Source organism: Dromaius novaehollandiae, chromosome 2 (genome assembly GCF_036370855.1).
Source record: "Dromaius novaehollandiae isolate bDroNov1 chromosome 2, bDroNov1.hap1, whole genome shotgun sequence".
NCBI lineage: Eukaryota > Metazoa > Chordata > Aves > Casuariiformes > Dromaiidae > Dromaius > Dromaius novaehollandiae.
Window position 1 is genome coordinate 10,339,541 of NC_088099.1, and position 128,114 is coordinate 10,467,654.

Genomic DNA, 128,114 nt, shown 5'->3' on the forward strand with positions numbered 1-128,114 from the left:
CAGTATTTGTCAAATAATTGGACAATTTTTTTCCATCAACCATTGAATAAATTATGAATAACAAGCACTGATTTAACCATGTGACTCCCATCAGTCAACTCTTAAGTTTCTTATGAAGGGTTTAACCAGGGGTTTTATTGGTGGCTTAAACATTAGAGAAAATCTCATCCAACAAGAACTGCTCGGCTACCTTTCCATCAGTATTGACAGTGTAAAGGCTAAACCTAAACTGTGATTTACTTTTTGAATTGATGTACTACTATAAATATATTTGCCTATTTTCTTTGACAGAAGGTCTGATTTTAAACTCATTCTTCCAAGACTGAAATATAACGTTTAGAAAAAACATGCAAAGTTCTACTTAAGAGAGATGATATATGTAGAGGCACATAATAACTTTTATTAGACTAACAGATATGCTGGAAATAAATATTTATTTCCTCTCAGGCGCATAAGCCCTTCCTCAGGTCTGACAAAAAAGTGCTTCTCCCTTCAAACTTTGGTCTCCTGTACAATAAATATTTTATTGGTTTGTCCATCTTAACAAGATAAACGCTAATTAGAAAATCAGGGTCATTAGGAAGTTCTAAAGGGAGGACAAAAATGTAGCTTTATTATTATCTTTTTAACTCTTTTTAACAAGAACTGTTAGAAATACTAGGACACCAGTGTGTACCACCAACCCAGTGACAAGTCTCTCAAACTTTAAGGGACTTCTGTTTCAAAAGAAGAAACAATGCCTTAAAACTATCTATTATTGTGCAATACAGTGCTAAGAGAAAATCAAAAATTCTTGGTTTTATCTGAACTTGTGAAACTGTGGTAGTTACTATGACTAGGAACAAACCATTTTGAATACTATTCCACCTGAAATTGTTCTGCAATAAGACCTACTGCGAAGAAATTGATTCTCCTCTATGAAGCTGGATATATGCACAAGCTGAGGGCATCCACTAACAATGTCCAGCAAGTCCACAGCCAGAGCCTTAGCTATCCCCCTCCTCCCCGAGATGAGCATGTCGACTCCCTGAACAACTTTCTACTCAGACCAAAACAAAAAAAAAGAAAGGAGGCAAGGGCAAATGCGGAGATGACCCCGAGAGGTTGCACTGACAGTTTATAAAATAAAGGGGGATTGGAAAAACAAATGGAAATTTTACAGGAAGAAATTGAATAATAAAAGGAATTACTACTGTATGCAGTAGCTTGCCCTATAAAAGCAACATGAACTCTCTCTCTCTCCCCCGTGTGGATATAACTATATGCACGTTTTCCTGTCTCTTATTAACTCTCATTAGCTTTGTGTTTTCCTCTCATTAACTCACCTTTTATTTCAGGTAGTATCAGGAAGTGCAATTAATTGCATCAAGCAGTCTTCCCCATGCAAATTATTTATCTGGTAACTATGTTTATAATTAAGTGGTTTAACATCAGTTTATTACATCTTCTCAGCTGCTTACAACTGTGCCAAACTCAATTGTTTTCCATGCCAGGTTTCTGTCTCAGGAAGAAAATTTTCTGGGAAGCTTCTGTAGAAACCTTCTATGAGAGTGGATTTTTTTTTTTTTTTTGGTCTACACTCAAAAAAACACGCCTTTTACTAATATTACTGCTGCCATAATTGGGGAAGGAACATAAAATTTGGGAACTGGTGATGTGCCCTGTGTTGCTTTTCTGAAAATGCACCCAGATTTCACCAGCCTTCCTGGGCATATCCTTCTACATATGCTCAAGGGGGTACCATTAGAGTTGGCAGATCTAGCAACCTGTCTACTGATAATATATTCCCTCCTCCCGAAGCTCTCAAATTCAAACCACACTGAGCATACTATGAGCCCCGCAGTTGACTGACTGTGCTCTATCCTTGGCCTGAAAGTCTACACTGGACTTTTTCTGCAATTGTTCCACCCATTGATTGCCAGGGGACATCAAGGCATGGAGCATGGGGACTGAGACAAGAAAAGCTATGGGTTATAGTCTTACACTGCAGCTGAAGGTCTGGGGACATATGTCTGGGTGATGCAACCCAGGTAGCTTAACAACGCAACCAAGACAGCCTTGAGCTCAGCATGGGCCGACCACCGAGGTGTTAACTCAGCTTTCCAGGAAGATTTTATAGCGCTCGCTAAGCTCTGTGTCGCAGGGTCTTACTGGCAATAACTGAGGTACCCACCTCAAAGTGAGTGTGGGCATGGCTGCAGTCCAGCAGGCACTCCTTGACAGCAGCACAGGTATTCTTTATGCCTCCAGCACTCTCCTTTTTCCCCCTTTTCTGCTCTGTGGGGCCTAAGCAGAACAGATAGAAAAACCTTTCTGACACCAAAGGAGTACAGAAGAGGAACTAGGAGAAGGCAGGAATGGGCTAGATTGGAGTGTATTGGGATAAAACAGGAGAAGCCTGAATTCCAGGGCAAAAACAGGAAGCAACTTTGCATTTATTGTAAAAACTGCTCTTAGCACACAAAAGACAAGACAGCTGTAAAGACTCAGGTAGTGTGAATTCTGGCATTTCCTAACCTTCAAGTCCTTGATTTTGTAATTACATTGCTCTTTTTGCTGTAGGGCTGTGCTATAATCGCCCAGTTTTTACATATTAAAAAGGCACGGGGATAGATTCTCCGCTGGTGTAAACTGGCATGGTGCCACTGATTTTAGTGGAACCGTGCCAATTTTCATCAGCTGCAAATCTGGACCATTCTTGTTAATTTACTTGTAAAGAAGCTCCCCACATGCCGCTAATCATTTCTATTTTCTCTCTTGACCTTTCCTATGTTTGGGGTTGGTTTTTTTATCTTAGAAACGTAGTGACAAAATGCTTTATTTTGTTTCATCAGCAAATTGGGACGTCGTTAGTCATCACTTCTAGCCAATCCTCCAAACACAGACTCACAATACGGCGCAGCGCACAAATTGCTGCAGCAGCGCGGACCCAGGCTGGTGCGTCCCCATGTCTAGCATGGGGCAGCAAAGGAAGAACACAGCACGGCTTGCGTGGCCTCTCAGGTAATAAGACCCACTCACCAGAAGTATTTTGCAAATGCAGTTGTGCTGCTTCAGCACCAGAGGTGGCATGTGTTTTGTCTCGCTCGCAGTTTAAACACGTCCATAACGATCCTAGGACACTCCACTGACTGATTTATTTTCCTGCTAAAGTCTTCTGCTTTCTGTCACTAACCTAGCTTTTCCCCTACATGTTGGCTTTATTTGTGTCACCTTAATTATCAAGTTCATTTTGATTATTAGATGTGTTACTAGCTACTGGCTAAAAACCCCAGCCTAGTATTTTTGTGGAACTTACATCTTTTTGATAAAATTATTGGAACTTGTATTGGCAACCTTCTCCATTAAATTGTTAACCTTTAAAGGATACTATAATGCTGGAGAATCATAATATACTGTTGCAAGTCACACTGATTTCTCCTTAGAATTACACTCCATCTGTGTTCTTTACAGTTTTTTATCTTTAACGATTTTAACAATTAAGTTCCCTGACACTAAAGTAAGATTCGCCAGTCTAATTTCTGGAATCTTTCTTAGAACCATTTCCCCCTAAACAGTTTGCTATGAAACCAGCTATCTTCAGGTTTCCTCTATTGTATCACATTTTGCTGATTAATTACCTAAGTTTTAATAAGATTTCAGCTAGTGATTCTTTAGCCCCTTCAGATGCCTTGGATGAATGCCATCTGTTTTGACTTTCACTGACATTTAATTCCTTGGGTTGTTCTGAACTCTGTATATACATTGCTACTTTTGGCAATCTTCACTGTTTGTAAAGAGCAACGCTGGGGTAGGTAGCTTCCTACGTTCTGCTCTGCTGAAGACCTAAGCAACTACGAGATTTTGCTTCTCCATAAGCTGTCTTTTTATATCGTTCCCTTTGTGCCTTAGGGATTCAGCAGCCAGTGACACCCCGTATGTTCCCCATCACACTTCTAGAGTATCAGTTCTCATTACATCTCTAAGCATTCTTCTGATTATTTGAAATTATTCTTATAAGGATGTGACTTTGAAATAATAAGTACCTATTATGAAAAACACATACCAAAAGCCCCATTCCATGTTTCAGCTGTTACAAAGCTTTAGCTTTATAAAGTGTTTAGTTTCTGTTGTGTTGTATACCACATTTTGACTAGACGTGGAAGGATATCACTCACCTCCACCCTCAATTTCCCACTGGAGAAGAAACTGATCTTCGCTCTGTGCTCTTTCACTGCTATGCTCACCCTGCTCAAAGTACTACTCAGCCCAGACACTCTCCTATGGCCCTATGTGCTCTTCACTTTTCTTACTGGAGAAAAATCTACGTAATTTTAAATTTATAGGATCAATCTCCCCCTTCCACATCCTGATCTGTCTTTTCTACACAGTACACAGATATGAATTATTGTACCTCATTGATTGTTTTCATGAGCACCATATTTCACAAGGGATAAGTTATGTCTACATTATCTTGATACCAGACATTGAGCTGTACCCAGAGTTTCCTTTAAGCTCCTTCTATCAGTCTATTAAGTATCTGAAAGTTTTATTACCTTAATGAAAAGTTCCTTTTTAAAAGTGTCTCTTAAGATTTGCTCCAGCACAACTATAATTGCTTGCCTTATCGCCTATTCCTGGATACATGTTTTGTAATAATGAGAGGTCTGAAGAGCAATTAAGAAACTGAGCATTTGCAGGTGAAAATAGCAAGAGGAGAGAAAATGAACAAAATAATTATGGAAAAATACTCTTGTGAAGAAAGTTTTGTGCTGACTGGGCTTCTGCTCTAAGATTTTTGCATCAGGAAATGTGTGTACTAAGAAAGAATAAAAAATATTTTTCCTTTGTACAAGACATCAACAAAACAAAGAACAGAACACTGCACAGTTCAGGTATCCTCATTTTTAAAAGAATGTTGAAAAACTGTAGAACGAACAGGAAAATAAAATACAAAAATATTTTAGGCCTAGGAAAATGTCTTAAGAGTGAATAGTTTGATGAGCCCAATCTATTCAGATTAGCAACAAAAATTGAGGGATGACTTGATGACAGTGTTAATGTATCTTTTCAAGGAGAAAATACCAGTTAATAAAGAGCTCTTCAGCCTAGCCGAGAAAAGCATAAAAAGAACAAATGGCTAGAAGCTAAAGCCAGACAAATTCAAATGAGATATCGTAAAGAAAGAATGACAGTCATGATGATTAACCACTTGAACAAACAACACCCCCCAAGTTTCAAAATTTTTAGATGAAGACTGGATGGCTTTCTGAAAGATACGCTTTAATCAAATAAACATATTAAGTTCTAAACTCAGCTAACTGCGTAAAATTCTTTGCACAATGTTAAAAGGCCAGACTAGATGATCAAACGTCATGTTAAAACTTTCAGATTTGGTATGCGAAGACGTAACTTTCAGAACCACATTAGGGATCCACAACAGTCTAAGGGCAGAGGCTACATGAATACATGTATCAAATCCTATTCATTCTAGCTGTGGACTTTGACTTTAAAATCAAAGCTAATTCTCAAAAACTGAGACATCTGAAATCCCAAACAAAACTGAATGTCATATGTGTGCCTCACACAGTATGAGCATTCAGAACAACTGCTTGTTTATTACAATGTTGTGTGTTTTGCATTCCCCTTTGCAGTGTTGGGACACATGCTTTTAATAAAGTCGTGACATTTAAAAAGATCATTTTGTGAAGCAGTTTTCTAACCATCTGTCTTGTCACACACAAGGCTAATTTCCCTAAAGACAGATCAGGTAAAAGGCAGGTGAAAGTTACACTAAAAACTGTTTCAAATAGCATTTAACAGAGAGAGAGAGAGAGAGAGAGAGAGAGAGAGAGAGAGGGAGGGAGGGAGGGAGAGGGAGAGAGGCATCCACACAAACATGAGCTCTGGAAGTATTAAAAGCACATTCTGAAAACCTCTGTGATGACAGTTTAAAGAAAGCAGCTTTTATGCGCTACTGAGCCCACCTTTACAATGTCTTTTAAATGCAACTGTTTACCTAGAAAATATAAGCAAGGGCCAGAATCTGGACTAGAAGAGTCACCTTTTGATTGCAGACACTGAACTGAATCCTTAACTAATAAATTGTTCCACACCTTTGTCTGCGTTTTCTCACAAGAATGCACAAGCCCCCTCAAAAGCAATATGGTTTTCTACATCTAAGTCTCAGTATTTGTTGACTTAAAGAGTTTGTATGAATGACAATGCACATCACTGGTTTGTTACTTCTGTCATCTGTGCTACTGAGTGTACCTTGACTCAGATCAAAGTTGAAAGCTTCTAAAAAGATACACAAACCACAATGTGACAAATAGCATGCTTTGTTTGACACAGCAAACAAGAAATTACTTTCATCAACCCAGGAAAAGAATCCTGTGTTTTCAGTGCTAATTCTGAAGTCTGCAGTGATGGAACCAGGGCTTTACTTCATTCTCAAGGAATGAGAACCTCTCAAAAGACAAACAGAGAGGAAGAAACAAAATCTGTGCCGTAAATGCTCCAATTGTATGAATCTGAGACCTGCACTCTGCAACCCACATTTGTAGAAAATTCTGCTTTTACTTAATTAAATGGATTTCCCACAAATTAGAAAATGTTTGCAATAGGAAAATTTTCATCTGCCAACTGGAAATTATAGATCAGAACCAAACCATTCATATATCTACAATATTACGCATCTTAGTAGCTTACAGAGTTTATACAGACAGGCATCAGAAATACTGCAAACCAGGCGGCTTTTCTTTTTTACAGTAACTTTTTCTAAGTAATTCTCAATGCATCCTTATATAATCTTCGAAAGGAGTTTTTAGAAATATAAAGCACTACTAACTATAAATCCTTACTAGTATGTGTATTATCAGGATACAAGAAAATTTTCAGAGACATATCCAATAAAAATCAAAGCTCACACATGAAATCACATTTGGCCCTGAATCTAATGTTATTCAAAAAAAGCACATACACAGATTTCCCTTAAATTGAGCCTTTCCTCCCAGCAAAAGGAATAATATTGAATTAATTGAACAGATTTTGAATTCAACTAAGACAATGACAGTATTTTCATTGATCTGAAAGAGCTTTAAATGGGACCTAATAACATCTCTACTACCCTTTAAAGCTACAAACTCTGCAGCTTTGCTAGTGAGTTGGAAGCACATGCCTGAAGAAGTAGAAAATGACAGAAAATGCAAAGAATAAACCAATAGCACAACAATGAAAAATATGTTTGTGTGCATACATATACATACAAATACACAAATGTATATGCTTTACATATATATGTATGAACAAACAGTAAATGAGAGAAAGCATTTCCAAACTTCTTAGAAGAAAGAGCAGCCAATATATTTTTATAATTAAGGATGTCTGATTTGGTTCTCTTAAAAAAATTTTAACTGGGCAACTACAAAGCTCTGCAACATCATGTTCCTTGCTGAGTCAAAGGCATGGCTTACATGTGTAGATTTGCCAAAACCTGCCTTCCTCAGCCAGCAGAGGTATTTCAAGCTGGAATTCCTCCTTAACTCATTCAAACGGAGCTCTTGCTGTTTATGACAGCAGTGCACTTGATTCTTAGTAGAATTATTGGTTTGTATACTTTCAGCAGCATAAATGTCCTTCTTTCCAATTAAAAAAAAAAATCCGCATCTTCACACATGCAGAGGTTGTTCCCTGTCCTGCTCAGTGTCCACTGGAGCTTGGTTTGGCATTAAAACCACAGCCCAACATCACTGTCACAATACTACAACTCTTCCAGGAGCAAGACTACAAAAGCTTTACCTGGGTACAGCATTCTTGCTGTCTATAACACAGGCTCTATTTAGCATGTCAATATATAATTTTACAGCATGCTCTCCTAAAACTACCATTTAAATGTTGATCAATTTGAAATAAACTCCACAAAAGTACCATTTTTTGTTCAAATATGTCATTTTTCACACTCCTCTGACATGGCAAACTGTCAAAATATGTGACAGGCAATACTGTGGTATAAAGACCAAGTTTCAGTGGGGCTCATTACAGTCACTATATTTTAGTTTAGTTCAAAACTATGTCTTAGCATTGCCTCTCCTGTGGTTTCTGCATTAAATTCATTCAGCCCACTCAATTCATCAGCCCACCCTAAAAAGTTACTCTCGTCTCATCAACGGCAACAGGCCACCTGCCTCTGTAAATTAGCAGCACCCATCTCAGTTGCAGCTCTACAAGAATATGGACAGGCTCTTCTGCTAATACATTCTGTACTATGAGACCAGAAACTGTTGAATCTGTGTCTTCATCCTTTACAAATATTTTAAAACTTACTACACCGCATGGTATCTGTGAAGAGTGCTGCTAACCTGTGACCAGAATCCTCACTTTTCATAAATCTACTTTAAAAGAATTCTGTAAAACTCATCCATTCTAGACAGATCCATGATTCCAACAACATTTAAACATACAATTAACATTTTAAAGTTGCATTATACACATGGATAAAAACAGGTATCATTAGTCACTTATTAGTCACCTTCGAAACAGGCAGCATGCTCATTATGTTAATGTCCTTAGAGTGTTTAAAGTAACCTTTCGCATTTGAAGTGGAGGCTCTTGGTAAAAGGTGTCACTTAATAAGAAATGGCAATTACAAAGGCATGTGACTCTCCAGAAGACTGCAGGATGAATGTTAATTTCTTCCTGACCATGTATCAGCTAGGACTAATACAGACATTTTAGTTTAGAAGCAGTAGCAAGTACAGTAACAGTGAAAACCAAAATGAGAGATGACACTAATCTTCTTTGAGTTTCAATTAAGGCCCAGCACTTTTGGATTAAAGGCTTATTTTAATGAAAAGCGTTAATTAAGCATACATGTGTATAGGATCACTTTAATGAAGTATGACAGAAATGGAAGAGAAGGCAAACATTTTTGTTAAAAGAAGCTTATTAGCAACTGTAAAAAATTCAGCTGAGGATTCTGGAGAAAAAAAGTAATAATACTGAATAGACACAAGAATACTGGATCAGGTTCAATCATAATAAATAGTGAGATGAAAATACACGAGTGATGTACTTATTCTCCAGTATCTTTGTACTAAAATTGATACATACTAAGGATTTCTCTATATATCAATGGGCTAATTTTTGCAAATATTGCAGCATTTAACTTTTCAATTAAATTTCAGACAGTAGCAGATCAAGTTTTCTATTTTATTTCCTAATAAAAATTTATTACGAAAAACCTTTAAAAGTTTATATTCTAAAATCTCCCTTTATGATATTACTGAGTCAGGTTTGGTGTCCAGCTAACTTGCTAGTTCATGTTAAAAGATGTTATTTTATGTTTTTTATCCCTGTCTTTAGAAACAATCAGTGATTTAATGTCATTTTAAAGATTGCCAGTTTAGTTGCTTTTTGTATCTTCCCCCACAGTACATAGAGGTATTCTCATTTGCAGATTTGAATTTAAAGTAATTACTTATAATTACAGAGAAGAAATGCATCTAGTGGATTAATCACTCCATTTATGTGCTGCTAGAAGGATGACTCTCAGGACAGCCTCACTGCTTTTTTTTTTCCTAAGAAACCACCACTTTTACAAGAAAACAAATTTTTCAAGACAGTAGCAGTTGAGGACCCTGAAAAGTGCTTAAACCCAAAAGACTAAAGAAATGGTGTACCTGGGCCTAAGTCAGCTTCTATACCTATTCTCCACTCGAGAGAAAAAGGGACTCCAGGTCTCCCCAAGGCCTCCACTTTTTGCCATGGCCAGGGACAGGACACTGAGCTACGAGGACTTTTGGACTGATCCATTCTTATGCCCTTATGGATATCCGTCATGGATGTTTCCCACATATACCAAGGATTTTCTAATAGTGATGACTTTACCGAATTGCTGAAACCATGGGCCATCCAAAATGACACTAACAGTGTTCACTGCTAACAGGGGGGCGACTCGGGCAACTGGCTAAGGACTTAAGGTTGGGCCAGGCCCAACCTCCATCCCTGGAAAGTTTTAAGAGAAGCTGGAGAGCACTGCTGAAAGCCCTAGCTGGGGGAAGTCCTGGAGTGTATGATCATCTCAGCACATCCCCCTACTCTAAGGGTGAAAAATAGCCTTCAAAACTAACGATCATGGAGGCCAGCCCACAAGCTACGAGCTGCAGCCACCAGAACTGAGGGGGACACAGGCAAACAGCCAGGGGCGCTATGGGAAAGCGTGCAACTTCGGTGTTGGGGCAAGGAGCCTTTCGCAGGAGAGCCCCTGCGGGCAGCCGTAGGTGCCAGGCCAGGAAAGGCGGAAGAAGGAAAGCGAGTGTGAGGAGAGAGCACGACCTTCTCCACACGGCCCTTTCCCGCCCACCGCCCCGCGTGCGCGCGCACCGCGCCTGCGCGGCAGCCGACTGCGCACGCCCCCTCCCCCCGCACGCGCCGGGGCGTCCCCGTCGCCGCCGTTGCCACGCCGGGGAGTTGCGTTGCTAGGCAACGCGGCCCCTGCCGCGGGAGGCGCAGGCTGGGCTTAAAGGGGCAGGAGCGGCTGGGCGCCCGCAGGCTGCGGGGCGAGCGCAGGTGCTGAGGGCGGCGGGGGAGGGGCGGCCGTTAGGAAGGGCCGGGGGGGGAGCGCCGGGCCGTGACTGGGGGGGTGGCGGTGGGGTCGGGTTGTGGGTCTGTGGTCAAGCACAGAGGAGAGGCCTGTGCCCTTCTTCCACGCCCTGAGTAACAGAGGTAAAAAAGAGCAACAAGCTCGTGTCATGGAGAGTCAGCGCCTAACCAAGCCGGGAGGAGCTGCCTACCCCCCCCCCCCGAGGAGGCCTCGAGAGGGCGCGTGCCCTGTCCCACTGTCCCACCCAAGGAGAGGGACAGGGAGCGCTGTCTGTGTGTGAGGAGCTGTGGCATCCTGGTGCCCCTGAGGTGGAAGGCAGCCTCAAGCTGCAGCTCGTGGGGCCCGCGGGAGGCTCTGGGAGCCCAGAAGTGCTGCCACAAGCCAAAATGGGAGAGCAGCATCTCAACTAGTGCCTCCCGGACCGCTTCCCGCAGCCAGCGGTAGAGGATCTCACCTCACCCTCTGCCAGCCTCCTCTCTGCTGCTGGGCCAGGTGGCTGCTTTTGCTGCTGTGCCGATTAGGATGTTGAGATCGTGGTGGAGCAGAGCAGTGTGATCCAGAGGAGTTGCTCATGCCGTCTTTGCTCTCTCTCTTCCTCAGGCTCACTTGTCTATAATAAACTGATCCGGGAGGGCAGTTCAACGGGGCTCATTGCTACAAGCCTTGTTTTTCCCTTGGTCCACTTGAAATTTAGGATCACCATTCATTTTGAAGGAAAAAGTGTCTTCTGATGTTGCCTTGCCTTGGAGGCACATAGGGGAAAAAATAGTCAAAGAATTAAGCAACCTGTTAGGAAAGATGTCCTAAGAAAAGGCAGTAGGTTTGTAAGGGCTTTCTAAGCTTAAAGGGCCATGGGAGTCTCGGGTAGGGTAAGGTCTTTCAAGTTGGGTCTGAGGTAAGAGAAAAGGAAACCAGGTCAAACATCTCAGCAGTGGTTGTACTGCGTAACAACCAAACATTTCAATTATATGTACAGAGAGTAAATGAAGTATCTGCAGGAAGTTACAGGTGGGGAGATTTTGGCCTTTGGGGAGGGCAATACATAGTGAAAATAAAATGTATGGAAGTGGCACAGGAGAATGAGAGCCCAGTGATAGAATTGGTAAGGTACAACTTAAATGGAGAGAGGAAGAATATTCAACAGTGGAAGTTTAACTAGCTTCCAAATCCTCAGGTGAAACAAGAGGTAGTAGGTCTTGCATGGTAAGCTGCTTGGCATGCATTCCTCTTTTTCTTTGGGAAAAGAAGATTTGTCTTTCCCTTCTCTTTGTATTTCTGTAGTGCATCATGTTCCTGATCCTTTGTAGGCGTGCTGGACATTAAAATAATGTATGCAGGAATACAGATGAGGAAAGGGAGGTTATCCAGAAGAGGGACACCAAAGTTCCTGTTTGAACGTATTCTGTATGTAGTATGTGCAGTCCACAGGGGATAAGATAAAATTGGTAGCAGAGGAGGCATAATCTGTTGTTTACACATCCAGAGTTTTGTGGATCAAACACATATTATGTTAAGCTCTTCCTGATGACAGGCCTAAGAAAAAATGAATTAAAGTCCAAGTTTTTATTCTGCTATCAATCAGGCTATCTCTGCTGATAAATATTATTCAAGTTCTTGTACATTTCTGTTTCTAGAGCCACATGACTTATAAAATCAACTAAAGATTATCAATGGAGCATCATGATTTTTGCAAGGTACAAGTTCACATCTTTTAAAATAAGGGCAGGGTGGGGAGAGATGGAGGATTAGATAGATAAGACCATTCCCTTTATAAAAATAATATGTTCTTGTTTATATTCAGTGTTTTGGAAGATGAGGTTAGCCTTTGGGATTGTTTTTAATTATATTGAAGTAAAATGTGTTTGGGCATGCCGCACTTTTATAGTGCATGATGAGTTTATTGCATATAATAATTATGGGCTCAGTAATTAAAACTTAAAAATTACTCCTATTTTATTTAATATAAACAATAAATCAAAGATTTCTTTTGACTTTTTATAAGTTGAAACTAGGATGTGTCAGGAACATCAATCTTAAATTTCACATTATGGTAATTGTACGTTAGATTTCAAGTACGGGAGTTGTATGTGCATAAAAGCCTTCGACAAGTCAAAAACATTGGCGAAGAGCAGAATTTTTTTTAATTTAGTATAATATAACTGTTTTAAAAGCATTTATAGTATTAACTGTGGAATACTTTCTTTTTTTTTTTTTTTTTTAGGGCTATTCCTCCAAACAAGAGACAATAGCAGTTACTGCAGTTGCTTTACAGGATCATATTATACACGATCTTCAGCTCCAGGATCTTTCATTAGTGGATCCTTTAAAGTCAAAGTCAAGGAATATAAAGAGTATTTACAAACCTGTGAACAAAGAGATGGTCAGAGCAGTAGTAGATACCGGACTAAGAAAAAAGATCACTCACCACAAAAAAAAGGAAGATTCAGAAAAGGAGTATGTTCTTGATCCCAATCCTCCACAGCTAACATTAGGTAAACCATTATATTCTGATTTGTGAATTGTTGTTTTTGTTTAAAATAATCTAAAACACAGAAGCTAAACTTTCTTTTCAAATTTATTGCTAAACAGCATAAGAGCTTACTTTAAAATTTGTCAAAATTAAGCAATTTAGGCCATGATGTAAACAGTCATTTAAACAACAGAATTTTCATCAGTGGTTTGAATTTGTCTTTTTGTATCTGAAATGTATTCAAACTTACTCTTCTTAAGACAATAAGGGTAAAAAAGGAAACTGGTATGTCTTGATGAAGAAGAATATTCCATTAAGAGGCAGGATTTGTTTTACAGTTTTTTAATATAAGTTTTATTTATGAACAGTCATAACTTTTACGATCTTATATTCTCAAAACATCAGCTATTTGAATTTTGTATTTATTTTGGAGTATGTTTTAGTATTAAGATAATTTGGTAAGTCTATTTAAAATTGTTTGGTTTTTTACTTAGTAAGAAGACACAACTAGTGCTGCATTAAATGTATTCTTTGTTAATGTATGCCCACCTTTGCTCAAAGTTAAAAAGGTTTGTTTTTACAATGGTCCTGGGGCTAAACCCAGGAAGAATTAACACCTGTAGTTAAATACCTTTCTCAAATCTAGAAGCAAACATGCAACAAGATAAAAGTCACAGATGTGAGGGCTTGGAATCATGCCTGGTGAGAAAACTCGCATTTAAAAAGCATTATAATAGTACAGCAGTGACAGATAATATTGCTATTAAAAAACAATGCCAGGGAGCATCTTAGCAGACCAGGAGTGCAAATATGCTCCCCAGCTATCAGTTTCAATCTTCCTTTTCCCTTTTCTAAAGGTTTCTACAGTGTTCTTGCAAGGAACGTTTGCTTGTCTCCATCCTTATGGTTGTCCTGATTAGGATTTTTTTAAAAGACCTTCCAGCTCCACAGTTGGCAATTCTAAGTGTAATAAACTTGCGTCATCATTAGTAATTGTTTTATTTATTCTTTTCCTTAAAAATGCCCTTAAGCCTCTCTGAAGATCACGTTGCCTTTGCAGTAGTAACTGTCACAGTAGTCCCAGCTCTGAAGAGAACCATGTAAATCAGTGAGGCTCCATACAAGCGCAGGCATCTGCCTTTTGGAATCAACTGGAGGTTAAGAGGGTAACTTAAGATAATACACAACAAATGAGTGTAACAAGGCATAGGACAAAAGGTAGCAAGACAAGGTGATTATTAGTATGTTTACATGACTGTAATTCTAAAGATGGCAGGGTTTTTTGTTTAGTTCGGGTTGAAGAGGAATTTTAAAGAGGAGAGGATAGTGGGGAAAAAAACAGCAAAGAGGGACTCAGGTTAACACAAATATAAATAACAAGTGGTTATGGAAGCTAAAGGTTGTGGTGAAAAAATGCAGTCCAAGTGTGAGCATGTTCCTCTGCAATTATAAGAAAGACAAAGTATTTTCTCTTTAAATCACAGTATTGACTGAAAGGTCCTATATGAATGTTTGTGCAAGTGATTCCAAAGAATGTGCTGAAAGATCATAAAAAGTTATTTCAATTGTTTCTGGGGTTTGCTTATTAGTATTTTCACCTATATTTTTTCTTATTTTTAATGCTTGTATCAACCTTTCTCTTTTCTCTTTTAATAAGAATTGTGCTTTTTAAACCTTGCAGTTGTGAAAAAATGCTGAAAAGGTAATTTAATATAATTTTCTCTTCTTGAGTCTGTGGATATCAAACAACATCTCAGAGGCCCCCATCACTAAATTTTCCTCAATAGGGACTTGCCTTCTAAAAGCTAGTAATTAGGGTTTAAAGGTTAGTGTATGTAATTGCTTTGCTAATGTTCATTTTAAGATAAATAATTCAGTTATAAATGGGTGTGTCAGCAAATGGGTTGGGCTTGTAAACATTTGGTGCATTAGGGTGAAAATTCTTGCACATCTTAAGATGTGATAAATGTAGTCTTTCACAGCTTTTATTGCTTGTATTTATTCAAAGTGCTGCTTTGAGAATATTCACATAGAGCCTTTTGCTTCAACCACATATTACTACTTGTGTGTCCTGCTGCCGGTTATGCTTCCTCAGCTATGTTGTACAAAAGCTTCTCTTCAAAAGACATGCATAGCCTGTCTCTCATAAGTATTCCATCTGGTGTATATTGTTTAAAAGTCAGGTTTCACCTCCAGTCTCTTCCTATTTGGCAGCTTTAATCATCCATTTGTGAAAATTTTAAATAAGCATTTTTTCTTACCCCGAGGGGATACAAAAGGCTTTCCACAAAGCCATCTCATTGTCTTCCTTTACGCACTCTCTGACCATAATGCTTGGAAGAAAGTCATTGGTAAGCATTTTATGTTGTGTTACTGCCTTTTGTGCTGTGACTGGTTTGCTATCTTGTTCCCTCCCTGTGTATCCGCATTTTGTCGTTATAAAGACAGGCAGTGTGTGTGTATATTGGACTATCAAAATGGTATTGTTTCTTTACTCATTCACCCTTAGGTATGACTGTAAAACAAAATTTGATACATGTTTTTGCTGAAACCTTTGTCATGCGTTACATGATTTGACTCATCTTCTTTTGTAGAGGAAACACTGATCTGTGCAATATATGCTCTTCAAGAGAAGCATGGTCAAAAGAGAAAGTATTCCTTGTTAGGAGAACTTCTTTGCCACTCAGATACCCATTTCAGCAATTCATACATGAGCTTTAAGCAAGATACATGTTCTGAAATAGTTTTCAGACTCTAGGTTGCAGGATCCTTCCTGTTTCTCTTGAAGCTCACATTATTTTGCAGTATCAATAATAGCACCAGCTGAGTGCATTTTACTGCACCAAAATGGATAAACAATGCTATTTTAAGTTAATGCAGTATGTATTTTTATATTTTGAAAATAACAATTCTGTGAATAAATATGTATGCACTTTACTGCTTGACTGGCTTGAACTCTAGCCTATAGCTTGTAGGCAGAGCTATGAGCTTCGGAACGTATGGGGAGGTGCTGCATTTAGTGTCTGGATACCAAGTTGTCTGGGAACTAACACAGTGTGCCTGTAAGACAATTCATATATGGCCACCATGTAATCTACAGCACAGGTTCAAATTTTCTTTTGATACTTAGGTTTATATGCACTGTGAAACCACTGGTTGACCTTGGGCTTGGTACCTTTTAAAGGGGAAACAAAAGTAACAAAGTGGTGTGCATGGTTTGAACCTATCTGTGAATGGTTAAAGAACCAGAATCGTTTTAAACCTATAATTCAGATTAGAACATTTAACACTCAAAAATTCAACTTTGGGACTTGGAATTTGTCAGCCTGCCATCAGGACTGCCGAAGATTTGCTAAGGTTGCCAAAGTAGAACCCTTTAGTGATCATTTAGGAAAACTTCTTGTGCAAGTCTGTTTTCTGAATATGAACAAGACCAGAAAAAAATCACTGAAGTCAAAAATCATACAGTTATATTGACTAAAGTAGGACAGGCTGGATGGTCTCAAATCTATGAGAAGCTAATTAAATCTTAGTAATACAAACTTGCCTTAAAGAAGGGAAACACTTTCCCTTAGTCAGATTGAGATGTAGTTCCAAAAGCATAAACTGACCCAGCTTGAAATCTCAGAGTCATCCATTTGTTCTAAGACATGGAATCAAATTAGTGTACATTTGAAGAAAACCATGAGCTCACAAAGGTAGTAGATCAGATAGAGATGTTTGAGCCAAAGGGAAGAAAATATTCCTTAAAATTCCTTTAGTACCTCGTAAAAGTTCTAGCAAAAAGATCAAAGACAGTTTTGTGCAAATTTTAAACGATTAACAATACACATCTGCAGATAGATGAGCTCAGGAGCAGAACTTTTGTCTCAAAAACTGACATCCTATTCTAGAATAATCAGGCACTTGGGTAAGCAGATCACCAAAACCCCATTCTTTCACTGTTTTGTCAGGATTCCTTTTCTCTTCATGACTAATCAGTATAATGGGTTTGGACACACTGTCTAATTGGGTTTTGAAAGCTTATTCAGAACAGCTACGTGCTGCTTATTAATGTCTGTTTCATGCAAAGATTTTGGTAAGCTCTGTTCTTTGGTATGAATGAGAGTTGACCTTTCCTTCCCTATGCTCAACTAAACCTCTCATCTAAGCTTCATCAGCTTGCAGTCTAACTACTGCAAGTCTCTCTTCCTTTCTGTTTTTAGCAAGTATCATCAGAGGCCCTATCATGGACTAATTTCCTTGACTTAGTGCACGTCTCGGGCATCCCTCCATTGACTTGGGTCGGTCCACGCAAGTTGCTTCCTCTAGTGTTCAAAAATGAAAAGGTCTATTCTTTGTTGTACCTACTCTCATCTTATTCACTGTTGAAATACCAACTCTAGCCTTTTTCTGCCAATTTGGGGGGTGGAAATTTTGCAAGCATCTTTGCTGTTTTCCTGCTTGAGAAGGTAGAGATGGACATCCAGTAAGGGACCTCATTGTTATGATTTGAGATTGACAGCTATTACAGTGACACTAACAGTGGTGTCCTGTGACCATCTCTTTGTTCCTTTATGCTCCTTCTCTTGTGTCCCCCACAGTCTCATATTATACTTCAGCTTTTTGCAACAGCTACTGTTTTTTTATTATGCTATCTTATCCATTTTCCTTTTAATTTTGAGAATACAAGAATGTAATGTTAAAAAACCCTCAGAAATAAATTCTAACAGATTTTGTTTATATATTCATGATTTGAAATTACATTATTTTGCATTGTTACAATTTAGTTAATAATCCCTATCTTAATAGTTGTGAACAGGTATCAAAGTAAATTCATATTACTTGGCAAATAAAAGCTTACATTTAAAAATTTCCTATGTAAATCCTGTATGAAAAGAGGATCTGGTTCTGATAATTACTGAATAACTAACTAATAGTAAGAATTATTTTGCCTTATGGTAGTTTGTCTGATGATAACTTTGTATACAGTATTTTCAAATAAGTGGATTATCAGTGAATTTCACATGAAAAAAAGAAATCCATTGTCTGCATCTGTCACTCGGTTTTATTCAGTGATTTGTTATTGTTATTGTCCACAGCTCAGAAATTAGGCTTAGTTGAGCCTCCTCCCTTGCCACTCACTGCTGAAGAATGGGCAAAAATAAAGCAGAGATCCATAAAGCATGGAGATTCTGTACAGCCTTGTGCAATATGCAGGGAAGAATTTGCGCTTCAGCCTCAGGTACGTGTATAACTGAAGTGGACTACACAAAGTCATATTTAAGTAAGATTTTCCACGGTTACTGCTAAAAATCATTAGCTGCAAGAAGAAAGGAAAAGAATGAATGATTCTATTTTAAGATGCCATTTGGTCTTTAATATTGTGGCCCAGCTGTTGTGGGTCAACTCTGAAAAATACTTGGACCAAAGACATGCTAGAGAAAGGCTGGTAGTATTTCTTCACTGCTGAAGTTATGACAGTAGGGAAGAGTGTAAATCAGCCTTTTTATCTGTTCTTGCAAAGCAAGTATAGGCTACTGTATCAGTTCATTTAAACTCCCGTTAGCTATGATTGTAGCTTTAGTTCCTCAGAATGGTGAATATTCACTAATTATACAATTTAAGATATATTTTATTCTTTCAGAAGTTTGTTACTTTTCAGTTCAACAGACATTTGTATTTGGAAAATGAAGTAGGTGTGCTCTTAATACCATTCACTCACTCACTCAGCTTATCTGGAGAAATGCTTGCATTTTACCTCAGTGGCTTTATGCAATGCATATGTGTAGCATAAGCGTACCTATATCATGTATTATTAGATTCTCTCATATGTCATCTTGAAAACGTTAAACAAAAGGGACAAGTGACTGATTGAAGAAAAGTGCTGCTTTAGAAGGGCGATGATGGTAGTTAGCATAATTGTCCAAACTGATTGCAAGTTTCTCTCCACATGAATTTTACGGTATTTTTTCTGTCTGTTCCCGTTTTCATTTTTCTTGAAGATTTTTGCCATCAAGTCTGTGATGTGAATCAGGGTCTTTAATAACTCCAGAAGCAGAGCTTTTGCTTCCTTTTACCTCAGCGTTAACAGAAGGTGTACAATTGTGCAAAGACAGGTGGGGATGGATCTGGCATAACAAGACCATTCTGCCAATCTCTGGCTACCCTAAAAATCTAAACCTTGACAAGAGAGAGCAAAAGACAGCACTCATTCAAAAGGTTACTTACTTTAGATTTGGCACAAAAAGGGAAATGCCTCTGGAATTCTTTTTGTCCTGAATGTTTCGTTAGCTTTCCTCCCTCAAGGGAAAAAAGCCACTGTATCTGAAAGCTTTCCCTTCAACTGGCTGCTAGCCATTAATCCTTTTGTGTTTGCCAGCTCAATAGTGCACACTACTTGTTCTGGTTTTCACTCCTTGCCCAGTTTTTCCGTCCTCTAAGAACCAACTGCCTTTTTTGTCCAACTCGGTATCTTTTGTCAGGATGGAGATCACCAGCATTTGGTGGGAATTTAGGTCAGATAAAGGTGAAGTTTTCTTGTAGCCTGTGAACATGCTTTCTCTTTTGTTTTTTTGTATGTGTGAAATGCAGCATTCGATGTATATCACTTCTTGAAATTTAATGTCTTTGTGGGGAAAGGGGAAAAAATTAATCAGCTTTCATTTTAAGTACTTGTTTCATAATCTTTTGCTCCAATCAGTAGCAGTTGGCATTTCTTGCTTTCTGCCACTCCATGTGTGTTAACACAAAATTCACACATTGGTTTGAGATGTAGTTTATAAAGTAATTTCTATAGAAGACTAATTTTATTTTCACTAGAAAGAATGCAATAACAGAAAGAAACTGATGACCTTTCAGGCAGTCAGAATTTTTTTTGTGAACATTCTTTTACTTTTCGGTTTTTAGAATGGTTTAAAGTCAAGTTATTTTTTTTCCTTTGAAAAACAGGTGTTGCTTTCATGTTCCCATGTATTTCATAAAGTGAGTACATTTTTGCTTAACTATTCAAGCACATAATACATGAGCATTTTAAACTATTTAAGTCAATATCTTAATGAATTAAATATAATTATCTTGAAAAATAATTTTTATTCCAGATTTTTATTGTAAAAAATGTAATTTAAGGATATTTTGTGATGAGATCCTTTTTTCCCTTTTATTACCTTTTTTGACAAATATGTGGGAAAACATAGTTTGTAACTGAGTTATACATTTGTATACCAGACAGGGATAGTTTAGTTCACAAGATGTCACGGGAATATATGGAGATTTACAAAATTCTCTAACATTTTTGTTACAGATATATGCATCTTGTAAAGTGTTTATGGATTGATGAATAAACAGCTCTTATATGATGTAATCTAATCTATTTCTTCTGTTCCAATGATATGTAAATATGTTGCAAGTAACTACAATTATTTTTTCAGGCATGCCTGAAAGCCTTTGAAAAGTTTACAGGTAAAAAGTCTTGTCCTATGTGCAGGAAAAAGCAGTATCAGACCAGAGTAATACACGATGGGGCACGCTTGTTTAAAATAAAGTGCGCTATCAGGTAAGCCTTATTTCTGCTAGACATGCTGTCACTGGACAATATTTAGTTTTAAATAATGTTCCGAATGTGTTAAAATTTTCATTTAACCAGAAACTATACAGAATGGATGCACTACCAAAGTCAAAGTTTTTAAAAAAATGTAGATGTATGAAACAAGTATTTCCCATAAAGAGTAAAATTAGATAAATTTGTATTTCTTCTTTTTGAGCAATAACATCTTGTTTCCCACAGAATTCAAGCTTTCTGGAGGGGATATGTTGTTAGAAAATGGTATAAAAACTTGAGAAAAACCGTGCCTCCTAAAGATAGCAAATTAAGAAAACAATTCTTTGAAGAAAAGGTATGTTGCATTTATTTATTTGGTGTTTTTATTAAGCTTCCTTATATCAAAACTCTTCAATATCAGCACTGTACTTTTGTCTTTATTCCTTACTTATATCAAACAAGCAGCACTGGAATCACTCATCTGTTCTGTTAGTCTACTCATTTCATCTTATTTTCAAGGTAAAAGTGAGGAAAATAATTTATATATTTAATTTTAAGGCTGTCTTGTGCTGAGGCCTACAACGGGGGGGCGGGGGGGAGGGCTTTTGTGAGGTCCTGTATTTCTCTTTCCTTTTTGATAAGTCAGAATAGTTTATTTTCCTATAGAAACATATGAGGGGGATATGGTAATTCAAGAAACAAATCTATAAACAATAAGTGCTTTTCACTGTCATTGTTCCCTCATTCGACACTGAACTGGGTAATTCCATTCCATAGCCTAGTCCTCCTCTAAGTTCTGCTGAGATGCAAGACTATAATAAGTTAGGGAGAAAAACAGTCCTGACCCTGGTACAAAGGAGGCCAGATCAGGTGCAAGGATTTTGCAATGACCCTGCCTCCCCTGAAGCAGCCAGCTGCAAAGACCCTGTGCAATCCTCAACTCCCTCTTTGCTAACTTCTTTTTTCTCCCCAGTTTAGTGACAGCCAACCCAGTTCAGCTCTCCAGTAACAAAAGCTACTCCGACACATCCTCAGCAATTACCAGACCATCCCTCATGGAGCCACAGAAGTCATCTTCTGCTCCAGAATACCAGACAGCCTGATTAACAGAGATTAACAAAGTCACACAAGAAAGCAATTTAATACAGCCAGTGCATGCAACTGGGAAAATATTCTCACCCAAGTTGCAAGCCATATCAGTGGAAGGTTTAAACCAATACTTTTATTTCTTTAAATCACGTCTTTAGTTAAATAGAGGAGTGCTTGCAGGAGAAGACTTGTTACTGCCTATCCTTTCATTATTTGTCATACGTGGTTGCATCCTGTTAGAGCAGAGCTTTGGAGGCAGGAGCCCTCTCTTCCTATGTTATGCAAATTGTGTGATAGCAAGACCAGTACCCTAGCGGTGATCTTGCACACCTTTGCAACAAAACTGGTGACAGCAGCTGGGAAGAGAGAAGAAATATCTCTCTCAGCCTTAATGCTCTCTTTTAATCAGCAAGCGCCAAGTTCTTTGTGTAACAGAGAAACTGAGTACAGAGGTAACAGAAGAAAGCTAGCATTACCTTTGAAAGTGCTTACATGCTTAAGCTTGGAAGAAGTGAACACCTTGGTGAACTGTGACTGTCCTCAAGTAGTTCAATAATAAGGAGCAACAGAAATGTTTAGATTTTTCTGCATGGAGCATTAGGGGAACAAAGTGTTATGTCTCTTTCCTAGTAAGGTTCTCAGCTGTCTTGGGGCTCAAAATACCATGTTTAGTTATAAACAAGATCGCAGTAAGGGGAAATGGCAAAAGCTTCTAAATATGCTGAAATTTGCAGCTGAGTGTTATATACTAAAACTTCTTTCACCTGACTTCAGATGTCTACAGTAACTGTCTCCTGAGCTACCTACCCTGGGCTCCCTTGAAGGGCACTTTAGATGTCTGTTTTAGGGAGAAACAAATTGATAAACACTGCCTACATTTTATCAGCTGATTGTAACCCACACTGAATGCTTCATTTAATGCAATTTCTGGGTGTAGTCCACAGCATTAGGAAATAATTCTTGTATGTAACACTTCAGGATTTTGCAGGGAACAAAATGGGCAGCACTATTTCTGTGTTCTGTTAAAAATAAATTTATAAAGTGTTCTCATGTGGATTAGCCAGGTCTGAATGCATTTAGTACCAATTATGATTAAAGGATATATACTCATTTTTCTTAGTGGCTTTCAAGTGAGAATTGTAGATGAGTTTTCCTGCTGTTAGCTCTTATAGTTTTAAGTGTTGGTTAATGAAAACACTAAAGTAATTTTTCACAAGGAGCTATCCATTCTCAGATCCTAAAAAGCTTTTCTAGAATGAATTCTACCTCTCAAACTTGTGCTGTGCTTTTAAAATGTCACTCCCTAAATGTTAGCATAATCAAATGGCATCACATTTGGGGGAAAAAAAAATCAGAGGTTAGCAGTTAGATTTTTAATAACCCTATCTCCTTTGGAAGGATTGCAAAGGCTGAATGTCAAGTTTCACACTCTTGAATAAATGTCACAAAGTAAGAAATAACATCTGAAATATTAGTGCTATGAAATATGCATATTACTTGTTTCATGGTGATACAGTAGCTCTTATTACACCAATCAAATTTTTAATAATTTAGATCAAAGGAGACAAAAAGGGTCACTGAAACCAACTGATGTTACTTTTTAACGCCACTATGCACAAAAAGCAAAGTGTTACTTAGAATGCAGCATGTTAGGTAGTGAATTTCTTTGATCCTACCTATAAATGTCACTTGCATATGTCATTTAATTGTAGTATAGTCTTTTATTGGTGCAGTTAAATCTTTTCAAATGCATTACATTATCTCCAGCTTTGCTAAAAATCTTGACCATTGTTTAGGAAGCCAGGTAAGTCATTTGTGAAATGGTGTAGTTGACTTCAGTTTCCTCCTCCCCCTCCACATGATTTCTCCAAACGATTTTAATTTAAATCTCACCAAACAGTATAATGGTCCTGGAATTTGTTTAGTCGTTTGACTTCCTTTATCACATGGAGATGGTAAACATTCTGTTGCTAACTTGAAGTGGCTCCAAGCAGCAAAACTAGGAGGATATTAAACCAGTAAAAGCTTATCAACTGATTCATTGATATGCTGTAAATTCCAGCCTTTTCATTTTACTATTGAGGGTTGCCATAAGTCAACACATTAGTAAGCAATTTGCTGACATTGGATCACTTAAAAAGGCCTCCCTGTGGACAAAGTTCACCACCGTGCTTTGTTTCATCATTTTATTTTATCATAGTCTTGTGCTGCTGTACAGATGACTGAAGTAGTTTTGCATATTGATACGGGATTTCAGATACTTAGTTTATGCCATGCTATTTAAGTTTTAAGAAGTCACAGACATAAAATGTAGAGGTATGGTGTTTTCAGAAATAGATTCAGTTAATCAGTTTCAGTTCTGGAAAAAAATAATTTAGTATTATGCATTGAAACACAGCAGGATTTAACATTTAAATTATACATTAGTTTACACATTTAAATTACATACTAGTACATAACATCCAAATCATAAAAAATGCTTATTCCTTTCTGTCCACTGTTCACACTGGTATTTAATACTGATATGCCATTTAGCATAAATTTGGGGTTAAATTTCAGTTACTTTTTTTCTCCCCAACCCTAGACTTTATTTGCTGATTGATGGGTATGGGTTGGGTCAGGTCATACTGCAGAAAACTCAGGAGTAGCTCAAAGCAGATAGTAGCTTAGCAGCAGAGGAACTTAATAGATCACTGTCTTAGGCAGTAGAAGCATTTTTCTCTCCTTCTACAGTTTCTGCTCAAGGAAGCTCATCAGGGGACTCTCAGGATCATTTAGTAAAATGGGGGAAGAAGAGCATAAGCGCAAGCTCAAGGAAAAAAAATGGAGGGCTTCTCACTGCTCAGGAAAAAAGGAACAAACAGTGCAGCCACAGGAAGAAAAGGGGCAGCGCTTAGTTTATGCAACCTCAGTCCCTGTCTGCCTCCTGCTTACAGCTCTTTGTTGGTTAATTTTCCTTAGCAGCCTATCTAGTCATACCACTGTTCAAAGACAGGCCAAGTCCTGAAGCTGACCACGTACCCTGTGTTTGTATTGTCTTTGCAGAAATAGCAACTGGCCAGGGCTGAGTTAAAATATTGTTGCTTTTCTCAAATTTTGGGTCCTGAGAAGCTATCAGTGAGAGTAAAAGCATCATCATGGCTGCTCTAACCTTTCTTTACATCCCTCTAGCTTGCTTATGAAAACAATTGAGGTATGTTCACATTTGATACCAATATAAATGAAGATGAAGCATAAATCAGTCTGGAAATGTTGATGTTGAACCAAAACCATGACAAAACCATTACAAAGTGGGCTAATTCAGCCCTAGAACCTGGGTAACAACAGCTTAGATCAAGCAGTGACATTCCTAGTAATTTTTATTAAAAATATGTAATCGCATTAAAACATTTGAGACATAACTTGATTAAAGTAAACGCTAGAGTGTTAGTATTTCATGTCTCATTCAGGAAGCCCACAGTGTGATGATTTGGGATTGTTTGGAGACCACAAAGTGTAAATATTGAAGGAGGCCTGTGGTGGGATTCTTGTTTGTTTGTTTTTTGTTTTACACATACCACTAAAGGTCAGTGTGCTGCCTTTTTTTTTTTTTTTTTTTTTTTTTTTGGTCAGTGAAGAGTCATGAGGGAGCACAAAATTATCCATCTACTCTTTGCTAGATACAGCACTTCACTCACAAACTACTGAAGGTGTTGCTTCTTTTCATATCACATTGCTGTTTAAGTACAGATGCTATACAAGGGGCCTGTGAAGATTTCTCCTTGAGTTAGACCAAGTTCATACACTAGTATTATCTAATAATGTAACTAAACCTGATTGGAACACAAACTGATGCATCCTTTCACTATACTGTTGTTCTGGAGATCATTTACAAATCTAGTAAGTCATAATAACAACAGTGAATCAGACAGTAAATTAAAAAGAATACAGAGTACCAAATCTAACTTCAAGAAGCAAACAACTTATGCTGCTTGATAGTTTCCCTTATCTGGGCACTTCTAAAGTTTGTCTTTGAAGCCTTTAAAGATAAAGATTATGGGTTTCTCTGGAAGACACTCCCATATTTGCACATCATATGAACCTAATATTTTTATTAGATTAGGTGATACTATGGGGCTTTTTATAATTTTAGAAGAAAAACTTTGAATTTCACTAGTTAAGTAATATCTCAAAATCTTGACTGACTTTTTCAGAGTAGCTGTTGTGGGATTTGGGTTCTTTATTCCTTTGAGTCTAGACGAGTTCACTTTGACTATTCTGATACGAATGCTAAAGTGACCCTTCCCAGCATGTATCAGAGCACACATCCTAGTGGGGAAGAGCTGCAAAAGGAGTGAAGTGAAACACAATAGGAAAGTGTTCAGCTCCCATCTCCTGGCTGACCTTGGCAACAACCCCTCCCCCCTCTTCCCATCCCATCCTCCAGGAAAAGATAGCTCAACTGTTTTCCTGTTAAGTCACCACTCCAAGGAATGTATGTAGAGGAAGGCTCAGATTTCACACCTCTCCATGTTTCTTAAAACTGCTGAAATCATTTAAGAAAAGAGTTTCAAAGGACAAGTCTAAGACTTGTGTGACTCCCTACAGAACTTTCAGACAGTGTAGTGGTAATGGGAGACAGTAGCCACTGTGAGCTTGGATTTCATTTAAGATCATTACCATTTAGGAAGTTCAGAGTGGGCTTGGATAAACTTAACTTCCATTGCTTTTAGGTATTTATTTTGCCAAGCACTGACTGGAACATCCTCAAATACAATACAATGCAAATAAGCCTGATCAGATTGTTTAGACCTATGTATGACAAGCAGAAATGTATTTAAAACACAAGGTCACGAAAGTCTATACCAAGGACAACCCTAATATGCTGCTTCTGTCATTGGGTATCTTCCACTGATCCATCCAGTGGATGGACTGGTTTACCACCATATGACAGATACTTCAGGAAGTGCTATACAGCCTTTCTCTGTAACGCAGCTGTAGTCTTTGTGCTGCACCCATATGGGTTAAGAATGTTAGATCTATCCTGGAAATTTCAGATATGAGAACCTTGTGTTTCCTCCGAAGCACAATGGTCCATCAGTAGAGCCTGAAGACCTGATGCTTCTAACCTTTATGTCAGCACCGGACACCAGCTGCAAATTGCAACAGATTCCCTTGCCATTAAGTAATTGCAACAGATTCCCTTACCATTTCTTTCTCTGTAACAGCCTGCAGTGCACATCAGTTGAGCCTAAGCCTCAGTGAGCTGTTTATCAGCACTCCCACATCCAAAGAACCCAATATTTTTAGAAGAGGAAACAAAATTTTGAGTAGATCATGCAACTAATCAGGCCCACTTGTCCAATCCCTCATGATTCATCCACATATGAAGTGTATATATTCCATAAATATACCTATAAATAACTCTGAATTCAGCTCCAATTGCAATTCATTTTCTTTTCAGGTTCAACATATCAGCAATCGTCTGTTGAGTTCTTACAATATAAACCTAGATGAGTTTTTTTCTGAAATAGATTCTTCTATAGCTGCAAGTCGAGATGTGTTTCAGCAATTGGAAGGAAAAGAAATGTTATTAAGCAAACTTGACTGGGAGAAGATACAGATGCAGGTTGATTGGTGCTTTTATTATATTATTATTATTATTATTTAGGCAGTTTTGCATTTAGAGGCTTAATCTATTTAGAGGCATGGGAGACTTTCAGCATAATTTTTGTCTGTTTTTATATTTTGGTCCAATTGTTCCAAATGAGAAACATTAAAAAGATTTTACAACACAGATTTGCTCCTACTTCAGTAGCATCTCTCTTCCAATCAATTAAATAGCCCAAAGAGGTGTTACTGGTTTAATCAAAATACACTACATGTTTAGAATTTATGACTATTTTTAACATTTTAATTAGCGCATTGTTTCTATATTTACCTTCCATTGTTTCACTAGTCTACAGTATGTTTTTGATTTGTTTTGCTTTTGCTTTTTTTTCTCCTCCTTACTTAGGCATTTCGACAAGAGATATTTGACTGTCCTATTTGTATTATGCCACTCAGTCCAACTGTTCATTCTCCCTGTATATTTTCTGGTAAGAGCAATCAGTTTTCACGACAGACTGTTCTGCTTTCCTGTTCGCATTTGTTTCATCATACCTGTCTTCAAGCATTTGAGGAGTTTTCCTTGGGAGAAAGACACATTTGTCCTTTATGTCGCTCATATTATGAGAAGAAAATTCTTCAATGTTGACATGTATAGCTTATAATCTACCTAATCTATCTAATAAAATTTTGCTGACAAAATTGTACTTGAACTCCAGAGCCAGACCTTCCAAAAACAAATGATTTTTTTAATGGATAATGATACCTTATATTTAGAGAAATAAAAGTTTTAGGGGCGATGTTGCTTCCTAATTCTGTTTTTTTCTTTTATGTTCGGTTTCACATTTGGTCCTCTAGCATCTTCAGCTACATCCTCCCTCTGTCACTCATACCTTCCCCCAATTCAGCTACAGCTGATTCAGTGATTGCGTTCATTCAGCAGTACCCTGCTGCACACGTCACCTATGGTTTTTACTTCTGATTCGTTGCAGCACAGGTTACAAGGGCTGCCAGTGCTGTTACTAATAGTTGTGGCAAGAAATACAGTTTTTCCTTCAGCCCATACTGCAAACCAGAGCTATTTACCCTGGCTGCCTCTTCCACTTGAATGACTGACCGATCCAAAGGTAGCTGTGTGTAGAGAGCAGTGACCAAAGAGGCATGATCATCCCAGAACTTCTGAGAACCATGGAACCAGTAAGTACTGGCCACTTCCAAAAGAAACAAAAGAGGGATTATGAAATTTCAGCAAAGCATACCTGGAAATAAGTCGATCAAAGATGGTTTAGTTAGAGTAGTGTGAGCACATAAGGACACATACACACACAAACAAAAGAGGAGCTAAAACAAAAATAAGGTAACATACAAGGTAAGAAGAAAATAATTTTAAATAAAAGGGCAAATGACTGATCAGCTATACAAGTGATGGAGAACTTCCAAATAATGCTTTCAAGATCAGATTATGCCATGCATCAATTAAAAATTGTATAGCTCTGTTCCCAAACAAGGCTGTAATGCCCTTGAATGTACAGGAATTTCCATCACATTCCATATGTCACAGAATTTAAAAAGCCTGACAGCTTGAGATCTCAGAAGTACTTTATATTGGAGGCAGGAAGCAAACAGGAATGGAAACAGATACACCTGCTACCAACAGAGTCATATAGAACCACATCAAGTTTTTTTTTTTCTTTGCTTTAAATAAAACATCCAAACCCCACTCTGAATCACACTTTAACTTTATTGAAAACACAGTAAAAAATCTTCCTACAAAACACTGAAAATGTAACATCTCAAATAAAAGGAAAAACACTACTACTGCTTTTCACAAAAATTCAAACTGGCTAAAAAGGCAATTATTTTCACATAGTTTTGTAACACAGTGAAGTATCCACAACTGAGAACTTTATACAGCACATTTTTTTGGATGACCTAACAAACTAGGAAGGGTTTGGAGGATAGAAGGTATGTAGAAAATTGTTCCAGTGACATTAACACTAAAACCATACGTTTTCAGTCATATTTCGCCTTCATCCAAGATACATTCATACAAAGAAAAAAAGAATGTATTCCCAAGTCTTAGAACTTAAAAACCCTTAAGCACAAATCTGACATCACTCAACCTCATACAAAGTTTAAGATTGTGCATAATTATTCTTAAAAACTAAAATCTTAACCAGTAGAACTGCAGTGAAAAACCTGTAAGTGCAAGACAGAAAATATGTGTTGCCATTGTTACAGTGCCATCAATAGCAGCATCAATACGAACACCAGTTCAACTCTGTATTTTTATAATGACATCACCAAAGTCCACTTGAAGCTGCTATCATGCAAGAAGATTGTTGACAGCTCTCTGAACACTGCAACCATCCTCTCTCTCTCCAACAGGGATTTTAGCTTAGTGAAGACAAGCCTTTCAGTGCAATGAGTGTTTTCTATATATGTAACACAGGGTTAGATTCCAACCCCCCAAAAAAGTAAAGGAAATCTAGACATCATTTTGTGTGTACGTGTATGTTTTCTGACATGTTAAGATTTCAAATCCATGACCCAAATGTCCTTTTCTATCCATTTTCTTAGAAGAATGAGTCAGGCCACACAACAAAAATTACTTTTTAAAGGTAGATTTCAAAGTTAAGAGTGAAGAGTGACTCAACTTTATATGATAAAGCCAGTGAAGAGTCAGGGAGGAGGCAGTTGCACAGATTTGGTGAAACTGTTTTTGCCTAAACTGGGAAAATGCTGGGGGGGGAGGAAGGGAAGAGTCACATATCAGTAAAAATCTTTTCCTTCAGCATTTAAACATATCCGTTATGTTCATAGTACAGATGCCACTGTCATGCTGTTTTTTGTATGATCATTTTACATGAAGAGAGGAAGAAAGAGAGAGAGAAGGTCCAAAATGTGCTCATACACAGGAAATTTAAGAGGTACAAGAATCTTACCTGGGTACATGCAAAATCTGACTTTGATCAAAACAGGAAAGAGTGGTGCTGGCACACCAGAATGATGCATCTCTTGATCTCAAATAAAGCGAGGCAGCAAGGCACATCGAGAGCTGTAGCCATACACAAATTACTGAAAAGATAACGGAAGAGGAGTCCTGCAGTACAGCAGCTACTCCACAGTAGCTGCCGTTTGCACATTCTCAGTCTGTTGTACCAAAAAAATTAAAGTTACCTCTTTCACTGGGAAGTGAATTGGTTACCTCACACTACTAGAAGTTAAGAGCAGGTATATGCTCAATGACTACAACATTTCCATCTCACTCCAAATTCAAACCTTACATGACCTCTTGTAACTTGTTAGCCAACCCACACCCTAATGACAGGATTGTTTTAATGGAATCCAGTGGTAACACCCAGATTATGTGCAAATGAATGATTAAATATTAATATCTTCATAATGGAAGAACATTTGTAACTAGGGGATTTCCCTGTACAGACTGTGTAGGAAAGGAAATATATTAAAATCAAAGCAAATGCCCTACCCTTCAGCAGCTGATATCTATGCAAGCACTGAATACATGAGGAATGTAAGATAAAGCACTGTTCATGAAAGCAGCCTCATCACTGCATTTCCAGTAATGTCAGCTTTAAATCCTATATAACAGGGGGCAGGGGGGAGCAACAGCAAATGCTTGAGATTAATATGCAATAAATATTTAGAAGCAGTTTTACAGTATCTCAAGATACTTATGTAGGTACAGATGAAGAGCGAGATACCTGAAGCCTTTAAGAACTGGGATTTCCTAACTTCAATGTTGATGTGAAATCTGAATGCAGATACAGCTCTTAAATAGTTTGGATTTGAATATTCCAGAATTAATCAACATTTACAGGATAAAATAATTACAATACTCTCACTTTGCCTGTTTGGAGTCAGCTTCTGCATTTGTTAAATATTTAAAGCTATGGATATATATAAAAAAATCTATTGGCAATAAAGGAAACTGAAAAAGTTACTCAGAAAAATATAGTAATTAATACACAACTAGCAAACATCCTCAGGTTTGCTGTTACCAAGACAGAGCTATGTTCACAATTTCACAGCTTGTTATGAATTTGAAATCGGGAGTACTGTTGCCCTGTGAATCACAAAATAGATATCCTAAGAATCTGAGGTTCTTTTCAGTTCAGGTGAAATATCGGGATATTTGGATAACAAACTATTAACTTTCATATGCTATCAATATATGTTTCTTCTTTGTTTCTGAAGGAAGAGTTTGAGATGCTTAAATTGTGAAATGTTTCCAAAAAAAAAAAAAAAAAGACAACTTCCTATTTAAATTTCCTGCTAGTCTGTATTGCTACAGATAATACATCAGATCTATTTAGGTTCTCTTGTTATTTCACATTTTGTATATACCAGAAGTTTTATTAGTAACAGCAATACTACTGAATAAGATGGTAAATGACTTGAAAACATGATAACAGAAAGCAAGCCAAGACATTAATGTTAAAGAATTAAGGCCAAATTTAGAAAAAATTTTCATCAACTCCCAAATTTCAAGAACTTTAAAAAATTTTTAAATAAAAATTTGATTTTAAAAATTAAAATTTAAATTTAAAAATTTAAAATTTAATAAATATTTAAAATAAAATTTTTACTAAAAGGGAGTTTTTAAAGCTCAACTAGAAAAAGAATAGAAAACAGACCCTCTGAACCAGGGGGTTTCACCATCTCCATGCTTGAGGGGGGCGGAGGGGGAATTGTTCTTTCTCCCTCCAAAGGATGATTGGGCACAGTGGGTATTCTGGAAATCAGATTCAATGTTACCTCCCCACCTCCCCACAAGATGTTTTCTCCTTCCTAAGTATCTGACAGATGTTGTCAAGTTTTAATCATTAAAATTAAATAGGTAAGAGATCATCTGTAGATGAGATCTGAGGGGACGCTGTTCTTCTCAGAATCATACTGCACTCCTGAGGCAGCAGGAAGCCATGCAAACATAAACTGCCTGCACAGAGAAGTGCAATCAGAAAATATGGCATGACATTTTAGTCTTCGCAAACTTGAGCTGAAAGTGAAAAGCTGTAGTTCAGGAACCTGCGCTGCTACACCTTGGAAACTCTTTGAGGGTCTCCAGTCTTTTGTAATCAAATTCGGCAATTGGAATTGTGCATGGCAGAGAGAAAACCACGGGCTGATCTCCTTGCACCTAAAAACAAACAAAAGCACCACAACTCCCTGTGATGGTGTTGGAGACTTGCTTATTTTAAGTGGGGGCACTGGGCAAGGCAGAAAAAGGCAGCAGAGGTTATGACTATCTGCAGATGGACTTCACTTCTACATTAGCTTGGTTTGGCATCCATGTCAAAACACACTGGTTGATGGCTATTGGCATAGGTCTTTCTTACTGGATGGGATGAATTTAAAGGCAGATTTTTTTTTTGAAAACTCAAATGCTGTTAACATGACTGAAATAATTTGCCAGTTTACCAAAATATATTCAATATTCAGGAGCCAAAAATATTAGCTCCTGAAGTATGCTGCAAAAAAGTTAGTATATTTGCATCTTTAGATAACATCGCATTAGCATCAAAAAGGTTATTTCAAGCCAGCATTAAATAACAACAAAAATATTAACAGTAGTGGGTAGGGGATCTTATTGCCTTACTTAAAGCATTTAAAGGCTCATAGTCCATATCAACACTTTTTTGATCAAACAGAACTAAGCATAGTTCTTCTTACACAGGTTATGCAGTTACCCTTAAGGTATTGTCCTACTCAAATGACTTTCCCTAGATGAAAAAAATCTTCCATTTTAAAAATCCAAATATATGTAAAACAACAGGATTTAGCTATCCTCTTGAATTTTGTATTTCATAATTATATGTGCTGCTTAGAATCCATTAAGCATATGGCACAGCTACTGTAGACTAGTTGAGCCCGTTCTCTCTTCCTCCTCTCACAGAAGTGTAAAGGAAAAACGTTAGACTGTTCTTAGAAAACTCAAAAGTCACATGCACAAAGGAGCCAATTCCTCTTTGCTTAAGCCTTCTTTCTTTCTCATTTAGATCAAATTTTTTAAGCAAAGGGCCAGCTTGTCTTTCCCACACAGCAATGGGACACACCTGAGCACTAAACCAGCATTTGATGATCAGCTGCTTCAGGGGCTTCAGTACCAGCAGCAGAGAACTGGTGGGACAAACCATACTGAGGGGCTGCAGCCCTCTCACAGTCGTGAGCACCACTCCTAGTGGCGCATTTGCCAGGTCACATACTGGAGGAAGTGTCACCTTGCAGCACCCGCTCGCATGTGTCCATCCCTCCAGCACGTGGCAGCACGAGGTCCTGCCAACCCAGGCTCAGGTGTAGCAAGAGGGTGTTACTCTATTGTACCCAGGTGGTACTTTGGAACCAAACAAGGAAAACATCTTGACAAATCCTTTAATTTCTATGACACTGTAAAACAGTCAACAGGGTAAAAGATACTGGAGAAACAGGGCCAAAGATAAGTATCACATTACAGACAGTAAACAAAGTTTTCTATGAATGCAAAAAACTTACTTGTACAGTAAACCATACTTTTTTAAGCTTAAAGTGTTAAATATTGAAGGTGTGCTTTACACTGAAAAAATCCCACAATATTACAATTCTGCCACTGTATTTAATACTGTGCTACCAACACAGAACAAAGCCAAGAAATGGCTAACTTGAAACAATTTACTTTTTTTTGGTCTGATGTGTGGTATCTAGTTTAAGATGGAACATTTATGTGCTTTTGCCTCATAAGAAATGAGGCAGATGTTGATGTTACTAAGATCAGCTGTATATACCTTGAAGGTATAGACCACCTGACTCTACATGAGTCAAAAATACTAGGAATGTATTGTTAATATCCATTAATGAATTACCAGTTGCTCGTATTTAAGTGAATATATGCTTCTGTGAAAAATATATAGTGACCTGTATCTTACACTCAGTATATCTGAAAGTAGCATTGTATTTGTAAGAAGCTTTGCATAAGCAATGTCATTTTTGAGGCCAAACAAGTATTTTAACATGGACAGTGTCTCAACAGTTGAATTTAAAACACTGTCAGTAACTGCACAGGGTAGTTCTGAATTTTTCTACAGACTAATCCACCGTAGAAACCACAGGATCTTAACCAACCTCCATATTTCAGTGTAGAATCTTCACTTAAGTAATCTTAACCCATACATATCTCCGACTACAGAATTCAGTAGCAGGGGTGGGAGCAGGCAAGGCCACAACTTCCCCCCCCCCCCCCAAAATAGATAAGCTTTGAAATCTCACTAAACTTCCATCCTTATCAGCAGGAAGAGCCTCTGCTCAATTTAAGATAATGCCATTCACTTTTTGAAATCACATATACATTATAATCTCTGTTCCTGGGTTTTTGGATTACTGATGCCAGGGCAAATATCAATCCAAAGAGTCACATCAGTTTGACTACTGGGAAAAGAGTGGAGACTGAGACCTATGCTGGCTCACACTCTTTAGATTTCTTCCTTAAACTCATTCATTCAGAGAGTGTATTGAAATAACTGTCTTAAGCTCCTAACAGAAATACTTTAATAACAATAACAAATCTCACTATATACCACAATTCACCAGCCCCGTTAAGACACTAGGATAATTTTGGTCATACTATCACTTGCATGGACAAGTGGATACATTTCAGTTATTTGTAACTGCAATGCTAGCACATAAGGCTACAAGCTCTGAATACCTGAATGATGCCCCTAATAAATCTCCTGATGTTTTAAATGTAAACTGATTTAAAAACAAAAAACAAACAACACCCCCCCCCCCAAAAAAAAAAAACCCTTTTAATTATAACTCCCCGTTCTTGGTTGGGGAACTTTGACTCGGGGAAAAAAAGATTTCTGTCCAAAATTTCAGCATTAAATGCAAACAACATAAGAGATGCTTGTAAATCTTAATGAAATCAAGCAATTTTACTTTAAGTCTTCCAAGACTCAGTACAACACATCAATAGTCAGTTTAATTAGCCTTGAATTTATACTAATGACACACAAAAAAGCAGCAACTCTCTAGCATATTTACTACAGCAGTATTTACATTGTCTCAGTTCAAGTCAGAAAAGGCAGCCCCAAAAAACTGAGAAATCCTCATGTATACTGGAGCTCACTTTTTGAAACACTCCAGAAAAAAAAAAAAGAATCAAAAAAGAAAAAGTCACAGTCACACAGCAATAAGGTCTACAGCCCAGTGTAGTCATCTCAGGAAAACAGCCAAAAAGTTTCTGACACAAGGTTTCTCTCTTTTCAGAGCCACGCTGAAGAACTAGTCGTCACAGTTTGGTTAAGTATAAGACCTCAAACTTCAGACAGACTATTTTGGTTTTACAGAAACAGGAGATAAACAGCAATATTGACTGACCCACTGCATAACAGGCAGTACTGAAGTCGTCCCCATTCAAACCTGTTTGAAGATTACTTGCAGCAAAACAGGACAAAAGTGAAAACAGATTTTGAATAATGCCTTGGGTTTTTGGTGGTGGTGTTTTGTTTTTATAAACTGCTTATAGGATTCCTAAAGCAGCAGTAATGCTAAGGAAAAGGACATTACCACCCACTGATGCCATTCTGAATCTAAGGCCTCTGAGCAGCTGAATTGTAACATTGCAGAAATTTGTACTAGCAAGATTGAACACGCAAGTTTTACTTACCAAGTGACCTACATCATTTCTATAAGCTTAGAATGTAATTTACGGTATCTACACATACAGGCCTATATACATGTTCATGTCTATACATTAAAAAACAGACTAATGAAAGATACTGGATTATGCAACAGAACAGAAATCCTGATAACTATAGTATAAATTCAGAGAAATAATTTACTTCAAATTAAAGAAGATTGTAAAAAACTGTGCAATTGCAGCCTCCTAGGCCTATGCGACTTGCATTGATTCCAAGTACTGCTGATACACAGAAGTTCATTGAGAATTTTCCAGGGGCGTACTTGGTAGGGTACCGACCTCCATGGCACAACAGCTTACAGAACCGTAAGAGCTGCGACTAGGGGTCTACATAGCTTTTTACAAAGCATACTAGGCTCAGATTTAACCCTGAAGTTAATCTTCATCTTGTGGTTCACTAGTCAATAAGACATTGTCTACCAGTAAAGCAACCTGACATTTAGAGCTAAGAACAGAAAGCTGAAAACGCTGGCCTCCCAAGAAAGCTTAGTATTCAACTATAAACAGCCTACTGAATCCTACAAGAAAGGAATTGTGATCTCTACTGGTTGTTCTCATTTTGCAACATGTTCTTAGTGGAACTGTTCATCTACTGTCAAGGATACCTCCTCTAGGTAGTTTACGTTTCCAGTAAGGGTCATAGACTTCAAGTGTATTTTTTTAAATCGAGTCCACAAAGTTATTCTTTATAGCTATTTCTGTATTACAACAGGAGGTACTGTGCACTTTAATGGTAGCAAGTTAATACCCACAGATATGAAATTGTCAAAAAATAAAAAGGAATGCATTATTCTCTTCAGCTTCCAGTCTTCAAGGCACCTCCTGCATTAACTTACTGGAAAATTTACAAGCAGACCAAAAGTTAACTGGAAAGAGGAGAATCTGATACAGCTAACTTCCTCAGAAGCTCACAGCATCAAAAGATGAGACGAGGTTGGACCCACACTATCAACAAGTAAAATCAACATAGAAATGCTGATGAGATGATGGGAATGGCATGAGATTGATGTTTTCAGCTCTGTTGATTGCAGATGATTGTTCATCACAGTGTTTTCTGATGCCCATTTGCAGAAGGCTTTGCCTCCGAGTCTCTTGGATTGTTCGACAGATGAAGTTTATCTAATCCTGCAAAATATTACACAATAAGGAAAAAATAAGATTCTGTGTTTCATGCATATGGCTGTTCAACAAAAGTATACTGCATACAAACCAAATTCCACTTTGTGGTAAAGGTCTCCACATTTGCTGAAGACCAGAATGGATATTGCAGCTCAGATACAAAACACTCCTGGGAAACTCCATCAATTGTGTTATAAGTAGGAAAAGTCCAAATGGACTTCTCCTTTAACAAAACATGGAAGAGACAGAAGCTTGACTTTACATTGCTTTCATCACAGATTTGGGAGTTGAAGACTGCAATTCTTCCTCAGTTCTTTAGTCTGTCAATCTACACCATAGGCCAAAAGAATAACCTTAAATAATTCTTTTAAACAATAGCACCTTTCTGAGAAGCATCCACTTCTGATTTTAAGATCATTTGTGATAATCACCACCTCTCTAAACTGTTTAAATGACTAATCATATTTTTAGACGTACATTGTAACCGATCTGTTTAGCTCCATTTCCAGTCTTTTGTTTGTCTTATTGCATAGTTCTCTACTATTTGAGTGTGTTAATTAGAGTCTCCGGTCCTTCCCGAGGCAAGTATCTAGACTTTTTTCATTTTGGGTGGTGGTGGGGAGGGAATGGAGAAGAGGAGAAGGGAGGGGACAGTAAAGTTACCCACAAGGGATTTCATGAACAAAATGTAAGAGGCATGGTTTCAGTTCCTCCTTGGTTGTCACAGTTTCGCTCTGAACTCTCCTGTCAAGGCTCTAAAATTAAGGATCAGAAATGGATACAGCTTCTAATCCATTTGATGTTGACTATATTAATTTTTGACTGTTTATGAAGTGCCATGATGTACCAAGTTAAGTTTTTTCATCACTGCAATTCCAACTTGACTACACTAATTACTAATTAAAACCAAAATCTACTTCTACTCCAGATCATCTTATTTCCAAGTCCCAATTCTTTTGGTCACAGGCCTACGGCAAGAATTTGCCTTGCACTAATTAGCCATATTTCAACTCTAGCCTTCAGAGCCACAGCTCTCAGTGCAGGGGAGAGAGCAGGACACAAACCATGGTTCACACTCTTTGAATGAGCATGTGGCTGTTTTAAAAAAATAAATAAAATAAAATAAATAGCATTTGTTATGCTTAGTATACTTAGCAAACCCAACCAGTCTGTGTGAGGGACCAACATTCTTCAGGATTTATAACTCTGTGTCAAATGCAAACCTTTTATCAATTATTCTGCTTCTCCATTTTGTTCATAATATTTACACAAAGTCACACAATATTTAACAGCGAGAGCCCAAAAGAGAATCCCTAAAGAATCCACTAGAATGGCACCATTCAATGGCCACTGTCCTTCTCCACCTATATTTTGAAGTCCGTCAATCTGCTTTTAATCTGTATAATGTTTGATTAAACAATATAAGTTTAATACAGTAAGATGTCATGAAGTATCAAGTTAAATGCTTTCCATCTTTTGCTTTAAGTCAGAAACTTAAAAGCTCTACCAGATCTGTTGCTATAAACCCATGCTGACTGATGTCAGTTTATTTCCTCTAGAGCTCTGCAACAGCCATTACATTACACAAAGGAATCTGAACAGTCAAAACAGTGACCAAAAAAATTGATGTGTGACGTGGTATGATCTATTTGACTCCACTCCCCAGCTTTTAGTTAAGGTCATTGTATGAGATGACCTTGATTCATCTGCTAATTGACTTGCATAATCCTATCTTGATCAACTATGCAACTTCTCTGAAAATTATTTTAGCATAAAATCTATGGACAGATTTACACACTCCTGGCCTAATTTCTTCCCCCAAAACTTAAAAATTAAACATTAAAAAAAATCACAATCTGACTTGTTTTAGCCCTACCATATCAGGCATTCTGTGTTTCATTTCCTATTTAGTAGGTCTGATTTTACAAAATGACTTTCTAGTAGAACTGTAAACACTTAAAAACATTTAATTGCCATCAGTAGAGGTGTATGATGGGAAGCGCTTGCATTTTGTTTACCATGATCACAACTCTGGAAAGCAGTAACCAGTGAAGTCTAACGCCTGCATCTTTTAGACACTACAAACTGAACCCAAGGTGATAAATACACACTACTTAAGCTTTGCTACTAACCCTTTCAATTTAAGCAAGGCTTGGTTCTAGGATTCTAAAGAGGTAGGAAGCTTCACTAATTAGTGGAGACAAAATTTAGTAACAGCACAGTAAGTACGTACATTTTCTCCTCCAAGTCTGACACATTTGATAAATACCTTTCTTGTATGGCCATATTGAAAATTAAGAAACACGGATGCACAATTTGACCATTTTAGACTAGCTAAAGTTCTGGTTATTCAACCAGACCTGTAGGTTTTACTCAGCCAGTTGCAAAGATTCTGATTTTCTGAACAAGCAGACCTTAAGAAAAACATCATGACAAGGCAGCTAAGACTTCCACTAAGATGTTTTTAGAGAATTAATAAATTGGTTTAAACAAAAAACCCTAAAACTTAGTATTAGTTTCAAATGCAGGCTATAAGAACAGCACAATATGACCTAGAGACAGGAGAGTTTAAGGCTCAGATGTCTCAGTGTAAAGACAAAGGACCAGAGATTAGAATTGGTTCCGTTCATCTTTCAGTTACCAACAAAACCCCAAGTTCCCCTTAAAGAAGTCACTGAAGACCACCACTCCTTTGAAGCATAGTCGAACTTGCTTTGCATGTACAGGAGTAACAGTGCGCATGTATCATGTCAACACTATCTCAGTGCTCTCACTTCAGGTAACACACAGCTATGCATCCTCACCTCAGCTTAGAGAAACTCACACAAAAACAAGAAGTTTTCTGCGAGTTGTACAGAACTTTAACAGTAGCACCTAAGGGCAACTTTATGCTGGAGAATGGAAAAGTTAAAACACAAACTAGATTTTCAGTGCTATTATTACCTAATGCCTTCAGGAGCTCTTCTCGCACAGCAGAGGTGAACTTTCTGACCAGACACAATGTTGTCAAGGTAGCAAAGAGCAAGTTGTAAGATAATACAATATAGAAGTTTCCCAGCCAGTTAAACCTTCCAAAGTCTCCAAGAAGATCGAATCTGGTAATTCCTGTTAAAATTACATTTACAGTTCACATTAAGAATCTTCATTACATTTTTATAAAAAACAGACAAGTTTCAATCTCTTACTTTTTACATATGAAAGCAAGATTCTTTCAGACAACATACAGTACGACCCCTGGTTGAGTACACAAGACAATGTCTTATAGTTTTATGGTAGACAATCAAGAAGCAAAAGCACTTGAACAAACTTATCAATCAAAATGTTTGAGTTTCCTAGCAAAATGACTGAATAACGTGAGTTAAAGGTATTTATTCTAGATAAGAGTTTTCCCTTCGTAATTTCAATAAATAACTAGAAAAATCAATATCAGTATGAAAGCTGTGTGAAATGTCAGTTTCTATGAGATCTTTACCTATTCTGGAAAATGATGGAAGCCATTGTGGGTTTTCATAATAAAAAACTACAGGTAACAAAGAGCCTTTCCATGAGAAAGACAAAAATCTTATAGTAAGCACTAAGCCTTCGTAAGTGCTTTTCAGAGCCACTGCTTTTGAAATCCAAGTTTAAAGACATCTTTCCCACTGCAGTTTCTCTCAGCAGCTACCACTATAACCTTAGAGTATTTGAATAGAAGGAGGTGTTTGACTGAAAGACCTTGCAACACCAACACTTGCGCTTTGTATCAAGCAGACATTTGGCAACCACTAAAGTTAGCTGAGCAAGACTTTCCAGACCTGCGGAAGCATTTTTAAGCTGGAAGGTAACTCCCAAGAGATAGAGGAGGAAGAGCCACAGGTTATTTCTTTGCCACATCTGCTTCAAGAAAGCCAGAACTGAATAAAGGGCAAAACATTTAAATAACACCCAAATAACAGTTGTCTAGGATTGATGAGCCATTATATTCCCAGAACTTGACTCTGAAGATGTCACAGTGACACGCACTCAGAATTAAGACTAGTGTGGGAAGGAAAGTGGTTTTAACTGGCCTCAGAATCAAGACAGCAGCAAACTCTAAGCAATCTCCTCAACAGAAAATAACTCTGACTCTGAAGTCCTTGGAAGTGAGTTCAGAGTCATCTCCAAGGCTTTTGAGAATGGTGCCTTTGGTGACAATAAATAAGGAGCCACACAACTAAGGTGAATTATGTTCCTTTCAAGGGCAAACCTGGTGCTTATGAATCTCACTGTCGAGAGATCCTGGCTCAGAACCCAAGACTCCTCAGCCAGCCATCATGACACTAAAAAATATGCACATTTCTTTGACTTCAGGATCCGTTACTTAAATTAAAAACTACAAGGCTCAACTTTGGTGTCTGAGAAAAACATGCTAAAGTGAAGAAAGTGAAGCAAATGAGAGGTTTAAAAGGATAAAAAACAAAAAACCTGAAGGACTTAAGTTGATCAAAAAAGCAAAGTAGAGAGAGGGAGAAATATCAAAAAAGCACAGACACTCATAACATAAGAAGAAACTGTCTGACTGAAGCACTGGTAAATACACAAAGAATAATAAACAATTATTTTCACACTTGAAACTAAACAGTGTCCTTAAGAACATTCAAAGGAGTGTTTTAGTTAGATTGCAGAGCTATGGGAAAATTGAGAAAGTCAAGTTTGAATGTACAGGCTTCCAGAGCTTTGAAGGAAAAGGAACAAAACAAGTTTCAAACAAAGTAGGACTTTGGCTAAAGACTTCTGGAAAAGACAAAATACTCCTTGACACAAAGGGCTTCAGAAAAATAGCTAGCAACAGAGGAGGTATTGTTAGAAGAACAAACAAAAATGAAATCTGATACATGTTAGAGCAGGTAGGAAAAATATCATCCATGAATTACAAGCATTTTTCTCTTCTGAATAAAAAAAAGTAATTGCTCATCTAAAAAAAAAAGAATCTGACAGTATCATTTTGTAGGTCTTGAGGAGAAAAGGGTTAACAAGTTTCTACCAACTTTCCTACAGAAGAAGGATCTACACACCTCTTAGAGAAAAAGTTTCCCAACACTGCATTTGACTAACTACATAGGACCAGAACAGAAAGCTACATCTCTACTGAACACAAGTACATATCCAAGAAAGTTGGTGACAATTTACCAAATATATTAAACAATTGTACAGGTTAAAAAACAAGAAAATTACTATGTTTTCAGATTTTACATACAAGTAAGTCTCAGATCATATTTCCTTAATCATAATAAATAATAAAGAGGAAGATTGTTGGAAAACTTTTCTATATCAGAAAATTCAATTTTGTTTGCAATTCTTTCGTTCTGTATTCCTGGCTATTAGGTACTCTATTCCCAATTTGTTCGACAGTGGTTAGCAATACAGTACTGACAGCAAAACATCTGTCAAAGTAGGACCACTCAAAGGCTGAAATGTTCCGGAAAAATTGAGTTAATCTATTTTAGTAAAAACTATCCTTGTGTTCTCAAAAGTGACAGATAAGAGACATCCACCACCTATGTATTTAATGAGTGCTACAAAACAAGTACAAATTCACATATTTCCATCTTTAAAACTTGAAAGAGGTCAGTCCATGTATTGGATAACTTTTGCTAATTTACCTTTCCCATAATGAGGAAGTCCAGCTTTTTTTTGTTTAGCCTAGAAAGTTGCTTTTTTAATAATGTGAAAAGACATGAATCTGCTTAACATATTTATTTCTTTTCATCTATTCAGTGCCACAGGGCAGTAGCATGTAATGCAACACACGATATTTCTGAAAGCACCACATGACTCACTGTACTCTAATACACTATTAATCCTGTTTGGACAGCTGTGTCTGTGCATTTGTTAGCTGTGTGTTAATTGTTCCATCTTTTTTCTTCTTTTATTTATCTCTATGGCAAACTATTCAGGAATTTCATTTGTTGGCTTTTTTTTTTTTTAAAGTGAGTTTTACCATTAATCTGTTTCCTATGTGACAACAATGCACCCAGCATGTATACTTTCCTCCATGGAATCTGTTTATTATCAACTGTTAATCTCATAGATCGTTAACAATTACTTCTTTTTTTAAACAAATGACATGCCATAAGTTAGTGGACACAATACTAACGTTAAAATTCTATTCTAAAACACTTATTTTTCAACATAACATGTTGTTCGAAGTGAAAGAACATTTCTTAGATCTTTACCATACTATATTTTAGAACTAGATTACATTAAATACTAGAATTATTCTTTTGAATTTTGGTGAAGTTTCACAAAAGATTTTTAGATTTTTAAAAAGTGAGCACACACATATGTATATGTATATATACCAGAATTCGAGCCTCCAAAATGCTTCATATTATGAAGTCACTGTTTTCCCTGTCAGGTTTTTTTTGTTTATCAATTAGATTTAGTAAATAAGACTCTTCATGTGTTGACATAGACAGCATGAAAATACAGTGCAGTTTATTGCAAAATGCTAAGTACTCTTGATTTCACAGTACCCTAGTTGAAAAGCTAGCCAGCGACAGAACTACTGGGTACACATTACCAGTCTGTGGGCCTGAGCTTAAATTCCTAAATTCAATGCAAGACTCATACAGCCCGAGATAGACACTTTTGTTTTGTTTGCAATATTCCCAAAGAAATTCACGTTAAGTAGTGCAGAGCACTTGCAGCTAAACATGTACCTTTATGTAATTCATAATAGCCTTACAGGCTAATTTCAAGAATTCAAGCTGAAGATTAATCAATTAAATAAAACTAAGGCACTGAACACCTTGTTTTTGCAACCAGCTAAAACAGTTTTTCACTCCAGGCACTTCTACCAGTTCCTATCGATAAAATCAAAAATTTCTCCAGTTCTATTATGTTGGATTCTAAATATTTGAAAACTGAAGGAACAAAGAATACAAGCAGATTATTTTAAGGAAAATGAAAATAGGTTCATTTTTTATACTTTTCACTGCTCTGAACTAGCAGTCCTCGCATCTGTTCTTCTCACCATCTCCCGTTTTAAGAAGTTGATAATCGGACCTGCTTTCTTAAGAGAATATATTCTTGAGAAAGCGCTTAGCATCTTTTATTAAATGTATGTTCTGTGGTGTTCATACACAGCCCATGCCGGCGTGGAAAAGGTGGCCACATGTGCATGTGATTTTTGCTGAAATTAATGGCAAAATAAATAGCATACAAGCCACAGCTGCAGGTTTGTTTGTTTTAATTCAACAGATAAGCACCCCTTACTTTAATATTCTATTCTTCTATTCAACTTACCCAGCGTTCTTGACATGACTGGCAAAGCAGAGCTCAGCACCAGGATTGACACACAGTTTCCAATGATCTGTTTAAAAATGGCAAACAAAATTTCAACTATAAATAGGACTGCTCCAAAAAAGCAGTGGTCCAGATGAGAACTGTTCCTAAAAGTTGCATACTTTAAACTGAACCTCAAGTAATTGACAACTACATACTGTTAATCTTGCTTACCCTGCCACACTTCTCCATATGCTGTTACACAGCTGAAGATTGCCAAAGAGGAGAGAGAGAAAGTAAACATGGAAGCACTTGTTTTTAAATTGAAGTTGTTATGTACGCTTCAATTTAAAATAATTAAAAACTAGCATATTGCAAAGCATCAACTGTTTACCTAATTCCAGCAAGCTTTTTATATAAGAATCATTCCATGAACTTGGAATAGATGACTTGCACAGTAGCTTCAGCTTTATACGTAACTGCTTGCAGGATTAGCATTACTTAAAAAATTACAAAGAGCTTCCTTGCAACTGAATGCCTGTTGACTACTTTAGATGGTATGAAAAAATTCACAGCTGTTTAGATTTTACTCTAGTTTTTGTGAAGCTCTCATTGGGAGTAATTGAAGCTTCTTTCTGTCACAGGGAATCACCATCTTCAGCTCTAATTCTATCGGAATTCAAAATTAAAAACAGAAGATTTCTTACAAGTCAGAAGATATTTGTGCATTTACTATTTATTTTTATGTTATTCGTGGTATCCTGTACACAAACAATGGAAAACTCTAAGAACATTTCAACTCCCTCCTACTAATCTACTAGGGTGATTCTACATGTAGACCTACTTTCTCACTTCCAATAATTCATAGTAAAAAATATGAAGCGGTTTTATCCATTAGTTTTTACAATGAAACACATTGAATAAATTATCAAATTTAACATCTGTTCCTTGCTTACTGATCACCTCCCCTTGTCAGCTGTGGGAATATTTTGCCAAAAACTTATGCATGTTCCTCAGCATTAGGTAACAACATTTGTTATTCTGAAGCCAGTGTTAAATTGTAGAAAGTCAAATTAGCCTCAGACTGCAAAATGCTGCTGAATAGGCCTCCTCAGTCTTACTTTAATTATTCAAATTTGAATTACTTTGTCTGTATTACTTGTAGCAACCAAGTTCTTCAGATTTCAAACAAGCTCCCTGAAGTACAGTTAGCACAATCAAAGTTACTCATTAGCAATACGTTTCCTTTGAAAAAAGTTCTTTCACTAGCTTTTCTATAGCTAGTTAACAAGCTCTGCTATTCCAGGCTTTTTACAAGTGAATGGATGCCATCCAAACTAAACAGAGCACATCCTTTTTCCCACTCATTCAGCATTTTGAAAATCTTCCAGTTTGTGTTTACGCAGCTTACAAACAAATACTGATCACTGCAAATGAGCCATTCAGGGCAATTACTAACTAAAAGAGTCAGTTTGTCTTGGGTGGCAAAAGAGAGGGGAGGGGGACATCGCCATCACAGACTTTACCTTACCTTTGTCATAGTTGTGTCATCCTTCCTGGGAGTGAAATTTTCAAAAAAACGAAGACTGTAGAAGCCGACGACAGAAGATACCATAAGATAGCTGTGAGAATCAAGGAAAAAGGAACCTCCGAGGAATGCAAGCTTCACTCAAGTTCTCAGCAGTCTCCTGAAAGTCTTAAGAACCACAGAAAAAACACAAACACTTCAAGTGCTTCAGAAGGACTAACCTATCTCTTTCTTCTTTCCAGGCAAGTGTCTTAGTAAATTACCAGTGTCCCAGAAAACTAGACAGAATACTTGTTAACAGACAGAATTCTTAAAGAAAGGATACAAAATCAAAATGATTTCAAGTGCTGCTCCCACAAAACCAAAAGTGGACAGGGAGGCATTTCCTATTCCAGGCCCCTGCAAGGAGAGAAAAAAAAATTACTTTGGATAGTTTAATTAGATACACATAGCTATTCATAAAGTTAACTTGTATCAGTACCAAAAAAAAAAAAAAAAAAAAAAAAACCAAAAAACCCCCAACATCTTGGATGAAACAAAGCATTTTCTCAATTAGGTATTTCATGTCCTAATCTGCAGGTCTCACATTCCATGCAAATGCATCAGCTAGCTTTCAGTCTTAAGTAAAATACATAATCAGGACAGATGGGTGATTTGTAGCTTTCCGGTATTACGACTCACATTTTATGCATGCTGCAGCTACCAGCTATGCTCATTTTATGCATGCACCATTACTTTGGGAACCAAATTAAGAGATCTCAAAACATACTCTTTTGGTGTTCACAATACCACAGGCAGAGCAGCCATCACCACTGACACCTTTTATGCCTCTGAAAGTACATACACAGCCACATGCAGGTAAAAGTATGACCAAGTTAATAAAAATGCTTCATGGTTACCATGTTCCTCTTTATTTTCTTGAAGTATTTTTATCATAAGAGGCAAAAAATTCATATTTTGAAAGAGGAACACAGTGACCAAGGCCTTTTATATTGGTTCTTAATATATTTTCATATGCAACCTAGAGATGTTCAATTTAACAGTAGAAGGCACTAGTAAAATGCAAACTCCAGATTGCTGTGACTGTCCTGATTTACTTTACTGAATCATCTTATCTTCATAAAGAGGTGGAGCTGGTTTTATTAAGAACTCACTATAACAAATCATGCAACAACTGCTTACACATGTGCAGGACAAACTCAGAACCAAGTCAAGGTTGAAGCTCATTAGTTTCAATATTAAAGCAGTTCTACCTTGCACTTTTGTAAGTGTTCCAAAGCTTTACTAAAATTATCAAAATCATAAAGGAAAAGTTTACTTTACCCCTGATCCCTTTGGCATTGCAGTCTCATCAACCAACAGGTAAAGAATGTTGAGAGCAACCAAGAGGACTGAGATGGACTGCAAAAAAGTAGAAATAGTCTCATTATTTAAATTTTCCAGCTTTAAACAATGTATATATTTTTCCTCACCAGATTCACAGCATTAAGCTTTTTTGAAGAAGGTCAAGAAAAGAATATCAAGTTTTTTGCTTAAATACACATTAAAGTTTTAAGACTATCCCCCAAATGACTGAAGAATTCTAAAGGAACAAAAATTCTTACCGTCTCAATCAGCAGCAGTATCATAACAGCTGGATAGACTAAATTCCTTTCCCAAGCAGAAGCTTTCTTCCGCCGCTCTGTTCAGAAGAGGAAAAAAAATACGAGCTTCATACCTTAGATTAAAAAAAGTTATTTATCTATCTATAAACTCTTATTATAACTGTAGGTAACAGTCATCTTAGCTTGAACTGACACCAACCAATTCACAACATCATCCACCCTGAAAAGGTATACAAAGCAATGCCAAAAATACAAAGCCTCTTTAGAGAAAGGCCATGGAGACATCTATAAGCAGAGATTGCTTTCTTGCTTACGAGCATGTTTTGCCATGACATTTTTTCCTGCATACTGCAGTTTTGCAAAATTTAAAATATACTGAATTTTAAAATATGCTGTTTACATGATTAATCAAGTCATTTAGGTAACTTTGTACTCCAGCCCAGGCTTCCATAAGATAATGTTATCATGAGTATTGAGATATAAAATAAGCAGCTTTTTACACATATTTCAGTGCAACCTATCCTCTTATAAGACAAAGACAAGACTAATTTATTGGACATCACTAGTATCTTTAAAAAGAAAAGTCCAACAACTATTTTTTACCACAGTATTACCCTCACACATAATACAGTGATCAATGCAAAAGTCTTAGAAGTTTTTGAGTAAATAGGGAGTTTCTTTTTTAGTCACTGCCTTTACAAGCAGCATTGCTTTTCAGCTTTAAAAGACACAAACCTGCTAAGAATTATTTTAATGTTTTTAAGCACAACCTGGCTCTTCCAGAAATAACTCAAAAACTGAGAAAAAAGTAGAGTCTTAGATTAGTTGAAATAATCATAAACATAATGGTTTATGAAACAGTGCAGTACTAAGCTGCATACCAAGAAGTCAAGAACACTAAAATTTCTCTAAAACTATGTTAGAGGTAATATTCAAATCAGACTTTCTATTTTTAAATTTGTTTGCTAGAGGAGTGCAGTGATTCCATGTGATGCATTTGTGGAAACTACAGAAGTTTGGAAGGACTGCAAATGCACAAATTTGGTTACACTCATAACTGTCACCTCACTGATACCAGTTCTAAGTTGTAGATATCTTGAAGTTGCTTATTAAATTGCAATCTACATGAAACAGTATAAAAAAGTTTTATTACCTAGATTTGTTTTCTTGCTTTTCACTTTTTCAAGCTCCCGTTCCAACTCTGCTGTCTGATATTCCACTGTGGAAGATATACCTTTCGAAAGGCAAGACAATTTTATTTGGATGGAGCTAACTATAAGACATACCATACCATAAGACAGACAGCGTGAAAACTCATATTTACAAGACATCAGATTAATACTTCTGCCTCAAAAATGCAACTGGTTCTCTGAGATACTTTAATATTTTTCACAAAACAGAGGCTTAATCAAGAACCCTCCAATTCTGTCTAACCAAAAGAGTTCTTTCACATCAAAGCCTCCACTATATGATCAGCTGGGATGCCTTCCTATTTTGTTAACCAGCTGCAGGACATTAGAGAAGAAGAGATACTGAACTGGGCTGCACAGGTCCATAAAACAGTTATGGTGTGGCAGCCTGACACAGAATGGCTTGAATGCCTTCTTCTGTTGTCTCCATATAATTTATATATCAAGATGCATAGCACAATGCCCTTGAAGGGCATCTAGAGATATATAGCAACTTAAAAAGGGTACATTTTCCTCCAAACTAGATAAGCTAGTGGCTGGACTTCCAGCATCAATTTCTGCCTCTCCCTTGTTTTCCTCAGTCTCTTATACTCAAGAAGCTTCGTTTCCATACTATTGACCTCCTCTGCTGACATGCCAGCTGCTCATATCTTCTTTTGACTCTCAGCCATTTTGGCAGATTTGGTCAGTCTGTGCTGTTCAGCTGCCTCTGATAACCACAGCCAGATCTTCCTTACTACCACCCACTGCACCACATTCTTTTATGCTCCTTTTTATAATTTACATTGCATGCATGTCACTAGTAACTAACTCCTCAAACTCTCCTCTATACCAGCTAAAAATGGACAACTGTAATACTAGCTCCTCCCTCCCTTGCTCATCTTCTGCCTTTTTTTCTTTACAAAAAAGCTCGTCAGCTGATCTCTTCCTCCAGTCCCTCCATGTACCCTAGAAATCCAGCCCATTTTTCCCTCTCCATCCTTTTCTCTTCAGCCTCCCTATTCTCTTCCAACACAAGTATATAGTGGCTTCTCTTCTTGACTCCAGTTTCTCTCCAAACACTGCTCAGGGTTCAAGCAAGTGTTACAGCTTAGAAAAGCTGACCAGAGATCCTCTCTTTCAGTTCTGATCTCAATACCTCTTAGCTTTTACTCCTCACAGTCGCAAACTGCAAGTACTCTAAGATCAGTCAGAGGGCTCCACTCCCATCTTTATCCCACTCAAATCTCTTATTTCTGAAATCTGCCACCTGAGAATAAGTTAAAAGGGCTCATATATTCCCTGTCTATTCCAGGCCAATCTCATTCTGCCAGAACACTTTGTGGTAGCATCAGCTCAAGGCCTTAATGATCCCTAAGTCCTCTTATTATCTTCTTTCTTGATTTACGTTGACATTCTTCTGCCTATCGGCCATTCCAATACCCTTGGCATAACCTTTGAAAAAATTGTTTGGGACACTGTACTGTTACAGTTTAGCCTGGAATCAAACGGTCTCTAATAAATTTCCATGAGGAGTGAGGCCTTACCTGAACATCAAGATAAACAAGAGTATTTCTTGGAAAATTTTTGAAGCTTTTACTCTGTGTTTCAGTGTTGATTTTTTTTAATGCAGTCAGGTTTTCAACCAGGCATCCAAATGCTTCAAAGTTTTTCCTGAAATGTTTAATTGCATGCCTCTCATATGTATTTTTGCATACAACACATCACCTTTGTTACGCATAAACTTGTATCTTTGACACCAGTGACACAGCACATAGACAAGAGTTTCCAAATTGGGAAGTATCTCAAATCAGGATGAATCAGTGAGACCCACAAAATCAGCTTTGCGACAACATTTATTTGCTTAAATTGAAGTATTTACAATATAAAAGTCAGTCTGATTTCAGTCAGTGAATTTTATTAAGTAAACAAAATGTTTTTTTTTAAGAAAAGTTTTAAAATCGGTCTCGTTATCATTATAAAAATAAGCTTTTGTACTGATGTATTCCCTGCACATCAATTTAAAAAGTCTAAAACATTTGTTTTGTAGGATGACTAATTACTATTAGTTAAGTAAGGAGGCTAGCTACAGAGAGCACAGTGGGAGAAGTGTCATGAGCTTTAACAGCAGCAGTTGAGAATATCATGTGAAAAAAAATCAAAGTTAGCATTTGATTTCCCCCCCCCCCCTCTTTTTTTCAAAATTAACATATGGCTCTCTGGGGAAAAGCCTTATTCACGTGAGATGTGCTTTTCTCCAACAGCATAAAAATTCAGAGCTCAAGACACCAATATCCATGGGACCCTTTCCAACAAAGTCAACATAATTGCATTAGGTCCCAAAGAAATAATTCAGTAGAAATTCTGAGTTATATACAAGTGCTGTTGTAGTTCCTCCTTAAAACTAGTAGCAAATAACAGGTTGTTATACAAAAGGATATTTTACAAGAGAGGAAGGCAAAGTTTTAGATCAGTCAAAAGAGTATTTGAAAAGGATGCAGCTCAATTCTTAAAGCTCTATAACATTAGCTGTATTTCAAACATGCACAAAGTTCAATGTCAGCGCTGTCTAGCCAATAAATCAAATTGGTAGACGAGACTTGTTTGGACTAGCAATGAAAAGTTAGAAGGGATTCTCCAAGAAAGCCACAAAGCAGCTCATTTAAGGTCAATTTAACGGTATTATTCTGTTTTTCTTCCAGCCCCGACATAAGATTTCAGTACCTCAAAGGAAATTGTAAAAGTATCTATTTGCATTCCCCCTAGGTGATTGGCAGTTCAACACCAATTAGTTCAAAATTACACTGTTACTAGCGTGCAATAAAAACAACACCTTTCATCTTTCTTACATAGGTAAGGATACCTTCAGAGCCAATAACTTTGATCAAGTAAGTATTTTTGATCCTACCCCACCCATCTCTTTGGATTCAGGAAAACTAATAGCTGAAGGCAACTTTTTTCTTTTAATATAAAAAAAGTCCCAGCTTTATTATTCTACTGTAGGAGTGATGTGGGTACTGAAATATAATACACTGGAAACAAATGTTTTTCCCAAAGCCCAGTATCTCTTCAATAGATAAAAATACTAGGGTAGATAACATGATCAAACTTCCTCCTCCCTCCTCACTTTTCAGTTATGCATCAGAGATATCTGAGAAGGAAAAAAAAATAGTTTCCACAAAGAAAACACGCTTTCCATAGTTAGATTTATTTTCAAAAATGAGGTTTACAGAATTTTCTGTCAACTGCACCACAGCCATGACAGTTACATCTATACTAATAAAAAAGAGCACAGCTCATACAGCTAAACTCTCCTCCTCCTCCAAAACCAAAGGCTTTACCCAGCCTAGTCAGGGGAAACAGTGATTCACGCTACCCCCTTGCTATGTCCAGGTGCTGTCTGGAAAAAAACATTAGGACAGGCCAAAGCAGTGCTAGGAGTGTGAAAGCAATTATTCCACCAAGAATTCATCAGTATTGGCAATCACCAGAATTGCTTAAGCCTGTGCTCATCCTCTTTAGTTTTAAGAAAAATTAAGCTCTTTGGTTATTCATATAAGTAGAGTATATATTTCAGAACATTTTATTGCTAAACTGTCCAGCAGGCTTACTTAAACTAAATCCCTTAAGTACATGTAATATTTCCACTGTTAAAACTGTGGAACAGTTGCAACAGCCATGGCCTGGGAAGTCTTTAGCCTAATGCATCAGCTCTGATATGGCAACAAAAATTACTGCACTTACACAGTCTTCATGTTAAATCACTGATTATGGTCTCTAACATTGGAGGACTTACATTTACTAATGTAATTAGCACCACACCTTAACCTCTACCACATTTTAACAAAATGCAATAAACACTGTAAGCATGAGGTGCTTATATGGTCTCCATACTTCCAGCAAAAATGATATTTGTTTTTCTTGTATAATTTGTATTAGAAAGTTCTGGCAGAGAAGATGAAGGTTTCCATCTTTGCCACATAAATGAGAACCAAAATTACTTAAACAATTACCCATAAAAGTCTTGCAGAATAGTATGTTCTTGCACATACAACATATTCGCCTCCACCTACATGTTATTTTCAAGTTTAGATTTTTATCTAATTTTCAGCTAAAGCCCATTAATTTTCTCTGTATACCAAACTATAGCTTTTCAAGCACTCCTTTAGATGGTGGTGCCCATGTCATTTGCTCAATATGTGAGGCATGAAAGAATTCAATTCCCTCTCCTGTTGAGGGGCCTTTAAGCCCTGTGTCTTCCACCTCTCAAGAGCAGGAGCTCTATGGAAGATGGACGGGCTGCAGTTCCACGTCATGCTGACTTCTAAACTATCCACTGGAAAATAATCAAGTCTTTTGACTAGTGGTTAAGGAAGCCACCTGCGCATTTCCTAACTCCAGCTCCGGCTAGCAGACTCCTACAAACAGACCAGGTCCACCTCGCTAACAATTTTCCCCAAATTGTAATAGAAACAACTGCTGCATAAGCTTCTGAACAGGAAAAACAGCAAACAATCAGAATAAATATATTCTCCACATGAATGGTTGATACCACTCTGCACTACTTCTAACAGATACTTGAATAACTACTGGGTCATTTTTCAGTAAAGCTCTTCTTGTATGTAAGCATCATCACCATGACAATATAAAATATTCACTAACAAATATTTTACAGTTGCTAGCTAACATCAAACACAGAACAATAATTACCCCATCACAGCTTCAAAGACATTCAATGCACACACACCTTTGTGCATATACATGTATGTGTCCATATAAAAACACAGCTTCCAAAACAAAGATGAACAATACTTGCAGGACGCAATCTGTCAGAAGTAGCCAAGAAATACAGTAGACTTCATAAAATAACCAGAAGATTAACAGCCTCAGACAATTTGGGATCAAAGTACAATGATGAATGCTATAAAGATGCTTATAACTTCAGAAGTTTTAGTAAAAATGTTTCAAAAACTAATTTTTGCCTTTTGTGAATGAATTAATAGCAGTTATTGAAATACTGGTGGTGATCATCGGCAATGTCTCCAGTTCCTCATCTGGAGTTGCACAACACCAATGTTCTACACAAAAAAAAAAAAAAATCTAGCAAAACCTAGCAATCAGGGGGAAGTGTGAAGGGAAGAGAAAAAATAAAAAAAAGAGGTCCGAGTATTGAACTTAAGCACTGAAACCCATGGTTGATTTTAGCAAAAATAAGTCATTACTTTCCCCCAAACTTTCAGCACTGGAGTAAAGATAATCACCACGCTCTATTGTTAAAGACACTGAACACAATTATTCCCCACAAAGAGTGTTATCCAGACATACCAAAAGTGCCAAAATTAACAAGGAAATCTGAAGCCAAAATTTGAGTCTAAAGATAAGATTCCCTGACCAAGCTATTTAGAAAGAAAAAACATACTGAGATTTATGAGAAGAAAAGATTGAGATAGATGACAGAAGAATAGAGATTACAAGAGGAATGGAGGAAGTGAAGAAAATTAAAGAAGTCATATGCCTTTCAGAGAAGCCATAACAATGGATAAAAGTCATGACATGAATATTCCTTGTTTATCCAATCTGAAGCAACTGTACAAATTGTGGATGCATCATCCATCCACACATTTAAAGGTGATTCAGAAGAGAACTCGAACATGATCATCAGATTTTGAGCATCAGAATCAACACATTTGCTGTAAATGGCATCTGCAATGCTGTATTCTTTATCTTACAGACTAAAACTTCATATTGCTCTTGAAATGCTTAAAAATAGAAGTGTCAAAAAGCGCAAAATTTGAAAACTAAACATATTAAACCTAAAATATTTGTGTAATCATTCATTGTAATGTTTACATAGAAGTGATTAAATTCACCGTGTAGCTCCTAGAACATGAAGAACCGTTGTGGTATTTAGAATTTAAGCTAATAATTAGTTAAACAAAACTAAACTAAAACAGAAAAAAATACTCCAAACAAACAAAAAATAAATTTCAATACAGTAAGTTGAGCCTCTTGCTGGTATTTTCTTTCTTCTTCAGACAAGGTTAAAATACAGTCATTTACCAACCCAGACTATTTTGCAGTAAGGGTGGTGGCTCTGCTAAGCTACTCAATTTACTTTTTCTCGTCTCAGAATATTCATGCATTAGAGCTGATGAACATGCTAATAACGAAAAAAAATCCAGTCTTCAACAACATAGTGAGGAACTCTATCCTCATGGTCCCACAGAAGCAACAATCAGTATGTAGCAACCATTATGGGCTTAAAATCTTGAACTTCTCTATTCTGAGAAAAGTGGCTTTTTGAGATCAATACTCATGACCAGAAGCTCTCTACTCTAAATACTATATTTGAAGCAATACGAGAACATGCATACCATTAAGCCTCCTCTGAATTGCTTCTTCTTCTAAAGTGATGATATACATCTGCTCATCTAGGTCTTCAAGGATCTGTGTTTGGAAATAGAAACATGAATTGACTGAATATCAGCAGAACCATTCACTTGATTAGTTTACTGCAGTCAGAGAAACAAGTTTGTTTTGTTTCAATAACACTTATTTTCAATATATATTCCACTGCTTTACAACATTGATACAAGAATGAACTCCAGAGGAGATTATTCAGTTCTATTGTAGAACTATTTCTTTACTGTAAACTTTGTTAAGTTTTTGTTTTAGGCTAAAATTGTACATTCAATCTCAATCTAAAGACATCTGGGGAACAGGGGAAGGGACAGGACATCTGACCTACGTTCAAATTATTCTGCATTAGAAAAAGATTAAGAACGTATCAACCTTATTCAGTTTGATTTAAACAAAAATAACTACAGATTTTGCAAAAGTAAATTCAAAAGCAATTTTTGATACAAGCCAATATTTCAAGCTACATACGTTGCTATTGGAAGCTAAGAGCAAAATACATAAAGTCGGTCTACCTTAGTATAATCAAGTGCTTTGACTTTAAAGCTTATATGTAAATCCTTTGCTACCTATGTTTTCCTTAGTCTGTTCAAGTTTGAAAATATAGGGAAGGGATGTAAGACCTAGACACATCCAGATTTCAATAAATACAAGCTAGGAAACATGACAGCAAGGCCAGAGCATTTGTGCACCGTACAAACCTTTCCTGCCCTCACATGGAGGTCCCTACAAGAACAGTATGGTATCTACACTGAAGTTCTTGGAGACATCAAGAACCTACAGCAAGGCTAATGTCATTAAGGACATAAGGAGTTCCCTTCTCATCCTCTAGCTTTAGTTTGGTCTTATCTTCAGCTGCTGAACTTAGAACAAAAACAAACCTCTTGGGCACCTGCAAGACTTAGACATAGTAGACAATACTGGAAATAAGTGTTAATACTAGTAACAGTTGTAAAACTTGGTAAACTAGAGAAAGTCTATACTAGTAAAACTTTTTTCTGTAAAGACAGTCTTCTGTTCTATAAAAAAATTTAAGCATGTGTGTAAGTACTGACTATAGAAACTCAGGTGACCTGAGGAGAGAATTATGTAGAAGTACACACATTCTGAAAGGGAAGGAAGGAGAAAAAAAGCAAGAGACACCCTTTAATGTGATTATGCTACTGTACCTCCTAATGGATAGCACATGAGGGCAGAATTATGCAACACTTACTGTTGGCTTCACCAGCAACTGGCCCATTACTGTAAACATCCGTGAAAGCCCCACTGGTGTGCATACTGCAAAGCAAAGACAACATGGAAAAGAACAATTTGTAAGTCCAAGATTTTTCTTTTTTTTTGCACATTGAATGTGCTAGTTCACATATAACTGAGCACAGTTTTCAAGAGACTTTTGAGGGATTCGAACTCCAATCCATACTTTAAAACTTACTGCTACTGTATGCATTCTGAACAAGACAAGCACTTCTCAGATAACACAACTGAATTTTTTTTGGTCATCACAGAACAGCAAATAATCAGATATCTGAACTTGCTTAGGTAATTATTTATTCAAAGCTTGTGGCACCAGAGGCGACGTCTACACTCGTGAATGCAGCAGTGCAAGGGAAACATTCCTGGGCAGTAAGATTTGGTTGTCTACACCAGTAAATTGCTAGAACTATCCCTGGCACGATTTTGCCCTGGGCCAGTAGGGACCTTCCCAAACAATTCCCAGGTGCAGCTCTGCAGCTCTCACAGCCCAGGAACCACTGACACTAGGGCAATACGCACACTGTCTCCTCCTTCTGGGAACAGCAGTACAGGGATGTGGATGAATCAGTGCCAGCGATGACCTCCCATGCATTTAATGTATCAATACAGATGTAGCGATAGTGTTACGAAAAGATCCTGAAGCTGTTTCAGTATAAAACTTACACAGCAACTTCAATTGATAAACTTGGCTATTGGTTTTTAAGCTACTTACTTTTTTTAAAATGAAATAAGAAGTGGCCTTTTTTGATAGTAGCATGCATTAAATGAGAGCATTTCCAGGCATAGCACATATTGGGAGAAAGGCTCACAAACCACGATTTTTACTAATAATTCTCCAGTATCAACAGTTTAGGAAGAACAGCCTTCAAGTACTGAAGCCTGTAGGATATGGGAGGAATTTGTAACAGCAGAGATGAGAACATTGACTTTTTTTCCCCTCCCTCCCTTAAAGAGGATGCTGGAACCTCCACATTCAGAGAACCTAACAAAACTTACTGAGGTCTCTGGGGGCAATACCTTCAAGATTTATCTGCCTAGTTTTATGTAAATATCTTATAAACTATGATTTCCCACCCATTCTCCATAGTGACAGCCTAGTAAGTTATACCATGATAACCTAGAAAGGGAGACCTTCTGTCCCCCTTTCAGCACTTCATAGAGATGATTCAAAAGCGGGAACTGAAACTGCAATTGGGATTTGGAGCCTTCCATTCGTCTATCCTATCCCTCCAAACAGGTATGAGTGAGCTCTGTGTCCAGGACCAGCTGGTATAAGATTATTCCTTTACCATGTTTGTTTTGCATAGTCACATAACTGACATCCAGACTAGCCAGCTACCAGTTTTGTCATTATGAAACCTCACTGTACTGTGTTCAAACTTCTGCCTATACAGGATCATTCTCAATTAAAAAAAAAAAAAAAAAAAAAAAAGTTGACTGAATATAGAAGGACAAACTAAATGCTCTAGAATAATTTCCCTTCCCGCTACTGACCTCCTACAATTCCAGACATTTCATTTAAAAACTTCTGCCTCTGCAGAATGGTATCCCTACTTTTCAAATACCTGCCTTAAAAAAACCCTACAAACTAAAGTGATTGAGTGATGTGTTTAAGTGCCTCAAAAACTCAGAGTGTAAGGTAAGGTAAGGTTGTTTCACCAACTTCAGAACCCAAATTTAATGCAACGTGTTTCTACTGAAATTTAAGCTTAAGAATGAAAAATAAAAATAGTGTTTTCCACCTTTAAAAAATTATCTTTCAGAATGAAAACCAGAGTTCTTTACTCTTAAAAACAACAACTGCCAACGTTCATCTTTCGGAAGAATTAGGAGAATACTTACACAGAAGTAACAAGCATCCCATCAGTGATATACAGGAATACAAATATGGGAGGTAGAATTCCCAGAGATCTGTAAAGACAGTATGGAGCACAGCCTTAGCTTATGCCACAAACACAAATGAAATAACTTCTTTCCTTAAGCTTTCTCCTCCAAGATTGAAGGTTGTATTCTGAAGTATAAGCTAAGATTTACTCAGTTTGTAAGTCTGCAGGCAACTAAATCCCCTAGTACTATTCCCATTTAAGTAACTTGTTTTTAACATAGATATACAACAGCTTGTCCACAAGAGCATAGAATTTCTCAGCAGGCTAAGAAAAAAAAAGATTAACACACAAAAACACTGAACGGAAAACAACTATATTAACCAAACTGATACATCTTCTCAACCTGTGCAGAACTGGCATTGGATTTACTAGAAACATATTTAACCAAAAACATCGACTTCCATAATTAAATGCGCATGTGTGCGCGCACATGCTTGTGTCCATGTTTGTGTTTAATTCCAAGTTCCATACCATACAAAGACTCCATACTGGCAGCATCATTGTCTATGAGAGCCGAAGCAACCCATACGATTCCAAGGATAAGCAGTGCAAGAAGAATAAGCATTACGAGAGTTTCCAAAATGCGTGCTCTGATTCCCTGCGGGCAGAAGACGGGAGAGGGAGGAAAGAAGGCAAAGAACTTTGAAATCAAATATTTTCATACATAAGAAAAACCACAAATAAATAGCTATTCCTTATACCAAAATATATACTCACGTATATTTTATATACAAAAGGCATAATATAATGCACATTTAAAATTCATCCCTCCATGTATATAAAAAAGAAAAAGTAGTATTTATGGCTTTATAGTACCCAGATTGCGTTTTTCCCCTTAAAACCACAGAAAACGGTTTTAAATTACATACACCTCACAGTCCTCATTAATCTCATTATTCCATAAAAAATTCTTTATACTGTATGATTTTGCTTGAGCATTTTTAAAAGATGGATTACTTTTCTAATACTTTCAGCAAAGAAAGTGGATTAGCAAATTTTTATCTATAATTCCAATCAAGGGAATGGAAAGCCAATTATAGCAAATAGCCCAGCAAGTATAAAACCCTGCATAGGTACAATGCACCAATTTACTTAAAATACATTCTTCAGCTGAAATTGCTTCTGCACCACTCCTCACAGTCTACAGAGCCCTCAAGCGTATGGTTAGAGTACTGCTCAGTAACAGTCCACCCACATACTGCTGCGGCGGTCGCATCCACTACAGCCCATCTTTCTGTGCTCCAGAACAAATGAAGCAGGTCTCACTTATGACACAAAAATCATAGGTCTATAAGGTTACATTCCAGCATCTGCTCACTAGTCTTAAAACATCACAACACAAATAGCACAGTGTCACAATCACAAATCTAAACATACACAAAAACATATTTGTTACTAATTATGTTACTAACATACTGTTGGGACATAATAGTACTAGTACGGTTAGGACACTTTCTTCAGACATCCTTACCATTAATGGAACATCTGATTGCTTTTCATATAATTATTTGACCTGTATTTTTCTTGGATTTTCAGTATACACCTCCACAAACCCAGTCTCTTGTTTGTCACACAGGTTCACCCCAACTTCTGCACATTCAACTGAAAAAAAATCTACTTTGTAGTTAAAAACAAAAAATTTGCTTCACTTTATTTCCTCTTGCCTACTTTACCACCTCTTCCCTCACTGCTTAAAACAAGAGGATAATCTTTACATGGCATTTACCCTGAAAATTAGGCTCTCTTCATAACCCCAGCATCCAAACATGAATGGAACCTTCAGACACCCCAGTCACATGCACTTATTTCCTATAACATGCCAACTGCTCTCTCAGTCAATCCTCTGCAGAACAGCTAAGACAGAAGGAAGGAAAAAGGAGACAAAGAACTTCACAAAATTCTCCCTAAAGGTTAACTGGGCAGATCAAGTCAAGCTCCATAAAGGCTCTCCAACACCAAATTTCAAATTAAAGGTTGTACAGACAAGATGCGTATTTATTGCTAGAATGTATTTCATATAATAAGCATGGCTTAGAAGTTGCTAAAAAGTTAAAAAAAAAAAATTATAGCACTCCAACTGGCTTTCGGTCTTCCATGAGTTATTTTGAAGGTGAGCTTCTAAGCCAAATATATATATTTGAAGATTAAAAACATTAAATAGCTGTATGTTAAGAGCTTTGAACCTGAGCAATAAGTTATCAGGAAACAGATTACAGTCCAAACCTTGTTGTTTAAAATTACAAATTTCTCACTGATTTCAAAAAGAGCTATATAAAACTTAGTGATATCACCGTAAGAGGTGCATAAAATAAAATTTGTTAAAGCTACATTTATCTGGCATCTGTCCTTCTCTTTGAAGGAGTACTGAGCATTGATATAGAGCCTTCATTTTATGAAGGAAGAAACCCACAAGATTAGAAGAATATAAAAATGTTCAAGGAGAGAGTCCTGCTTCAAACCTTCCAAAAACCCTGACATCTCCTTTCCTCTCCCAGGCAGAGGAGAGCACAAATCTGCCTCCTGGTTTTCTGAAAGCCTTGGCCACAGAAAGCTGATTCCTTACTTCCTTTCTATCAGACACATGAAGCCTGAGAGTGGCCGAGATTTGTTCAACTTTCACAGTAACACACAGCAACAGATCCTTCCTGGCAAACCTGGAAAATACTTCCTTTCACGTGGAGCCTAGAACATCAAATCCTCCTCCTTCAGGTGAGGAGGAATATAACTGTCCAAAAGAAGAAACAAGAACTACACTGCAATGGAGACTGCCAAATGCAAGTCTTTTCTCCTCCGCCCCCCCCCCCCCCGCTCATTTTTAAGGAAAATTGTTCTCTGAAAACAGAAGATTAGCAAAAATAAGTAATACCTTTCCAAAATAGTGAGACAGTCAGAGTGAGCCTTCTGAGGTGACCACTGTATTTGTCCAAAAGTATTATCGACACAAACTCTAGGAAAAGCAAGTTACCTGCCTAACGAGTCTTCCCCACTAGCAATTTTGTTTCCAAACTACTTTGAATAATCCAATTATCAGAAAATTAGATCAATCTTTTGTTCTCACTGGCTAAATCTATCATCACACACAATACATCAACAGTATTGAAGAGTCTGATGTTTGCAGTAAAAAGTAGGACTAACTGTGCGCTCCAAGGAAAGAATTTTTGTATTATGCAGAAACTCCAGACATTTTCTGCACACAGTATGATTTCTGCACACATTGATGATCATTTAAAGAATATTTTGAATGACCAGATAGAAACATTCTAGGATAAGCACTAATGATTACCTGGTAATTGTCCAGGTACCTTTTTTGAGATGCTTAAGAATATAAACAATTAATCTCAAATAGGCTCCCACAACACTGTGTCCTATTAAAACATCAGTGTTTCAGGCATATCTGTCCACACTTGCACGCATTAGTACATCTGTCAAATAACTGCTATCACTAACCTACAGAGTTCTTCCCCCTTACAGAAAAGGGCCTTATTGAGCAGTGAGCCTCAGCACACGCTTCCTCATTTTTATTTGTTGAAGGGTTTTTTTTTTTTTTGTATGGGTAGTTTTGCATAATTATACCTCATAAGTTTAAAGCATGAACGTTATAATCACTAACATCACTAATTTGAGAACAAGGAAAGAACTACATTCCTGACTTTGGGAACAGTGAAAAAAATCAATTCAAGCAAAAGCTGCATAACATTTCATTTTATTTCAGTGAAGGCAAAGCTATGCAAACAAACCTTGACATTCACTATTAAATTCTGTTTTCTGAGCAAAAACATCTTCACTGATTTTTCTTTTTTGCTTAACACTTCTTTCAGGCATTTCATTTTTCTTCTCTCCCACAGCCCTATTATATCACTCAGATTTCTAAGGCAAACAAAATATCACAGCCTATTTTCCACAAAGGATATAGTCACTTCTATTTCACCCAATACTTGTGGCACCTTCTGAACTCATTTACTCTTCACAAAATTTTTGGGTGAAGTGTATTAAATTTGAGTCTGCAGTCTTGCACCAATCCCATCTAAAACAAGAGATTTCACATCAGAGTGTATATTCATACCGAATTCTTCTATACTAGACCTTCTCACTGAAAGAATATGTAACTTACATAACAATCATTAAACTGTTCAAAAGACAGCAAGAGTCCTGTCTAAAACTGGGAACTGCAAACCAGCTTGTAAGAGCACATTTATTCTTGATGTACAGTCTACACCCTATCTGACTCAAGGACAGTTAATGAACGAGGAGGATACGGAAAAACACGCAGTGTAGGTATGCCAGACTAATTTAGCATTCCAACTACACAAGGAAAAACAGTCATACAGCACCAAATCTTAAAGTCAAAGAGTAACTACATTTGAATCACAGTGGAAAAAGCGCTTTGATTTGTTCTCCTTGGTGTGCAACTGGAAACAAAAAACCTTTACCACACAAGTGAGATGACCAACCCAGAAAACTCCTTCAAATGCTTGCCACAATATAATAAATGCATGTAGGGGTGGGAGAGAGAGAGAGGTGAGGGAGCAGAGGGAACAGTCACCTTTTACAGAGTTTAACTCTTTAGTCAGGAGAAACTGTCTCGTGAACTCCTAGTCATCACTGCTTCACATGCCTATGGAAACTTATTACAAGGAAGAAGAATGGTAAGATGAGGCATATTTTTAGCTTTCCATATTGCTTTCAAAAAAAGAAAATGAAGTTGTCCAGTTCTTCATTCATTTAATTTTCCTTTCCTAATGGTTCTGATAGGTAAAGAACGAGGAAAGCAAGCAGTACACAACCAGCCAACTCACATCACGTTTTTCAGGAAGTTGGTCTAGATTGCAACTTAGAAATGTGCAACTGATAACAAAAGTACTAATTCAGTCCTAAGGTGACTTTTGTTAAAAGCAGAATATATATAACTGATTCACTATTTTATGAATTATTTAATGCAGTTCAACTTGCAGTGTTTTAGGAGGAGGGATTTATCACCAAAGCAAATGTAGATTACACAGTAAAGAGCTAAGAAGATATTTACACAAATGAGAATACAGATTTTATTTTGCATTTATTCTGTATTCTAGTATTTTAAAAAATTCAAGAGACGCACATGGAAACAAGTTATGAATATCCACACACAGCTTATGGAGAGGCATACAGACAATCTTGACATCACTATCAATTCAAATAACAAACTCCAGTTTAGTACTGCATTAACCACACAGCCCTACATGCTACTCTCATGCTGTAAACCTCCAAGATGAACAACCATAGCCTTAAATGAAATACACTCCCTTCCATCCTCATCTTAGTTTGTATTAAAAATGTGGTGATAAGACGATTGCAAAAGAAAGAAGATGGGCTAGGATGGGCTAGGAAGGCAATGCACTTGCTTTACTTTCAGCAAGACAAGCTGTGTCACTGCAGTACTTCTATTAGCACATCAGGTCTAAGGAGGTCAAATCACTTGCCTTCTCTTGGCCAATTAGCTGCTGGCACATTGACTAAGTTGGAGAAGTAACAAAAAGGCACACCACCATTTTAAAATATTTTTTACCCTCTTACAAATATCAGATATCCAGAAGAAAACCACAAAATGTAGTTGAGCTTGAAGTTATGTTTCTCCATTCCCCATTTCCTTTTATGTTACAGTGGTACTTCTTCATATCTGCTTTGCTGTGTATAGAAATACTGCTGTGACTTCACCTTACATCTGTGTGTACAAGTGAAACGTGGAAGAGAAATGAAAGAGGAGGACCTTTTAAAAAGCTCAGCTGAAATAAAACCTGGGATCAGAAAGACCATTTGTCAGTCAGGAGATACAGTCCTCAAAGTAAATGATGAAGGAATATGGACCACAGTTACTTCTTCAGACACTCCAGGCAAATCTCAAAAAGCAAGCATGACATGTACAGAGAAGATATTCTGCTATAGAGAAGGAGTTCAGAAAGGTTCCTCACTGTTGTAGGTGCTGCTCCTGCTCCCCAGGGATCTGCAGAGAACAGGGAAGGCTATAAAACAGTAAAAAAGGAGGAAGATGAAGTGGAAGCAAAACAGAGTGAAAGGAAAAGGGACAGCAATAATGTGAATTAGAAGAGAGGATTAGAAGTGTTAGGAAGAACCACCTGATCTTTGGTATTTCAGTTGTATATATATTTCTTCTGTAGGCACAAAAAATGAGAGGAATTTTGTCCCCAGCATGGGTGTAGTTGAGGCCACCCTTTAAACAGTGAACCACAATTTTAAGGAAGGTGGCATTTCTCTCGCTGGACAGCGATTTTAGCTGTAGTAGGCTAACTTTAGAGTTCTTATCCATGAAGACACCTGACAAAACATGTCATCGTTTCCAACACTACAAGCATATAAGTTGCTCTTCAGTAAGTGCTAAACAGGAAACCAAAATACATCAAACAGCTTGTAATTTCCTGAAGTAAGTTTCAGATTATATGTAAAGCAAACCAGACCACTGAAAGTGAGCTACCTGCATGGTTCTGTGTCAGCAGGAAGGCAGAAGTTTGGCAACATCTAGGCAGTCTCACACACACACACACACACACACACACACACACATCTAGGCAGTCTCACACACACACACACACACACAGCCTCGCATGCAGAGATGGAAAACACTACTTTGTCAACAGACACTTTTAGAAACTAATTACTATACTCTGATAGAAATAGCAAATAAACTGTTTATTAAGAAAATTGGAGAAAAGATTGACACGACACCCCCTCTTTTCAAATTTCATTTGAAGTTTCACAGTCCAGACTTAGCAGCTCACCTGCATTTTTCCCCTCACAGCACATTTCCAAAATTCATCTAGTTCCTTAAAGCATGCGCTTAACTAAGTGAAATGTTTTGTTAAAGAAAAGACATTTAACACATCAATCCCAGCAGCCTGGAACTTGCCAGAAGCATAGTAATATCTGTCATCTTCTGTGTACACTAATGAGGAAAGATAACAAAAACAAAAGATGAACAAAAAGAGCATTTCAGGCTTTCAAGGCATGCCTACAAATAAAAGCCCTCCTAAGGACACATTCTAAGAATCTTGTGGTTTGTAAGGCCTTGGAGATACCCAACTCTCAGACCTCCACTTCTTCAAAAAGATCAACTGCTGAGGCATTCAGAAGTTGTTATATTGCTTAATCCTGAGCTACTTATACTGCTTGTAGAAGTCAGCCTAAGGGTTCGTGTTTCCAGAAATGCCAAGTTTTAGCAAGAGGTATTTAAATTACTCTAGAAGTGTTCTGACAAATTTTTAGTTGCAATTCTGGAAGGCATCACCAAGAGTTTACCATACTTGTTTTCTGTGTTAATCATAACAGGAAAGAAGTCATCCTGGATAATAAATATTCAAAATATATTATAAAATAGCACTTGGCTAAAAAAGGTAATTCTTCAGCTGGAAAACCCAATGAAGTACAAATGGCAACCAAATTAACTGTCCTGAAGGGATGACATATCATACAAGAAAGCCAAGAAGTATAATTACTGAGAAAACCATTTCTCCTCCCAAGTAAATCTGTGTTAAATAGGATTACTATTATGCCAATTGCAACATATTAAGACATGCTTCACATTAAGTGTGCTCACACTTAACACCTAGAGGCTGGTTTTCAGTTTATAAAGGGAACTGAAGTTTGGTGGTAGTTTCTTACAGCTTTTCAGTAAGGGAGAGGGAGATTTCCTGATAATGGAGACAATAAGGGGGGGGGATTCCTTTTTTTGCATTTTAAATTCTGTAACTATTTTGGATGGTATAAATGTAATAATACAAAATGTTTTGCCAATAAGTTAACATAGGTAGCAAGTAAAGACCTTGTTCTGCACACTGATTGTCCAACAGGCTCCAGATGTTTTGTGTAACTAGCAGTTAGCATAGACCTCTTTCATCACTACCATGAATCAGAAGATAGTTTCTCACATAGGGGGGAAAACTGCTGACTGCTCATCTCTCCATTAAGAGTCACAGACAAAATCTGGAAAGGCTGTAAAGGACATCTCTGACAACTGCCATTCTTGCATAGCTGTGGTAAAATAGGCATCATCTGCCCAGGGAAAACATTGGTGCATCTTCCCAGCAGTAGTACAACCCTATGCCAGAAATTCACAAGTTTTTACTTTTCATGAAAGGGTGATTACAAAAATCAAAGCAATCAAGAAATTCTTTTTTTTTTTTTTTTTTGCTAATCTTTGCTCTTCCAGTTGTGCTTATAAACACAAATATTTTTTTCCAATAGTTTAAGCATTAATTTACATAACAAGGATTTCAACACAAAATATGTACGAATAGTATTTACCCTGAGCTTTGTTTTAATTGATGATTTACTCCCATAACAGACATTTTTTGTATGACCAAATGATAATACCAACGGTGTTACCAAAATACACAACACATGGATTTTTGTTAACTTCACACTTTAATTTGGTTGCACATTGTACAGACCAAAACACACATCAGAAAATACTATCAATGAAGTAAAAATTACAATGTGTTACTCAAAAACAGAGTCCTAACAATGTTTCTATGGTGCTGAATATTTAAACATAGTTCTGCTTGGACATCTTGACCTCTTGTAAGGTAGGTAAACATTACTTTTTACACTATGCCCTGACCCATCAGGAAAGCCTGGGAAACATTTCTGCAATCACGGCACATTTAAAATAAATATGAAGCCTATTGTTTTCCTGTGACAAAAAGGAGTCTTGGTAACCTTAAGATTTGTTCAGTGAGACATTCTGACTGCAACACACACACATGCTAACATCTGTAACAGATAAATACCTGCTTTAACTCTAGTTCTTTTTTAGTGCTGTTATCAGAGTTTTGGCACAGGCTGCATATTAACATAAACTTCTGTTTTTAGCACCTGATGCATGCCTTTCTCAGTTTGCTAGTGTTAGCAAAAACATGAACTTCAAAAGCATCCTGTGCCCAAGTCAGTAACATTACTTTGAGCAATCTTTGTTTTCAGTAATCTTTGTTCTGACTTATATTCAGGAGACAGTGCAGGAGCACTTTTCTTAATAAATAAATAAAGTAGTATCATTCTCCATCAGGTAACAAGGAAACATTAAATTTAGCTTATTGATATTGGTCAAGGGGTCATTACCTTACAAGAGGAAACCCTTAACTAGTGCAAATTACTGACTCAAAACCAGGACCTGTAGTCTTGAGAATACATTTTAAAAGCGTAGAGCCAATGTCTCAGAACTATCACAGAGCAAACTAAGAACTTCCATTAAGAAATAGCATATTCAGGAGTCAGAGTCAAGTAACCAGAAGAAAAAGCTTCCTTGCCTGTGCGAGAACCAAAGACTTCTGACTAACCAATGATTACACCTTCTCCCACGCTGCCTTTCATAAGCATAGAATCTTTTTGGCCTCTGGAGATTTTAATCTTTAAAATGAACACTCTTCTGCACAGCATGCCAAATATATTTTTAAAGTTTGTATACATTTTCCACACAACGCAAATCTTAAAATTCATACTCACAAAGCTTTCCAAGCAAGTTACGCAATACAGTTCCCGTTTCAGTGCTGAGCTGACAATGAGCTTATTCAATTTTAGGCTTTAAAAGTCTCTAATTGTAAAGGAGTAATCAGTTATAAAACGTAGTGGCTGGCATATTCATCCAACAAGCTATCAGATCACACTGCAACCTTTAGGATCATGAGACAGTGCGGGTATAGCTGGACAGAACTAAAGGCTTATAAAGAGTGCTTAATGTGAAATGTTAAAAATAACCTGCATGGGGAATTTATTAGCATAGTGTAATCTAACTGAAATGAAATTGAGGCTCATAATTTGGTAAGGACTGGGCGCAAATGAGCTGAATTTTTTGTAGCATCTTTTCCCAAATGATTTCACACACAGTGGTTACCATTCTGTTAATGGAATGGAGGTAAGAAATCCTAATGAGTCAACCATCAGCAAAAGGAGACAGCTGAAATAATTTATTGACACATTGTAATTAACAAAATCCAGGATTTTCAAAGAGAAACAGAATCCAGGAGGAAAAAGCAAAAAGAACGAACTTGATATGAAAAAATAAGATCTTTCAGTATTGGCTAAGAACCACAAACCAACAAGCATGAGTGCGACGCAAATAACTAAATTTGTTGATTTGCCTGCCACATTGGAAAATCAGTTTTGATCAAATTGCATTTAATTTTAGTAAGAGACCAAACAAAGTTAACTTAGTTTGACATAGAGCCCTTGTTTTCAGGGATCTCCAAGATAAACAAAGCAAATGTAGGACATAACTCACAGAACTGGAGCGCGAGACAAAGACGCCTTCACTTAGCAGATTGAAGAGGATATCTATTCAGAAGGCAGCACACCCACTGGGGTCACTCAATCTGCCAAAGAAAACCTACAACCTCTCTACTACATCCCAGAAGAGTATCCCAAACAATGCGTTATAGTATATTCCAGGATGCAGATCTGTCAAGCTTTCCTGTTGACACCACCGAATGCGAGTAACTCACCGCAATAACCCAAGACCCAAGCCATACCCCTTGCAGATGAGCATCCAAGCTGTCAGGATGGAGAACAATTCTTTCTCACTTTTGTTCCTAGGATCTATTTACCCATCCAGGATGGACTCCAGTGACACAGATTATGATTACAGATTATTCCCTCAAAATTTTTATAACAAAAGTCATTCCAGTTTCTTAAAGTAAGAAAAAGCAACAGAGAATGAATATCAGGGGAAGAGGGGCAATACCTACTAGCTGGAAGAAAACAGTTACAGCCTACAGCCAGCAGATGCAATGCAACTACCTCGCAGCAGCAGGCAGCCCTTGCTTATTTTACCAAAACCGCTACAAAGGGCTTACATCAAAACTCTTCTTAAGAAGGGCAAATGCAGATGATCTGTTGACACACGAGTAAAAGTAACGTGCAATCCAAACCCTCTGGGGAGAGGGGAAGGAAGAAGCACAAGGGCGCACATAGGAAAGTTATGACTGTCACAACGCTCCCCCTTTCCTCACCACCTTCCTCTGGCTTTCCATTAGCTGTAGCTCAGCCCTCACTGATCAGCTCTCACACACACCACTCCCTCCGCCTACTTCAAGTTTCCCAGACTTTCCAAAGCCACCTACTACAACCCAGGAGCTGTGGGTTTTCTGACACAATGAGGCTCCCTCCAACCACTTACTTTCAGATCAGAAGGAATCTTTCCTGTTAGACTGGAGTGATAAGAAGATAAACAGATATTTTCCATCTTTTGTGGCCTGACAGAAGATTAAAATAAGTAAACCAGAAGTGTTATGTTAAGAAAGAAAAGACTTGGAATTTGTGACAGTGTTTCTGGCAGGGGAAAAAGAAAAGAAACTGCAAGACCAGTTCGCCAAGGCAAGTGACCCTTAGCAGCACACAGGTCACTAACGAAGTTCTGGAATAGAAGCCTGGAGTTTTTTTCAGCATGTCAATCTCTATTACCAGCCCCCTGCACAGATGAATAAGGAGATGAAGAAAGCACAGTCCTAGGGATTGGCCAAAGCCACAGACTGCTGGAAGTTCCTTTTTAATAAAGTATTCCTGATACACAAAACAGCCGTGCTTATAAAACAAGTCGCCATGCTCAAATAAAACAGTAGCAGCTCATTTTAACATTTCTTACTATTTAATAAAAGAAACCCAAGCACTGAGAGGGAGGGGAGGGCACGTTCACACAGCACGTCAAAGTTAGATGCTTCACATAGGCTAAGTTCTTGGAGGCATCTGCCTCCTTACATTGACTGAAACAGGGGACTTCCACACCCCCTGAATCAGTCATTTTTGGTATCTTACATGCGTGAATACTTGCTCCCTTCCCAAAGGAGGGCAAAAATTTAAGTGAATTGTCCTGTAAACCTCAGACAATAAGTTAAGAAATACATCTCACAGGGGTTTTTTTGTTTGTTTTTTTCGTTTTTTTGTTTTTTTTTTAAGATCATTAAAAAGATACCACCAATTCCAAGTTAAATGCTTTGCTACATAAAAAGCCAGGAAACAAGGATAAAATTCAATTGCTTCGGGATTATGTTATTTCTAGACCTTAATGCTTTCAATTTACTTCTATTGCCCACATAGCAAGTACACAGGTGGTCCAATTATCAATTCTATACTAAAAATCTTTCTATTTTAGCACTGATGTACTTAACCATTTTTACTGATACAGAACTCCGTAAGTTAGCCTAAAATGAAGAATACTGTAACTTTAAAAAAAGCACTAAATTCATTCACTAAGAGAACAGTGGGGAAGAGATATTCACGGATTATATTAATATGTTTGCAGGGCTACAGCTATGGTAAAGCTTTTAGCAAAGAATTATCAAAATTCCACAAAATACAAACATGCCAAATACAGCAGAGTTTTGTAGTGTCTGAAATGTATGAGTTCAGAAAACATGTAGGAGTGGGGAAAGCACAAGAGTTCAGCACTGCATTTCCCTCCTGGCTCAGATGAGGTGGAATAACTAACGCTCCAGTATTAGCTTCTAAAACTAATCAGTTTTGCAGATGACTCTACCTACTCAAATGCAAGAGTCATTTAATAGAGTTTCTCACAGCATGCTAGCAAAGGAATGGTCAGAAAACTACATTATGAAATAACATTAAGTGTGTTGGGGACTCTTTGCACAGTATTTTTGCTCCAATATTACTAACAATCTTTTTTCATCTTGTAATTCTATGAATTTTTATAGCTCAAATGGATGAGTCTTGCAAGAATACAGACTAGCCTGATTCATGTAGCTAGAAAAGCAAAATGTAAGAAGTTAATCAAAAAAAGGAACCATAATCCCAACCACATGAACTACACCAGGAAGCAGAATCATTGTTCATCTGTGAAGTCGCAGAGGGGCAGGCATCACAGAAAAGCTACGAAGAGTAAACCATACCACCAGTCTATCTGCTGTCATCTTATATTCTGTAACAGACACTGAGGCCTCCTTAAAAGCAAGGACATTCTAATTTATGGAAGCAACCAAGTGACATTTAACTACTTCAGCAAAACGAAGCCCAAATCACATCTCATCACATCTTGATCCATTGTGCGCAACCACCATCATCCACTTTTCCTCCTCAGCCATCCCCAGATATATACATATAAAAAATAACTGTGTGTTTTTTTAATTTTTTATATATATATATATATATATATATATATATATATATATATATATATAAAAATATATATATATTTTCAACAAACGTTGATCTCCTCATGGTAGGATAAAAAGGACATATTTTGGCATATAACATCCACAACCAAGTTAAGCAAGATGTTTTAATAAACATTTAAATAGCTACAAAACCAAAATCACACCATACTTTCTCAATAGCTGCGAGTTCCTCTGTCGTAGCCACGCATTCTTGAATTTATCTTGCTCTCTTATTGAAATCAGACTAGGCCCTAGCCTGAAGAAGGCACGCACATTGCTTGCATACGGGTTGTAGTCTTGCAAAGCCTTTAATCCTCAATGTCTAAACAAGGAAACCATGCAACTTGCACATGCTGAGGTAACCTCCTCAGAGGTTTTAATATAAGCAACATTTCTAACCCCTTCTTGACCTACATGTATTAAAGACAGTGAGAACACAAAAATTAATCTGAATTTTGCCTTAATTATAGCCATTCTGAAGGTACAGAATAACACAGAAATCCCTGTGAACCTTTTATATACAAAGCTATTCTCCTATCATACAGATCTCCAGTATAGTTACATATTCCAATCACAGGTCCTTAAAGGCAGGCCAGGCCACACACTCACTTTTTCTTTCCTGACTAATTTGCTGAAATATACCCTTAAGGTTTTTTTTTTTTTTTGTATGTGTGTGTGGAACTGCAAATACAGGGTCTAAAAATTTAGACTATAGTTCTAACATGTTTTCAGACATGTTATACTTGTAAACATGACATGCTAACAAGTATGCAAAGCCTTCTCATCTTCCATTTCCTACCATTTTATGAGTTCTTCTTACATTTAATATTAGAAGTGCCTAAACTGTCTTCTACGTTACAAACCATAAAAACATTCTACATTTTGCTGTGTACATACTATTCCAAAGACTTCAGTGGAAGCAGAAAGCATACTAAGAGTCAAGATGTACACTATTTTTAAACACAAAGTTTACCATTATCTACCTTGTATCTTAGAGAATACATTATGGGTTTGTATAACTGTCAGTTAAATATGCTTTTATTTTAAGGGGGGGGGGGGGGAAGAGACCGGGGGAAGAGACCCTGCTCAAGCTACTTGCCAAATGAGAACTTCAGAATAATCAGGATCTGCTTCTAAACAACAACAAAAATCTAATAAATTTTAAGTGGTGTCATTTTAAATGATTCCAGTTTAAAGAAGTGGACCTCATATCTGAGCTTAAGATGTTAGCTTATGTCAAAAATACAAAACCAAACAGCTGCCTTTGATGTGACTGATTAAACAACTCTTGTCTCTGGTATTACTAATGGAATGAGTAAATGGGTTGTAATATAATGTACAATAATTCAGTTACATACTAGTAAACATTTCACTGAGATCAGAGCACTAAAGTTTCAGTTCATGCTGAATGATTTTATAGACAAATAAATATGAGCTTAAATACCAAATAAACATACACTGCTAACAGGGTACCTCAAGACTATTTGGTGAGCCATTGCTCAGAGTGGCCTGTGGGTAATGCAGTCAAAGGTACAGGCAGGCATAAAATATGAAGTCAAATGCTGTTTCCACCCAAAGTTCAAGTCTTAGACTATCCAAGTCACTTTTCCAGAAAAAAAAAAAATCAAGACAAATATAGAAAATTTTTAAATTCAAGATAAGCTGGTATTAGAATTGATCTGCCTGCCCCCTTCCCTACTATTACACTTTTTCTGTTTCATGGAAAAAGTTACTTTCCATGAAATATATCTTGAGATTAGCAAGACAGTTTTTGAAAGAAGTACTTCAAATTTGATTTTTAAATGGATTTCCCGCATTGGCTTCATAACATGCAGAAAACAATATATTTTTACAGAATTCTATACCTGCATTCAGTCGGAGTTCTACTGGTATACACAGCAAAACTCCAGAGTATTGCTTTCTCCCCCCCCCCCCCAATCTATGGGAAAATACAGAAATCAGAATTTCCAGATCAACCAAGAAAGAAAGTGGCTGCTTTACTAATTATCTATGTTTATTATGATGTTTAGTTACCTAGAATTTAAAAATACTACAAACTACAACATAATGCATTACAAAATTACAGCCTTAAACAGAGTTCAGTCTTATTATACAGTAACCTGGCCAGGAAAAGTCATCACTATTTTAAAATACTAATACATTGAGTGGGTGGAAGATCTATACACTGTGGCTACTTAGCAAGTTACAATAGTTTATATTTCTGGCCAAAAAAAAAAAAAAAGTTTCTTTAAAAGTGCCAGTAACTGCATTTTTGCAAAGCTCTAACATTTTACTTCCACCCAAAATTTTATTCCCAAAACATTTTTAAAAAATTGTAAAGAAAGAGGGAAGGAGGAGGAGAAAAGAAAAAACTGCCTTTATCAGCACAAATCACTATATTTCAATATTTGGAATGGAACCTACATATTGCGCTTAACTTGCAAGGGCTAAGCTGCAACTGCTAACACAGGCAGGACTTTGCAGACATGACAGCCAAACCTCTTTATACAGTAGCAAGCACGAAGCAATAAACTGTTCTGAACACTGGTCCATCTCACCTGCCTTAAGTGTATGGATAAACTGCTACATTTTTAAGTGATGTTTTTATTAAAATAAGCCTCAATAAGAATTTGGGAAGAAGTATCAAGGAAAGGCAAGCAAAGGGAGAGACTAGCTGACACATAACAATAGCCGGTGAAATATTACTCTTATTTTCTGTAATAAACACCAAGATCAAAACATTATGCAAGTTAAATTTCCTTGAAAGGTTCCCAGCAGGAGTCTTCCTTTTTGTTTGTGCAGTACGCGATTTCCTCTCACCCACAAAAAACATACCAAGAATGTGCATGTGCCACTAACACTAAGCAGCACTTCCTTAATCACTCATTTCCAACAATTTATGGATGATCAGTGGCAAAAACGAGCAAAAATAATGAAAGCATGCAATGAAAGCTCATTGAGACAAACCGGCTTGGACTTCCTACTCATTTCTGTGTCTCTTTAAGATGGGGGTCTGATACAAATTAGCCACTGGGAAAAAAGTCATCTGGTCATAAAATACAGTACAGGGTCACTTTTATGTAAGTTTGCCAAAAGGGACATAAACCAGGACAATTTCAAACTGTGACACAGGATAGAAGTATATTAAAAAAATCTTTGTTCCTCCTCCATTGTGCTGTCATGTTGCTCAGCTTTATAGACATTCCAAGCACCAGCTCTGGCCTCTTCGCTTCCACCTGGTCTACCTAATTAATTAAGCAAGGAAGTTACCTCAAATTTTTGTACTATTTGTTTTTATTATCATGCACTTCTTTTGATGTTCCAGGAGTTAACCTCTTAATCCACAGACTCTGTGTGTTGTGTTCTGAACATTTTGGGATGTCTGGATAATTTGGATAATTGGTCAGGATGTTGCTGTCGCTCATGGTAAACTTTATGCCATGACTTCAGGTTCAAAGATCAGTATTAAGGTAAAATACTTCATAAAGCCTTTTTAAAACTCTACACTTGTGATTATGCAATACCTAGTTATACCAGTTTCTCACAGTGGTAAAACTCACTGTGTTTGTATTTTCTAATGAATTACTCCTAAACACCTTCATCTTTGTCAGCTTCAAACGAATACAAATTTTGGTTGAAGTTACATCAGGAGAAAGCATATTTTAAGGTCAAGAAAAGGTAGAGCAATTATCTCCTCAAAGATGCTTGCCTCCTGCACACAGCAGCATATATGCTATTTTCTGTGCAGTCTATTATCACACATGTAAATGTCAGCACTGAACTATAGATGCCCAACTGCAAATACCACAGCTTTCCTTTGGAGAGAAGGATAAAAGATGAGGTTAATTCTGACATTAAGAAACATGATTGACACCTTTGTTTCATAATTATACTACAGAATTTTGAAGGCCAGGGATGAAGAACTTAAAGAGTATCTAAACAAGAAATGTCTTTATGCACAGACTCTTCAAAGAAAGACAACAAATTCAGAGATATAAAAAGGCCTTAGTATTGATACAAGAAATTAAAGTTATTTTGGACTACTCCAATAGCTCAGATAACAGCAGTGGCCAAGGCATGACATACCACAGTGAACTCCAACTACTTTCATATTCATGAAAAAACTTTAATGCACACATGCATGCACATAAAAGTGTGTATGTATATATAGATATGTGCATATGTGCGCATGCACATACATGTGTATACCAACTTCATCTCTTACAGTTATTTTCCTAATAATAGAAGTTTGCAAGTGCCATTCAGCACAAACAAACTATACCAAGGAAGAGCAATCTTAGGCTCTTTAAAAGGACATAGTCAAACCCCTTAGGCCCAAAATGCCCTTTTTGAATTAACATAGTGCTTTTAATTAAAAACTAGGCAGACAGTCAGTTTGATTTTCAGTACAACACCGCATCCGTCCATGGTGAGTGCCTAATTTCCGTATTTCTCTCCTCTGTGCAATATGCAAGTGCTTGGTTGTTTTAAACTGTTGCCCTGAGGAATCAAAAGGAGTCTATAAGAGGGGCCATGTGCCATTTAGAAAGTATACTAGCAAGCAAGAAAAAAAAGCCATAGTAAACTGGAAGATGGTTAATCAAACCCATTCAGATTCATGGAACTTAAAAAGCACGGGTAATACTTCCATAAAGGAACACGGGGGAAAAAAATTACACAAAACTCATAAAACTAACCTATGAACTATCTGCAATATCACAGCTTGCAACAAGTTCATATTATAGCAAATAGATAAAATCAATTTTAAGCATAACCCATGATAAATACTCAAACATATGGATAAATAACTTGGGTTTCAGGCATATACAGGATAAAGACTAACATTACTGTTAGAAGTGAAGCTCAGAGAAATCCATTAACAAAATGGAAAATGTTTAATTCATTTTCAGAACTGAATCCCTTTTATTCATTCAATTCAGACCTTAAAATCCAACCTGCAATTCTTACATAAACACCTACAAACAGATAATTTGACTCTAGTCACCCCATGATAATAAAGATCATTCTACAACAGATTTAAGACACCCTGCCTAAGCGCTTCCACTGGAACAGCCTTTTCACCTACATCTTGAACCAAGGAGTCAACTGTTTTCCCTATTCCAGGCATCCAACTTCCAGCTGAAAGATTAAAGATCACACATCCTGTGACAAACCTCTTCACTGAATGCCTTCACATTTACAGTGGATCCTTCTTTCATTAAATGCTGCAAGTTTTGTCAAATATGTATGTTCCTTTAAACTGGGATTACTAAAAACCAATTTTGCCATCCAACAGCCATAGCGTTTCAATGCTCTACCTCTCTAGTCCGTTAGTCCGGTGCGATGAATGGCAGTTAGGTTTCTGGGGAGTTTTTGTTTGTTCATTTATACCTGCACAAGTATAATCAAAACCAAAATGATCTGCAAAAGTACCACAATTCTACAAGGTAGTCAGTCTTAAAATTATCTGTTAAGAGAAATAGATAACCAATGTGCCAAAATCTGAGGAGAGTAAAATACATGGGGAGTACTCTTCATGGATTACAGAACTGAAAAGCTTACGTATGTCCCTTAGTTCAACGAAACAAATTTTCCCAGATTCGAATCACCCTGTTATGCAATTTGTTTAAAAAATATTTATTGTATTTATTGCAACAATAATCATTTACCTGCATCAGAATTTGAACAGAATGGCATAAGGAAGGTGTATGGGACCTCACAAAACTTGAACCACAAATTTAGTCCAGAAAGAGACATTTGTCACTCGCACTTTAAAGGAAAAACTACCGAAGAGAAGGTACTTTGATATTGAAAACAAAGTTATTTTTATGAGGGCTGCAAGGTATGTGGAGGTTTAATACAACCAGGATACATGATGCATCTGTTTGAGACAAAAAAGAACTCCGCACTGTCAAGGTATATACTGCTAGTATTGTATACAGTGTTTTAATGGAAAATAATCCTTTTCTCCCCCCCTCCACAGTTTTGCTTGTACCGTCTCCCACAGTCTTGACCTCCACTAAGATCAGATATGTTGGTGGTGGTTTTGTTTTTAACGAGATTCACGTTAGCTGTGGCTACATCCTCAGAGTTCAAGGAAAACGGAGCAGCCTCCACCTGAGAGCTAGAAGGACAAACTGAGTTGCTGAAAGGTTTCCAGCTCTGGCAGCACGTGCATGAAGAGGGAAGAGGACAGTGGCTTCCAGCTGAACTAGCTAAATAGGGTTAAACATAGTAGTATGAAAAACACTTAGCCCAAACCCAGACTCAGACTTGAGCCCATTAGCTTGGTCAGCCAAACCTATGCAGAAATAACTCGATACTTCTATAGTTCAGTCAATAAAATATAACAGTGCAGCAGCAAAGAGCTCAGAACAGGCTAGCCAAACAAGTATTTACACAGGCATCTTGGCCAGGTCCTGCAAGACAACTCTGACATTGCTCAGCTTACATTACCTAAACAGGAGCTTCGACTATAGAAAAAATTCTCTATTTCTTCACATTATTTTATCCCAGTTAAAGTACTGCAAGAGGAAAACTTAAGTATCTCATTTTCATTGCTTTCTTCTATTTTCTCAAGTATCTACAAGAAGCCTAAACCCAAAATTGGATTCAGTACTTCCTTTGAGGCTTCCCCAGTTCTACCAAAAACAAAAACACCCTCATGCCACACTCATGAATGCAACCAAAAGCTGCATTTTCCTTTCCATGCCAATCATCATCTTGTTGATTTACGTGTTATTTCTGATCCACCAATGAATCAGTAGCATTTTGCAGCCATCTTTAATGCATTTCATTTTCCTAATTCCAGGCCATTTCTCAAGATCTTTTGCTTTCTAATGCTGTCATCCAAAGGACCTTGAATTCCCTCAAACATGTTATCATTAAAAACAAAAATGTAACCATTCAGATTATAAAAGATTACTAAAAACATGTAGTAGCATTGGTCCCCAGACAGCCATTCCAATTTGAGTTCTTTGATATTTACTCTTTGAACTTCATTTTGTTGTGCCTCCCATTACAGTAATTTCTTTTTCCTTGCCTTTCTTTAGTTCATATGTTATTATAGTTATCATCATATTGTTATATGGAAGCATAACAATGTTCTTGGTGGTTTATTACCTTGGATTGTTTAATTATCATCCCTAGGTATTTTCCTGTTAGCAGAGCCAGGTAATTTATAAATATTTCCAAAGTGAAATGACAGATACACATTTTATTTTCTCCAGTCAAATTCTTTACTAATTCCTAGTGGGCCAGAAACTGCTTTGCCAAGTTCCATATTTTGCTGAAACACAGTTAGCCCCATAGATTTGAATATAGTCAACTAAGCTAAATATTTTTAGTCATTCTCTATCCATTTAAGACAGTTTTCTTCACATATTATTAATACTAACCAAATATCTGTTCATTATAAAGCCCTTTTTGCGAAGTTTGGAAGACAGACCTACAAAACTTACAAATCAAACTTGTTAGTTTTCTCTGGGTCATCTGCTATTCAATCACTCTTTCTACTAATAACAAATCTATACTTTCTTGTTACTTTATTTCTAGTGCATTTATTCAGCCTTCTCTTGTTTTAACATCCCTTGGTAGTAGTTGTAAATAATTTTAAGGGTTTTAATTGGTTGTATATTATACATCCTACCTTTCCTTTGCATTAGTGAAGTTTGTTTTTACACCTCATTGCCTCTTATGAAGACCTGAGAGCTTTAATTTATTAAAACAAGACAGGATATTCTAATACTAAGTTGCAAGTTCCAATTTTCTGTAACACCTTGTTACTTAAGAGACTAAAGACTTTAGGCCTAAGATCATTTCAGGAATTCACTGTTAATTCAGTGCATTTTTTTTTCCCTTCTTCCAGCAAATGTAAGCTATCTGTGTTTTGAACATCCACACTTCCTTCAAAAAATTCAGATGGTTATCAGACCAGTTACTTACAGAAATTAACACAAATAATATTTTAGTTTCTTTGCAGTTCTGCTTTCAAAGAGAACAAGCAAATAAAGCTGGCTATAGATTCTTCTCCATATTGCTACCTGCTAAAATGGAACATTTCCTACTCTATATATTTTTGGTCCATAAGAAGCCCCTAAACTTGTATCACCCATATTCCTCTCGTTTTCATCTAGAGATATTCGAAAAGTTTGCTTTTGATTTCTTTTCAAGAAGAGACATTCATGTTACCAAATCAATTTTCCTTGAAGAAAAAAAGAAAGTCTTCTTTAAAAGTTAAAGCATTTCATTAAAAAAACACCCTTCTTGATCCCAGTATTTGTAGCTTTTCAAGGGCTTTTTCCCCTTAAAGTTACTCCCAGGCAGATACTGTATATTCACCTTACCTGCTTGTGTGAGAGTGCATGTGTATATGCACACACTCACATATTTAGAGACATCTCTGCAACAAGAATTATTCCAAATCTATAATATTAGTTTCATCAGAAATGAGGGTTAAAATGGAACATATACCATAATCGCTCATACAATTTTAAACAGTATGTTCCTACCTTTTTTAAGCCAGCAAATCCTTCCGATTCCAGAAAGAAAAAGGCAAAGGGCATCAACACAAACAAACATAAATTGGAAAAAAGAGAAGCAAGATTCCACAAGCCTGCAACAAATAAGAGAAAGTATATAAGTTTTTCAGCTTTAAAAGTAAAGATGTTACATCTCATCCTTTACATATAACAAAGTAGTATACATACTAATATAATATATACTATTACATACAAAGTAGTAAACATACTAATATAGTATACTAAGTACTAACAGAAGTCAGGATTTTATGGATGCATAGGGTTCTTTACAAGTCATTGCCGCAAAATACCAATTTCTGTGTGTAATGTTCTTCAGTTTTAAAGAAAACCTGAATATCAATTTAAACAGCAGCAACATGCTGAAGCTTCAGAAGACACACTGCAAACTCAGCTCGACTGCTTCCACAATATCCCATTCCTTCTGCAGGGATCTTTAAATATCCATTTTAAAATTTTTCAGGTCAAGTATTCTCTCACCAGCAAATCTCTGGAAGTTCAGTTCTATGTATTCCCTAAGCACCCATATTTTTCCTCAGGAGAAACTAAGACAAACCATGGATTTTAACATAGCAATATACAAACACTGTCATCGCCTCCCCATTAAAAGAAGATGATATGATAAAGCAACAGCAGCTTTCCACAACGAGATGACTGGCTCAGTGGATGACAGGAGAGCAATGGATGTTATCTTGACTTCAGTAAGGCTTTCAGCACTGTCTCCCATAACATCCTTACAGACAAATCAAGAATGTACAGGCTAGGTAAGTGGGCTGTGAGGTGGACTGAAAACTGGCCGAACTTGTGGGCTCAACAGGTTGTGACCGGCAGCGCAAAGTCCAGCTGGATGCCAGTCACTACTCGTGGGCCCCAGGGGCCAATACCATTCCATTGCTTCATTAGTGACCTGGACAAGAGCACAGAGCGCATCCTCTTGTCTAGTTTGCCGACGACACCAAACCGGACAGAGTGGTTGATACAGCAGATGGTTGTGCCACCATTCAGAGGGATCTCGACAGGCTGGAGAAATGGGTAAACAGGAATCTCACGAAGCTCAGCACAGGGAAACGCAGGGTCCTGCACCTGGGGAGCAATAACCCTATGCACCAACATGCACTGTGGCTCGACAAGCTGAAAAGCTGCTTCACAGAAAGGGTCCTGGTGGACACCAAAGGTGACCATGAGCCAGCAACATGCCCTCATGGCAAAGACTGACAACTCATCTCCACTAAGGAGATCTGCTTCATTAAGATTTTCTGTGCTGAAAGCTTTCTGAACAGCCCAATAGTTTCTGGTAGCTAAACACATACCCACCACAACCATATCAATAGTCATGCAGGATGCCATGTTTCTTCTTCATAATAGTAGTAGCTTACCCACGATTTAGTGCTATTGTAGGTAATGGGTTTAGCTAGAGTCATACTTTCTATATCTGGAAAACACAACTTTTATTTTGTAGTTAAAAAAAGACAGAATTAGGCAATAGGGAAACAAAGATGAGTCCCTAAGCTTCCCAAAAAACATGCATTTCCACAGTCCTACAGGACTACGTTATATCACCTGAAATCCAACAAAGAAAAACCACCAGGAGCAGGAAAGAATTTAAAATAACAGCTTTAATTGTTTATTTCCTCCTCTTCACATGCAGGCTTTTTTTTATTTTTTTTTTTAATTTGACCATTTTGGAAAGAATGTGTAAAGAAAAAGACATTTATCATATGTTTGGAGAAATCATTACTGAATTTTGTATGTAGTTCCAAATGCAAAATTGCTTAGCAACCATCTTCACCTAGCTTCCTCTTATCTTCATAATTCTTTCACCATATATACTTCCTTTTTCCTCAGCTGAGTTGATTTAAATTGGGGCAGGGGGAGGGGGCAGGCAGGCAGACAAGTGTGGGAGAAGAAAAAAAATCAACTTTAAAAACACACACACAACCACCAACTTTATCAGTAATTGATAGTACCATATGCTTAAGTTATACAAAGCAAGAAAAATCCAAAACATGTATGAAATGCAATATTCAAATGCTGCCTAAAGGTGTCTAAATTCAAGTTAACAAAAAGAAAAAAAAGATTTTTTTCCTTCAGAATCTGCTCAGTGAGGAAGCCCCTGTTACCACAAAGAACATTTGCTCATAGCAACATGAGCATGAATCTCATGGAGAGGCTTTACTACAGCCCTGAAGCAGTCTGCATAGCTCTTTTTTCCCAGAGAATGAACACTGCTAGATTTGGGGGCATGGGGGAGGTGCTGATTTAAGCAGTTTTCTTTAAAGAGAGACAGTGTGTTTTGTTATCTAATGGAAGGCTGAATACCTGTTTGTCAAAATTTCAACAGCTGTATTACACATATGCCTACAAAGCACGAAGAGTAAAACAGTGCTTAAAGGAACAAGCATCTACAGTATGTATGGGGCATTTGCAGGGGGACACAGCGCATACCTGGGCTGATTTTTTAAAAAGCCGAAATGCAAAAACTTACACATTAACAGCTGATAGGAACCACATTTATAAAATTGCAAAATACAGAGCAACAGTACACATGTAAAATTGTGTGAGGTAAGGACAGTGCTGTAATGCTGATCACATACTTTGAGGGAAGCATAAATATAAGAAAACACCAGATTAATAGACAAGTATCAACAGATTCCCATTACTCTTTCTATCCACCACCCACTTCACTAAATTCACAACTTCATGATTCTCTTGTTCTCCTACCATAGTATCCTAATCTGATAATTCAAAAGTCAAATTAAGAAAAAAAATATTTCCTTCCCAGTAAATTGACTGCATGATAAAACTACCCAAGAGACACTTGCAGATCGCAACACATAAAAGCTTTAAGCACTCTGCTAAGATTCTTTTTGCACGGGTAGTGGCCTAAGAAAATCTCCCATAAAACAAGCTAAAAAAAGCCACTCACAATTAAAACCCTCTCAGTCTGGCAAACAGATTCGATACTCAGCAATTTTTCTTTTTTATTCCTGCCAGTTTCTTTAAGTTTTACCTCCACCTGGTGGTTATGCCAAACAACAGCACGAGCGAGCATCTGCACTTGTCAGAAGTATTTCTGGGTTTAGTTCAACACTCATTAGATAAGATTACTCATACTGGATACAGCTGTGGGCTTTCTGCCTAGTTTTAAACGTAGGTATTCTTGTTTTTCTATATGCCACAATTAATCTAACAGTCCTACAGTATAAAAACTCCTTAATATTACAGTCAAGTATCTCCATTACAGACTATATTTATAACTGATAAATCTAAGAAAACTGAAGTGTTTACAACCAATACAAGTTTTCCCATTTAATAACATCTGCAAAACATTAAGCCAACAGTATGTAAAGGCTATGCTGGATGTAATAAAGAATTATGGAGGTATTGGCAAACATTTCCTGAATTTGAGTGTTTGAGATAGCACTACGAAGTATCAAAAATTGCACACGTATTTCACAATTGCCTTTACAAAGCTATGTCAATATAGGGAAATGGGTTTTTAAAAGCAGTGAACTATTATGCAAATCTAGCAGATGCCACAAGAGGGAGCCCCCCCCCAAATTAAGTTTGACACAAAATTTGATTTTGTTAAGTTGCAGTAACACAACCCCATGACCTGATCCAAAAGTGTACTAATGTTTATAAAGTCTTCACAGCAGCTCCAATAAATCTTTTTTTTAATTCAGTCATGACTACACCTATTCTAAACTTTGCAATACATGGCCAAACTTGGAAACACAGAGATGCTGAACTTAATTCCACACTAGCCATTGCTCTGAGCTTATGAAATATAAATTACATTGTGTATGCATAATACGCTATTTTCAACATATTATCACATTAAATCAAAACAAGATGGTCACTGGAAAATTTAAGGGCTTTCCTATGTAAAAGCTACTACTTACAGCAGATTTCTAAATTAACTCAAATTTTCTTTAGTATTGTAGCAACTCAGAAGTAGAATGAAAACTTCTGAATTACTTATTAGATAGTTTTCACTCTGCCATACCATACTGTACTTTTTCCAAAGTCAGTTCAAACACAGAAGAATGGACTAATTTCCATTAAACAGATTTATACTTTTCAGTACCAGATGTGAACAATTTCTGAGCAGCTAAATCCCCGTGAAAAGTGAGAATTAGCTTGATCTTTTTAAAATAGGAGACCTATCAAATTAGCGATCCCCCAAGCTATGCATGATGTTTTATTGATCACAGAGTAACTTGCCTAGAGAGAACCTCTGAAGTTATGTAGTCCAATCTCCTGCTTAGAAGAGGTAACATGCAGGTGCAACCAGGCTGCCCAGGGCATTAGCCACTTAGGTTTTGAAAAAACCACCAAGGATGGAGATACCTCAGCCTTTCCAGACAGCCTCTTCCGGTGCTTAGCCATCCTTCTCCTAGCGTCTAACTCGGTCCTCTTTGACAAACGGTACACTTTTTCCTCCAAAACTCACTACTTGGCACAGAGCCCCCAAGGCCTTAGAGTAGACCTTGCCAGTAAAGACAGAAATAAGGGCAATCCCAAGGACCTCAGCCTTTTCCACATTAGCAGCAGGACAATGTCTTCTTTGGCTGTCTTTTTGCTGCTGACATACTTATACAAACCCAGAGGATCCCACATATGAATTTCCGGAGGAGGACAAGGTCTATTCTCTTAAAGTATAGCATCTTTATTGCCTTCCTTACTTCCCTCAGATCTTAAACTACGCAGTCACCTCAGGCAAGGCAATCAGGTCCTCCTTACTCATGAGAAAAATCAAAATTTGTTTATTGCCCAGATAACAAAAAAACACTCAATCATTTTCAGAAAGATGACAGAAAAGAAAGCATGTGGCCTGTCATTTACTTCCTGCCTACACCTAGCCACATTTCATCTGTTGCAGAGTCGTATAATACTATTTTAAAAACTCTGCAAATTAGGAATCTAGGAATTCACCAATTTGCTACCCATGAGTATTATTAGGTATTTTGCAAAAATGTGCATTACAGATAAAAAATAAAAATTCATGCAAAGTCTTCAGAGAAAAACTCCTTCCAAACCAAGTTACCATCTGTTCACAAGAGCAGAAAATACATAGCATAGTTAACTTGTAAATTATCTGCTTGTTTCAGATAGCTTAGGTACTATCTCCCTTCTCCAGCCAGATCTACTGTAAATACATGCTGCTTTCACCAGTATTTCCCTTAGGCCCATGGAAGAGCCCAAATGATTTTCAGATACCCTATGGCAGAGGCTGTGTCCATTGCACATGTTGCATAGTCCTGAGCATGTTTACCAATATTGGACTGCATATAAAATTCATGTTGTCAAGCATCAAGGCATCATCCCTGCAAGTACAAAATCTGCACTTTTCTCAAATTATTTCAAGGGAAATAATGCATTTTGACTGTACCTCCTTACTGTGCTTGATACAGTTACTTTCTATAGTTTCCCTTGTTTACAGATAAATTGCTAACAGTTGAATTTAGCTATCTCATCCCAACTGCTCATAGCTAGCAAGTTTCTGGAAATAGTTTGTTATATATTGTAAGAAACTGATATGCATCATCATAAACAAACAGGCTTACGGATCTTGAATTTATACATGAGGAAAAAAATTGAACGTATTTAAGTTACTTAGCTTCCAGTAGTTCTTATTCTATATTGATAGTCAAAGTAGTGAATTTGGTTTCATTTCTTCAAGTCTGCACAATTCCAAAAAAGCCACCAAAAAAAAAAAAAGCACCACCCAAAACCAAACCAAAAAAAGCACAAACCACTGCATCACATAGAGCAGACTGAGGACAGACTTTTGTGATCTAGGACACAGCAGCAAAACCAACCAGTCAATATCACATCAACAATTCATTTACCATCTTAAATTAAAAATGGGGTTATTAGCTTAAAAATAAAAACATATGTGGGAACGTATAAGGAAAACATCCATTTTAATTACATTACGCCGAGTACTAACCATGAATTAGTGAGCCATTTAACCACTGAATATAGTAGTTTTGTGGAAAAGAGAGCAGGATCTCATTGCTGATTATTGAGAAGGGCAGAAGCAGGACTGCGCCAGCTGAAACTGCTAGAGTGAAGGTGCTCAAGAACAGCCTGAAATTTAAAGAAAGGCACCACTGTTACCACCAACACCACGCTCCAGACAGGGGACGGGGGAAGCAGGTACCCGATGACCAGTGGCTGAGGGATACCCATTCTTACAGTGTAAAGGGGCAGGAGGGAGGGAAAGCCATGATTTCACAATATTTCATTTTTTAAAAGGCAACTTTCAAATACCAAGTATTTTTACTGAATTCAGTAAAAATAGTTTCTATTAGCTACTGCAATTTTTCCTCTTTGGAATTGATACATTCAATACTACTGAACATACATTCAATTCACATATCATACACAGAATAAAACAAATCAATTAATATCTTTTGATAACTACTTTAATTTTCCATCTCCCCCTCCATACAGAGTGAAAAATTTTCTGATTTCTTGTTAGAATTTTAGAAAGTAGAGCAGCTTTTTAATGACTGAAAAGGTCTGTGGGATAATACATGAATAAATATTTTAACACTGAACCGAAAAAAAAAAAAATCATTGCTCTTTCACAAAGCAGAAAGTTTTACAAGTATCATCACATAGCCTAGAGCTTTTTTGATAGCTGGGGGGGGGGGGGGGAATCAATACAGAGAAGTTGCTAGAATTATTTTAAAAATGTTTAAGCTTATTCTTTTTAGATCCCACACGCAGCTTATACTGAATGCCATCTTGTGGCATTCAGAAGAACTGTGCTCTTCAGAAAACAAGACCAACAAAAAGCTTCGAGAACAAGTCTGACATTAAAATAAAATTAAAAAAATTTTTTCAAATCACATGACAAAAAAGACAAACTTAGGGAGCTGCTCGCAGAATTCTTACTTTTCCAGTAACAGCTTGTCTCCACAAACCTATTTTTCATTCACATAGTCCTTAACTTATATAAGAAAAATGTAAAATCTGACTACTTAGGAAAAAAAATTACATGCTTTGGTTGCTGGTTTCTGGAGGATTTTTGTTTTGATTTGTCTCTTTTTTTTTCCCCTTTTTTTCTTTATTTCTTTTTTTTTTTTTTTAAGAAAGCTTAAGTATTCTAAGCCAGAATTGTGAGATGCTATAGTGTATAACATGCTAAAGTGTTTCAAGGTGCTACAGTTTGGCTTTGTTGGCCACCCCCCCCCCTTTTTTGTTATTATTGTTAAATGTCCTGATAATTACACTACATAAAGCAATGTCAACCTGTAAACATTTGACAGTTAGTACTTTTCAAAAAATAACGTGTATAAGTGAGGAACAGGAAAGCTTAAGCTGAAGGGACCACTGAACAATTTTAATTGAAGTCTATTACTCTGAAGTGCTAATCTTGAATTACACTATGGTCTTACCAAAAAAGAGTATTTACAGTTGACATTTGTTGTGTTTTGAAGCTAAACTAGAAAGCAGATACAGAGGATACTAGTTAACAAGAAAAATTTTACTCTTTGGATGTTCAAAAACTCAGAATCAGGCTATGACCACAGCTGGCATGAAAATCATTCAATCTAGAAGAGTATTAATTAATGGGCTGCAGTCTTAAAAGCAGAGAGATCCTCCTCTCTACTTGAGAACTGAGAGCTTCATAGCATTACAAAATATGTATTTCTCTCTCCAGATCTGAAGTAGAGTTTATAGCAAATTTGTTTTTTATGAATTTGAAATACTATGTTGCTATCAGAAACTACTGGGAGGAGGAACATTGAAAACTCACATCAGCATCTTTGTACATCTTTTGAACTTGCCATGAATGCACAACTGAAAGTGAACACCTTGCAATGTACTCAGCACTTTCCCAGGGTACAAGGCAAATCAATAAAATATGCAATGAGCTCTCCTTCCAACAGCATGACAATACCACCATGGAAGAGCTAAGAACGTTGTTCTAAGTAGCATGTCCACATAATTCAGCAAACTAAACTATAACTGTAAAATTCAGTAATTTTACAGTCAGTGACAGGTCAGTGACAGCTCAGAAGTGTTCTGCAAGTCCTCAGCTATGTATTTAAAATAGGAGAGACTAAATACCTAACTTTACAAAGGAACAGGAGGAAGAGAGAGTCACTGGCAGACCAGCAGGTCTGGCAAGCATTTAACTTACATTTGCTATTCTTTTTTAAAGCACTGTTCAGGTGACCAAATGCAGATGTCCGCTTTAGGATGAGCTAACTTGTTCTCCATGCTCCACTGCCTCCTTTGACAAGATTTCCACTGACTGCAGTGGGAACTTAAACACATACCTCACATGTAAACATCTACATTTAGATGCAAGTCTTGAACTGAATTTCACCTCTAGTATCAGGTCCTCATGCCTGTGTGAAAAAGCCCTAGACCAAACTGCCTTCCTTCTTGCCATGCCTTTCACTGATCAAATTGCAACTTGGATAAATTTTTCCTCTGCCTTCCCCAACAGCACAATCCATTTACCATAATATTTAAAAGGGATTGTTCTTTAATCTAGAAACATACAGCACTCCCATTATAGCCACATATTCAGGAAAAAGCAGTACTGCAAAAAAAATAAATAAAGTTATACATACGAAATTCTGTTAACAATGGCATCTTCATCCTCTTGCTCATCTGAAAAAAATCAAGTTACAGCAGGTTACATTCAATACTTAGTTTTCTTTCTTCAGGCTAAAATGTATATATGAAGGAATAATTTTAGTTGAAATTTAAAATTTAGGATTACTAAAGCAAAAATAAGTTACTAGCATTAATATTTTTAAAGGCTTCTAATAAAAAAAATGTTCTCATATTCCTTTGCTAGTTTTAAGTACTTTTCGATCAATATAACTACAAAGTTATGTGACCTTATTTTATTTGAATACACGGATCAAAACTAAGGGTCTCCAACAGGGCTCTAGGGCAAACAAGCTACAGAAAAGACATCTGGGGTCCATACTAACAAACAACAAAAATCCCAGATAGATCTTTCAATTACAAGGGTAATGATTTTTTTTCAAAACAAGAAAGCACACCCAGAACAGTAATGACCATTTAGTTGCTTCCCCTTGTTCATTCCACAACCTCCCCCCCCCCCTTTTTTTTTTTTTTTTTTTGAACTGATACCCTGGTTTCCCTTCAGGTATTTGGCATTTTAGAAAATGTTTCTTCACTTATATCAAAAAGTCAGGATGTTGGTTAAGAAATATTATTAACATTTAATTCAGAGGCCAATCACAGATATATCCTTTATCTATCCTTTATATCCTTCTCTGTACACATCCTGATGTTTTTTCCACATTCGAAATCACTTTCTAGTCAGCTTTCTTCTTGTACTTTTAAAGTCTCCCAGCTTTTCCATGAGAGGTAACTCAAAAATTATTTTCCAGCCAAAGTATAAAAAAAGCCAGGTGTTCCAGGTTTATGCAAGTCTTGCATAGTCTTGAAATAAACATGTAACTGCCAAAATAACTTACTTTCACAGAAGAGTTTCGTAGAAGCATGGGGTTACTGTTCCTGTTTCAAGACAGGAATCTCATGGTATTTTGAGAGACCAAGTCCAGATCTCTCATGATTTACTTTGCTAAGGAGCTTGTTGTGGAAACAGCAAGCAATTTTTCCTGAAGGAATTCCAGAAGTGCTAACTTAAATTAAAACACGTGTCATCAGGAAGATCCTAGCAGGCTATGAAGTATACCTAGCTAAATGCTCAAAGCTTTTGGGAAGTCGTGGGGGCACCAGAGCACTTCTTTTCGATAGCCCATGAGATCAACTGCCAGGAAGTTAAATACAAGTATCTCTGCATCCATCACTGTCTGTCAAACCAGTTCTACCCCATTCTTCCATACCTCCAAACAGGAGTAACTTTGTAGTATCCAAGGTATGTATCAGGATCAGAGGGTAGTACCCATCTTATTCATCGGCTTAGCTATCCATTACATTTAAAAAGGCAGTTTTGTTTTCAGAAAAGGTTTCTCAGTTTTTACATTTTTATAAAGGTTTAAAGGTTTTTACATTTTTATAGATGAATCCATTTAAGACAGTAGCTCCATCATAACACAGGTAACTACAGCTCAATAAGCACTTTCAGTCAAAGTTCAGAGTCCCAGGTTCTTCATGCATGAGCACACTTCTCTGGCATGATTGACTGAGTATTAGTGAGCACCAAGGTCCCCACTAAGCACTCAAAAGTCAAAGATTCTGCAATTTTATACAGATTTTTATGGCTGTAGAAGAGATATAGAAGAATGCGATGGGGGTTCCTTGCAGACCAGTTTCAGACAATGTTTCTAAGAAAAATACAAGATTTCTTCAGGGAGTAAGACTTCAATGGCAAAATCATAAGGAATAGGTTAGAGAACACCACCAAAATAACTGTACTTGAGAAAAAAATCAGATTTTTTAGAAGAAATTCACTACTTTTTCCTTCTGTAGGACTGGCCACTTTTTTATTTTACCAGCTAAAGATTCGAACCTAATTTTGATGCTAGAACACAGCTTGAAGATACTTAAGATGTGGAACAACAGGAGGTAAAGGCAGGGAAGGCAGAAGTGTCTACTTTAAATTCTCCCCTTTCTTCCCTTCTCGAAACCTTTAATATTTAGACTGCCAGGGAGCCAGAGCGTAACCAGTGATGGCTGCCATCCACATCACCTTCTCACCAACAGCCATGCATCCTCACCGAGGGCTGGAGTGCCAGCTACAACACTTGCTGATCCTGCTCCGAGGGGTTTCAACGTGCTTCCCCCTGCCTGGGGTGATTACAGGGCACAGTGAAGGGTCTGACAAGTGCCAGAGCTCGCACAAGGGAGGGGATGGCAACTGATGGCGCAGGGACAAGGAGGGGACAATGCCGCAGCAAGTACAGTCAGGTCTGTTCAGGCTGCCGTGGAGCTGCAGACCAAGAAAGATCAGAGGTCTAAACAAGTTGTTCTGCTTTTCTTGGGGAGCAGAAAGGGAAGGAATTGCCCGTTCACTTGAAAAATAAAATGAAATTTGAACGCATAAAAAAAGGCTATGCTTACCTGCTTTTCTCTTGTATCTTGTGATTATGAAGTAGGAAACTATGTAGAGAACAGCAAATAGGAGAAAACAGATCTGGAAAGAAAAAGGTGTATTTGTTAGGTTGTGAAGAAATGCCTTGATTATAACACAAATAAACAGAAAATAATGTGCCAACAGTTTAAAAGCGGTATTGTGGTATCGTCAGATTGACAAAAGTACAATATAAAACAAGCGCTGACACGTTTTATATATTATTAACAGAAAGTTAAACAAGTATGAACAGCTCAGTTTAAAAAATATTTGTTGAAAAACAGCCAGCTAAGTTAGTCATAGTCCTAGATCTAAATGGAAGTGTTAGAATTAGTGCACTGATAGTTTTCTAAATAACACTGCACTTCCCAAATGAAGTTTTTCATGTCTTTGTATTTCCCAGGGAAAAACAAGATATCAGCACAGAGAAAAAAGCCACCTGCATTAAAAGACCAATTCGAAAAGACTCATGAAAATCAACATTGCCCAGAGCTGACACTTCACTTAAGCACTGAGCTGACACATCAAGTTAGTCCATCGGAACCAGCATGCAAACAACATTTAAATCAGTCCAGAAGGTGTTATATCAACTACACAGCTGCAAGTTTCCTCCAAGTTGAGAAAAAAAATACACCTTGTTTACACAGTGTCTCTTTAAAAAAAAAAAAAAAGCTTAAATCTGTTTGAGTTGTGACAGTTATCACCCTTTGTATCCCTTCAGGTGTAAGGTAAGGGTAATTTGCAATTGCATACATTACACAATGGGCTCTTGAAGACCTTCTTTGGAGTAAGCTGTCAATAGATGTGGAGAGAAGCAAGCAGTTGTGTTTTATCTTTCCTTTGTGTCTTAAGCCAAACAAATTCTAGGTGTCAACATCCACACAGGAGAAATTCATCCGCCTAAAGTTGGCATCTAGCCCTGAGCCAGTCGCACATTCAGTTAGCCTTTGCAGTCAGAGAAGCCTAGGGTACAACTCCCCTCATCATGACATAGGGACCTTGCTCAGGTCAGAAGTGCCCCTTTCTCTCCTTGAGCCCAGGGCAACTGGGATCAGATTGTTTCTAAGATTCAGCATTGGAACATAGAAACACTAAGGCAAGACCAAAACAGCTACAGCATGTTGCAAAGACGGGAAGAGAGGAATCATATGGCAAGATAGCTTTAACCTTGCAAGACCTTGAGGAAAAAAAACGCTCAGCATTGCTTCCTAATCTTATTTGCTGATGTCTGTTAAAAATATAAGTCAGTCAGAAACTAAACAGCAAAGCGTGGCATTCTGCAACGCAGCGGCCCCTAACCTTCACTGGTACTTGAACGGTGACAGTGAACAGTGCTGTGCACCAGCGTATTTGCTCTTTTTATAAGCCTGCAGGAAACATTATCCACACACCACAAACTGAGAAGTTATTTCAGATATCTGAACTGTTAAGATCCTTTTGCTTGCACACAATAACAGCAGTAACTAAGTGTGTCTCATAACACAGCACTTGCCCAGTTGAGTCAGTTTTTACTAGTAAAGCAAGTTTGCCCTACTGCCAAAGAGTTTTTAATGGCTCTGTGTATATCTGCAAAAGTGAGGGTAATGATATCCCGTCAACATTTACATCTGAAGAACTGCATCTCATCCAAACCAGCAGGATCAGACAGGAAGGGAGTATATTGCCTCATCAGGTAAAGCAGGGGTTTTTTTAATACTCAAAAATACACTGGAAGAGTTATTTGCCTTGGATGTTTTAGAAAATAAACAAAGTGTAGCCAAGTGTCTGATCACAGCATCTGGATGCCCACAACTGCCCTACTGACTCCCCCCAGCAGTAGGGCCGTGCCATAGGTCTGAGGCTGGCAATTCAGCTCATTTGCTGAGCGGGCACTACAGTGGTGATATTTCAAATATAGATGCTAAGAATTAAATTTCATAAGTAGACCTCTGACTTCAAATACATAATCTGTATAGAGTTCACTACTCTAATTCTCCAGAAGTTGCTTCAAAGAGGAAGAGGTTTTTGATAAAGAAAAATAATTTAACAAAAAAATCATATTGGTGTATTTTCGAATCAGAAAGAATGAATGGTAAAGTGAGAACAACCTTTTGAGGCTACTCTGAGACAACTTCTGCCGTCAGTAATAGATAATGCTGTGCCAGTGCTGAAAAAAAAAAGAGTCCTTCTCCAAGTTTCCAGTTCCTCTGAAAACTAGACCAAGCCTACAGATAGCAGCATCTAATTTTAGGCATCCACCCTTGAAAATTAGGTATCATATACAGGGTCAGTAAAATTCTTTGCAAGCTGTAAGACCAAATAATCTGGTTCCTGATTTCAAAAAATAAATTTTTGAACAAATATGATACAGTTAAGCTCATTTTGGTCTTAATGTGACAGTCTTGTTTGTATCTTCAAAGAAATAGCTGACTTATTTCATCCATACCACACTTGAAGTGAAAAAATGGGAGATCCTGTACTTAGAAAGTCCCACTGAGATAACTGAGGTATTTTGAGGGCACAGTATCAGAAAGCTGTCCAGTAACATGAACTGTCAAATGCTGCATTTCTAGTTTTAGATGACAGCTACTCTGCAATTCAGCAATAAGGTGTAATTATATAGCTTGGTGTGATTGACACACTACTTCTGCCAGAATTGCAAACAATTTTGTGACTAAATATTTGATAAAAGTTATTTATTACAGAATATACACAATTTTTTCAATGATCAACATGAGAAGAAATAAGCAAGTTCTAATCAATACAAATGTTAGGATCTTAAGAAGTAAGGACAGCATTCAGAAATGGTAAGTTCTTTATACCAAGCAAAACAAGTCAACAAGCAAACTCAAATATCCCTTCAGTCTCAATTTATAGTTGGTGAACCCTACGATCCTGAAGCATTTGTAACCATGCATGCTGAACAGCTTTCTAAAGCAAGTAGCAAAAGCCAGCATCCTAACTATTTTTAGAGTTGAACTCAGTTAAGTTGGGGAAAAGGAATGTGTTGCCCATGATAGCAGAAGAATAGACTCCACAGTCCAGTCATGCTGCAATCCTGCGTTCTTACTCTTCAGACTGCTTTTTGTTTCAGGATCTTTTTGTACTGCAGAAAATACAGCCCTTATTTGTACTTGTTCTAGTTTCAATTCATGTTTCTTTATTATGCATGACAGAGTTCGTATGCAGTACTCCAGATAAGGTCTTATGGCTGTGTATAATAGTACTAACCCTGCCTCTCTCTACTGAAATTACTTCAATCCACTCACCTTGAAAATCACATTAGTAACTTAAAATTACACTCTGATCACCAAATCCATCCATGTTGTCCTCCCCAATTGCTTCCAGCTGATGAGCTCTCAACTTACAGCAGAAACTCATTATTTGGGTTCAAGTGCATCACATTTATTTTCCCAAAAAACACACCTGAACTTCATACTACATCTATTATTTCAGGGTAATCCAATCTTTTCTGTGCAATGTTCTAAGCCTCTTGTATTGACTACATCTTCTAGAAAGCTGATAGTGGTCTAAAAACAGACATTTTTACTTCATTTTCACGCAAGTCAAGCAAGACTGCTCTTAATACTGATACCTGAGGCACTCTCACAGTAGCTTTCTTCCAGAACAACACCTATTGCCACATACACTACAGACAGTTTCTTATTTACTTCACAGTTCCTCTTTTGAGGCACACCTCTTTCAGCTTAGCTAATAGCTGCCTACGTGTTTCCTGGATACAGCCCTTGGCATAGGCAAGAAAGGGACAGTCTAACAATATTCCCACAGCTTCAAACTCACCCGTCTTAACAGCTCAACAACAACAACGCTCATAGCTAGGTAGACGCACTGAAATAGGACATGATTCCAAGAAGCACATCATACACAAAACTTCATTAATGATCTTCTACCCAGGAAAAATTTAAACAAAGGAAATTAAGAGCAATGTGAGATTTTTATATTGTTAGACCCAAACAGCCAGGCAAAGCAGTTTTTAATAACTTTTCAGGGTTGGTGTTCACACTCTGCACCACCCAGCCACTGAAAACAAAACACATGAATTCTATGCCAGACCTAGGGGCTCCCTTTCAACAAGTGGCACAGTAAGACAACTGTGGACTTTGCGCATATAATTCATATAACATCTCTGAGTGGAAGAAATCCAGCCTCTAATAGGTCAAGCAAAAGAAATCCATCTTCCCTTGGAGTTCTTCATTTGAGAAAGGAAGTGCTTTATGCTTCGACTTAGGGTACACATGAGGCTTGCCAAGTGAGGCTATGTCTAGAGATGCCCTGCGCTACATGCTTAGGTATCCTGTATCCACCTCTTCCATAGAGGGGCCCATACTTTTGGATCCGTACCAGACAGCTCTAAACTCCTGTGAGGACGGAGTTGCAGACAAGCCACATGCATTTCAGTTTGTGTGCGTCACAGGTGCTGGCGCTGCAGATTCTGACGTTAAATACAAAAGCAACGAATGTCTTACTAACTCAAATTACCTTGTACTTACCTCACTGGCAGTTACTAAAGATCAACTGACATTAATTTGTCCACGTGGATGAACTTCAACACTTTAACACTGAAATTTATGGTTTGGATTGGTAAATCATCATCTCCTGTTGCGACTGCTAGAGCTACACTTTCATTCTAAGAAAGAATGCACTCAGAAAGCATAAGCTGCTTTTTAATGTGAAGAAAATTGAGGAAAACACATCAATCCTGTAAGTTTTCTTGATACACAGAATACAGCCATCATTCCCAGCTGTAATTAGTGCATGCATACTAACAGCTACATTTGAGTGTACAGAAAGATCAAAACCTTTTTTTTTTTTTTTTTTTTACATGACATTATATTCTCCAATTGCTGTGCAGGAAATACAGCTGTAGTTTTTACTAGAGAAAGCACACAACTGCACTGCCCAATAATTGCCGAGTACCTGTCCAGCAGCATGCCCCGGCAGCAAAGATGACCAACAGCATGCTGAGCTATGTTAACATACGCACAACCAGTAGGTAAAGGGAAATAATTACCCTCTTCAGTCAGCAGTTGTTAGATCACATCTAGATACTGCACCCAGTTTTGGGCCCCCCAATATAGGAAAGAGATCGATACCTGGAGTCAGTTCAATGGAAGGCCACTAAGATGGTCAGAGGCTGGAGCACCTGCTCTGTGCTGAGGGACCTCAGCTGGTTCAGCCTAAAGATGACAAGGCTTTGGGGGGGGTGGGGAAACTTGAGAGCAGCCTGCCAGTTCCCATGAAGAGGTCTTTAAGAAAACAGAGCCAGGCTGTTCAGTGTGTGCCTTGTGGGAGGATAAGGCACAACAGGCACAAGTTGAAATGAGAAGTTCAGACTGGATAAGAGGAAACCCCCAGAAGGACAGTCAAGCAGTGGAACGGGTTGTACAATCTCCATCCCTGGAGATTTTCAAGACCTGACTGGATAAAGCCCCAAGTAGCCTGGCCTGAACACGTAGCAAACCCTGCTGAGCAGATCAGGCTAGAGTCAGCACCCCTTTCTATTATCCTGAATAATTTCATACCAATAGAAAGTTTGACACCTCACAGTTGACACTTCTCCAGTCCACTTATGAAAGTGTTTAGAACCATTAGTCCAAGCACAGACCTTTGCGCGACTGTCCTGCTAACACCCTTCTGTTACAAAAACAGGAGCTTCTTATTTCTACCCTTTTGTTTCCTGCATTTAAAAGAAAGCCTGCCTCAGCTGTTAGGTTAGTCTGACTGACACAGCTTGCAAACAGACATCACCCATCACCCCACTCACTCAAATACCAGCACGCTGACTTTCCTCCAGTGTTCAGGGATTTCCCCATGGGTTCACGGTTCTCCGAGGGAGAAGGCAGGGTGTTATCTACAATAACACTCTAGAGAACTCCTCTGCTGGCAATTTGAAGATTGGCAAATAAGAGTTATCTGACCCTGACAAGCTTAAAAGCATCTAACTTCAATAAGAGTAACACTTTCAAGCATGAGAAAGTCAAAGTGGCCAAGCGATCACTTCTTCCTACTTGACTGCATGTTAAAGATTAGAACAAGGAGAGTAAGTGTGGAGGAGCAAAGCAGACATGGAGCAGTCAACAGCATTTTAATTCGCTATGTATGAAATAAAAGATCAAGAAGTTTCAGAGAATTAAGGAATAAAGGGAATAACTTTATTTCGTAGTATTATCTATGCTAGAATAAAAAAAAAAAAAAGATTACTGCTATTACATCCAACCAGCATTATACTGTTCAAAGGATATGGGAGAAAAAGGCTATACACATACTGAAGAATATCTCCACTGCTTGCAGTTCTTTTACAGCATGTGTCCTTTTCCCTAAATAGAAGAAAAAAGCACAGAGGAAAGAAGGCAGAAGTCAATCTGTGTAACATCACACTGCAGAATGCTTAAGAATGTTTAAGCATTAGAAACAGAACTCCAGATGTGTTCCTTGAATATGATTACTACCTACAGAAAAGCAGTACTGTTATGCTTCTAAGGTTTAATTTCAATAACAACATAGCATTGTACACCCACCTATTGAAATTACCTAGAAAAAACATGCACACATATATTTATATGTATATACATACACCCCCCACCCCCAAGAAAACTACAATTTTAAGCTCTACTCCACATTTGACCTTGGCATTCACAATATGATCTGCTTTGGACATGCCATTTCACTCAAAATGAGATATGAACCATTTATTCTTGAAAACTGTATTTTGGGGTTAGCTTTGCTCAATTTAATTCAACAGAACAGGTTTATACACTTAGTATGACATGCAAAATTCAAACTCGTGAATGTCAAGCACATCTTATGACTACAGATGGACTACCCACTAACACAGCCCTCCCAAACAATGATTTCACCCACATATATTTTAAGACTCCTCTCAGGACCTCACTTTGGCCGAAGACATGCACAATAGGTCGACCCACCCTTTTTCTTGTTGGTTCCTAAGTTACTAGAAAAAGAAAAGTGGTTCATAAGCTGGGTGTCTGGAATTGCTCACAGAGGAAAAAATCCCAGGATCTAACAGAAAGCCAAAATACATCCTGCATGCTAGGAATACAGCTCAGTCAAAGATGAAGAACAGCCTCTATAGCCCCAGAGAACGTAGTTTCCATATATCATTCACTTAAAAATTGTCTTCAAGCTACCTTTACCAGCAGCAGAGCCCCACTTCAAGCTAACAAAGGAATTCAAAGCAGTTACAGATTTGTCAGCTTTTACATTCACTCTTATACATTTAATGGGAATGTATTTAGGCTACTGGATAAAGGAAAAAAAATTACTCATCTCCTCACTAGATTTCTAATCTAAAGATGAACACTCATTTTCTAAGATTCCTCTACAAGCCATAGTAATAGGTCCGATATATCTTTGGAAAAGCTACTGTAGTCTATACCATTCAAAATATACATTCAAAAACTATGACCCCAAAACATTTCACACTGGCACTGAAGGATTGCAACATTGTTATCAATTAAACTCAAGAATATTTTTCAGAATTAGTTTAAGATTTAAAACACTCTCTGGAATTAACACCACTATCACTGACCTAGATCACGCAATATTCTAACATCGAATGAAGGCATTATTCGATGTTTTTACAGCCAAACTACAATAGTCATTTATATTATATGTAGCCATTCCATTAAAAAAATCCTTTTTGGTGTTAAAAAAAAAAAAAAAAAAAACACAACTGATAAGGAAGCCTCATCAATACAAAATTCTTAAACATTACCTGTTTGCATTAATGCAACTTGTTCAGCTAATATTAATTTCCAGTGCAAGATGCATCTATCTCAGAAGATAGTTACTGAATTTCCTCTTCCTAGTGTATCTAAAAATCCTCTCCCTTTTCTTCCCACACGTACATATTTCAGAGTTAAGCAGCACATTCAGTTTTTCCCAAAACAAAGCCATGTTTAAACTACAATGCATGTATGTTTTTATAATTTCCCCAATTATGGAGACTTCTATTCCATTAAAATTGGACATTAGTGTAAGTTATCAGTCTCAAAAACTTAATAAATTTTAGACATATTGTTACTGTCAAATTTAAAGCAAACTCATCAGCATCAAGCCTTCATATCAGCTAAGTATGTCAAAAATAGAAAGCATGATTAGGTAATGGAAAACATGGGACACGCGAAACAGACACTTGAGATGAACAATAAAACTGTGAAGCAGCATGTTTAGATGATAATCGTGGAGCCTACCACTAGAAACCACACCGCTCTGAGCGAACAGATTGGCAATGTGTGTCTGATCCTCTCTCCACTCTAGCATTGCCACCATCTCCTCCGCTACTTTGCTGCACACTTTACTCGCCACTCAACCCTCCTTAACATCTCGAGACACCTCCTTCAGACACTCTTGACTTACAGAGTCAGCCTCACACAGCATCCCTACAGCGTAGCAAAGGCAGAGATGTTCATTATAACCCCTGCTACTTTCCACTTATATCTTACCATTTCATTCAGATCCATCTAATACTTCACCAAGTACGTCCAAACAAAACCCTTATTTTGGATGTTTGGTTTTTGGGGGGCAGGGAGAAATTAGACATAAGCTTGCTGAAAAGTTGGTTTCCACACAGACTACAACTATTGAAAACTCAGTTCAAATGCACTTAGAAACTCTAGCTGAAAAAGCAAAGTAGTCAGGCCTAGGTTCAGAGAGAAAAAAAAAAAAGAGCAAAAGAAAAAAGCTTCAGCTCATAAATTTCCCCCACTTAGGTTTCATACTCATAAAGAGCCCCTTCCCAAGTTTGCATTGATACTACTTCATTTTGCATAAATCAGTCACTGTCTGAAGTAAACGTGGCTCCTGAGTCTAGTTACATTCACCCAAGTAGTACACCCTGGCTAGAGCACCTGCTGCTACAAGTGCAAAGAAAACTTGTACATCATTTTTGGAAGACTTAACTCAAACTCCACACTACATCCACACTGAGCAAGGATTTAAACCAACCTTCCACATTCAAAGCAAGTGCTATAATCTCTGAACCATCCTTCTCCAACTTAGTTAATCCTGTCCTTTTTTTCCCACTGCTTTTCTTTAAGAAAGAAAAAACCACACACACACAATCCCACACAAACCAAAATAAGTAGCATCAAATTAACTAGTGATGTGGAAACAACAGTTGGTTCTTTTTTTTGATGATGATTTGTCTCAGCTGCTGAGCTGAAAAGTACCATTATACTAACCTAATCTAGATGTACTAGGTCAGCACCTCCACAGCTTTCCCTGGCTCAGTTTCTAACATACCTTCCTGCTTCCTTCATAATAAATAATTGCAACTACAACACAGTAAAATAATACGTACGCTACAGTACATATGGTAAAGAACACAGCGACACAATCTGTTCAGCTAGCCACTCAGACCAACAGAAACCACACCAGACAGAGCAGCTGCGGTCTTGTACAACAACTTGATGTGTTTGCTATCAGTTCCTTCACCATCTCTTAAATCCTTGCTGCACCTGGTCATTATCAAGACTAAACTTTTTGTCAACTGCTACTACAAAATAAACACATTAGTATTCAAAAGGAATTATTTTGAACTGTTATGGAGACAATTTTTTACACTTCAGTCTTCCATGCTTTTCTGTAAATGGAAAAAGTGGACCTCTCCAAAAGTTGATTTATTTGGGGAATAAGCATCTCTAGTCACTTGTCTCAGCCAAGTATTTTGAGATTCCTATTGATTCCAGCTGGATGCATCAGGACTGACCTCAGGCACTGGCAGACAAGAGATGGCTCATCACTTCTTAAAGAGGAGCACAGCACCCATGTTTACAAAGTAAAGGTATATTTAAGATGATACAACGATGCCAACACTTTATATACATAATTATATGTGCACCCATCTTTCAGGTTTACAGCTCATGCCACTGCCATAAATACTCCTTTATTCTTTATTATAATTCCTTTCCAAAACAGAAAAAAAAGCAAGTTGAGAAAGGCAGGAAAAAATTACACATGAGATAAGAAGCAGCTTAAGATACAAGTTATTACTCAAATTTTCAAAGCATGGATAAAGACTGAAAGGCATCAGTTTTATGGAATAAGAGAAACTTGTACAAATATCCAAACAAAAACATTTAAGCATTTGTAATGTTTGTTCTCAGAAGTCCCCAGTGCTTCTAATCAGCATTTCCTTTCTGGCCCAGCATTACAACATCGCTTCTAGCATAAAAAAGGCTCTGTGAGGACATACAGCTTTTGTCCATGGCATAAATTTACGGAAGCAGGACTGGTCAGGAACAATGCCACATTACCAACAGGACTACAGGGCTCTCATGTGCTTTCTCATTTTACAGCCACATATGGGACAAGTGCCAGCAGTAATCGCACTGCACTAGTTCATATAGAAGAAGAATCCTAAGCATCTCTCTGCCCTGACAGAGAAGCAGACCAAAAAGAAAAAGTGCAAAAAGAAACAAAAGCAGAAAACAAAGCTAGTGATAAGTGAGAATTTGTGATCAAAAATCCAAAACACATACACAGTTGCAGCTATCTAAAAAGACCTTTCTAAACTGTTGGAAGTTATTTTTAGATATGGAATTTGTCCCCCTATTAAATATCCATCACATCACCTGTAACAGGGAAAAAAAACTTAATATAGCTGAAGGAAAAATAAGTTTAAAAGCAATACATTTTAAAAGAGCCCTCTTGTAAAGGAAATTGCATTAAGTAGAGAAATCAGTTTTTTCGAAGTATCCAGCATCTGAAGTCTAACACCTCCTAAAACACTTTGCCCTTCATATGAAAGCATTAGACATTAATGATTAAACTACATAGTATACTAGATTCAACATCTGCCTGGACTTGCGTGAAGCTATTATAATTCTAATAGCCCTTTTGTATTTGAACTTATTCTACCAGGACTGATTTTTCTCATCATGTATTTAGTATAACTAAGTCACTTCCAAATATACTAGACCTGTTCTTAAGCTTTCTAACTAATAATTTTATGGCTATCAAATTGTTTTCTTCCGCAGTTTCCCCACAATATAAATGCAAGCACACTGCATTTATTTTGCCAAGGAAATGTGATAATCAAGTGTATGCATGTATTGTCACAAACTCAAAAGCCTTTATTCTGTAAAGGGAAAAATAATATCAAAAAGTACATCTAAATTAAAAAATAAACCAATATCAGAAAAAAACTCAAACTGAAAAAGAATAAGAGTATTTTAAATAGCAAATACAGAGAAACACAAAGACAGAAACAAACCATTGCACTTCTATAGTTTGGTTTGAAATAAACAGTGCACAACAATACCAGCAGAAATTGGAACATTTTATAACTATGTTGTATAAACAGATATAATAACAGGACATTTAGGAAAAACAGTTCCCCAAAAGCTTAAATATCTTCCGTGAACGTGCAGGATCTCAGCACACTCTAAATGAATCCATGGGATCAAGAAAGGCAAACCAGGAGTACAAAAATAACAGATAGTATCAGACTAACAAAACATTGCCTGGCCTTTGCAGCCTACTACATTCTTTTACAGAACTGTTGTTCAAATACAGAACACATCCACCCTCCTGTATTTTGTAACCAACTAAAGCTGTTTTTCAGCAAGATGTCCCTTTCAATTAGGACCAAGCACAGTTCCAGCTGCACTGAAGTCAGGGCTCCCACTCACTTGGAGCAAAATCATGGCTCTGTTATGTCTCCAGTCTCTTACATTGGGTTTTCAATCTCAGTGTTTACTTTTTATTTTAAAATGACTTCAATTCTGAAAGTGTTCAGGTTTTTTTCAGCAACTCTTCCAAACAAGAGGTCCTCAAAATAGCAGATTTACATTTGAAGAACCATGCTGAACCTAGATTAGAGAGTTAACCTCCTATCAGTAACACAGCAACAAAACACAAGGTAGACTAGTTTCTTGCAAACAGGTACACTCCTGCAGGAACAGGTACCACACCGACAGTCCAAACAAGAGGTCAAGAGATGACCAGGCCTCAGTTCAATCATGTATTAGGTCATAGAGAGAGTCACGCCAAAAGTAGGCCATGGGTTTATTAAAAACCTTGTACTACCCTTGTTCTATCTATAAGCATGTCAGAAGTATTTCTCTTTCAGAAGTGGAACTATCAGAAGTTGGTACCTACAGAAAAAGAGACAGACATCACCAGCAGAAGGATAATGGGCTTTTGATATCTGTTATATAACACAATTTTATGGAAAAGTTTGTGATGTGCCAGCTCAGAAAACAGATAAAATAGAAATGAAGCATTACACTGAAGTGAAGTTTAGCATGACTTTCAAACCTCATCAAAAAGCAGAATCTATAAATTCTACAACCCATCCATTTAAAGAAGAAAATAAAGAAATTTGAGAGACAGAAAAAAAAAAAAAAAAACTTTAATCGACATCAACTCACTTTGACTCCTCTCCTGAAAATATTATCTTCCAGTAAAACAAAGACTGTGCCAGATGATAAAGGTCTCCAAAGGCACTAGGGTATTGCCAGATTGCATAAACATGACACATTTGTATAAACAGGCAAGTAGACGTTCCCTCCACTCTAACACTACACAGCAAACTTTGCATCCTTCTGTTAACAGCACCACTGCCTCCACCACGCCTGCAACTGGAATGAAAGTCCTGTCCATCTATGAAAGTGGAACACATTCCCTCCTCCAGTTGAGAGAGGGATTATTATATCCACTTCCCTTGCTTACAGCACAATTTATTTACACAGCACTGTTTTTTTGCTTATTTTAATAAAGGATATTCACTGTGTAAATTCATGACCAGCAAGGGCAGAAGTGGTTGTGGAGGGGATGTTATCCTAACGCTACGTGTAAGCAATGTGCTTGATGTACTTCATTATGCTTAAACTGACCATAAGGGAAACAGAAGTCCATGCAACAGTCATACTTGCAATATACTTCTGCGGCTCTTTAAGACCTACAAGAAAGCTGTATATGAGACTGTCTTACTCAGCTGCGGATGGCAACAATTCATACACTCATAAAACCCTGTGGTCTTTATATATAAATTAAAGACAAGAACACAACTGTACCAATGCATGGTTTAGAAGGGATATTCTAACTGCTACCCCCACTGCTCAAACAGTAACATAGATGGACTGTCACTAAACTAAAGGTCAAAGTACAGGTTCAAGAACAAGAAATTTTTCACTGAATATTCTGCCTCCACTGTCCAAGTAAAGCATCACTGTGCCTCTAAAAATACATGTTCATGATGTCATATGTGATTTCTCATAAGACTACATGGATGAGTTAAACACTTTAGGGGGCTCAAAAAGCTTTAAAGTAATCGTAGCATAGATGACTCCTGCCTTTAGGATTCTACAGATTTTGACTATATGTGACAATAGCTGGAAAGGCTGCACATAGCCATTCCTTCAAACTCAAAATTTGTGCATCTTCAAAGTGCAAAAGCATGATACAGAGCATTTTATACGCTGGAACAGGCCTCTGGTGGACAAGAGAGTAAAAGAGATATTTAGAGCACAAACAAATACACATGGAAAAATGGATACCAGAGAAAAAGATGGATGCTAGAATCCAGAAGAGATACCTGATTTGTAAATAAATCTATGTTTTTATATCACAAATGAGATAAAGATAATGCTTAAGGACTTCTTTACAAAAAGAAAGGATTATTCTTTCACGTCCCCTCCATTGGTCATTGCTCCCGCAACATACCGCATGTCTACTCACAGAAAAGGAAAGGTCCAGAAAAGTCTCTTTAAATAAGAGGTCTCTTCATACAGACTTGTTCTGTATTCTTAAGAAAAGAGTTTCAGAAAATATAATACTTTGCCAAACAGAAAGAGTTCTTAACATTTGGATTCTTAAAACATACAGAAGAAATGAACACATCAGGGATCCAGCCAGGTCTGCTTTATAAAATAACTGATTTATGTGGGCCCCTGGAGAGGTTAGCAGTGATATATGATTGTCTCTTGATACAGCTGAAAAATAAATCTAAGTTATGAAATTATATTTTTGTTCAAGAAATCCATTTTGATACACTAGTAACTGCAATGAGAAAGGAATTAGCCAGACAGTCCAGTTGGGACGGCATGTGGCAGAACGAAACTGCATGACCCTTATGTGCAGCATGTATTTTCTTCCCTTAAGGCAAACCTCATCAAAACATCCCTCTAGGCTTTGAACAGTCCTGCAAAAGGTCACAAGGCAGTCCAGGAGCAAACCCGTAACAGCTCATTCTGCATTTAAGTTTTACTTCTGCACTTGACTACAGGATGTCGGGGAATATGAGGCAGCACAGGAGCTGCGTGCCCTGTATTTCTCCGCTGGGAGAGCGTGGGGCGCGCAGCAGCGCTGAGAGCGACCCCGGGGGGTTAGGGAAGCACGAAGGTAACACGCGTCCCCTGGGACCAGCGTATCCTTGCAGCTGGCAGCGAAGGGCAGGAGCGCCGTAATACCGCAAGCAGTAGCGCGGGGCCCCCCGCACCCCCCAGAGCCGCCAGGCTGCACTGGAAGGCGGAGGCGAGCGGGCTGCGGCGCGCGGGAGCGCAACGAGAGGCGCGCACGCCCCGGCTCCCCGCGGAGCGCGCCGCCAGGGAGCCGTGCCCTCCCCGGCCAGCCACCACCGCCGCGCCCGCTGCCGCCGCGCCGCGCCGGGCCAGCAGAGCCCGATGGGCACGGGCGAAACGGAGCCCGAGCCCAGGGCCGCGGGGGGGGGCCGGGGCAGGGCGGGGGGCGGCGCGGCGCCTACCGTGTACTCCCGCACTTGGCTGTGGAAGTTCTGCTCGCGGATGGTCACCTCGTCCGCTTCCATCCTTCATAGTCCCGCGGCCCCCGCGCGCAATGGCGGCCGCCGCCGCCGCGCCTGCTCCTGCCCCCGCCGCGGCGGGCGGGCCACCATGGCCGGCGGCAGCGCCGGCTGCCCCCCCCGAGCCCTGGCGACGGCCCAGGAGCTCCGGCGCAGCGCTCGCGGCGGGCTCTGCCGCTCTGTCACCGTCCGGCGGGGCGCGGAGGAGGAGGAGGAGGTGGAGGAAGAGTGGGGAGGACCCACTCAACCCCTCCGCTGCGTCACGACGTAACGTCCCTGCGCGCACACTGGCCCCGCCCCCAACCCCCCCCGGCGGAGGGGCGGGGCTAGCGCGGCCAACGCTCCGCCTCCCGAGGGAGGCGTGGCCAAACCGGCCCCGGGGGTGGCGAGGGCTGGACTTAGAACCGAGAGGGAGGGAGAGGGGGCGTGCCAAGACCGGAGGCGGGGCTAAAGGGAAGGCGGGTGTGGAGAGGGGGCGTGGCCGTGGCGGGGGCGGAGCTAGAGGACTGGGCGGGAAGCTGTGAGAGGAAGGCGGGGGCGGCCTCCTGGTTTTAGCGGAATCGGGGCGCTTTGTGCCCGTTCGGGGAGAGCTCTGGTGGGGCGCTGGCGCAGATAAATGTATCGTGGGGGCAGCGTGTGTGGAAGGGCAGAGAGGCTGCTGGGGGGGCAGAGAGGCCTCAGTCTTCCTTGTAGATGTCTCAGACCTTCTAGTTCGAACAACTGCACTGAAGAGGAAACCGAGATTTCGCTTGCTTGGAGCAGCTTTTTGTCATTGAGTGATGTCTGTTGACCTTTTTGGTCAAGTGCGTGGTGGTGTTTTTGTGCATTTCAAAACTACAAAGAGGATTGCAGACTATTCTTTTCAACTGTTTCTTTCTTTCACTGTTCCTTATTCCCTGTACACACAGACCTCCAACTCCAAGTTTCTCTGTCTCTCAGTTTACAAATAGTTCAGTAGTCTAGATATACACAAAAACTATTCATCTAGGACACCCTATCAATTATAGATGGTGATTTACCAAATCAAAAACTTATTACCATCCAAATATGTATCTTTATTCCAAGGAACATTTAAAAATAGATATAATCACTCCCTGCCTATTTACCTCTATTGATACATTATACATGAATATCTATGCCAATTATAATTCAGATTACATTTACTTGCCAGCCACTGACCCATTTTCTTTGTTAAAGCAGATGCTGAAGTATTGAATTTCAGAGTCAAGTCATCCTTGACTGCCTGATGTCTGAATGGAGCTGAACTTGCTTCAGCAGCGCTGGGGTTTCACCCTTGGTACTTACGAAGATGCAGACAAGGTATTTGCGGACAGAATCACAACATGGACACGGGTAGTCAGAAATATGCCCACCCCCTCTCCCTTCTGAAGCCCACTACTTGGGGAGGGAGAATCTCTGAGTATTTATTGGAGGCTGTGGGAATGGGAGAGGTTCATTAAGATAAAGCAGACCTGAAGGACCAGAGTGAGCCTAGAAGCTGAGGCGCTTTTTGGGAAAAGCTGTCCTACTTTACTATTCACTACACAGCATTAGATTGTGTCTGGTAGATATTATTATTACTCATTTGTTTCTTTCTTCAACTATTGTTAATTAATATTCCCAGAAGAAAAGAAGATCAAAGATGTTGAGAGTAGTGAATACATCTGTAGCTGCCAAGAAGTTTACATGAGAGTTTGTGAGAGTTGGTAGTGTTGTGCCCCTCTCAGGACTTGATCTAGAGAGAAGAGTGTAACTGAAGACAAGGTATATAGGTAGAAGCAATATCTTTTATTATAGGAAGAAATAAAATTGGAAAAAGTAGACAAGTGTTTGTTATGCAAGATCCTGTCCGCAGAGAAATCAAATGCAAAACTCTTGAGTTGTCTGTGGAAATTATGTCAATAGACTCAGGGACAAACCCTGCTCGTACAAAGTGTCATGCTTAACGTTCCTACAGAACAGACAGGTTCCCACCTTTCATCATCTCATACAAAAGGCTGACGCAATAAATTGCAATGGCATTACAATCAGGATGTGAGCAGCCCAGCATTTAGGCCCTCACTAGATTTGTGACAAAGACAAAAGCAAGTGTAGTCAGAACAAAACAGGGCTAAGAATTGGGGAGAGCGAAGAGGTTGCACTCAAAAGGGAAAAGCATGGGAACAATCAGAGATTAGGCCAGAAATCAGTAATGTTGTAAAGCCTACGCATACTCATACCAAGAGAAACGAGGGACATGGCTGGAGTTCAAGCCACAGTCAAGCAGCCATTTGATCCGAGAAACAAGGAGGACCTGCAAGAAGCAGTAGCAAGACTGCAGGAATTTTGAGAAAAAGACCAAGAAAGCCACGGTTAGGAGTCAGGAAAAGGAAGGAGGCTCAGGGCAAGGCAGTCTATAGGCTCTTAGGGAGTCTCTGCCAGTAAATACAGATACGTGCTGCCTGTTGGTTATGAATCTGGGCTTGAGGTCAGATTTAGTTTTTGAGCTACCAGGGAAATGATTCACCCACTGCTAAGGAGCAGCTCATTAAATCTGAAACTAGGTTTATTTCATTAATGAGGCATGAGATTTGTACTGAGGTGCCAAGGATTTTATACATTTCCAACCTTATGTGCAGACATGCTGAACACACCTCTAAAACAGAAGGTTAAAAGAAAAAGGAGCAGTACTTTTATAACTGTTAGGGAAATAAACTTTAAGACATAGCAGAATTGAACCTTCCTCTTCCACTTAGCCTAAATGTTTCCTTTTTAATATATTGAATTTGAAATATACCTGAGAAGAAGATACAGAAACATAATTTGTCTCATACTATGGACTGGCAAGTTCTTTCTTCCATTTTTAGCAGGTGAATCATCAGAAACATGATACACATTTACATTTCTAAGAAGGCAGAAATCTTTTAGAATTACAGAAAAAAATAGCCATGTTCCTTTCTTGGGCAGAAGTTATTGCTCAGTTCCTTAGGTCTCTATATCAAGAAGGAAGGTCATGGTAGCCACCTCAGCAAAATCTATTTATACCTGAGGATATGGAGTTTAGAGTAGACAGCTGTGGCAAACAAACTGACTGATGAACCCATTGCTTTGCGAGTGGAAAAGTAGTATTTTGAAGCATACCAAGAGAAAAACTCAAAAATTAAGCCTGAGGCACCATCTGTTCAGAAAGTGCTTAAAAGACTTTTCTTGGTCTAATTTCTTTCCTCCCTACTTTGCACATAGCGAATAAAGATGATGGAGTGACTGTTCCCAGCAGTTCTTAGCACCTCCTCAGTAAGCCTAAGGATTTTGATTGGGATGTCATGGGATGTTATCTAGTCATGATATAGGTGTAAATAGAGTCTTGTCTCAAACTGCTAACATACACATACACATGCAAAGAGAGAATCTAATGAAGCGGAGACTTCTATTAAGCCAACATTTAGTGCTGCCTAATCCCTCAGTGTAAAAGCTGAGAGGATTTAAAAGATCTTGCGTGTTTAATTCCTTTTTCTTTTCCAGTAAATATAGCCCAGTTTTAAAAGTACAGTTTTTCAACCTCAGGATAACCCATATGTATATCTGGCATTCTCAACTCCCAAGGAAGGTTTTACATGCACTGGATTAATTCTGAAAGATGCTGGGATAGTCAAGCTAAAGAAATTAATTGAATTGGCTAAAATTGAAGCTGCTAAAGTTAGAACTATTTTATTGGGAAGGTTCCCACAGAATTTGTCAATGGATTTTAGATTACCATCTTTAACTGTAAAAGTAAAATTGGCACCATGCCCTTTAAATCTAAGGCTATTCAGCATCATTTGAATAGATGATGCCTTCTTTTCCAGTCTTCATTCAGCCAAATGCAGTTTGGGCTAAACAGCAAATAGGAAGTAGTTCTCTTAGTTAATACAACTACTTACATGATTACATTCAGCATCTTGCTTAAGATTTGTCTATACTGAAGTTTAAAGCTGAAGTTAGTAAGTTGCTGAGAGTGACCACTGATTTTAAAGAGAACTGAGGGTATACACGTCACAGTTGATACCCAGTACTTTACATACTCAAAACCCAATTATGGAAGAGAAAAAAGATTGCAAATTACATTTTATTTTGTACCATAATTGAGTTATTTTACACTATCATAATTATGCACATTAAGATTATTTATTAAGTGATCATTTCAAAGGCTCATATTTTGTAGGCTAAAGCACAGTAGTAATTGCATTATAACTTGAGAAAGCCAGATCAATCAATCTTGTTCTGGATTCAACTTGAAATATTGCTGACTGGCATTTAATTTCTATTCATGCCCATCTTCCTTCTTTCTCCTTGTTTCTTGTTTTCTTGGTTTGATTTTTTTGTTCCAAGGATCATACTTCCAACTTGTGTCATTTCATTGTGTTAACCCAGTAGCAATAGCTCCCCAGCTAAATGCCATATTGTACCGTAAAATATATACATTTTTGAAACAGCTAAGGGAAAGAAATTTAAATTAAATGAGAATGTTGGCACAAAAATGAATCTAAACTGGTTCACTGTGGAGATGCATACATATGTACTGGACTTTATATATATCAATCAATACATCGATGAATCTATACACCCCAAAATAGAAGAAAAATGCAGCATCAAAGTAATAAGGTTTTGAACAAGCTTTCAAGAGGAATAGTAGAGTAAAATATCTCCACTGTTTTTTACTTAGAGCTTGGTCCAGTTCTTAAAAGGTTAGTAAGGTGTGATGGCTTGTAATAGTTGAAGAACTGGATTCAGTGACTAAGAAAATCTGTTCTGGTCCTGTGTGCTTTAATATGGTAAAATATACATTTGCTTCATTGGTAGGAACCCAGAGTCAGAAGACTTCCAATATGCAAATTTATCCTAGAAAAATCATAATAGCACAGGCTCCGTTCTGCTCCCATCTTTGGCCATTACATGTCACTGTGATGATGAACCCATACATGAGCCACCAATGCACAAAGAAGAGGCAATAGAGTGCTTACCTAATGCCCAACCGGTTCACCATTGCCATAATGTTAAGGGAAGTGTACACAGAGAGGTATGAACTCTGCGGCAGCTTGGTGCTGTTAAGTAAAGGAAGCGTAAGTCATGTCACCAAGTTAGAACAGTTTCAGTTCACTATCTAGCAGGCACAAAGAGATTGAAAGCTCATTTTGCTTCCATTCAGCTTGGCTGCTGCTTTTATATTGCATAGTGAGGAATCAAAACACAATAAGATAAATAAATAAATAGCTGTTTAAACTTAAGGAGCAAGACTTAGCTGGTTAGGAATGAGATAAAAGGAAATATCCAACGATACGTGTATGAGTCGGAGTTCACCTGCTGCACATATACTTCAACCACACTTCTTGAGAAGGTCTTGTTAATATTTTATGTTACAAACAAGCCCAGGGACTTCTCCTCTGCTGTCTATCCATGTCTGATTTGGTCTTCAGGTAGGTATTTATGGGCAGAACTCCTAAACTCCCACCAGGAACAATACTTTCTACAGAGCTGAAAACCAAAAATAACTATTAAAGGAGCCATGAAAGGCTCTAGTCAGGGCCTCATTTTCACTTACCTATGTCTGTTTTGAGCCCAGAAATTAGAGTTTGATTAAAGCAGTCTCTGAAAGGTGTTCAGTTAGAGTGGATGGTTCAAGAGAGAGAAAACTCACTACTTGTCTTTGCAGCGTATCAAACATTTAATTCCCATACATATTAAAAAATGTGCCTTATTTCTGAAAAGAATTTTACTGCCTTCAGCTTCTAACTATGGTTCTTGTTCTGTCCTTCCCCACTACAATAAAGAACCTTTTAATACTCAATATTTCCTGGTAATCTGAGCAATTCACCTCAGCATCTTCTTTTCAATCAGTTAAAAGGATTGACTCTAAGTTCTTTAAAGATTTTTCTTAACCATGAACACAAGCTTTCCTCTTTCTTCCCTGAATTCTCTCCAAACTTTTAACACACTTTTTAAAATGTAGGCAGAAAAATAGAATGCAATAATCCAGTCTTGGTCTGAGCAGTTCTAGGGACAGGGGTAAAATCGCCTCTTCATTCTTATTTTATGCTCCCTGTAACAGACCATTTTAGTCATTACCTTGGAAAACAGCACACAGCTTCTGAGAAACAGGTGAGAAATATGATTCCTACTTGATAAACAGCAAAGGAACCTATCCCAGAAGGAAATGGGATTTGCAACAGAAGAAACTTATGTCTGTTCCTCTCTTCCTGCTAACAAGTGTGGCTGCAGGTAGAAGACTTGCTCATGCCTGATCTGAAGTAAGCCTTAATGGCTTTTTATATTTGTTTTGGGTTGCCGTGTCTGTTTGTTCACTTATTTAGAATAAAGCCAGTTTTAGGGTCATTTTAATCCACATTCCATAGCAATCATTTGCTCAAGGTAGAAAATAGTGCCTACCCCTGAACCCTGTGGCACATGTTCTGTGGTGTGTCATGGGCTCTTAGGTCTCTTGTAGCCCCGGCTGGATGCCTGCTCGTCTTACGGAACAAACAAACAAACAAGACATACATACACTGTGGGGAAAAAAGTGGTGGCCTGAGCTCTAGGATGTGGAAGCTAGGAAATGCTTGTAGTCAGCAAATCCAGCCTATGTATCTAGTGTTCTCATGAGTTGTCTTCTCACTGAGAGCTCATATCAACCAGCAACTCAGCAGCAAGCCATTCCTCTTCTGAATCACTGTTTTCCAGATACAGCCCCTGTTCTGCAGATAGGACCTTGCTTCCTTGCTCCTAGGTCCGTCAGTTTACACATGACTGAATTCAAGCATATTTTGTTTGTGACTTCCCAAGCATTCCAGATTGCTCTGAATGATTAGTTCATTCTTCTGATTTACCACTCTGTTATTTATCAGTATTTGCCAGCTTTTTTGTGTCATCTGCCAGTGTTATTAGCGGTAGTTCGTGGGCCAGAATAAATACGTCCTTAAAAGAAAATCTTTTCCATCTCTATTTTTTATCCAAATCAATATTGCTCATAATTTTTCTCATCTTTGGGAACTCCTTGAAATGCCAAGTACATGTAATACTTATTTTACTGGTTAGGAGTATTGTGTTTGCCCATATGGAATATGATCTTGCCAGTACCATGAGTTCCATGGCAACATCATAATGGGATCTAAAAGAGTTTTTTGATTTGGAGACAATATATTTTGTGTTAGCAAATAATCATTAGAAGCTTTAATGATGTTTCACCACTGGCTGAATGACAGCACCAGCATGTGTCTCAAGCTGAAGTCTCACAATTTTTCTGGCTTACAGGCCTATGCCTTCTCTTCATGTCTATGTTTAAGTAGCCATTCTTGAAGTGCTTACTAGTACCTTTTAAAATGACTGCAGCTCCAGCTCCATATTATTTTGTTGTGTAGCACTGTAGCTTTACATTCATATAACATGCTGCGTAGGCTATACAGTCTCACCCATCATTATGGCTGTGCTTTCTCTGCAAGTTTTGCTGATTGTTTACCTTTCATCATTTTCCTGTCCTTATTGACTATTCCCCTTTGATTTGTAGACCATTCAACATCTTTCACTAGACATCTTAGTCTGCCACTTTACTATTGATTCTGAAACCCATGACCATGCATTAGCTGTATTTTAAATGATGAAAATGCAAATATCCAGCCATATTATCAATTCTTGACTACTTAGCATGGCTGAACTCATTGTCCTTTAAAAAAAAGAAATCATTAATCAGCTGGACCATCTGTGCTTATTCTGAACTACCCTCAACATATTTTTCATTAGTTCTATATTTTTGATAAATGAAATTTTACAGTAATTTCTGGAGAAGATGGATTGCATTGCCAAATCCTTAAGCGATAAAAAAAATGTTGGTATTAGTTAAATTATTTTATTTTTATCTCTTTAAATGCAGTATCTGACTCATCATGACTAAGGTGACTGCACTATTAAATACCACACAGAAGGCATTTCAAAAATCCATCTAGTATTAAACTACAACAGTTTTTCAGTCAGATTCACAAAATTACATTGTATAAATTTTGTCTTTGATAGTAAGCCATGCACCTTTTATGAAGGACTTTTATCCAAAATGCTAGAAATTTTAAAGAAAATAAATCATCTTAATTCTTAAAATTAATAGGGGCAAGATTTATTCTTAAATCATGGATACTCCTTTCTAATTAAATTCAAATGTGTTTAATGCATCTCAAGAGTGTTAAGATAATAAGTAGCCCTTTTCTGGAACTTAACATCCTCGATCCCTGTCAATAATTATATTGGGTGACTAATAAAATATGTTGCCAGGCATTTTTTAAAACCTTTATCTTCCTCCTCTGTCTCATTAACAAAATGAATAGGTTTGTTCCACAGGCACCACCTAATCTGGAGAATTCAGTAGTGTTCAAGGACATTCCAAATAAATTTCAGCAGGTATTCCTTCATGCAATAGTCATATATAAAATACACTTTTATGGTGCATTTTTTTTAGCTGCCAGGCTAGGTTTCTCTTTGCTCTACCCATGATTCAGTGTATAAGCTTATAGCTGGTTTCAAAAGTTGGAAGGCCAGAAAGGACCTCTGCAACTGTCTAATCTGATCTCCTGATCAGGAGACCTTTGTGCTGTTATCCCTTCCAAAATTACACTCTAAGCAGCATCCTGGTGATCTGTATTTGGACATGAATGAAACAAGTACTGGCTTGCTTTTTGGTAAGAAACCAGCCAGTACTTGTTAAATTAGTTAATATGTTTTTGAAGGTTTAACTTCCTTTCTCAAATATATATTACATTATAATAATTACACCTCCAAATAATGAAAATTTGGCAGGTTTCACAGCCTCTGGGATGATGTATAGGCCTTTGGTCCTCATAAGAAAGCAAAAGGCATCTCTAGCAATTTAAAACATGTGGGTGTCTCTAAACAGTGGAACCTAAGAATCTAGAGATTTGTAACTGGGTTGCTGGTGGGAGGGCAGAACAAGGAGTAGGTTATGATTCATCCAACTCTTTAAAATGTTTCCATCTTCCTAATTTTAGGTCCTGTAAGCCACATATCATATTCAAAGTATATTCATCCTGCCAGTGATTGCACTTGCAGAGGTACTCCAGACTAGATGTCCCATATATATCAAAGCTACAAGGCACATAGCTGATACTTGACCAGACTTTACATGGAGTGCCCTCACATACCTTCGAAAGTCACTATCACACCATCCCTGCTTAGTCTTTTTTCTGTTTTACGCTGAGCCATAGCTCTTGGCTTGGGCAAGAGCAAAGGTCATTCAGCACAACATACAGTAAAATATACAGCTGTCCTGCAAACCCTCCAAATCCAAGGTGTGCATAGAGACTACTGTCCACACATTTCTCACCTGTTGTCCCCTTTCTTCCCTTCCACCTATCCTAACTTGCATAGAGGGATTGTTGCTGAGGTCTGTGCCCTGAATGCCAGGCCATACTTTACAAGAGGACTGAGAAAAGAATTGAGAAAATATTTAATAAAGCTCAACCTTCTTCCTGGAGCCAGCTCAAAATAGGCGGAGACTCATCACACTCTGAAAGACATGCTTCTACCCTCCCCTGTTCCCTGCAACACCTGAAGTCTCTCGAAGAACATTCAGGCTCTGTATGAACAGAGGCTCTACTCAGCCTATTGCAGGGCAAACTGGCAGGGCCCTGAATGCCCCAATAGGCTTTAGCTGCCCTGAGCAGCTTCACCTGGTACCTCCACCCATACCCCATCTGCCCATTGACCCCCAAGTAGATGACAAAGATTAGCCACATCTGACTAATAAACCCCTCTACTGGTCCTCATTGAAGGGGAGCAGGAATTGCTATGGTTTCCAGGGGGTTCAGAAGCTTGCAGGGCTGTGATCTGCCTCTGTGGTTGAACTTAATCTCCCCCAAGATGTGGAGATTTACCTGGAGCTTTGGTGAACCCCAAGGAAAAGCTCCTGTGCATACATCTCTGCATGTACAGAAAATCTAAATGAGGGACTTGCTGTTCCAGGTCTCCAGTTCTGAGGATGCCTGTCTATATCTAAATTAAAAAGTGTCCATTATCACAGTTTTTAGGAGTGGTGGGGTATGGGCTTCAGTCATACTGCAATGCTGTCCTAGTTCCCACACCTGGCATTTCCCTTTACCCTGTGTTCTCATAAGATTGGGGATGCCTCCCCCTATGTTAAAGATGTTGCAGATGCTTTCTCTACCCCATCTCCTAGTCACATAGCATTGATATCAGAAAGCCTGTTAAAAGCCTAAGTGTGAGGCTGCTTCCAGACAATCCATGGTGGCATCTGAATCTAGTATAGGTCAACTATAGAAGCAGGGCCTGTCGATTTTCCCCAGTGATGCAGGTTTAGCCTATACCATGATGGATAGGCAATGCCACCATCTTACTTTGTCTTGGGTCTTCCCATGCTCCCGATAAGGATGCGCAGGCAGGGTCAAATGTTCCTCATGAAAGTGCCACTGCTCCTATACTGCTGCAGCATACCACTGTCTATGCTCACCTTCCCTTCAGGAAATATATTCCATGGCTTGGGTGAAGTCATCCCAAGCCCTTTCACTGGCAGCTAAATCCTACACATAAAAAAGGCACCTGCCTCCTATTGTGTTATCCTTCAGTGAAGGAGCAGGGAGGAAAGTCTGCCTAGATAGCTGGCTTTCAGCTGCATCTTGAGCTTGTTGAACTGTGTGACAGGCCTTCTTTGCCTGACCAGGTGTGCCCTAATCTCCTACGTGCTGCTAATGGCAGACACAAGAGGAGTGAGACACCTCTCAGCCTTATCCCCTTAGGGTTGAAAATGTCTATATCCATCCTCTCACCTCCCTCAGTGGATGATTAGAGTCACTGATGCCATCTCCCATCAAAGGTGTGGTCATGTGCGGCTCGACTTGTAGTATCTCATACCTGAGATAGAAGTGAATCTTCTCCCTGCCCAAGGAGATATTCATACCTTTGGCTTTGGTGTACAAACCTTCAGGTTTATTATCTGTAGCCAGTCCCCCTATTTTCCACATAGTCCACACTGATATGGCTGTTGCAATCAGGCTTTCCCAAAATTCTGGTCCCAGCTTATAGAGAAAGATGTTCTATGCTGCCCATCATGTGGCAAGCTCAAAGCAGCTGATGAGGTTAGCTCACCACAACATGCTGACTCCATATTATAGATGAGAGGACAGAAGCCTGCAGAGCTTTTGGGCATGTGCACAGACAAGGAGTTTCTCCAGTATAAAAGCAGGTGTACCATACATTCATTATTCTGTGAAACTGGTTCCCTTCAAACTGGTTACTGATAAAATTTGCAGAATCTTGCTTATCTGCTTTTGATACTGGTAAGATGACAAAGATGTCATCTGTTTGAGACAGGTGGTCTTTTTTTTTCCAAATCATGCCATTCTGTGAGTAATCACTCATTTAAACTGTAGGCATAGCACAAAGTTAACAAGGTTTGATATGATACATTCATATTGTGTTGCATCTTGTGTATTGATACCTCAAAACTTGTTTTATTTGCTGTTACAGAAGCAACATTTTTGGTATTGATGGTTATTTTGCCAAAAGCAAAACTTAAGCATCTTTTCACAATGCTAAAAAACATTCAAACTCATGATAAAGCACACTGGGAAACCTAGATACAAATGGGTTGCCATAAAAATGAATCTAATTCCACACTAGCAGTTAGCAAATGTTCTTCCTGAGACAACAGGCTGAGCATCTCAAATCCATCTGATTCATCACTGAGATTTTATTTTATTCCAGAAACAGAACAAAAATTAGCATTTACAATTTTCAAGAGGCCACAAAAAACAGCTTAAGAAATAGCCTAGTAGATTGGAGACTTTGCTACTTGATAGATGTGTTTACTTCATCCTGCATAGTAAAAGCACCAAACCATAGGATGTAACTGCAGTTTTTAGTCACCAGTGAAGTACAGCATATCATGTAGTTCTATCTGAAGTACCAGTAGCACTTCATGGTATATGATAGAGTTCTACTATTTGTGTAATTACGTGTGTGCTGAGCACATTTTCTGTAGCCTTACAGCCACCTCCCTGTACTGCACTCTGTCCTGTTATCATTCTGGGTATCCAAGTGCCATCACCATGGACATAGGCTGACCTAATTTCATCTCCTTGTCCTGGCTTACAGCATACTTTGATCCATTTAGAGCTGCATGCCCTTGGAACTAGCATAATTAGAATGTTATTTCAGAGCTACTTACTCTTTCATTGCAAATTTAGTACGTGGATATCGTCAACAAAATGAGAAAATGACCAGCCATCCTCAGATGAGTCTTCTCTGCTCTTCAATTCAGTTATTCAGTCTTGGAAACACTCAAGCTGCCAGCAAATCTGTGAAAGAAACCATTAGTGACCATTGCTGTTTTCTTAAATAAGCCTATATGGTGTGACATATATTTGGATTTTCCCTTGCAGTGGTGGAGGTAGCCCCTTAGAGAGCAGGGAGCTTGTAACCTTTCCAAGTTCTCTTCACCCCACACCCTACAGGCAGACACTAGCAGCACCTCAGTCTGTGAGATGCAATTTTTTCATGGCTGAAATACCAACCATACCTTCGTCTCTCTTACATCACCCTCCCGACTCCTGTCATGACCACTTTCACCGAGCAGCATGATCAGCTGGCGAACGTGCCAGCTTCAGACAGGAAGAGCTGTTAATGTGCTTCCTAGAACAGAATACCCTGTAGCTCTAATATAAAGCACATTATATAGTGAGTTTTAATAAGAAATTATTTCTATTCATTAATAGAGGAATATGTTTTTAAAACATCAAAAAGCAATACTTTTTTCCTCAACACAGTAGAAAACTTAACAAAGCTTTTTCTCCATGCACAAATTATCATGGATTTCTCCCAGCAGATAAGTGAACTCCGTTTAGAACAGAAAACAAAACAAACCAACAAACAAAAAGAATAAATGAACAGCTTTTCTTGGATCAGACCAAAGGCCTGCACAGCCCTTTGACAGTGTCATTCAAAGGATGCTTATAAATAAAAGAAATTGGCAAATTGGTTTGTTCTCCCAGCTTCTTGCAAAGAATGAAGACACAAGGACTGCTGCTTCCATCGCTTCAACCCCAGCGTGAGGTTGGGCCCACAGCGTTCTGCCCTAAAAGCCTGAGCAATTATAAGGAACAAAAGTTGAAGCAGCAAGTCTGTGAGTATTCCTGCTGGAAGCTGCTTAAATGTACCACTGCCTTTTTGGAAACCCCTATTTGGCATTTTTAATACAATATCTGCTCTTTCTGAAGAAAGAACGGATGACTTTTCAAAAGTAGGCTAATCTTTTCTGCAAAGTTCTTTTGGCTCCCAAACCCAAAGCACACACAGAGAAAGCACAAGCCTGCCAGTTGAAAAGAAAAAGTTAATAAAGGCATACAGGTAATTTGAAACAAGTTTCATGTAACGAAAAGGCATTTCTTCACAGCCTAGCAGTTCGCAGCAGTGAATTAACTCTGCTGTACCCCACATGTAGTTACATGAAAGGGGGAAAAAAAATAGAGAATCCTGCCCTGACCCACCGACTAGAGTCCCAACCAGGCACCCCCAGAAACCTCTGCTCATCTTACCTGTCCTCTCTTCCCCTTCTGCTGCCACCAAAAAATGAAATTTTACCATCCCAATTTAGCAAACGAGAATTAATTTTGACCTCATCCTTAGAGTAGCAAAATTCAGTTTTGTTCATGGTGAGCTTTTCTTCTGCTCTGATATTAATTACATCTAGTTAAGCTGATGCATATTCACAGTGACAAGCATCTTTGTTTCATGCATAATACCAGTTAATAACCTGAAAATAGCAGTAGGTGCCTAAAAGTGAGTGGCTTATCTGATAACAAGATATTTGAGATTTCATATACAGGTGCAAAATTGCATTAGCTTCCAGCTAGGCTTTATGAGGGATTCCATGTGATAGAAAAAAAAGTGCATTGCATAGCACACATTATGAGCTAAAGGAGTATGGAGTATCTGCTCATACTGCTGAATAGAGAAGCCAAAGCAAACCCCAACTTTGTACATGCAGCCCTTGGAGGTTAAGTAAAAGGCTTTGTTCATTGGGAGGCAACTGCTGCATGCCACTTAGCAAGTGCTGCTGGTTTCTGTGCTGTATCTCACTGTGGAGATGAGTTCTCAGTGACGTGTTTTATTGGATTTTAGAATCAAGTCTGTGCTAAAACATATTTCTGTGAATGTTCTACAGTAATAAAAGGCCTAAAAGTGACTTGGAAAAATGATATCTATTTATTAACAGTAAGAGATGAACAAACATGAGTGCACTAGCAGGAGGAAAACTTGAAAGTACATCCTTCTGTCCATCTTACTGTCTGGTCATACCTTGATGCATGACAGGTTTGAGAGAACAACAGCCTTCCTGGTGAATAGCTTTGAAGGAAGCCTCAGATTCCTTCTCCACAGCCTAAAGAACCTTAATGAATAACTGAATCAAGAATTATTTTGACCGTTCATGTTATAAAATTTATTACATAATTTGGCACTTGAAAAGTAATTCTACAGCAGACACTGTGCAATTCCAAGCTCTCCACATCTAATTTATTTTTATATTAGTGCAAGCTAATAATCTCTATAGAAGCTCAGAAAACTCAAGTGCTACTTTCATTTTATCATTTTGTAACAGTGCCTAAGCAAGAGTCTCTTGGGCTGTAAGGCTGATCCTGCCCATCTGTGTTCTCTTTCCGGTTGTTCCCGCTACCCTTTCAGCGATATTGACAATATATGGCCAAACAGATTCAAGGAAAATAACCCATCAGAAATAAAATTTTTGATATTTTAATCAGAATAAAGTCTCAAGCCAGTTCATTATGTGACTGCACAATAGAAGGAATGATATAACTGAGCGGAGGGAGCTACTCCAGCCACCACAGTTACAGAGAGAAATTCTTGTGAAATATGGTATAGACTCAAAGCAATCGCAGATACATTCTTCTGTCTGGTCTATGCAATGTTAAGTACTGAGAGTAATAGAAAATGTGAAAAGCTATGCTGTTGTTTTGCTTTGCACACACACAATCCCCACAGAAGATTGATGAATCAAGAAATAGCTATAGACCATAATTTTAAAATAGTTCTTCCTGCCCTAAATTGTGGAATAAGAGATGCTCATCCACAGTGTCAGCAGGACAAGTCCATTGCGTTTTTACAAGAATTTTTTCAAATACACATATAAATAAAATACATACATCTTAAAATCATAAATATATTTATATATCATATGTATACTTATACATGTGTTTATATACATATATATTTATATATACATATATATTTGTGTGTGCACGTATGTGCTTATTTTTACTTATATGTAAAATTCTCCACAATATTTTGTTATCCCACATGTATAAAAATGTAGTATAAAAATAAGCTGTTGTAAAAGACTTTGTATTGCATAGTATCTTCTATAACATTTCTTTACAAGAGCCAAAATATGCTGAAGTGTATGCTAACTTCATTTGAATTAATCTACTGGTATTCTCCCCCCCACCTTTATTTTTTCCTAAACCAAAATCACCATCTATTGACTTAACTGGAAATGGGGTTTTGACATTTCTAAAGAAGCAGCAGCTGATAGTGCTCTTTTATGTTAGTCTGTGTAGGTATGTATATGAAAGACAGAAAGAAAAACGTAGTTTAATAACTGTTAGGATGTCACTTCAGCTTATTTTATTATGCAGTTTATATTTTATTTACTTAACTAAAGCCTTGAACCACATGCCCCAAATAAAACATTTCTTTAAAGACAGAAGAAATATTTAAGTGGCTGCTTGAATGAATTATAAGAACTGATAAGTTTAAGTAATATAAACTAAAAAATTACACTTATACAGAAATCTGAAATATGCATTAACTAAAGCATTATCTTGGTTAGTTTCCTCTGTTACATGTATCACAGTATTCAAACAGCCATGGACCCCATATCAGTGTCTTTACAGAAGCTATACTCTAGAAACAAATGAAGTTTTGACTACATAGAAATATAATAAGGACTTCACAATGTGACCTATAGTTTTTACCAAACCAAAATAAATTAATGGATAGCATGCAGATGCCAAGATTAAACAGATTAGTGACAAAACATTAGTAAGCACTTTTAGTGTAATTAAATTTTTGATGTATTACAATTTTTAGCATGTAATTATTTTTGAAGGAACTGCAGAGTAATACTGGATCATATAGTCATTCACCCTAGTTACTGAAGAATAAAATGCTATCATGTTTTTAAATTCCATTACAGAATAATGCTGTATTGTCCATCACAGATAATGAAGGCAACATTCTTCTCTTCTGATAATCAGTCATAGTGATTACCTCATGAAAGGACAATCCTCTGTACTATAAGAACCTACGGTCAGTCAAGAATCTAAGAGGTACTGAAATGTGCTATATAAACCATCTAGGCTTACAAGTGACCTTGAATCTCTGTTTCCTCATTGCTGGAGGCTGGGATTGTTCCATGGCTACATTCCCAGTCTGCATCAAGAGGCTGCTGGTAACATCAATCTTAGACTGTGGTCTTTAAAACAATGTTCGACATTGGCCTTGAACAGGTCTAATAATTTTGCTTAATCACCTCTGTTTCTACACAAAAACTGGAAACTAGGCTGACTTCTAATTTTTCATTCTTTTGAAATCCAGCCATAGGCTTTCTGTTTGCCATCAAATATCTGGAATCACAAGTAGGTGACATATGTCAGATGCCCTGTGACACCCAATCATCTTTACTGTACAGAAGTTCACTTTAAGCTTAGAGTAGAATAAATTCCATTTGACTCAGAGGTCAGTTCTTCTGAAGAAAAACTAGAAGCAAGCTGATTTGCATATTCAGATATGCAAATGACATGTGACCAATTTGCATTATTTGTGTCCTAATGAGAATGACCTTTTCTGCTGCAGAGAAAAAGAAATTGAACTCGGGCATGTGAAAGTTATGATAGAATAAGGAATTCCAAATCTCTAACAAAACAGGTCAGCTCCTTGCATCTCTGAGTGAAAAATAATGGAGGTGATACTGAACCCTAAATCTCAGTATTCCCTTATCTTTAGGGAAATCCAAATTAGGTTCAATATCTGAATTTGTGCTGCTTGGACATATCTCTAATCACAGCTCTTGCACAGCACCTTTCCTCTTCATCATGCTTTAAAAAAAATCTAAACAGCTCTTCCATTTCTCCCATGAGTTAGGCTAACACCACAACATATTCATAATTATTTTACATAGCAAACCTCAAAGTAAAGAGATTAAGTGACTTGCACAAGGCTACAAAGAGGCAGTTATTATGTAAGGATGACAACTCAGTTTTTTCTGGTCTGTGGTCATGTGCTCAAACATGTTAGATCAAATCTCTTTCAACATTGAAATGGAAAGAACCCATGATTAACTTACAAAGCAGCACAACGATCATATATCGTGTTGTTCTACTTCTGTGAATGCCAGAGAAGGAATGAGTCCTGCATATATGCGATTCATCTGTAGACAGATAACATCATCATTATGGCCATGTATTACTATATACGTGCTTATCCTTTGTACTGAAAACAATACATAGTCAAATTGCCAGTATGCTTGTCTCCCTCTAAAGCTTACTTTTTTATAGCTGCAGACCTCAAAAACAGGCAGAAATATTACACCAAGCAGATAACTTTATCGTATCTGAGAGCTGGAACCATTTACATGCAAGGCTCAGGATTAATTAAGGGCTTGGGAATTCAAACGTACTGCTGTGATCATGGTATGGCTTACAAGCAAGGGCACAGTTATTTATTCCTATTGCTGTTTTTTATCATTATGGCACTGCAGGAGGCCCCCATCTTGAAAGAGGCCCCCATATTGCCAGGAATTATTTAAACACTTAATGAAAATAAGGCACTTGCAATTAAGAATTTACAATCATAACTATAAAATGAAGAATAAAACTGGGTCTCTTCAGTAGGTTTCTATAATCCTAAGATTCTAACCAATACTAACACATACCTCATTTTAGGTGTTTGTTTTCTCATGATTGCATACAGGAATGAGCTGCAGTGAGGTTAACACTGCCACTCTGAAAGTGAATCCAGATAAATGTGGGTTGTCCTAAAAAACGGCACCTTGGGCACCAGTAAGCAAGGAAAAAACTTTCACTGAGAAATCGAAAATTCAAGCTGTACAGAGTAAGTTCCCCAGACACACACAGTTTTGCAGGGCTTGTTCTTAATGTAATTATTTCTAAGTATGCTATATTTTACAAAATTATTTTGCAAATAATACATTATTGGGGGGGTGGGAGGGCAAGAAAGAGAAGCCCTTTTGTGATAGGCAAAGTAATTACAAAAAGAGGAGTTTTGTAATTGTTCCTATTTTCACCTGTGTTTCAGAACCTATTTAATATCAGGCACAGGTGCTAACACTTACAGATCGGGGAAACAGAAGAACCAGTTGTAGTTGTTAGAGTACTGAATTCTCTTTTAAAGCAACATGGGAAAAGAAGTAAGTTTTTGTTATCTGCTAATAGTGTGGTTTCATGACAAATTTAAGGTAATCTTAGCTTATGCTACTATTGAAAGGAGCAGTTCCCTTCCCCGTTGCTGGCTACTTGTTTCTGCCATCTTCCTGTAGCCACCTGAATCAAAAAATTAAACCAATAGAAAAAAAAATTTCATCTGGATCCCATCCTGGATATCATGGATTGTGACACAAATCCTGACGTTGGCATGAAAAAGGGTAAGGAAATGCACTACTAAGACAAGTTAATGGCAGATTAAGATCATCTTAAAATAGCTGCAAAACTGCAGTCTTGAAAGATGGTGATTGCCTGAAAGGAACGTTACTAAAGGTATATTAGGGTGGTTTCTAATGTCAGATGTGCCAAACACAAACTATATAAACATAAAGCTATTCAAGTTCATATGGATACCCCTTTGTTTCACTGCCTTGCTCTTTGGGTGGGAATCATTTGACTAACTAGGTATCTACGGTGCAACTGTTTTCATCTGAGCTAGTCAGGCAAGGCTCCCTTTCTAGTCAGGGGAGGTCTAACCATACAGTTAATGGAGTCTGAGGCACTGCCCCTCTCATCCTGCGGATGTCTGAAATAGGTTACGTGAATTATTCTGTAAAGTGCGTATCTCTCTCCATCTGACTATAAACAGAGCACAGGGTGACTGGCTCTGCTGTAGATGCCTGTGTTGTAGCTATCTAAACTGGGGGAGAATAACCATCTCATCTGTTGGGATTAAATCACAGTGTTGCTATTTTAGAGTACTTTGAGAGAACGGTCAGGGAGGAGATGGCATTGTTAGGCTGGAATGTGCTGATGATGGACATCATGAGCATCTTGACTGAAGACAGCGGTGAGATAAATTAAAGCTGGTAGGTGCACATATTGGAAAAAAAGCAATCAACCCCCTATTGGAATACCTAGGAAAAACAAAAACAGCACCTCGTACAACAGTTCGAGGGTTAGGAGGTTGAAGCACATGATGTAAAGCAAAGGCTGAGAGAGCTGTATCTGTTCATCTTAGAGAAGACTGAGTGGGGATCTAATTGCTACCTTCCACTATTTAAAGTAAGGTTATAGAGAAGATGGAACTAGACTCTTCTCAGAGGTGCACACAAAAGTAGCAAGAGGCAACGGGCACAACTTGCAGCATGAGACATTTCACCTGGATATAAGGAGTAAAGTGTTCACTGTGAGGGTGGCCAAGCACCCTATGGCTGCCCAGACAGGTTGTGGAATTTCTCTTCTTGAAGATTAAACTCAACTGGACAGGCCCTATGTAATGTGATCTATCTTAGAAGTTAGCCAGGCTTTGAAGGAGGGTTAGACTAGGTGACCTCCAGAGGTGCCTTCCAACTGAAATTATTGTATGATTATAAATTAATCCATGATGGTAAGAAGTATTATTTTTAACCCAGATGAAGTCACTTAACCCAGTTCTCAGTATAGTCCCAGAAACATCAGGGGCAATTATGCTAAAATGCTTGGGGTACAAACCAGCTGTCAGAAACACTGGCTGAAGGCTTTGCTGCTGGAAGAAACAGAGAAGGTACAGCTTACCAGAAAGCGCTCTCATGCAGCTCTTTGGAGTACAGAAATGACCAGAAGGGGAACCATGGAAGTTGCAAGCAAGAAAACAGACTACTGCTGCCTGCATTCCTTTTTATGGGCAAGGAACCAGCATTTGTGTTGTAAGGACCAAAAAAAAAAAAAGGGGGGGGGGGTGCGTAAAATATATCCTAGCAATGTCCCTTATTAAATATTTGCCTCCTTTTGGAGATGAAAACTGCCCTATAAATGACAAAATAATACAAGTGTTACTTAGGTAAGGACAACTTTCAGCTGAGAGTTAAGTCTTCTTACATTTCTTGGCACAGAAACATTGATTATATAAATTTCATAAAGGAAATGCAAAGTGCCATAATGTGAGGTTTTGATCAGTGACGCTATCCTGATTTATAATTGTGTATTTTTAAACTGTGATATGCACAAAGCACTAATTTAAAAGCTCGTTTTAGTTGCAACCTACTTCTTCCTGTTAATAACAAGATAGTCATCTGATTACATTTTTTTCAGTCATCCTTGTGTCACATACTACATAATCTCTTTATAGTTTAAACTAAAAATACTAATGGATTAGGGAAATGGGTTTCTGCTTTCACCCAGCATATATGTCTTTTTTATGCTTGTCTTATAGATCATTTATCTAAATAATAACCTTTAGTACCTAGCTCCTTCCTTCCAGTGAACTAAAACACAGCAATGATTAAAGTTGGTGAATACATGCCCTCTCCTTACTGTATTTTGCCAGCTGAGATTATCACTTTCAGCAGCTCCCTTTTCGGGGGGGGGGAGGGGGAGGGAATGGAGCTACTGACATCCTCTTGTATCTGCTTGCAGAGCTACTCATATGGGTGCTTCCTAATTTGTTTCAATCAATACAGTCTGAATTAGCTTAAGCAAACTGTAGATCTTTATTAATGAACATTACCTGTCAGTGTTGATTGAAAGGCCATTGGTTTCAGTGACTGAAAGAGAGCAATCGCACAAGAAACTCAGCAAACAACTTTCAGCCAGCAAATCTGTTGGGGTAGCCCCAGAAAAGAGGCAGGTAAGGGTGGTAACTTCTTCAGCTGGCAGATGTGGAGATAAAGGAGGATATAAATCCATGGCCTTAGACTCAAAATGAGGGACTCATCTTGAACAAAATTAAAAAGTGCAGACTGTGAAGTTAACTGACCAGTCCAAGGTCAGATACAAAGATTGTGGAAATTCTGGGAATTTTTCTTTGTCTGCTAGGACAAAGATTTTTCTAGAGTGTTTGTGTACTTCAGTTTCCATTATGCCTGAAACAAGAAGCAACAGGAGGACCTGGCTTTCAGAAATTGCTTAGCACAAACACTCTGAAAAAACAAAATTCTGGGCAAGAGGGATGTATCTTTTCATTAGGAAACTTTAAGAAATCCCTTTCCTCTCCTACCAATGCCTTCTGAAATAATGGAATTGAAGTACATCTGAAGAGGTAGCAACTTTGTAGTGTCTTGAGACTTTGGCAACAATACTCCAGAAAAGTGTCCTTTCACAAGAAATCTTTCCCAGCAGCCCTTCCCTTTCATAGAGACCAAATTTCAGATCTGCTGATCACAGCGAAGGCAGTATGACACAGGGGGAAACAATATCTCAAGCAGACAAATACCATGCCAGAAAGTCACAGCAGTCTTCAGGAAACTTCCACTCTTTGGAAGCTCCCTTTGCTTAGAATAAATTCATTCAGGCTGTATAGTCAAAAAAGGCTTTGCTGGATGTAAAGTGATATTCTTTCAAGAATTAGGCTGTCTCGTCCACAGATAAGAACAAAGAATGATCCTGTGAGATCAGTCTTGCTGATGCTTCTTTGACTTTTCCTATGGTGAGAAATCGCAAGATGTCCTCACTACTGGCAAATTACAAAAGAGCCAGTATCTACCTGTGTATATTATGTTGTTATTAAATAACATTTTCATGGTATCTGCGAGGTGACCAGAAGAAAATAGCAGACACCAGGATAAAAGAATAATATTCCATTCATTCAGCAGGAAAAAAAAAAATCTATGAATATAATTTAATAGCAAAAGAAATCTGCTAACAAAAGTTATCTCAGCAGGAAGTGAAAATTTACTGGAGCAAGTTTCATTTCCAGTGAATCATGCCATTATGTTCAATTTCATTCTAAATGTGAAACCTGCCCTTGCTACTTGTTCTCTGCTGTGGGATCACTGTCAAAACAAAGAACAATTACAAAATGTTCCCTCACTTCAGAATTCCTGTTTGCTAAGCAGAACTGATATGCTACAGAGATCTAAGTGTGAAATCCATAAAATACTTCTAGGTATAGATGTGAGCAGGGAAATTGGATTTCTCCACTTTTTTGGTATCTAGGAAAGCCGGAACAGTAGTTGCTAGGCCTTTCTAATTATTG

General features: G+C 37.9%; 2 protein-coding genes across 4 annotated transcripts; one reads left to right on the plus strand and one right to left on the minus strand.

Moving 5' to 3' along the window:
• Positions 1-10,382: 10,382 nt before the first annotated feature.
• Positions 10,383-28,046, plus strand: RNF32 (ring finger protein 32). 3 transcript variants are annotated; one of them, XM_026102904.2, is made up of 9 exons: positions 10,383-10,548; positions 12,217-12,276; positions 12,804-13,074; positions 18,134-18,276; positions 19,983-20,015; positions 20,462-20,586; positions 20,818-20,926; positions 27,104-27,268; positions 27,656-28,046. In XM_026102904.2, the coding sequence occupies exons 2-9, from the start codon at positions 12,253-12,255 to the stop codon at positions 27,893-27,895; spliced, it is 1,110 nt and encodes a 369-aa protein (XP_025958689.1). In that variant the 5' UTR covers positions 10,383-10,548; positions 12,217-12,252; the 3' UTR covers positions 27,896-28,046. The 3 variants fall into 3 exon arrangements, with proteins under 3 accessions (XP_025958689.1, XP_025958698.1, XP_025958706.1); XM_026102913.2 differs by lacking the exon at positions 27,104-27,268; XM_026102921.2 differs by lacking the exon at positions 27,656-28,046 and having other exon boundaries at positions 21,545-27,184.
• A 5,579-nt stretch (positions 28,047-33,625) lies between these two features.
• Positions 33,626-105,976, minus strand: LMBR1 (limb development membrane protein 1). The gene is made up of 17 exons (XM_026102993.2): positions 105,618-105,976; positions 90,880-90,952; positions 88,449-88,488; positions 85,805-85,944; positions 79,822-79,925; positions 58,635-58,761; positions 58,120-58,188; positions 56,237-56,301; positions 54,981-55,053; positions 48,591-48,671; positions 47,438-47,514; positions 47,157-47,234; positions 46,159-46,232; positions 45,837-45,927; positions 44,327-44,393; positions 40,004-40,165; positions 33,626-37,066 (listed from the first exon to the last, which is right to left on the minus strand). Exons 1-17 carry the CDS (start codon positions 105,678-105,680, stop codon positions 36,984-36,986), a joined length of 1,467 nt encoding a protein of 488 aa, XP_025958778.1. The 5' UTR covers positions 105,681-105,976; the 3' UTR covers positions 33,626-36,983.
• Positions 105,977-128,114: the final 22,138 nt, after the last annotated feature.

Excerpts from the sequence above, each read along its gene's own strand:
- RNF32 (XM_026102904.2), top strand. The coding sequence starts at position 12,253 with ATGGAGCATCATGATTTTTGCAAG. Across the intron at positions 20,016-20,461 it reads GTTCCCATGTATTTCATAAA|GCATGCCTGAAAGCCTTTGA; the intron begins GTGAGTACATTT and ends TTATTTTTTCAG. Across the intron at positions 20,587-20,817 it reads AAAATAAAGTGCGCTATCAG|AATTCAAGCTTTCTGGAGGG; the intron begins GTAAGCCTTATT and ends TGTTTCCCACAG.
- LMBR1 (XM_026102993.2), bottom strand. The coding sequence starts at position 105,680 with ATGGAAGCGGACGAGGTGACCATCCGCGAGCAGAACTTCCACAGCCAA. Across the intron at positions 85,945-88,448 it reads GCCATTGTTAACAGAATTTC|GCTGTTCTTGAGCACCTTCA; the intron begins GTATGTATAACT and ends TTTAAATTTCAG. Across the intron at positions 44,394-45,836 it reads ATGACACAACTATGACAAAG|ATCATTGGAAACTGTGTGTC; the intron begins GTAAGGTAAAGT and ends ATTTTTAAACAG.